Source organism: Dasypus novemcinctus, chromosome 30, assembly GCF_030445035.2.
Source record: "Dasypus novemcinctus isolate mDasNov1 chromosome 30, mDasNov1.1.hap2, whole genome shotgun sequence".
NCBI lineage: Eukaryota > Metazoa > Chordata > Mammalia > Cingulata > Dasypodidae > Dasypus > Dasypus novemcinctus.
Window position 1 is genome coordinate 39,377,554 of NC_080702.1, and position 144,179 is coordinate 39,521,732.

A 144,179-nucleotide genomic window follows, 5' to 3' on the forward strand; every position below is an offset into this window, starting at 1 on the left:
CCCCACATTCTATGAAAATCCCAATATAACAAATAAGATAAATTTTAAAAATGATTTTATTTTTATTGTATTTTTTGAAAATACGTAAACCACAAAAAAGTTACATTAAACAATGTAAGAGGCTCCCATGTACCCCACACCTTACCTCCACTCCTCCCATATCGCCAACTTCCTTCATCATTGTGACACATCCATTGCATTTGGGGAATATTTAAGAAGAATTTTTAAATTAAATAAATTGTGGTTTTTCAGAATATTCATGCAGAAAATACAGGACTTCCCTAAAACAACCCACCACCAATCTCTCCCATTTGTGTGAAACATTGATTACAACTGATGATAGCACCATTGTATAAAATCCTATACTTTTACAGTAGTAGACAGAATTGTCTATGTTCTAGACACCTAAGAAACAAATTACATGAATTACTTCATTTAAAGCACCCAATAAAAATGCCTGTGAAATATTCCCTATGGTTATTTTTATTAGCAGCCTATAATTACCTCTTTTATTAAACATGCCATACATTAGTTATAATTCAGGAAAGAACATTCTTATACTTGCATTATTAATTGTAGTCTTTTGTCTGCAAAAAGGCTCACTGTATTACATGTTATCATAAAATCTTTTAATTTTACTTTTATTTTTTTCTCAAAACCTATGCAACCTAAAGTTTTGCCTTTTACGTATATAATTCGCTATTGTTAATTATACTCTAAACAATGTGCTACCAAAATGACAGCCTTTTTAACAAACATCTCCTACTCCTCTTGTCAATCTTCCAACGGCCTTCCTTGTTCTTAGCATAAAGATCAAAGCCTTAAATGAACTACACCATCAGTACAATCTGACCAGGGGCTATCTCATCTCATGTCTTTTCCCTCCTCATTAATTTCCAACAATTCTATGTCTACCCCATACCTGGCAAACTTGGGCCTTTGCTTAGGATATCCCAATGTTTGTAAATATCTTTTCTACTTCTCTTTCCCTTTTCCCTGCCTACTCCTAAGTGCCAGTTTCTGTCCTACTCCAGCTCATTCTCCAGGTAATTTTTCTTGTTTTTCTTTTTCCTCACTTGCTGTAACTAGGTGTAGACATTCCCCTCCCTTCTCTCACTGCACCCTCCATTTCCCGTCACAGTCCAATGCCATCCAATCATCTTTTCAACTAGATTCATGAGGACAGCTTGAGGACCTATTGTGTTCACATATATATATACACACACAACACAATACTTTAAAGATACTAATATCATATATGTTAAGTAAATGAAGGAAAGTATGCACTCAAAATGACATGAACACATAACAAATTATTACACATTCACAAATTTATTCCACTAATATATTGATGTCTATTATTCACCAGGCCATGTGCATAGAAAACATTTCCTCTGAAGATTTGGGGATTTGTACTCATAATTTCACTTTTGAGAGGGATAACTCATAGTTCAATAATACTGTATTGGGAGTAAAATAATGTTCACTTAAATTAGACTCAAAAGAAATCTGATCGCAGCTTCCATTTTAATAATTTTTATTAAGCAAATGTATTAATTTAAAAATGTTTCAGGTGAGAGAGGTGTACAAAAGAGGATAAGATGATACCTAGGGAAGGAGACTTGGCCCAGTGGATAGGGCGTCTGCCCACCACATGGGAAGTCTGCGGTTCAAACTCCGGGCCTCCTTGTCCCCTGTGGAGCTGACCCACGCACAGTGATGATGCGTGCAAGGAGCGCTGCGCCACGCAGGGGTGTCCCCTTGTGTCGGGGAGCCCCACACACAAGGAGTGCGCCCCGTAAGGAGAGCTGCCCAGCGTGAAAGAAAGTGCAGCCTGCCCAGGAATGGTGCCGCACACACGGAGATCGGACACAGCAAGATGAGGCAGCGAAAAGAAACAGAGATTCCTGTGCCACTGACGACAACAGAAGCGGACAAAAAAAGATGCAGCACATAGAAACAGAAAACAGACAACCGGGGTGGGTGTGTGTGTGTGTGGGGAAAAATAAATAAATAAATAAATGAATGAATGAATGAATGAATAAATAAATAAATAAATCTCAAAAAAAAAAAAAAAGATGATACCTAAAATGAATAAATCTGAGAGCTTTACACTGGCCACCTCCACCACCCACACTCATGTCGTAAGACAACTTACTCACCCAGTCCACGCTGGGTTGATGAGCTACAGATTTCTGCCTGTAGTTGATCACCCTACCGGTAGTGATGGGATCTTGCTCTGGCTCTTGGTGCAGAAACTAATTAATGCTTATTTATTAGCTTAGTCTGTATCTCGACTGTGACAACCTCCAGTACTAGGAGTGTTGGAGTGCTTATCCATGCACTATCTATACTAGAATGATTTTTCATTTCTGGGATTATTCATTTCTGTCTGAGTCCAAATCCTGGATTTATAGAAACAGAGATGAATATCTTTGATAAGTGGTTCACAATTTCCCCAGGGGTGTCAGACAGGATGCTTTGCTCTAAATTTACAGTGACTTTGAACATATTTGCTTATGATTTATGAATTTTACAAAAGCCCTAATTTTTTAAGTTCTGTATTTTTCCCCCATAGAAAACATTTTGCACATTGTGGAACACGTTGTACAACAGTACTCAAAAGAATATAGCTTATCATTTTGGTATAGGCAAAACAGTACATGAAGAAAGTGATAAGAGCTTTTGAACCACCTCTTCTTACTGATGATGATGATGAAGGAAAAATGAAGGGATTAATAAATAAATTTCACTTAAGAGTAGATATTGCTTACTGTTCCCACAACTAATTTGCTGTGGTTTGGGGACCAGTTACCTCATCTCTAAGACAAAGGGTACAGATTATAGCATCCTTATGCTCAGATTCAGACCAGTGTTCCTGATACTTGCTGGAAATAAAATAAATACATAAAATATAGGAGGAAATACACTAAAATATTCCCTGGACTCCATACTTCCTGAGAATCTTAGAAGTTTACCAGGTGATTTCAGATATCATTTTACTCTTTCATTTTTAATTCTCTTTATTCTCTTCCCAGAAACTCACATATGGAGATGGATAAAACAGTCAATTCATTTGAAAAAAGAAGTAATAGATCAGTCTAAAAATTATAAGCTGTTCATTGTCATCACCTGGTTCATTTCTTCAGTTTGAAAAGGAAAAGATTTCACTTTTAGTCATTCTAGTGGGTTAGAATATATTGTGATCATCAAGGCTTTTAATATATTAAGCTCCTTTATAAGTATTATTGGTCATTTTATATGATAAATTGCAAATTTGTTCAATTTTTGTCCATTTCTGATGTGGGCTGTTTGTATGTATTCAGCATATATTAATGCATCAGGGAGTTTTCCAGGTATATGTATTAAGAATATTTTCTCCTAGACTGTGAACACTTTATTTTACACAGTGCTCTTTGTTTTGTTTTTAGCTCTTATTGCCATAAGGATTTGTTCTTAATAAAACAGACAAGTTGTTTCATTTGTGGGTGTGATATAATATGATACATGCAGACATGCTCTTCAACAACATTTCAGTTCAATTAACATATAGGTATTAACACCATGGTTGGAAATTTAAAATGAAATAATGTATCTGCTTTTAAAAATCGTTGACTAGCTCCCAATATCTAGGTGAGTCTTATTCCAATTCTAAAACCCCAGATTTTGAGGGAATTTTTTCTTTCTCATTGTGAAGAAAATATGTGATTGGGTGCTATCAAACTGACCTACACACCGGGCATCAGCTCTTTTGTCTTAAACTATTAGAATATTCCTTTCCACCTAGTGCAGTCCATGGGTCAAAAATGAGCATGTGACCCAATTTTAGCAATGGGAGGAAGTACATTTCAAGATTGATGGAGAAGATATAATTTCTATATGCAATCGACTTCATTCTTCTGCTCAAGCAAATTTAAGTTCTGTTTTCTATTGTTTGAAACCAAAAGAGATCCAAGTTATGCAGTGACTTTATATAATTATGATAGAATGTATGAGAGCATCACAGGGTCTATCTTTATAAAGACAATCAAGAGTTAGACTGATTTTATTTTAGATATTCTGTATCTTCATTCTCTATTTGCTCACCCGTTCAGTGTTATCATCTCACTCTATCTTCATTCAGTCTCTCTATTTATCAATTGTACTAATCTCCTTCTATTCCTCTATGTAGTCCTTTGACAATTCCTCTCTCCTTCCATCTTTCCCTCCATTCATTCATCCATCAGATCATTCCAACTTTTTCCCTTTGACTCTCTCTCCATTCATCCAATCCTCTATCCAGTCATTTCTTCCATCCATTCATTTAACAAACATTTTTATTCTCATTTGTATGCTTAAGAATCCAATAAGGATAATATTAGAAAGAAAAATTTATAGGCTAATGTAAATTTAAACATGTGTAATAACTCTTCATGCAAATTTACTTCAGTCTAATAGAAGAACATCACAGAATGGCTCATTAAAGTTTTTCCCAATAATTCATATTAAGTCTTATTAATGAAATTTTTTAAGTTAACAGGTAAAGGAAAAAATATACACTGTGAGAAAAGTCAAAATATATTGTCCAAATCATTATAAACTTCTGAACAATCTAGAATGAAAGAAATAGTTTTTTATCTTAAATGGTTATGATAAAACAATTTGCCACAAACACCGTAGGTGATCATGAAATCTTTGACAAATTTCTCAATTAAGACATGAAAAAAGATGGAGTTCCATGAGCAACTCTAAGAGTACACATCATATTAAACAAATAAAGAAATAAGAGAGATAAAGAATTGGAAAGAAAAAGAAATGTGAAGTTGCCGAAAAAAATATATGAACTAAGAAGTAAGAGAAATAATACTTTTTTTATACAATATGAATAACCTTTGAAAATGTAGCAGAGATAAAAAGACCTTCATAATACCTACAACAAATAGGATAATTTATTATCCTTATATGTAATTATATATATATTTATGCAAAATACACATATATACCTAAATTATCAATGAATGGTGATGAGTAGAGGAGAGAATGGAAAGAGATAGCCAATCCCTGAGAGAGAAAAATTGCCCGTTGCAAATATATGAACTTTCCCAAAATTAATCGCTAACTTAAATATATTTCCAACCCAAATCTAATAGTATTTTATTATAGCTTCTGACAAGCCATTTCCAAAGGTCAAATGAAAGAAAATAAACAAAAACAGTCTTAGGTACCAACACCATTCCTCCTTACTTAAGGAGTTGTTTTTTCCCATCCTGGTTTCCTGAAGGAGAAGGCTGGAGAATGGATGCAGATGGGCAAACAGGAAGTATACAGCACAGTACTTAATTAATTTTAGTGCTTGTCCTTCCTCTTCCAGTTGCATTTTTTCTCATAAAGCAGTATTTATGTAAATTTGAAAAATTACCCCATAAGACTTTTTCAAAGAACCTCACTTCAAAAGGCAGTCATCAATTTGTTTGATCCACATAGCACTGTATATTAGATAAGCATGACAGGAGGTATTATATTGAAGTTTAGGAGATTAAGAGAATTTTCAAAGACCAAATAGGGTCTAGGCTTATAAAACAGGCCCATTACATTTATGTGAAATCTCAGAGATGCATATCTTGAAAAAGGCTATTTGAAAATGAACAATCTGAGTAAGATGAAAGGATCTTGAACGTCATCATTACCACTGTATTTCCATTGGGCAGAAAGTTGCATCTCCAAAATGAATTTGACTTTATTTACAAGAGTTCTTACCCTACATACCCTCCCTCCCTGCCTCCCTCCCTCCCTGCCTCCCTCCCTCCCTGCCTCCCTCCCTCCCTCCCTCCTTCCTTCCTTCCTTCCCTCCTTTCCTCCTTCCTTCCCTCCCTCCCTCCCTCCTTCCTTCCTTCCTTCCCTCCTTCCCTCCTTCCTTCCTTCTCTCCTTCCTTCCTTTCTTACTTCCTTACCTCCTTCCTTCCTCCCTCCCTCCCACCCTCCCTCTCTCCCTTCCTTTCTCACTTTCTTTCTGACTTTCTCTTTCCTCCTTTTCTCCATTCTTTTCAACAAAATTTACATACTTGGCTAATGAAAGAGAAAGAGAAATTCAACACAATGGGATGGAAAATGATTCAAATTCTTTGATATACTTGCTAAGGCTGAGAATAAAATTTGATTCTGAGTTACTTGATACTAGTAAGTAATTCAATTCTCAATAATCAGAAAAGAAGAATATGTTATTTTCTCAGAAAAAAATGTCAGATATTCTTAGAAATCATCTCTAAAATATGTTCTCAATTAGGACCCCTAATTTAAGTAAGATTCTGAATTGCAAAGTGAACATAGTACATCATAAGTTTTACAACTAATAAAATGGAATAATATGCCATGATTATTTCTTGAAATCAGAGTAAAACATTAAACACACTGCATTTCAGAAGCTAATGCTCAGCACATAAAGCTTCCTGCATTCTCTATATGATCAGACCTGGAATCTATAGAAGCTAGAAAGGAGAACACAAATTCCTTCCCTTTTAGATCATCTTCCCTACAATCGGCATTTCTGCCAGACACGCTTTTGTGTCGCTTAGACATATTGAGGTTATTCTCTCCAACAAATCCAGAAATGGTGCAGTAATTAGGAAGGAAATGTACTATCAAGTATAAAATGAAAGTTGTAATCATATAGAGCATAGTAAAACATTGTGGCATTTGTTCAAGAGGGGAAAAGTCAAATAAATACATTAGGAAGTTCAGAAAAATGAGTTCTTTATATATAAGAATCTATTATTCTTAAAATCTGGTCATGGAAATCTGGGAGATAATAAGGAATAGTCCATAAATGGTATTGGATCACTAAGACTACCATAAAGAGATGAAAGAAAGGAAATGTTGATAGTGTTTATAAGGGAAATTAGGAAAACAGAAGTGCAAAACAAAGTGGGAGAATATGTGTAAATTTGGTTATTACACACAAAATGAATGCAGAGTACCCGTCTTCATGAGTGTATTTGATATAAGGAAACAAAAATGTTATTTAAAATAAAAAATTTAGATGGCTGAAAGATGTGTTCCTGAACACTTTGAGAGAATGTAGGAAGTTCATGTGTTAACTGATGGCAAATTACATTATATTTTTATCTAATACCTGAATGCAAGCATGGAATAGATTTTCATCAGTCTCCCTATTTGTCTTAGGAACCAAATGAGATAAAACTTAAGAAGACTTATTTCCCCCAGAATGTGTTTTATTCCATAACCCATGGTGTGTGTTCCTATCTGGCTTTAAAAAAATAATATAGCACTTTGGAGCAAAGTTGCAGCCTAGTAATCCAGCACTGGAAGCCAAGATGGAGAAGATCTCCACAGCTGCCATGACCTTCCCCTTGGTGCTGTGGTGGACAGGGAGGAAAGTGACCCAAACACTGCAGAGCACCAACATGCTGAAGGTCAAGAACTTGGCTTCATTAAAGGTGTCAGGCAGGTTCCTGGCCATGAAAGCTACAATGAAGCTCACAATGGCCAAGCAGCCCAGGTATCCCAGGACACAATAGAAGGCAGTGGCTGAGCCCTTATTGCACTCGATGATGATATAACCAGTCTCAGAATGTGGATCTTTATCAACGAATGGGGGAGAGGTTCCCAGCCAAATGCCACAGAGTGTCATCTGAATCAGGCAGCAAAAGGGAATAACAAAGTTAGGTACCCCTGAAATCAGCCACTATCTCATCCTTCTCCCTGGAGCAGTGACTTTGAATGCCAGTATCACTGTGATTGTTTTGGCCAAAACAGTGGACACAGCCACAGTAAACACAATTCCAAATGTGATTTGTTGGAGGATGCAGATGGCTGTGGTTGGGCAACCAATGAAGAGTAAGGAGCAGAGGAAGCAGAGCTTGAGGGAGATGAGCAGGATGTAGCTGAGGATCCTATTATTGGCTTTGACTATGGGAGTGTCTCTGTGCTTCACAAATACCCCAAGAATAACAGCAGTGAGGAATGAGAAGAAAAGAGCTGTGCAGACCAGAGCCATCCCCAAAGGGTCTCCATAAGCCAGGAAGGTCACAGCTTTTTGGAGGCAGTGATTTCTCTCACTGTTTGCATACTGATGATCTGGACACTTCACACACTCATCCATATCTGGTGAGAAAACCAATGTGTCATCAGTGCATGATCAGTAATTATAACTTATTTATATGTCCCTAAAAGAAACACATTGGATACTTTTATCCAGTTTTGTCAACTTGCATTGACTTTAAGAAAGTGTGTTATAATCTGTCTATTTTTCTTCCCTCAAACTTTGTCTTAGAGCTCTGACCTTCTTTTGACATTCAAACCTTCAATTGCATAGGAGTTGCTCTTTTCTTTCACTGTTGACTTTTCATTCAGTTCTTAAAACTATATTCACTGGTGGATAACATATACTCATAAAGGGCACATATTATAATTGCATGACTAATGAATTATGAGGAAGGAAACACATGGGTAACAACATAAAGGCCAAAAACTGGAACTAAGCAGCCCATCTGAACCTCCTTTCCTAACTTCTTCAAATAATTACATCTCCCACATCTTCGAAGATGCGACCTTGCTGATTTCTAACATAGATTACTTCTGCTTGGGTCATTTTACTCAATATTATTTTTATGATATTCTTCTATGTTACAGTATGCAGATACGTTTTCTTTTTACTAACACTTCTAGTCTGATAAACCTTCATTTTCTCTTCAACTCTGCACCCATCTGCTAGTAACGTCTACTCAACTTCCTGACTTGGAGATTTGGTACTTCTAGACCTCTCTTATAAGATATTGTACAATATTTTTTTCTTTTTTTAACTTTCATATTTCAGGAGTGTAATGTTTACAAGTTTCTTTTAAGTAGCCTCATATCTCAGAAATTCATTTTTTACTTGTTGACAAATAATGTACTGTGGTGTGTATGTCCTATATTTTATCAATTTAGCTCTTGATGGACACTTGTGTTATTTCCACATGTTTGTATTGTGAATAATGCTGCTATAAATATTGTGCACAATTATCATTTTGAGAACCTCTTTTCACATTTAATATAAACCTAGAAGTGGATTGCCAGGTCATGTGGTGATTCTATTTTTAAATTTTTAACGATTTATTTTAACGATGCTTTCCACAGTGGCTGAACTCAATTGCATTCCCACAAACAGGGCATTAGAATTCCAATTTCTATTATTACTCCCAAACAATAGTTATTTTATATTTTAAAAATATAGTTATCTTTTTGGGGTGTGTAGTAGTAAAAATTATTCACTTATACTGCTGGATAGATTTCAATTACATTAATACATCATATTTTATTTACACAATTTACTGGTGATAGATGTTTATGCACTTTGATTATTATCAATAATGCTGCTCTGAGCATCTTTACTTAGTACAAATACGATGCTCCATTACTAAGTCATATGCTATATAAATATTCATCTTTGTAAATAATACCATCCACTTTTCCAAATAGTTACACCAGTTTAAATTCTATCAATCAACATTCATTCCAGTTGGGCCATGTTCTCTTAGACCCTTGACATGGAAGTTGTTTAATTTTTGCTATTATGGGGGATGTTTTGAGATTTTCACTACGAATTTTGGTTGGAATTTCTTGGTGAGTAATTAATCTGAACACTAGTTCATATGTGCGTTGCACATTTCAAGATGTTTTTGAGGAAAGAGCTTGTGCTCAGGCCATGCCCTTTTTATTGCTGTATTTTCTCTCTCTTGTGCTTTACTAAAAGCACTCTATACATGCTAGGAATGACTTCTCACTGTCTAGATCTATTTTACACATTTTATCCAACGTTGGTTGTTCCCTTCTATTTCTAATTTGGTAAGCAATGGTTTTGTTTGTTTTTAAATAATGAATGGATGCTCAATTTTATTCAATGTTTTCCTGAATTTTTTTGAAATGATAGTTTCTACTTTTCGAGGCGCTCATGAACTGATGTTTTTTGCATAAAACAAACCTCTTCACAATAAGCTCTTTATGTTACACAGCTGGATTTGGATTGCAGCTTTTCTTTTCAGCAAATATGAGTTTAGGCTCAAGAGAAAAAGTGACCCATTAATTTTATTTCTTACAACAATGTTATCAGACTTTGGTACCAAAGTTAAGCTTTCTCATAAAATTAAATGTGCAGTTTTTCCAGATTTTCCTAATATCTGGAAAAGTTTGAGTAGATAAGGATTATTTTTTCCTTGAAAGTTTGGTTGCATTTTTCAGTGAAGTCATTGGTCTCCCAATTTTTTTTACTAGATATATCACTTTAAACTATGGTTTAATATCCTAAGTAGATATGAATATTTTCAGATTTTCCATTTTTCATGGGACAGTTATAGTAACTTATTTTTGTGGGAATTTGAGATTTTCATTTTATTTTTCAAATATTTTGGTATGAAGTTATTTTACTATCCTTTTATGAGTTAATATTTCTGTACATATTTCCCACTTTTAAGTATTTTCATTATTTATTTAGCAATTTTTCTGAATTCATTATTCTATCAATTTATCATTATCTAACAGTTTGTCTTTCATTAGATTTAGCTTTGAGTTTTATCCTTTCATATTTGTCTTTGATTACATTTTCTTTTTATACTTATTATTTTCAATCTTCCCCTTTATTTATGTTTACTCTAATGTTATTATTTTAGTTTGTGATATGTAAAAATCAAATTTTTTACATTTAAATATGCATACTAATAATACACACATAGGAATATAAAATGTAATGTTAAACATTAGTCTCTGAGGATACCTTTAACCCTATCATATTAAACATGAAATGTGTCAATTTCAATTTTGAACATTTCATAAATCCTTTCATACTATTTACTTTAAACCATGGGTTATTTAATAGTGTATTTCTTAATCTCCAGATGTGTGGGAGTTGACTTTGTGGATATACTATTCTTTTACATATGCACATGGAACATTTACTCAAACTTGCCTTATAACCAATGTGTACATGAAGCATTTTCCCAAGTTGACTAAATGCCAGGTTATATCATCAGAACAACATGTCTCAAAAAACTGAAACAATAGTAACCATTTCAGGGAATTAAATTGCATATTAATCACCAAAAAAACTTAAAAATTTACCACCACTGAAGTGATTCTATAATTTAATATCATGAATATGAATAATTTCAAGATGTTAATTATATAATGAAAAGAATATTAAAGTCTATTCTACATCATATCTCAAACCCCATCCTCAATATTCTGTGTAATCTTGTCACATTAAACTCTTTTGGGTACTCTGAATCTCTGAATATTATATGCAGTGATGGTTTCCTTTTCTTCATTTATAATAATTTGGCCAAGATTTTATTCCTCACTTGACTCATTTTACATAATACTAATTTCCTGCCTCTCTGAAGGACCCATGAGACCCGTCCTCCCAATGAAGGTACAGGTCAATAGGTTCCTGTTCAAACATTTACTGCGTGCTTTAAGCATGGACAAAAAAACTCTATGTTTTTCTCCCCAATTACCTGGGAACTTGAGGAGAGGGAAAACTAAAACTCCTCATCAAGGGTAAGTTAAGTCATCCTCATTTGTACACAATAGAAATAAATATTTCTAAAATCATTCCCAAACATTCTGAGCAGATGCTCTGTGTCATAAACAGTTTTAGGCACAGAAACTGAGGAAGGTCTAAACACATTACTTAAATATAATCTAAACAAGCTTTCACTCAATACGGAAATCAGGTACTTGTAACACCATGTATTAAATTCCAAGAGAGGGAGGAAAGGTGTATTAATTTGGTGGCATCAACAAAAGGGATTCCTAGAGACTATTTGGCTTCACATGTGTCTGAACAATGACTCAAATAAGCTAGTTCTGGGCAGAGAATTGGTGTCATTTCAAAGGGAAATATTTTTTATTGTAAAAATGAAATTACTATACAAAGGAAGGACGAATTTTGTTTCTGTAGTTGTCCTCCAGATTCTTTCTAATACCTTGTATGAATTGGGGATATAAAGGAGAGTTGGGGACTTTTTGTGGGCATAAACTTACCTGTCTCATTGGAAATCTCATTCTCTGGGCAGGGGGTGCAAAGAAAACAACAGGCAGCCTTTCCCTCCTGAAAGGTTTTCCTGAATCCAGGAGAACACTCCTCACTGCATACAGATTTTGGAGTCTGGGAAGAAATTAGATACATGCTCTTAACAGGGAAACTTTAATTCACCAGTATTTAGAATGTTGGGGTATTGGAACACCAACAAATTTAAATTTCAAATACCTAAGTCAAATTAATTGGTAAGATATCAGGTTTATTACATGATATGAAATATAATAATTTAGATATGTATCTTTAAATAAATGTTTTCTTTTTCCATCTTTAGGACTGTAGGTGAGAAAATTTATCAAGTGAAAAGGTAACTGGTTAAACTAATAATTTGGTTATTTACTCAGCAGCAAGGAGGGTAGACAGTCTCTGTGTTGGTTAGGTTAATGTGTTAACATGATCAGTGTTTGGTCAAGTAAACTCTGGGCTAATTGTTATAAAGGATATTTATGAACATTAGTCATCATGTAATAAACTGCATAAATGGCTGGTTACATGTACAATCGACCAGGGAGATTTCTGTCAGCAACGAATGAGGTTTTATACAATCAGATGACTAACTTAAAACAGGAATTGATTTCAGGATTTGGAGAGAATTTCCCAGCTCCTGTTTGGACAGGCAACGTCGCCTGGGAACTGATCAAGGGCCTTCATGGGACCTTCATTGGAGCCCCTGTTTTCAGCCTGCCTGCAGAATCTGGACTTGGCCATCCCCGTGGTCACATGAGAGAATTTTATTAAATCTCTTTCTATTCACAGATATCTCCTGTTGATTCTGTTTCCTTAGAGAAACTTGACTATGAAAACCTCCATGACAAGATTTTTGTTATTTTGGTGTAATACTATGCATGGTAATTGGATCCTTCCCACCTCGGAAAATCCTGTGGCCCATTCTATCACCTCCGCAGATATAGACAATTGTTGATCCCATGGCACACCTGAGTCGAAATGTCCTACTTCAACTTTAAGTCCAAAACCTTCTGGAAAATTCCAAAAGTTGAGAATGTCATAACTGGCTTCCAATTTCCTTTCATCATCAAAATACACTGGGTCACCAGCAGGATTGTTAAATTGGATGTTCTTCAGAAATGGGTGCAGCTAAAAGAGACACACCTGTGAGGAAGTGTGTCCTCTGATCAAGGACAGATCACCAAGGTCGGAACATCCCTGATTCTCTGTCATCCCTACTTCCTAAGGCAATTTTATTATTAACATTCAATTAAGTAAACAAAAAAAAGAAACCTTAAGGAGGACTAAAATGTCATAGCATAAAATATTAAGTTTCAGGGGAAAACTCCACATACAACGAGATGAAAACAATGTGTGAGTGTAGGATACAGACAAACATTATTAGAAGAATCATATCTAAACACTCTCAATTGCTAACTGAATTCTCCCCAAGCAAGGCCATCAATATCTGAAGAGCTTGCAGAATTAAATGATATAATTTATATACAGTATCTAACAAAGTGCCTAAAGCTAATTGAAAAACTAGTTTGTCCCTGCTGTCATGCAATTGTTCAATGGAAGAGGTCTAGGTATTTTATATTAAAACTTTAGGTGGGCAGAATGTTGAGGGCCTTAGTAACAAGAAGCATTGCCATTGACTAATAACTCCTTCCCTCCCTGTCATTGGCACCTTCCTTTTCATTACCATTTCTGCATAGGGCTAGATTTACTTCTTAGACAGTGAACAAGCAAATCATCTCTTGCACTTTTCAAGAGACAGCCCTAAACTTCCTGACTTGAGCATATGCTGCATTCCAAGAAATTTATGATTATGACATGTAGTGAAATACACATGCTGTTCAATGGAAGAGGTATTACCTGCCAAGGGTAAACCACCAGTCCAAATCCATTTTCCACTGACTGTATTTCTACTCGTTGAAGAAGAATTTCATGAAGGCTCTGAGCCACAGCATACACTGCATTATAAACATTATAACTTCCTTCATTCATGTCCTTGTCAAATAGCCACCAAGGCAACAACTCCAAGGAGGCATTGGGAGGACAATTCTCCAGAGTGTTACAGTCAGATTCAGAAACCAAGCAATCAAAAGAGACGTACCACAATTTAGTGAGGTAAAAGTCTTCCGGGTATTTTGAAGGTTTAACTGTCTGGATGAAAGTTTTGAAACCAGGCATATCAGCAGTGTGGTGTGAAAAAATGAGGGCCCCATGGAATGAGTCAAGTAAAAAGTTTCTCTCACTGGTGGTAAAATCCCATTGTGAGGTTGTAACCCAAACTTTCCCTAAAACTAAGAGTCTCCATCTCCAAAAGCTCAATCCCATTAGGGAGTCGGAGTCACCGTAAATGAAAGTCACATTCACTGCTGATTTTCTGATCTGGAAATGATATTGCCAGTGTTTTGAAGAATATGCCCTCTCAGTGACAGGGATCGTTTCCAAGAAGGCTGCACAGACTCCATTTTTGTCCATCTCTGCCCTCAAGTCCCAAAGAAACTTCACACCTCTCTTGTCTTCTGAGATGACTAGTCCCACCCAGTTCCAGCTGAAATGGAGCATCACTGAGACCATTGCAAGGGCCAGAGTTGTGTCCTTGGGGGCCATCTGATAAAGAGATGACCGCTTGCCATCATCACTCAGTTGTGGGTCATTAGAGGCCAAAAGCAAGCTAAAGGTAGGAGTGAAAGAGCCGGTATGAGAAAGAAGATTGGTCAGAAGCACAAAATCAGCCCTGATGAATATTAAACAATGTATTATTTTTTATTTATTTTATTTTTTATTAAATTGTCTTTTGTTTTTAAGATACATAGATCACATAGAATGTTACCTTAAAAAATATGAGATTCCCACATACCCAACACCCCAATACACCACTACTCCTACGTCAACAAACATCTTTCATCAGTGTAGCACATTCACTGCATTTGGTGAATACATTTTGGAGTATTGCTGCACCATGTGGATTAGAGTCTACATTGTAGTTTACACTCTCCCCCCAGTACATTCAGTGGTTATGGCAGGATATTAATGTCCAGCATCTGTCCCTGCAATATAATTTTGGGCAACCCCAAGTCCCCAAAATGCCCCTACATCTCATCTCTTTTCCCCTCTCCCTGCCCTCAGCAACTATAGTGCCCACTTTTTCCAGATCAATGCTACATTTCTTCCATCACTAGTAAGAATATTTCTGTAGTAGAATACCAGTAAGTTCACTCTAATCCATATTTTACCTCTCCATCCTGTGGACTCTGGATTGGTGAAATCCACTCCAGTTCTATATCAAGAGGGCACTCAGATCTCACATGGTTGATGGATGTGATTCTCCTACTTTGAGTTGTAGGCACTCTCAATTCCTAGTTGTGGTGGTTGCCCAACTTCAACTTCCCTGTTAGCTGACCTGGGTAAGTAGATACAACTCCAGGTACTGGTGCCTCTGAGGGCTACAGAGACACACAGGTCTACAATCATGGCAGCTGACTCTGGAGTTCAGTGCCTTGTCAGTGGACCCTATTTTGGAATTTGTGTTTCTCAGTGTGATGGAGGTGAACTCAGATGTGACCTTTCTACACATGCCTCTTCTGTCACTTTTACTGGACCTGTGGTTGGCACTGGGGTTGGTGTATATCCAGGAGACTTGAACCTCAAGAATGACCAAATTGCAGCTGGGCCCTGAGCCTCAGCAGAGTTGTAAATCCTACTCACTGGTTCATTAAACAATGTTTTAAACAGGAAAAAGGAAATATTTGCTCTTCTTACTTTCTAAAAATCTTCCAATCCCTGAGAGCATATTGGAAACTACTTGATCAGTCTCAACGGTGTAGGAAACTCCTTTGGCTCTTACTCACTTGGTTTCACATATGTTCTAGAAAATGACATGTGAACATCCCATCATGTCACTATGTACTGGCTGTACCCTTTGAGACATGAGTAAACACAATTTATTCATTTGACCTTTTCTTTTAAGGTCCCTGAAATTAGCAAAGGAAACATTAATTTATCTTCCCTCCCATCTAATGAGGCTCACCTGTGGAATTTTGTAGAGTTCCAGCAGTGTCCCAATCTGGGCAGAAACTGCCCATGTTGTTCCTGTAAGGGCTGCTACAGACTTGCTCTCTTTCCGACAGGTGTAATTAGGAATGTCCTTGCCCAGCCCTGATTGCCATATGATGGGATTCTCCAATGTCCTCTGTTCACTGTGTAGTGAATTGTACAGATCAAATCCCAAAGTAATGTTGGGTAAAAGATGGGGGTTCCTGTTGATCTCTTCAAAAGCAAAAACCAAGGCCAGAACATACTGGTAGTTCTTGGTCTGAAACCTGTATGGAATGCAAAGTTATATTTAGGCAGAAGACTCAAATCATGATTCTATTCAAAGTCAATAAAATGACCAAATTAAGGATGAAAGCACAAATGGACTCATTCTAGATTAGTGCTTCTGAAGCCTTGGAAATCAGCTAATCCTAAAAGAGCTAAAAGACATTTGAAGGCTATGACTGAATTTTGCATCTTTGGAAGAAGATGATACTGTTTACAAAGGAAAGTGTAATGAGTGAAAAAATTCATAAAGAATTTTTAATTTATTCTTTATATCAGGAAACAAGAATTATTTTTTCACATTAACACATTATTAAATGGTTTATATAATAGCAGGATTATTGTCATGAGTTTAGAGTAATTCCAACTGAAGAGTATATCTCTTCAAAAGTTCAGGTCCACAGCATAAGCAGAATTGGATGAGAGAGGCAGAGGGGCATAACATCTGTTTGGTGAGAAGTGTCCACAAGAAGACTGATAATCAATTAGCCTTATGTTCTTCCTCATCAAGCTGTAGACATGCCCTCTTCCAATGGTGACATTATGGGAAGAATGTCAGAGCACAGAAGAGGAAGAATCATGCAAGGCAGGAATATTTGGGAGAAGAAAACTGATGAAGTGCAAGGTGATCCCTACCTATACCTAACAGGACTGGAAACACTGTAGTATACTAAAGGGAAAGGTGTCATTATGTCTAGAAAGTCTCTTAACCATTTCTTAATTAAAATATTTCAATCCTAATAACATTAACAATTAATCCCAGATCTTCCTTTGTACCCCCTTCATATGACCCTTACTCTTCATCTTCATTGTTGATTTGTGCACAGTTCCACTTCCTTTATTAATAACTCCTTTTGCAGGACAAATGAAATTCCTTTCATATTTTTACTTGGCAACTGAATTTCCAAGAAGAACAAAAGTCTCCTGCATCCATTTCAAACATCCTTTTTCACAGGCTTGATTAACACTCCAATAGCTATTGCTTCCTGTACATTTCAGCAGTTGGACACAGGTTTCCACATGTGCTCAATCCAACTCGTCAAATTTTTCAAATATAATTTATAGTTAGTAGATACATGTTGTCATTTCAGAGAGAAATATTGAAATTTCTCACTATGATGCCTTGTTTATACCTTGTTTCATTATTTATTTGTTTGAGGATATTATATATTTATAATAATTGCTATTCGTTTGTGAAGATTTGACCCTTTTTTTTATTATGAATGTACCTACCACTCAATTCCTAAGGATGCATTTTATCCTCATCCATATATAAATATACTTACCTCTGGTTAATTATGGTTTTTAACTTTCAGAATCTAGGGTATCTTTAGAGCTACACACTTTGGCTTTCAAGTTTTCATTTTTCTTTATATGTGTCTTATAAACACATTTTACAAGGAAGTAGGATGGTATAGTCCCTACGGAAAAAAAATGAATGATCTAGTAGGAATCTCTCCCACAACATAGAAAAAGAGGGAGCACCATAGCTGTCAAAAACACCAAGCAGGAAATAATATGAAATAATCGTAAAAAAATACTATTAGCGAATTAGGTAATAGTTTATCAGTCTTCACTTTTCTGCAATGATAAAAAAGTGCACACTCAAATAAGTAGATGGAGCATTAAAGAACATTGAGCATCTAACTGAATATATTTGTTTAGGAGAAGAGTATTTTCTTAATATGATTAAACACAAAAACAAAAATGCACTTAAATTGAGAAATTAGAGTTTGCTTAATGCAAAGATAATGAATCAAAATTGGAGGTGGCTGAAGGTCAGGCATACAAGGATCACCCCCATACAGGGGGTGATCTGCACTGTCTAATACTCTCCCCATTCAGGATCTGAATGATCCAAAACCATTAGCCAAGTTTGCTGATGCAGAATATCATATGCTTCATGTATTGCGGTATGCCCTGTGCTTGAAGAATTCCTGAACAAGAAGCATTTTCTTTAAAATCAAGGGGAGAATGAGGTCTGTTAATTCCAGGATTGCCTTGTACCTTACTGGCATTGATAGCCTATTACAAAATGCAATAAAATAACAGGCAAAAGAGAATGGAAAGAAAGGAGCAAACCACAATCTTGCTGGAAGCAAGAGGTTCACATGGGAAACCCAAGAGAAAATGTGAAAAGTATTTGTAATTGATAAGGAAGTAGTCAATCATATATAGACAATTCTTAACAATGTTCAAATATAATATCAATAATTTATTAAGCTTTATGGGAAACAGATATGGTAGCAGTAGATTAATAATAAATTCTTAATATTAATAATGGTATAATATTGGGCAATTTCATTTATATATTTTAATACAAGTAAAAATTAATATAATTCGTAATTGATATTATTAAGACATATGTTAACAATAAATGCACTGTAAATTTACCTATAAATCAATTTGTCTGTTCCCTGTGAACAAGACCACAAAGCTCTACTGAGGAATGTAAATGCATAACAAACAGGGAAGTGGGTCTAATTCAGTGGTTGAGCACATGCTTTCCATGTAAGAGGTCCCACATTCAATCCCTTGTACATCCCCCAAAATATTACAACTACGTCAATAGTCTACAAACGTTCTATGAAAGTTTAGTAGTATTATTATTGAATTAATGAAGTTTTCTAATAATGATTGAAGAAATGAATGAAGAAATATGTGATAATACCAAATATCATTGATTGCACACTTTTGATGAATTGTATGCTTCATGAATATGTATCAATAAAATTGATTGTTTAAAAAAAAGTTAGCACAATTAGGAGATTCCCAGTTACCAGGGCACAGAGGATGAGGTGAAGGAGAAGGTGGAATTATTTTTTAGTGGGCATGGATATATTCTTAGAGGTGATGTACACATTTGGGTAATGGATGTTGGTGACGGCAGCACAATAATCATTTGGAATATTCGAGTGGTATATATGTTATTATAAACTATTTTTAAAAATCATTGAGACATTTATAAAGTTAATGTTAGTACAGTTTGAGGTTTCTGGAAATATGGTAAGTTCAGGAAATTATTGAAATAATTGAGAACACTAAGGGGAGAATATAACAGAGAAACCAATAATTGCAATATTTAATTAGGCACAATATTTTAAACAGAATGGGAAAGGCATTGGAAGATATGGATAGATCAACAGGACAGAACAGAAAATGGAGAACCAATCTGTGTTTAAGTGACTATTTCACGCATTATCAAGCTGGTCTTGGAATAATGAACTGTTTCATTAGTGATGAAAGTATATAATTTTGGAATATAAAACGAAGTAATTTACTACATACTTGAGGCAAAATCTTTCCAGTTCTCAAAGGAAACACAAAGCAGTAGAATAAGCACATCTATTTATCAACCTGTAGATTAGGGAGACATGGCCAGAAAGGCACTCAAAATAAAAGAAAATATACCTAAATGTTACTTTAACTGAAATTTCATGTTTTATATTTAAAGATATGTTATGGAAAAATATTTAAAGCTAGCAACAACATAATGATGAAATGAATTTTTAATGAAAATGCTCTTGTTAATTCCACTAACAACAATATTCTTAAAAAGCGAAAAGCCCTAGATGTGAATAGAAAAACGGCCAAAGCCCTGAAAGGCAAATCGCCACCCCTGAGGTGGTTTGAGTGGATAGCAGAGTGTAAGAAGAAAAGCAGTTAGTGCCTCCTCTTCTGTCAGGCATTACACCACTCTTTCCCTCAGCCTTATAGGGTTCTTAAAGCAAGCTGGGACAGATGAGAAAATCTTGCCTTCTACCCCAGGAAAGTCAGCTCGAAATGTCCCTGAATGAGCCAAGCTCTACTCTTGCATTAAAAGGCAGCAATCAGCAGTAGCCTTCAGAATGAGGTGTGTGCATCAGTCATTGATGACAATGGGACAAATACATTTTGGAAAATTATGGAGAGGAAATAAGCAGGGAAGCATTGGAGGAGTATTAAAGAATGGAAGAGATAGGCAGACAAATATCCAGAAATGTAAAGACAGAAAATTTAGTTGCAAACTCCTTCGAAGGAGAAAGAGGTCCCAAATTTCTAACCCTTCCATCCCCTGTCAAAATTTTGTGGAACTGCTGGCAAATTATATGCTTCAGGCACTTTCAAAAAGCATTAACGCATCATTTTACTGAGTGAAATCCCCTCTTCTCACATGAGCAGAAACTATCTGCTGGAATCTCCTGAAATTTTTTTTATCAATTTTTTTGAAACATGATCCCTTGAATTGTCACTTCATCAATTCATTAATTACACCATCAGATATAGAACTGGCAGTCACAGAAATCTAAAAACAGAGGTAGTTTAAATGCCCCCATGAATCAGAATCAAGCTGCAGTTGAAAATAGCTCACAAAGCATTCATCTCTTATACCTGGTTAGGCAGGCTGTTCGAGGAGGCATGAATGAAGCCTGAGAGGTGATGATACAGAGATATTCAAACAGTAGCCAGATGCCTACAGTAAGAAATCTGACCATGCATGGGGGACATAGATACCTGGGTCATTTTGGTAAGAATATTAGTGACTATCCTCATGGGGAAAGAATAATTAGCAAACCCTTGTTTGGGGAACAGACATTCACCTGAAACCTTTTAGCCAAGCTCTAATGCCAAAGGATAGGTTTTCTAAGACAGAACACTTGATCCACTGCTTGTGGCAGCAGAGTCAGGAGGAAAGACAAGGAGAGTGGAGCTTTTTGGAGAGGGCTGTCTCACTTGGATCCCAGCACTGGAAAAGGGAAAGACATGGGAACTAAAAGGAAGAAAAATAGAATATTCTCATTCCCCTTTGAAAGAAAAAATAGCAGTGGGAAGAAACAAAATAAATTACTCACATTCTGGGATGTGGGTAGCAGGTGTGAATGGGAGGGCTGGTAATGTGAAAAATGTTGATCGAGCCATCAGCAAATTGCCTAGGCAGCATTCAACATAATAATATTGCAGAAAATGAATGAAAAAGCACTTACTGCTGTAAATAGACTTCCTTGGTAGGCTGGGTGATCCGAAAATTTGTTTGAAATGTATAAAGAGGGAAAAAGCCACCTATAATCAGATCTCCATCCTTAAATACACTGGGTTTCATTCTGTGGAAGCAGGTAGGATCTGTTAATCGCCACTCAGAGAGGGGAAGCTGCAGGAGCAGGAAAATAAAAATCAGTGGGTACATCGCAGAAGTGTCTCCATGAATCACAGACAAATCTTTACATGTGTGCAAAGTATTTATCAGACAGAGATGAAATGGAACCTGTAGCCACAAACAGATGTATCTATAGATATAGATATAGATATATAGATATATAGATATATATACTTATATATATGTGCATGTGTGTGTTTGTGCAGGATATTATTATGACCTGGAAAGGGGAATCTGATTTCTCCAATGACCTCTTTTTGCTAAGCTTTTCCATATCCTCAAAGACAATAGGGGGGACTGAACATATTTTGCCCTTAGGCTCTGCATCTGAGGTCCTGTGCCCAGGTGAAAATCAATGGTTGAAAACATGTTTGGAATATCCTCTTCACCCATAGGTACTATGATTTCATCAGTAAGGCTCCAGGGACCACCTCCTCTCCAGGAAGTTTTAGCCTAAACTTTGTCAGTGCAGCAGGTGTTGGCAATGAACTAGCATCCATCCCATCAGAAAAATGCTGTGTCATGAAGGATTTATGCTGGTCAAGTTTTTTAGGAAGAGCATCCTGGGATCATGGTCTCCAGAGTCCATAGAGATGGGCATCCTAAAACACATAGGTCCCAGTGTAGCAACATATACTATATGGCAGACCCAAGTCTGCATGCCTTTCATTTGATCAGTCACCCACACGTCAATGTGTCTGTGCCTGGATAAGAAACAGTCATGCTAAAATCAAAACTCACAAATCAGTACCTTAAGAACAATGTAGAAATAAATGTGCATTTTGAATTACTAAAATTGACACATGTATTTACACCTCAGTCCTTATAAACCATCTTAAACCCATAGATCAACAAGTTATACTGATCCATTCCTTCACCTCCAGATTGCTTTCCACTAATATTAGCATTTTTGTGGGAGCATGGTCTTATGTTGGAAACTCTTGTCTTTTCTCAACATAAAACAGAGAAAAGTAGCTGGAAAGCACCCCATACACTCTACCACATTGAACATCTATGGCACATGCAACAACTATAGATTCCTATTATCCTGGTATTAAAAAAAGGGGGGGGGGGAGATTATGGCTACTGATTTTGTAGGGAATTTAAAGATGTGCTCATTGTGCAGGCACATCCACTTACAAGTGAATTAATGCTAAAAGCAAGGAGTTCTAAGTTGTGGGAATCCACATAAATTTATGGTTTACGCACTCAATTTTGCCTTCTCTGACTAGAGATAGTTAATGACCCCTTAGGCTATGGTTGGTAAAGCTCATGTAACCTCAGAAACAAACAGACAACCTAAACAGACAACAAGGACTTATTCTTTCCCTTTCAGGTAGGAGTGAAGGTCACATGTCACTGTGCTCCACTGTGGCTATTTTGCAGTCTTAGATGCTGGTAAGTTCCTTTCAATATTTGAGGATATATAGGGATGAATATTATTGCAAAGATGAATGGGAAGTTTGTGGTCCAAGGGTTCAAAATTGATCATTCTAGTTTTCCAAGAAATTGTTGCTTGCTTCTAGATATGATAAGGAGGCTAATGTGGAATAGTGTGGGGTCAGGAATTGAGACTCCAACTTTTGACATGGGACTTTGGAAAATGTTTATGAATGTAGAGCAATGCATTTGTCAGAAAGGTGATAAGTCTAGAATCTGAGAGGAAGGTAAAAGCGTTGAAATCTTCTGAATCAGGTATAAATAGAGTTTTCAATGAGCTTGTAGTTTTCTAACTTTATTTTTAAAGAAGTTTTAGAGTATGGAAATGTTAGAGCAAAAACATAGGGGATATCAATGGCTCTTCTACCTCCCCCACTCATATTTTCCCCTATGAATAATATCTTTCATTAGTGTGGAACACTTGTGTCAATTGGTGAATGTATATTGAAGAATTGCTACAAACCACAGGCTATAGTCAGCATTATGGCTTACACTTTGCACCATGCAATTTTATGGGTTTTGTTATTTATAATGGCTTGTATCTGTCATTGCAAATTCATGCAGAACAATTCCAATGTCTCCAAATTGACCAATGTCGCACCTATTCTTCCCTCTCCCTCCCTTCAGAACCTCTGGTGACAACTCTCTTTATATCAGTGTTACAAGATGTTCATAATAGGGGAAAATGTGAGAGAGGGAAGGGTTGGAAGAAATGGGAATTTCCTATATCTTCAAAGAGAATTTTCTGTAACCTAAAAGTTCATTGAAAATAAAGTGAAAGAAATAAGACACTGGGGGACCATACAGAACAAAGTATAAAAATACATAAAAGATAACAGTATATTCTATTTATAAGACGGTTTTACAAAACATAAATGCAAATATAATGAAAGAATAAAAAAGAAGAGTAGCTATGTATGACGGGAAGCATAGAGAGATGGAGAGGTCATGATTTTGATTTTTGTTTTTTATTTTTTATTATTATTGGAATAATGACAGTGCTCTAAGAATGAATGAAGTAATGGATGTACAAATATGTGATATCAAATACCATTGATTGTACACTTTGAATGAATTTATGTTTTATTAATACATGACAATACAATTGATTTGTTAAAAAAATTACAGTTCACAGAGGACTGAGCTTATAATTTTAAAAAACTATACTTGAATATTTATGAAAATCCTACTTCTGTGTTAAAGGTTCATGAGAGTTCATTGATGCACACAGGAGTGAATCCTGAGTGGAGAGAGAAGAAGTTTTAATACTTAAGATAGCATATTAATATTGCAGTGCACATGAGGAAAATTATTAATAATAAAGTTAGTTCGACAGCCAACAAATGGGGAATTAATTCACTTAGGAAAAATATAACTAATTTGAATTTAAACATGAATCTAAATGAAATATAAGTAAGCTCATTATGGAGGCATGTGATAGAGGTGTATGCCTTTTATTTCATATGATTTGTTTCTTTTCACACATAACATTCTTTGCTTCTTTCAGATATGATTGGGGACATTTATGGGACTTGGAGTTGTCCTAAATGATATTGCATGGGGAAGGTGCTGGTCATTATGCATCCTGCCATAACCCACTAATTGGACTGGGAGAGAGTGTAAACCACAATGTAAACTATTATCCATGCAGTGCAGCAATGCTACGAAATATATTCACCAAATGCAATGAATGTACCACAATGGTGAAAGAGGTTGTTGACGTGGGAGGAGTAAGTTAGGCTGGGGTGTGTGTTATATGGCAACCTCATATACTTCTTTCCCTTTTTTATTTATTTTTATTTTTTAACGTTATATTAAAAAATATAAGTGGTTCCCGTATACCCCCAACCTCCACCCCAATCCTCTGACTTCAACAACCCCCTCAACCACCATGGAACACTCATTGCACTTTGCAAACGTACCCTGGAGCACCACCGCACCACATGGATAACAGTCTAAATTGTGGATTACACTCTCTCACAATCTACACAGTGTGTTGTAGCAGGATGTATAATGTCCAGCATCTGTCCCTGCAACATCATTCAGGGCAATTAGAAATCCTGAAAATGCCCCCACATCACATCACTTCTTCCCTCAATCTGCCCCCTGCAACTACCATGGCTGCTTTCTCCAGATCAGTGCTACAATTTCTTCCATTAGTAGTCACAATATTTCCATAGTAGAATATCATTAAGTCCACTCTAATCCATATTTTATTCCTCCATCCTGTGGACCCTGCAATGGTGATGTCCACTCTACCCCAGTATCAAGAAGGCCTTAGATTCCACATGGATGCTGGATGCATTTCTCCTGCTTGCAGTTGTAGGCACTCTCAGTTCCCCTGTTTGGTGGTTGACCATCTTCACCTCCCTGTTAACTGGCCTGTGTAAGTCCAATGAAGCAGAGGGTAGGAGCTGCAAGACTCTGGATTTACAGAGGCTCAGGGACCAGCTGGCACATGGACAGTCCAGAGGTTTAAGTCTCCTGAGGATAAACCAACCCTAGCACGAACTACCTGTTAAGTAAGAGTGACAGAAGAGGCAAGAGGCATGTGTAGAAAGGCAACATTTTTTTGCGTTGTATGTTTATTCAAAAAAAAATTAAAAATAATTTTAAAAGGCATATACAATTCATGAACAGATAGATATGATAAAGAAAAATTAGAGAGTATGAAAATAATGAGTATTCTAGTCAAAATAAATTATCAAATTAAAATATGAAGAGCAAAATCTTTACCTAAGCTGAACACACTCATTAGAAGTTTGACAATTGAGACATAGTTCTGTGGAAATTATCAAGACTTCACAATAGAGTATGAAAGAGATGAAAAATGTTAAGAAAATAAGACTTACAGATTTTCCCTAGAGTAGGTCCAGCACTATAAATGTTTGAGACAGAAGAAGCAGAGTGAATAACTGAAAATCCAAATTTGAAGAAATAATGTAGGAGAAATTTCCAAAACATATGATAGATTTTTTTTTCCATTTAAAAGATAGCGAATGTGTGATAGGTAGAGCCAATAAAAATCAAGCCACCCATGAATACATTGTGATGAGTTTGTAGACTATGAAGGATTTATTAGTTTCTCCAGGAACCACAAAGATCAGATTACTGACAAAGTGCCAAAGTATAACACAATAAAACAAAAAAGAATATATTAGCATTGAATTCAGGATTTATTGAATTTCCAGAAACACTTGTGAAGGTACTGTAGAAGAAAATTATCATGTGATGCTGTTCCCCTTATTTGTTAGAAGTAACACATTCCTGGGCTTTGTCACTTTTCTGGCACTAATCCTTTTTATTCCTTGAAATGGGGGTCAATGCATCATTCTATTTTGCTTTGCCTTAATTCTTGTTCCTTTCCCTTCCCTGCTGGATCCCACATACGCTGCTTCAAAATAGTTTGTTTTTACCTTCTATTTGAGATAAAACCCTGAAGTAGCTGCCAAACACCAGGCAGTTTTCCTTCACACAAAACTTCCAATAATTCAGATCACCTCTCTTTCCTTTTATCTTTTCTACTAGGGTCTGTGATCATTCTACTTTAAACCACACATGGATACCAGATGAAGGTCATGACTTAATGACTTCCAGAGGAAATACATGCCTCCTAGGCCAGCATTAAAAGACCTTCAAGATCTGGTCCAGCCTAGTGACTCTTTTCCTCTGCATGAACCCAAGTCTTAATAAAAATGGTGTCTCTACCCCTGGTACTTAAGCCAGTTCTTGAGTCAACCCTGGGCCTAATTCATACCCTGAAACTCACATTAATATAGCCTGTGCATAAATTCAAATTTATTCTATATCCAAGTATGCCTAGTTCTCTGTAAAGCCAAATGAAAAGAATAAACTCTAGAGGCTTTGGATATTCAGGGAGGTGTTAATTAAAGATTAACTGGAATGTGGAGGGTTCATGCTAAAAGCTTACCTGGAATGTGGAGAATATGTGTTAATTGAAGTTCACCTGGAGGATATAACCTATATGATACTCAGATAAAACACTTGAAGAAATGAACAAAAATTCCTTTTGCACGTAAGCACCATTTGACACCCCACTCCTACATCCTCTGTATAAAAAGAACCCAAAATTCTTATTCAGGGCTCAGTTTTCATTAGGACAAGTGTATTCCAAGTTTGGCAAGTTGTAACACATCTTTCTTCTCAGAATTATTGCCTCCTGGCCTTCAATATCATGCACACCCGACTTCTCTCTACTACAACATCTCTGGGGCTCATCTTGGATACACTGAGAAGGTCAGAGGCAGCAACAGTTGATTGGCCCTCCAGGACATCTCTGAGTAGCCTGGGAGAGCCCAGGTGAACCCTGCCCTGGGTGTCCCTGAGCTCTCCTTTAGTTTCAAAAGAGGTTTGGAACTAAAAGAGGGCTCCACAAGAGCCCTCCTGGAGAACCGAGAAACACTGGAGAGTTCAAGGGACCTTGAGAATGAAGCAAAGAGTTCTGCACACCAGAAATGTAAGACACCCAGGGGCAAAACCCAGGAAAAGCATCATTCTGAAAAAAATAGGACAGGAATCTGATCAGCTCTCAAAAGGAGACCCCAGTACTCCTCAGGAAAAGAGAGGAAGCCATCTTCTCTAGGTCCAAGAAAAGAAAGGGATGGTTGTGTATGTGTGATTGTGGAGGCTGAGTGAGATGCAGAAACACACTTCTGCAAGGCCATCACAGAGTCCTGATCCATGGTTCTGTGGTGAACTCATCTAGTCAAGGGTGGTTTGGATGGCCTCCCTGCAAGGGGACCCTCTTCCGAATTGGGCGTTTATACCGACCTGCTAAGGCTAAGAGGTACTGTAAGTTCCTGAGAGGCAGGTGGCTGAAAATGGATGAAGCTTTAGGCTGAGTGAGTGTTGTGCAGCATTGGCATAGGGTGGAAACATGGGAAACACACAAAGTAGGTCCACATTAGGTTGTATGCTAAAAACTTTTCCCCGAGTATTCCATAGAGAAGTATTTATCATAAAGTTCCAGTCAGGAAAGCATAAAATGCTTTCTGAATTAGAATGGCCAACTTTTGGCATGGGCTGGCTCCAGGAGGGCACTTTTGACCCCCAGATCATCCATAAAGTTCACAACGCAATAACCAGAAAACCAGGGCACCCTGACCAGTTCCCCTACATCGATGCCTGGAAATATCTTATAAGTCAAAATCCACTCTGGTTAGGGAAGGTACAATAAAGAAGCCAGGATTTGCCTAATACAAAAACCCAGAAGAGCTGTCCCAGGAACCAAGCCAAAAAAGCACTGTGCAAAGTTTCCAGAGGAAGTATGCCCCAAATCCAGTGCCAACCCACCCATTCTAGAAGGGTCAAATGAAAATTACCTCCTGCCACCCTATGCAATTGCTCCTACATGGGCTATGATAAGGAATCAGATGAGCCAATTTCCCTAAGTAGCGCTCCCCTGTTGTCATCTGTGCTCAGAAGTGCACCACCCACACCTTTCCCACAGCTGCCTTTATTGCCATCCACACCAGGGAATGCACCTACACCGTCCCCACAGCTGCCTTTATTGCAATCTGCATCAGGAAGTGCACCCACTACATCTTCACAGTTGTCTTTCTCATCATCTGCACTGAGAAATGCAGTACAGCTGCCCACACAGACATTTGCCCCTGGCAGCCCAGTGTTGACCATCAGTCAGGAAGGAGTCCCTGAAAAACAACAACTCAGATCATGGGGAGCCTCAGAGGAAGGGGGAGCAGGGAGAAGGTCATTCCTACTCCATGAAGCCCAAACTCAAGTTTATTATGATGCAGATGGCCAGATTCAAGGGGGAAACCATACATATGTGTACCAGCTCTGGACTACAATTGACTAATTTAACTGGAAAAGCCATACCCCACCATACTTGGAGAAGCCTCAATTCAGGGCTGACCTCATCCAGTCCATCAAACTCACCTGTGCTGATTGTAAACAACTCATTATGACCTTACTTAACTTTGAACAAAGAATGTGGGTCACACAAGGGGCTATAACCTGCCTCAGAGAGCACCCATCTGAGGGAACCTTGGACAGTGACCAAAATGCCCACACCCAGTTCCCAGTCAAGGACCACCAATGGGATACCAATCACACAACTGGCCTCAACTGACTAGAAACTTTACATAGGACCATAGTTGACATTTTCAGAGCTGGGAGTCAAAAAGCAATAAACATGGCAAAAACCACTGAAGTCCTACAAACTTTCAATGAAAGTCTGGCTCAAATCTATGAGAGACTGTGGTAGGCATTTTGTGTCTACACAGCCTTTAACCCAGATGTTCCCAAATGCCAAACAATGGTCAATGCAGCATTTGTTGCACAATCACGGGCTGCCATCTCAGAAAGCTCCAAAAGTTGGATGGCTTCACTGGAATGAATATTTCTGAGTTCTTGGAAATAGCCACCAAGGTTTACATCAACCGTGATGCAGAGACCAGGAGGGAAGTGAACCGGAATATGAAAAAAAAGTAGGCTTTCTCCCAGCAACAATCGTCAATGGATGCAATCCTGTGTCAAGGGAAATAAACCGGGAAACCCCTGCCTCAAGAAGAGAGAGGTGCCCACCCCTAGGGTGAAATCACTGTGCATACTGTGGGGAGGGTGGACATTGGAAGCAGGAATGTCCTAGCTGGCCACTCTACCACATTGCTGAAAAATAAGCAGCCAAAGTATTAGCCAGGAGAGCTAGGGGAATGTCACAAACTAAATATTCGGTTAGTAAAAATTCAGAAGGAAGACCTGCAAATCACTTCATTGGACTTGCAGGGATACAAGACTCTGATTGTGATTATTGGGACAGACCATGCTCCTATTTTCTCTGCCCCACAGAGCCTATGGTTGGAGTCCAAATTGGGGGTTTCTCCATACATATGATGGTCAACCCTGGGACTAAGCACTCTGTAATGACCAAACCAGTCCAGGCATTATAAAAAAGACAAGCCACTATCATAGGGGCAATTGGTAAAAGTTCCCAGCAACCATTTCTCCATACCAGGACCTGCAACATTGGGTGTTAGGACATCATTCATGAATTCTTGTATCTCCCGGAGTGCCCCCTCCTGGGTTGAGACTTGCTGTCTAAACTACAGGCTCGGATTATCTTTAATGCCATGGGGCAATCCACAGTAACACTGGACCACCAAACCTTCCAAAAATAGTGCTAACCCACCCTCTGCAGGAGGAATGAGACTGTTTGGCCTCAGGGAAATTCACCAATCTATGGCCACACAGCTCCCCTTCAAAGATGTGTCCAAAACATGGGCAGAAGGCAACCCAAAGTGGATGGCACATGACATTACTCCAATTAGTATTGAAACAAAGCCCACACACAGCCCAATTAGCATAAAGCAATATCCAGTTTCATCTGAAGGGCAAGAAAAAGTCTGGTACATATTTAGAGATTGCTGAATGAAGGCATCCTAAGACCATGCCAATCTCCATGGAATATGCCACTCTTCCCAGTTAAAAAGGCTGATGGGGATGACTGCCCAGTCCAGGACTTGCGAGCAGTCAACTTAGCAGTAATAACTCTATATCTTGCAATCCCTAATCCATACACTCTCCTCAGCTTGATATGCTCAAAGGAAATCTACTTTTTATGACTGGATCATGAAGATGCCTTCTTCTGCATTCAGATAGTGCTCCAGAGTCAAATGATTTTCATCTTTACCTGGGACAATCTGAACTCCAGCAAAAACCAGCACCTAAGTTGCACACAACTCCCTCAGGGAATTTAAAATGCACCCACTATTTTTGGACAATCCCTGGCCAGTGATCTCAAATTCTTTAAACCAGAAAGCCATAATTGTTTTTTCCTCCAATATGTAGATGACCTCATTCTTGGAAGTGCCAACTATGAAGACTGTGCTGGTGGAACCCATGTCTTTTTAAAACATCTGCAAAAAAAAGGGCTATCAGGTGTCCAAGAAAAAAGCCCAAATCTGCCTACCTCAGGTCAAATATCTAGGTTATAAAAGAGTGCAGGGGCTCCATGAATGGGGTCTTGAAAGAAAGGAATCAATCTGTTGCCTCCCTGAATGCAACAACTGCCAAAAGTTGTAAGAATTCCTTGGAGTAACTGGATTCTGCTGCATTTGGACCCCCAAATTTGGGGTCCTCACATGCCCTTTATATGAAGCCACAAAAGGGGGAGATAATAACTACCTGCTCTCACTAATCCCACAGAAGGATGCTTTCAATGCTCTTAAACAAGCTCTGATGGAAGCACCAAGCTTTGGACTTCCAGATCTCAGAAAATCTTTCTACATATATGTTCATAATCACCAAAGTATTGCCCTAGTACTCACTCAATACTCTGGTTCCTGGCAAAGACCTGTAGTTTATCTATCCAAACAACTGGATTCTGGAGCCCAAGGATGGCCCTCACGCCTGCAAGCTTAGCAGCTGCAGCAATACTAACACTAGAAGTCATAAAATTAACTCTTGGGCAACCTATACTGTTTTAGTTTCCACACGCATTAATCACAAACTTATAAGCCAAAGGAACTGGCTGACCAGCAGTGGCCTGATTAAATATCAAATCCTATTTTGTGAAAATCTATCCATCCAATTGGAACTTGTAAAAACCCTGAACCCTGCTATTCTGCTACACATCAAGCCAGGAATTCCAACCGAAAACTGTTTGCAAACATGGTAAGAAGTTTATTTCTGTCAGCTGGATATTCAAGACCAGCCACTACCAAATCCCAACATGGAGTTCTTCATGGATGGGAGTAGTTTTACTCACAGCAGTGATCAGCAAGTGGGATATGCTGTAATAACATCTGAGACCACAGTAGTGGCCCAGCTCCTCCCGGGTAACACATCAGCACAAAAATCCGAAATAATTGCCCTTACCCGAGCCCTACCACTGCGGCTGTGGCCAAGATTAACATCTTTGCAGATTCCAAATATGCCTTTCTTACTCTGCATGTACCCAGATCACCTTCAAGTCCTGAAAATGTTCCCACATCATATCTCTTCTTCCTCTCCCTACCCTCAGCAGCTACCATGGCCACTTTCTCCACAATGATGCTACAATTTCTTCCATTACTAATCACAATAGTTCCATAGTACAATATCAGTAAGTCCACTCTAGCCCATACTCTATTCCTCCATCCTGTGGACCCTGGGATGTTTATGGCCACTCCACTTTTATATCAGGGGTGGTCTTAGATTCCACATATATGATGGATGCAATTGTCCTGTTTGCAGTTGCAGACACTCTTGTAAGTGCCTACTTACCATGGTAAGTCCAATAAACCAGAGGGTAGGCGTTTCAAGTCTGAATAATTTTCTTATGTTAAGCAATCATGCATCCTGGAATAAATACCACATGCTCATGAAGGATAACTCTTTTTATCGCCTGTTGAATTTGATAAGCTAGCTTTTTTTGAGGGTTTTTGCATCTATATTCAAATGGGAAATTTTCCCTTGGTTTTCTTTACTTGTGAGATCTTAAAGTAGCTTTGGGTTCACAACAACTTTAGCCTTTAGAATAAATTATGAAGAGATCCCAATTTAGAAGAGTTTGTGAAGTATTGGAAATAATTCTTCTTTGAATATTTGATAGAATTCATCTTTGAAGCTGGCTGATCCTGGACTTTTCTTTTATGGAATGTTTTTACTTACTGATGCAATCCCTTAACTTGTTATAAGTCTGTGGAGACCTATTTCTTCTTGAGTATGTTTACATATGTTGTATGTTGATAGGAAGTTGTACATTTCTTTTTCTAGATTGTTCCCATACCATTTTCTAAGCTTTCACATATATCCTTTAATGTCTGCAATTTCTAGCAATGTCCTCAGTTTCAATTTAGATTTTATTAATTTGTCTCTTCCCTTTTTCTTTTTCAATGTATCTAAAACTTTGAAACTTTACTGATCTTTCCCAAGAACCAACTTTTTATTTTATTTGATCTCTCAATTGTTTTTCCATTTCATGTGTTTCCACTCAAGTATTTCTTATTTCCCTCCATCTACAAACTTTAAGTTCTGTATTCCCTTCTTTTCATAGTTCCCCCAGATCTGTAGAAAGACTAATGACTGTTCTTTTCTATTTTTAAATGTAGACACTGATAGCTATAAATTTCCTTTCAACTTTCAAATCCACCCCTAGAATGACCTAACGTAAGAAATTCATCACCTGAAAAATAAATAATAATAAGGATCTTGATGGGTAGAGGAGTTCATATGCCAGCTGCAGTTCTAGTGAACTGTCAACACTGAAGTCCTTGAGATTCTGTATTAGTGAAGTGGGTTCATAAAGGGTTGAAGTCCAAAGTTCTCCTATGTAAAATCTCTGAAAAGTACATTTCACTGTGGGGATGACTCAAAATCAGGGTCTGATCATGTGGGATGATAAATTAAAAAGTAAGATGAATTCAAACTTTGCCAAAGAAGTTGAAGTGAATACTAAATAATAGGCAGATCACATTTTTTTTCAAGATTAGACACTAGCTCACAGCAATTATTAATCTCAAAATGCCACTCTGGTTTTCAAGTCAAAGGAATGGATGGCTCTGGAGTCAGGTGATGAAGGAGGTATTGGCCTTTTTCTAGTTCACAGAGAACACAGTAGGTTATATAAAAACTCTGGTATTATTTCCTAATATCTGGGAAAACTAATGGTTGGCAGTGGACAAAATTAACACATGGCTCTGCTAAATCAATTTTGATGAAACATATCCATAAAACATAAAATCCCTCTAAAATTTACAATGGACTTTGGTATAAATACAGAGTTGTGCATTCATCACTTCAATCAATTTTAGTGATTTTTCATTTCTCCAAAAAGAAAAATATCTATAAACAACTACAAAAAAACACACACAAAGGAATCAAGCAAAAGAACACACAAAAAGCCTACCCCTTGGTAGTCACCTCTCAATCATGTTATCCATCTCCTGCCATACATAATTGCTATTCTATTTCTGTCACTAGATTTTATTTGAATTTTCATTTTGTTTAGACTAAATATAACAATAGGTAGTAATTTCTGCCTACATTCTTTCACTTATCATTAATTATTATTAATATAAAATATATTATTATACTTTACAGTCCATAGTTTTTTTATTCTGTTTTTCCCAAATCATCCTGATACAAACATCTTAGAACATCAACATATATTTTTTACATTTCATAGAAAACATCCTTATATATGCACTATTAACAATATTAATTTTTCACAAGAAGGTTCTCTATGCTACCAAGTTCTAAGTTTTATATTTTCTTCAATTGACATAATTGACCTTGGAATTCCCTTTCAAACACTACTTTACTCATATACTAGGGCTGCTAATTACAAACACTATGATGTGCTTTCACCATTTTTATGCATTTCCAAATGTTAACAAATACACTTTTACCAAGTCTGCACATATTAAAACTCACCTTTCAAATCTATAAACTCATTCTATTTTCTAATGACTTATATTCTATCTTTTAACTCCATGAATTGCTCTTTCAGCTCAGTTCATAATATCAAATTCATACAATGTTTCAGTTTTTGTGTCTGACTTGCTTTACTCTACATTATGTTCCCTTGGTTCCTCTAGGTTGTCATATGCTTCAGGATTTCTTTCTTTTCAGAGTTGAATAATATTCCATCAAGTGTATATATCACAATATTTTTATGAGTTGCTTACCATAATTGTGAATAATGATGCTATGAACACTGCAGTGCAGATATATGTTCATATCCTAGCTCTTAGTTCCTCTGGGTATAAACCTGCGGGGAGCCGCCCGGAGCTACGTGCATTTGCGGTCTCCAGCAACATGGCGGTTTTCATAAGTACGCCTACTCCACCCCCGTGGTTCTGCCTTCTTCTTCCCCTTTCCCCAGTTTCCCGGGCAAAAAGTGTCGCACCTGCGCAACAAGATGTTGAAGCCATGACCAGCATTGAAGACTCGTAACCTATAGCAAGTGGTGTAACAGCATTTTATTGCCTTATATGGAAGAGCCACTTCATCAGCCTATCACCCCCTGCTAAATACCCTCCCCTTAGTATATATTCTGATGCTGTACCCTCAATAAATGGAGACTTGATCAGAATCCTGTCTTGTCTCCATTTCTCTCGCCTCTTGTCCCCCAATTCCCACTCCCTCTTTCAGGTGCGGGTTTGTTTGACCTGCGGGCCGGGTCATAAACCTAGTAATGGCAATGTCAGGTCACACGGCAGATCTATATCTGACCTCCTTTGTTGCCGCCTTTCTCCACCCCTCCTCCCCTTCCAGCCCCCGCCGTCCTTCCCGCCAGTCCCGCCCATATTGCCAACCCACAATCTGCCCTCTTCCCCAGTAACTGCTTACCTCAGGTCTATCCATCAGCTTCAGCCTGTCCACAGCCACCCCTTAGCCAACCCTCCCTTCATCACGCCCCTCCCTCTACCCAACCCTATATAGCTAAGTGTACTTCCGTAATCAAGCAGACCTGTTCTTGCGCTCAAGCGGTCTCCGTGGTTTTTCCCCAACCACGCGTCCCCCACGCCTGGAGAACCGGTGCTCCCTCTTGGGGCACCCCCCGCCGGTGGTTCGGCAGGAGCAAGCCCCCCCGACTCTTGGGCCTGAGCGAGGACGAAACCCTCTCGCTCAGCTACAACTGGCGCCCAATGTTGCAGCTCCTCCCCGGCCCCTCTCTGCTGCTGCTGCTGCTGTGATCGTCCTCCTCTCCAGGTAGGGACCCCTCGCCCGGACGAGCCCCAAGGGACCCCTCGCCGTCGTCCCGTCCCTATCCCGTCATGGGCGCCTCTTTGTCATTGCATCAGGCGCCGCAAGTCAGGGCCCTCGCTGCCCTGCTCGATGCCAATGGAGTCCGCATCTCCTTGCGGCAGCTCCAAAAGTACTGGGATCTCTTGCTCCCTTTTAATCCGTGGCTCGCCACCTGCCAACTCTGGAGCCCGGACACATACTCGTGACTCATAGATCGAGTCACCTCCGCCATGGAGCACGAGAAATGCACCTTCCCAGCAGGCCTCTTACCCGTTCTCGTGGCCATTCGCGCTTGTCTCCTTGGCGCTCCGACCGAAGCCATTTATGAAGCTTCTCCCAAACGGCCTCTAGACTGTGATACCGATGAGTCCGCCGACACTGACTCTCTGTCTAACCAACTTGCTGCTGCTCTCGAGCGCGAACCTCCCCGCCTGAGCTCCCCGCAGCAGACAGAAACCACTCCTGCCACTCCCCAAGATGGCGGACTTCTGCCTTCTTCCTCCACTTCTGCCCAAGATGGCGCGCATCCGGCTTCTTCTCCGCCAGTATCCTCCTCCTCCCGCCTCTACCCGCCTCTTCCTGCCCGGTCAGCATCCAGTTCGGGCCCGGAAACTGCAGGGTCGCCATCTTCCGCTAAACCGGAAGCGCCCCCCACGCCATTTTGTCCGCCGCCGGATGTAGCTGCTCCGCCATCTTGGCTGGCGCCCGGAAGGGTCCTGCTGCCATTTTGTTGTTGCCCGGAAGCCGCTAAGCCGCCATTTTCTCACCCATGTTCCGCTTATCCCTTGCCGCCGCCATACGGCAATAGCCCTTCACCTGCCTTGGCTGCTCCATCGGTCCCCGGTGCCACGCCTCCTCAAACCCCTCAGCTGTATCCGCTGAATCCGCAGCCCACGCTACAGCGACCCCAAACTTGGCTACCCTTTACAGCGGAAGAGGTCAGGACCCTCCGCAAAGCTGTAAAGGAAGATGGAATTGGCAGCCCTTATGCGCAGCAACTACTTGAGGAGTTGGGGACCCAACTCATTCTCCCATATGACTGGATTGCATTAGCCCATGCCATCCTGACGCCCGGTCAATTTATCGAATGGCGCGCCCATTACCAAGCAGCTGTTGACCGGCAAATCGTGGAGAATGCCCAGGCTAGCGTCCTCGATCCCTCCGATGCATACACGGGCACCAACAATTATGCAAACCCTCGTTCTTATCTCGAAATTGACCCAGGGTTTTGGCACCGGGTAAAGGTCCTCGTCCAGCGGTCATTCTCTCTAGTTTCCACCAAGCAGCCCACCAAGCTCACGCAGCTGCTTCAGGACTCCAATGAGACCTTCCCAGCATTTGTCGCCCGCGTCCTGGAAGCTTGTCAGCGGAAAATTTCCAGCGAGGATGCCCAATTTGCGTTAGCCAAAGAGTTAGTCATTGATGGGTGCCTTGCGCCGTTCCGGGCTGTAATCCTTCCCATACGCAACAAAGCTCTGCACGAATGGGTCCTTGCTTGCCGTGACGTCGACCCACAAGTCAAAACACTCACCGCTGCCTTTGCCTCTGCCATGGCTGTTTCATCCAGCCCCACTTCCGTCTGCTTTCGGTGCGGCCAGCCTGGCCACTTCGTCTGCGAGTGCTCCCAGCCAGGCCCAGCGCCTCGCTCAGACCCGCCGATGCGACGGCCAAGGGGCCCTTCTACGCCGTGTCCGCGTTGTGGGAAAGGTTATCACTGGGCCCGCGACTGCCGTTCCGCCCAAGGTTCCCAGCAGCCTTTAAACTTCCAGCGGGGCAGGCCTCAGCCCCACCCCCAAGAGGCCCCCAGAAAAATTCCCAAGCCATAATGTGGACAATGCCCATCACACGCTGCCAGAAACCCTCATTAGAGCTTAAGATTAATGGGCAATGGCTTGATGGGCTTCTGGATTCTGGCGCTGAAGTCTCCTGTGTTCCCTTCGAAATCGCCGCATTCAATCACTGGCCCCTTGAAACTGGCCCTCAAGTCATCGGCACTACCAGAGCCGCTGCCTCCTGGAAAACATCCCAGCCTCTGCATTGGAGCGACCGAGAAGGCCACGAAGGCCAAATTCGTCCACTCGTCCTCTCGTCAGTCCAGACCATCTTATGGGGGAGAGATGTCCTCAGCCAGCTAAAGGCCCGAATCACCACAGAAGCCTTCTCAGCTGCGCTGCCCCCCCCCCCCTTCTAGGGGCCACTGCTCCCATCTCAAAACCTGACCCTATCCCTCTGGAATGGGACACAGAGGAGCCCATCTGGGTCGAGCAGTGGCCCTTGCCAGCTCACAAATTGCAGACTCTCTCTGCCCTCGTCAAAGAGCAGCTACAAGCAGGGCATATAGAGCCGTCCACTAGTCCCTACAATTCACCAGTCTTTGTCATTAGCAAAAAGAACACCAGCAAATACCGCCTTCTCCACGACCTCCGTGAGATCAACAAACATATTAAGCCAATGGGATCACCTCAACCAGGATGCCCGCACCCCACCGCAGTCCCCCAGCATTTTCATGTGGCAACCATTGACATCAAGGACTGCTTTTTCTCTATTCCTCTTCACCCCCGGTACTGTCCACAATTCGCGTTCACGGTTCCACGCATCAACAACCAAGGCGCAGCTCAGCGATTTCAATGGCGAGTATTGCCTCAAGGCATGCGCAACAGCCCGACTATGTGCCAACTGTATGTCAACCATGCTGTTGAGCCGCTGCGCTCCAAGTTCAATCCGGAGCACACATACATCCTCCACTACATGGATGACCTCCTTTTAGCAGCGAGCTCCAGTGCGCTCCTCAATGATCTGCTCTCGGCAATAATAACGAACCTCTCCAGCCTCCGGCTTACTGTGCAGTCTGACAAAATAAACCTCCAGCCTCCTTTTCAATTCCTAGGCTTTCATTTTCATCGGTTTATCCAGCCCACAAGCCCAAAAATCCACCTCTCTCCAAGGATGACATTAACTGAGCTCCAACAGCTCTGCGGGCAAATCAATTGGCTTCGCTCAGCGCTTCCCATCACAACAGCGCAAATGCAGCCTCTCTTCGAGCTTTTGCAGACAAGGGACAGCCCTCCAATGGCGACCACTCGCAGCATCATCATCACTCCAGAGGCTCGAGAAGCCATCCAACAAGTCAGCGCCGCCCTGCAACAGTGTCGCCTGGAGCGGTTCTCCCCCACCCTTCCAATCTTGGCTTTAGTTCTGCCAATGCCAATCACTCCCACAGGTCTCTTGTGGCAAGATGGCCCTCTCCTTTTTCTGCATACGTCAAAGAGCAAACTCCTGAAAATCTGCCCTTTCATAAGAGCCTGGATCACGTTGGCCACTGACTTAGTACTTCTCTCCATACAAACGTATGGCATCCCGCCACACACTATTGTTTGGCCTTTAGATGCCAAGGAAGTTACCTCCCTCATCATGAACAATGCCCAAATGCAGAGCCTGGTAGAGCTCTTTCGCGGCTCCTTTGACAACCACTATCCTCATCACTGATTGCTGCAGGGAATGTCTCAATTGGCGTTTTCCAACCCGTTCCGTCCATTGCCCGCACGGAACCCGATCCCTTCTGCTATCACTGCCTTCACATGCCTCAAAAACGGCGTTTGCTGCCTTCATATACACTCCTGAGAATCCTGAGCCACGGCAACTGCTGTTCGCAAATGACTCTTCTGTTCAAGTGGGCGAGCTTCTAGCTGTCGCTACAGTCCTCAATCTCCACCCAGACCAGCCTCTCAACATCTTTACTGACAGCCTATACACTCTTCAGGTGTGTTGCAGCCTCCCGCTTGCTACTTTCCTACCAGGTGACTCAAACATCGATCGGGCGCTCGCCTTCGTACAGCGACTGCTTGAGGCGAGGCAGCAGCCCTGGTTCATTGCTCATATCAGAAGCCACTCTGGCCTACCAGGACCGCTGGCTCAAGGGAATGACTTCGCTGATGCTTCTGTGTCAAGCCGCCAGGTAAACCCGGTCCTCCTACATGAAAACCCTGCTGACGGGCGGCGGCTTGGAGACTTTCTTAATCAAGCCAAGCTCCTGCATTCCCAATTCCACTTCTCTGCGCACTCCATCCGGAAGCTCTTCCCAGACCTTCCCATTGAAACTTGCAACCACCTTGTGCGCGCATGCCGGACTTGCGCGCCATTGTTGCCACTTGGGCCTTTGCAGCCTCAGGGTGTTAACCCCCGCGGCCTCCGCCCGAACTCAAGGTGGCAATTAGATGTCACTCATGTCAGCACATTCGGCTGCCTCAAATATCTTCATGTGGCAATTGACACCTTTTCGCATCTGTGCTATGTAGTCCCTCTTGCGGGAGAAAGTGCTAAACACTGCATCCAGGCACTTCGCCAAGCTATTTTGTTCATGGGAATTCCATGGGATCTCAAAACAGACAACGGACCAGCATATCGCAGTGCTGCCTTCGCCAGCTTTGTGCAGATGTATCACATCACGCATCATTTTGGCATTCCATACAATCCACAGGGGCAAGGAATCGTCGAGCGCACTCACCAACAGCTCAAGCTACTTATTCAAAAAGAAAGGGCCTCTTCTCCCCACAAGGCCCCAGCCGACGTCGTGACTGCCTGCCTCATTCACCACAATCTCCTGACCTTCGATGACAATGGATTCTCCCCTACCCATAAGCACTGGGGACCCATGTGGCAGCCCTCGCAAGTTCCCCTTGTCCATTGGAAAGACCCTGCCACAAATCGTTGGCAAGATCCAGCTCCCCTCCTAGCACAGGGGAGGGGCTTTGCTTGTGTCTTTCCAGAGTCTGAGCCACAGCCGCTCTGGATTCCTGGGCGCTGCATCTGGCCTGCCACTGACCCACTAGTTCCACCGAATGATCAGCACCCTATGCCTTCAGTGAGAGATAACATTGACAGTGGATACGGCCCAGAGGTCGCCCCGTTCACCCGGATCCAGCACCAGCCATCATCAAGATGCCGCACCATCAGATGATGCCTCTACACAGCCTCGCAGCGGTTCTCTTCGTCCTGGCTTCCCTCGCTCTCCCAGCCGCTGCCAACCCAAGTCACCAGCCCTTCAATTGGACCCTCTCCCTCTGGCAACAAAAAAGGCTCCTCGCCTCGAACGTAACCGCCTCTGCCCCCTCTTTCACTACTGATGTCGCCAACCTCACTGGACGCATGAACCTTCCGTCTTATGAGTGGGGGGAACACAACCCCACTGCCACAGGTTTCTACATGTGCCCATCCTCCGCCAGAGGATGCCATGACCCAACGCACTATTACTGTCCTTCCTGGGGGTGCGAAACCATCGCCCACGGATGGTCCGGCGCCCCTAACAAAGACCCATACCTCACTCTCCAGCGTAATGCTACTCGATGGAACACCATCACACTCACAGTCAAAGACCCCAACTCCGACCTCTGGTTACGAGGCCGCATGTGGGGAGCCCGCCTGTATGCAGTAGGCTACGATTACGGTGCCATTATCACTATAAAAAAGGAGCCAATTCCCACACGTTCCACCCCAGTGGGCCCAAATCAGATTTTCAATCCTCCAAAGGCACAACCCCCTTCTCTGCCCCGCTCCACCTCGCCCGCTCCTTCGCCCGGCACCCCCCTCGCCACTGCCTCCCTCAGCTCGCACAACCCCAAGCCTCGCTTACCCCCGACTCTGTACCCCAGCCCCCTCCCATCGCCACCCTTTTAGGTCTCACTGGAGCAGGCACGGGGATCACCGCCCTTGCCCTCCGGCAGGCGGTCGATCAAGATATTACCTATCTCTCTCCTCCCATACCTGCTCCCATTCCTAGGCCCCCTTATCATTATCCTCTTAGCCCTCACTGTGGGCCCCTGGGCCATCAGAAGGATAGTCCACCTTGCCAAAGATCAAGCCAATGCAGTGTTCAGCTCCTTTGTACAAGTCCACTACCAACGCCTCGCCACCGCTGAGTCCCCCCCAGCCGTCCACCTCGCCCCTTCCGCCCGCACCACCTACTCCAGACCGCACGCCTATAGCTTCTTGTCTTCCTCCCCTCACTTCTCCCCAACTGTTCCTCCCCCTTGGGCGGGGGGTCCGGGGACATCACGAGCCCGTTTCGCTGGCAAGGCTCGGCGCGCGCCAGGCGCCGGCGTGCGCCGACCCTAAAAGCGGGCACATGCGTCCTGGCCAGATGCTATGTCGTCCGCTCACGGCCAGCCAGTCCTCGTGGTCTCCCCCTACCCCTCGTCCTATTCCAGTACCCGTCCTTATAACCTCCTTTTCCTCCTCCTCCTCATAATCCTTGCCTTTTGTTGCTGCGCACACCGAGTTATTCACACCCACAGTGCGCACCAAAACTTGTTGCCTCTATTTCCTTTTAAAAACAAAAGGAGCAATTGTTGCCGCCTTTCTCCACCCCTCCTCCCCTTCCAGCCCCCGCCATCCTTCCCGCCAGTCCCGCCCATATTGCCAACCCACAATCTGCCCTCTTCCCCAGTAACTGCTTACCTCAGGTCTATCCATCAGCTTCAGCCTGTCCACAGCCACCCCTTAGCCAACCCTCCCTTCATCACGCCCCTCCCTCTACCCAACCCTAAATAGCTAAGTGTACTTCCGTAATAAAGCAGACCTGTTCTTGCGCTCAAGCGCTCTCCATGGTTTTTCCCCAACCGCGCGTCCCCCATGCCTGGAGAACTGGTGCTCCCTCTTGGGGCACCCCCCGCCGGTGGTTCGGCAGGAGCAAGCCCCCCCGACTCTTGGGCCTGAGTGAGGACGAAACCCTCTCGCTCAGCTACACTCCTTAAAAACTTTCAAGTGGACTTACAGAGTAGCTGTGCCATACTACAGTTCCATCAATAGTGAATAAGCATTCTTATCTCTCCAAATTCTCTCCAACACTGGTGGAATCCTTTTTTTTTTTAAATCAAGACTTTCTATTAAGTGTAAAATGACATCTTGTTGTAGTTTTGATTTGCATTTCAAAAAAACTAGTGATATTGAACATTTTCTCATGTTTTATCACTATTGGATCTCTTCTTTAGAAAACTGTCCATTAAAGTCATTTGCCCCCTTTTTAAAATTTGTGTCTATTTGTCTTTACATTGTTGAGCTGTCAGATGTTTTTATATGTCATGGATATTAAAGCCTTGTCATAAGTGTGGTTTCCAAATATTTTCTCACATTAAGCAGGCTGACTTTTGATCTCCCTCACAAAGTCCTTCAGGTGCAAACATGTTTAGTTTTGAGGAAGACTCATTTATTTATATTTTCTCCCATTGCTCAGCTTGGGGATAAAGGGTTAAGAGAACTTCACATACCTAAAGACTTGAAGATGTTTCCCTATATTATCTTCAGGAAATTTCCTGAACTTTATATTTAGATATTTCATTCATTTTGAGTTGATTCTTGTGTGGGGAGTGATTTAGGGTTCCTGTTTCATTATTTTGGTTAGTAATAGTCATTTCTTCCATGACCACTTGCTGAAGAACCTGTTCTCTCTTAGTAGCATGAACTTGGTAGGATTATCAAAAATCAGTTGAACATAAAGAGGGAGCCTATTTCTGAATGATCAGTTCTGCTCCAGTGATCATTTTTTCTGTCTTTATGCCAATACCATGCTGTTCTGACCCCTGTAGCCTTGTGATGCAATTCATCATCAAGAAGCATGAGCCCTCCTCCTTCATTATTCTATTTTAGGAATTCCTTGGCTCTTCGGGGCCACTGTTCCTTCCAAATAAATTTGGTAATTGACTTTTATATTCATTTAAAGTATGCTGTTGGAATTTTTTAATATGATTATGTTGAAACTCTAAATCAGTTTTGGTAGAATTGATATCTTCATGGTATTTAACTTCTAATCCATGAACAAAGAACATACTACTAATTGCTAAGGTCTTCTTTGATTTCTTTTCACACTGCCTTTTTTTAGATTTATTTATTTTTATTTATTTCTCTCTCCTTTCTCCCCATTGTCTGCTCTCTGTGCTCATTAACTATGTGCTCTTCTGTGTCTGCTTACATTTTTTGTCAGGCAGCACCAGGAATCTGTGTCTCTTTCTGTTGTATCATTTTGCTCTGTCTGCTCTCCATCTGCATGGTGCCACTCCTGGGGGGTGGGGGGCAGCCCTTTTATCACGTGGGGCTCTTCTCCTTGTGAAGTGCACTCTTTGCACATGGGGCTCCCATACATGGCACAGTACTCCTTACCCACAGCAGCATTCACAAGGGCCAGCTTACCACATGGACCAGGAGATCCTGGGTATCATACCCTGGACCCTACCCTCCATATGGTAGGTGGACACTCTATCAGTTGAGCAATGTCTGATTCCCTCACATTACCTTTTATGACAATGAAATGAGGACTATTATTGTAGGAAGCACCAAGAGAATTTTCCAGAAAACTTCCTGCGTATCAAAAAATTGTTATACAGCAAAACTGCATCTCTGGAATAAAACTGTGATAAGTGATATTATCAGGGTTTGAATAATCAGGTATTATTATAGCCTAACCTAACATTTGCTGAATGTGCAGGAGAAGGCACGTGTGGTTTATGCAATGTGAATTGTTGCAAACATAATTAGATACTAAGTCACGTTCTGTATGTGATCTCTTTCTGGAACCAACTAACAGAAATTCTAGCATCAATTGTAAAGACTTTGATATAACAGATTTTTTCAACAAATTAATATAGTAAATGACCTATAGCTTTCATCTGGCTGATATTGCAGTTTGTATTAATTCCTCCAACACATACTATAATTCTAAATATACCAATTACCTGTAATAAATATTTTACTATTGAAATTTAAGGCTGAAGATTTCCACTCCAATACTGTATTAGGGAATAAAACAGAAAATTCAAGTTATTCAAAAGAAATTACATAAAAAGAGGTGTTTTGATGGACAAAAATTAAAGGGAAATAATTCTGGAAATTAGACCTGTAGCAGATTATCTTTCTATGCATTAATAAAAGTATCTAGATTTATCTTTCTCAGTATTTGATTTCTGTTAATCAGGAGAAAATTTCTAATTTCGAGGCAAATGATCCTTTTATAAAGAGAAGTTGTCTCAGCAGGAGAGATTGTTTAAGGTCTGCTTTATATCCTTGTTTCTAAGACTGTAGATTAAGGGATTCAGCATGGGAATGTTCACACAATATGTCAGTGAGGGTATTGTACTTGCCCTTGAGTTTTGGGTAGCAGCAGAACTAAGATACACTCCAAAACATGTATCATAAAATAAAGTGACTACTGAGAGATGAGACCCACAAGTAGAAAATACTTTATTCTGGTCCCCAAATGATGAAATTCTCAATATGAAAGTTAGAACCTTAGAGTAAGAGAAAAGGATCCTTATGAGTTGGATAACACCAAGAAATCCAGCTGCAAAATACCTCACTTGGTCATTGCGGAAACGATCAAAATAAGCACATTGGAATACTTAAGTTCACAGAAAAAGTGGAGAATTTCCAAATCTTCAGAAAAAGACAATCTTAAAACTATTAGTCAATGTAAAAGAGAGTCCAGAACTCTGAATAATAGGCATGCCAGCAGCAGGAAGTCACAGAGCCAGCAGTTCATGGTGACTGGGTAGTGCAGGGGGTGACAGATAAAAATACATCTGGTGGAGGTAGTTTATATAAGCCATGATTTTCTTTCTCTCTTGATATACAGTAGCATTTTGGGGACAGTAAAGGAGGTGATGATATCTGTAAAAAACAGGTGAGACAGGAAGAAATATGTGGGCATGTGGAAATGGGAGTCTGAGATGTTGGCCAAGATGATGAACAGCTTCTCCTTGAAGGTGACCAGGTACATGGGCAGGAGGGGCTGCACTTCAGTGTCTTCTGAGAGGTCCAGGAAGATAAATTCTGAAACATGTGTTTGGCCTTCTGGCTCCACGTAGCTAATGAAACAGCTGGAAAAGCGACCAAAGCAATGCAAATTTAGCCACAATCAGTGGTCACCAAATTATCATAAATGCTCTGATTTGTAAGCACATTTTGCTAATAATTTCTTCTGATAGCTAGTAGGAAGATTAGATAGATAGATAGATGGATAGATAGATAGATAGATAGATAGATAGATAGATAGATAGATAGGTAGATAGATAGGTGACTAGATAGAGAGATAGATGTATATTGGGAAAAATTAGTAGAGTATTGCTCAAAACTAAAAGTGAAATATCATGCATGACACTTTGTTAATTAGCAATGTTTTACTGGTCAGCAGTTTTCATATTTCAGAAGGCATAATGAGAACTAAAATAGTTGGCATATTAGGGGAATGTCTCTAACAGATAAGAACAGATGCTTTCGGGGAATATTGTGCTCCTCCCTGGGAAGGTTGGCCATATCTTGGGGATGAAGCATAACCCTTGGAATGTGCTCCCTGGGAGTGTTGTGTTCTTCCCTGAGGAGACTGGCCACTTCCTTGGGAATTGATGGAGTACTTTCAAGTTGGTATCTATAGTATCCAGTTCATTAATCATGACCTCAGGAAAAGAGTTAATCTCTGATGGAGCAGGTTGAAGTCCCACCCAGGGAGAGCATGTTCTGCACAGGTGTTATTTCCAATCAAGACATTGGCATTGGCTGCTGCTTCTGGTCTTCCTAGCTGTGAGCTGGATGGTGGTGAGTTTGCGCATGCAACTATTCTATTTTTATGTCATTTTGTGACTCTGATCAATATTGCTTTAATCATCCAAATGATCATATAATTCTTGTTTCTCACACTAATTGTCAGTATAGTCTTCTTAAGCTAGATATGTTTGTTTGTCTGTTTGTTTATTTATTTATACTGCATCCAATTGGGAATTTGGCCAGAGGTGGGCTAGGTATATCAATGTTTCCCCCAGTTTGGTGAGCTTAGGAATGTATGTATGCATATCGTGAGGGACTGGAATATTGCAGTTGAACCCCTGTTTATAGAAAATCCTTCACTTATTTTGTACACTTTCAATGAACAAAGATTCACTATCTAGATCTAGCTGTATATATTTACATTTCATCCAAACAGGCTCTGGCCACAGGTGGGCCAAGTATGTCGTTGTGTCACCCAGTTTGCTGAGCTTATAACTATATGTATGTATGTCATAAAGAATTATGATGTAGCAGTTGCACCCCTATTTGTAGACAATCCTTTCCTCATTTTACATTCTTCCAATTATTAATATAATGTTAATAAAATAAATAAATATATGTCTGTGTATTGCTTTCTTATTGTTGAGTTATTATATCAAAGTGTTAGCAAAGCATTTCCTCTGTTACATCAGTTCCTTTCTATTTTGGCTCTCATTGAGAGTGAGGTCTGTTCTCCTCCTAGGATTTGATCTTAACCTGGTTTCCCAGGTACTAGGTGAGGGAAGGTTACACATAGACCACCTTAAAAGACAAAGCTGAAGTGCATCTTAGCAACCTCATTTGCTGTTTCTGTTGTAGTAGAAAAAAACACTTAGTTTTGTAGTCTACCATCCCTCCCCAGGGTATGAAGTGGGCAGGTTTAGGAATAAGAGCTAAGAAGGAGACCTGGGTTAAACATGTCTTTCACCTGGTGTGGGGTGAAGACTATGAGAAGTCACCCCTAAATTAATTTGGTGGTCTCATTAATTAAAGGATTTTTTCTCCTACTGCTCTCAGGCAAGGTGGCTATTCCTTTATCTTACAAGCATGTTTATTAACTACTTAGAAAATGAAGATTACTAGAACATTTAACATGTTCAATTTCCCCTTGCGTATTATTTAGAATAGACAAAATACCATCACAATCATCAAGTATATAAGTACAATACTTAGTATTACTTAATGCACAGCACAATGCCTAAGTTTCTCTTTGAGTTGCATTTTTTAATTTTTTACTTACTTATTTAATTAATTTTTAAATATTATATTAAAAAATATGAGGTCCCAATATACCCCACAGCCCCCTCACCCCACTATTCCCCCCATAGCAACATTCTCCTCCATCATCATGAAACATTGATTGCATTTGATGAATACATCTCTGAGCATAGCTGCACCTCATGGTCAATGGTCCACATCATAGCCCACACTCTCCCACATTCCATCCAGTGGACCATGGGAGGATCTACAATGTCCGGTAATTGTCCCCGCAGCACCACCCAGGACAACTCCAAGTCACGAAAATGCCTCCACATATCACCTCTTCCTCCCATTCCCCATACCCAGCAACCACCATGGCCACTTTTTCCACACCAATGTCACATTTTCTTCAATTACTAACCACAATATTTCATGAATAGAATATCAGTTAGTCCACTCTAATGCATATTCTATGCTTCCATCCTGTGGATCTTGGATTGGTTGTGTCCATTCCACATCTATGTCAAGAGGGGCTTAGATTCCACATGGATGCTGCTTGCAATCCTCCTGCTTTAAGTTGTAGGTACTCTTGGCTCCATGGTGTGCTGGTTGACATTCTTCAACTCCATGTTAGCTAAGTGGGGTAAGTTCAATAAACTTGAGTGTAGGAGCTGATGTCTGTTGAGGTCCAGGGCCTGGCTATCATATGGTCAGTACAGAGATTCAGATCCCCTGAGTATATGTCAAACACCAGCACCAAATACAATTCTGGTAAAGTAACAGGAAAGGCTTGTGAAAAGAGATCACATCTGAGGCCAGCTCCATCACACAGAAACACCAACTCCAAAGAAGGGCCAACTGACATGGCAGTGAACCCCATCTGCCATGACCATAAAACCTGTGGGTCTCTGTAGCCCTCAGAAGAACCAATAACTGGGGTTGTATCTACTTTATCTGTCTCTGGGACTCTGCTCAGGTGTGCATAAGGGCAACCCCTCTGTTAACCTCCCGAATTTTTTTAGAGACTCATAGCCATATAAACTCATTTGTCCTTTCCATTTCCCCCTTGATTTAGGTCAAAAAGCATTTTTAACTCCTGTTATTATATGTAGATAGAGATATTCTCCTGGTCCAAATAAAAGTTGACCCTTTTATTCAAGGTCATTTTCTAGTTACATCATCAGCTGGTACTTGGTAGTGATCCCTCGGCACAGGGAGGCTCATCCCCAGGAGTCAGGTCCCACGCTGGGGGGAAGGCAATGCATTACATGCTGAGTTTGACTTCAAGACTGGCCACATTTCAGTAACACAGAGGCTCTCAGGAGGGAACTCTTAGGCACACTGCTGCTCTAGCCTTGTTCTTATTTCAGGTGCACATGCTCACAAGGATAGTCATTAGTATCAGGGGCTCATTGTTGGACCTTCATTCCTTTTTGATCTTTGCCATTGCACTTGGGGGATTGTTGCTGTTCCTTTAGGGATTGTGATAGAGCTCCCCTGGCTAGGAACTCAGCACTCCCTCAGTTGTTGTTTTTAATTGTTTCCACTATGAAAATATCCAAACATTTTTATGTACCCTGGATATATGCCCTGTAGAACTCCCTGCCTACCATGTGTCCCCTGTTAATAACATCCCACACCAGTATTCCTCCGCTGCCATTGTTGAACCACTCTGTGATCCAAAACTTCCCGAAAAGTAAAGCGCAATATATTGCCAGTTTCCCTTAATAGTAAAATGGAATATAGTGATGAGTTTAAAGTTTAGATATAGAATACATATTAATTTGGAAAAATTCTACATCCTACCTTTTTCTTTTCTTTTTTTCTAATTATTAAACTTATTTTCAAAAGAGTTTTAGATCACAGTAATACATATATACAATATACAGTACTCCCACATATCCAACATAAAACCTTTTCCCTTCCACAGCAATAATCTTTTAACATGTTCATACCATATTTACAGAAACTGATGTACAGATATTAAGACAATAGCTTTCAAACAAGGTAATATTTGTGTTTACATTGTGGTTTATATTTTAGACTATACAATTTCCTAAATTTTCAGTTATCATTCGTTTAACGTTATGATATACATTTTATCCTATCAGCCCCTGTATATTTTTGGTGTAACTTTACATGTCATATCCATCCTTGCGTTCTCTTGTGAAACACTTCTATTGCCCTCACAGTTACACTGGTTCCATCTATTCAATACCTATTTCCCCCTTCCATTTAGGGCCCACAGTGACAGTTAATCTTCATTTCTTGAAGAGCCATGTTCAGGGATACTTGCAACAGTGTTGAGGGCTTGACATGCTCAACTGCCCGAATGCCCTGGGAGACACCATTTCTCTTGAGCTATACAGTTCCCTCTATTTCATGGCCTCAGTCCTGCCCAGGATGTGGGTATACCTTTACTCTCATCATATGGTCTCTACCCAATGATATAACCCACTCTGGCAAAATGAGCACTCACATATTCCCTAGGGGTCTGTCCTGAGTCAGATTAACCCCTTTAAGTATCTTAACAGGCAACTTTCCTTATTATATTTTTGAAAAGGTTTTCTCAGCATTATACTCTCAACCAAATACCTGACAATCTCTGTTTGTATGTTGCCCCACCCTCCCCCTAATTTCTTGGGCAATATTACCCATCCTCCCATCCCTAGTCCCCTCAAGCCTGCAAAGCCCCAATTAAAGGTGACCCTATTCACCCATTTTATCCCTTCCTTGTATGCATACTTACCTCCAGCTTATCATAGATTTCACCCATGTAAATGTCACCTTACATTCTTCCTCTACCCCCCCACCCCCCGATTTACTGTAAGCCTATCATCCAGTTGCTAGCTCTCTGAGGCAGCTTGGTTTACTTATTTCATATCATTGAGGTCATGTAGTATTTGTCTTTCAATGCCTGGGTTGCTTCACTCAGCATAAGGTTCTCAAGATTCATCCATGTTATCAAGTGTGTTTGTAGTGTATTTGTTCTTAAAGCTGAGTAGTATTCCATTGTATGTATATACCGCTTTTTATTGATCCATTCATCTGCTGTTGGGCATTTGGGTTAATTCCAACTTTTGGCGATAGTGAACAATTCTGCTATGAAAATTGTTGTGCACATATTGGTTTGTGCCCTTGTTTTCATTTCTGCTGGGTATATACCCAGCAGTGGAATTGCTGGGTCATATGGCAAATCTATGGTTAGTTTTTTCAGAAATTGCCAAACTGTCCTCTAGAATGGTTGGATCCTCCTTCATTCCCACCAGAAGTGGATGAGTGTTCCCATTCCTCCACATCCTCTCCAGCATTTGTAGCCTTCTGTTTCTTATCATAGGTGCCAATCTTATAGGAGTGACATGGTATCTCATTGTAGTTTTGATTTGCATTTCCCTGATAGCTAGAGATTTGGAGCATTTTTTCATGTGCTTTTTAGCCATTTGTATTTCTTCTTTGGAGAAGTGTCTGTTTAAATCTTTTTTCCATTTTTTAAATGAGTTGTTTGTCTTTTTATTTTCAAAATATAGGATATCTTTATATATGCAAGTTATAAGTCTCCTATCCGATATATGGTTACCAAATATTTTCTCCCATTGTGTAGGCTCCCTTTTTACTTTCTTGACAAACTCCTTTGAGGGACAGAAGCTTTAATTTTGAGGACGTCCCATTGATCTATTTGTCTTTTGCTTCTCGTGCTTTTGGTGTGATGTTCATGAAGCCATTTCCTATTACAAGATCTTGTATATGCTTCACTATACTGCTTTCCAAAGTCTTTATGGTCTTGGCTTTTATATTTAGGTCTTTGATCCATCTTGAGTTGATCTTTTTATAAGGTGTGAGATGGTAATCCTCTTTCACTCTTTTACATGTGGATATCCCATTCTCAAGGCACCATTTGTTGAATAGGCTTTTTTTCCCAGTTGAAAGGTTTTGGTGGTTTTATCAAACATTATATGGCTATATATATGAGGATCTATGTCAGAACTCTCAATTCGATTCCATTGGTCTGTGTGTCTGTCCTTATGCCAATACCCTGCTGGTTTCACTACTGTAAGTTTGTAGTATGTTTTGAAGTTAGGAAGTGCGGCGGCTTGCTTGGTCGGTAGAAGTGGGGTCTGGCTGCGGACGAGGGGTCAGTCCAGCTTAGGATGAGGGGTCGGTCCCACTTGGGACGAGGGGTCGGTCCGGCAGCAGACGAGGGGTCGGTCTCACAGGGGTTGCGCAGTTTGGCTGACGGGGTCGCCCGGTGAAGCCGGCGACGAAGGGGTCGCCCGGAGAAGCAGGCGATGAACTGGGGACAAGGGAGGCCAGGCCCTTGTCGGGGGCTCTCAGGACTGGAGGGCGCACGGCAGAAGAACTACCGCAGAGACAAGGTAAACACGCAAGTCCACTTTATTGAGGGAGAGGCAACAGTTTTATAGGGGCTGGGGAAGGCTGATTGGTCGAAGCCACGCCCTGTTCTGATTGGTTGCCGGCAAAAGGTCAGTGGGCGGTACTGGATGGGGGAGGGGTGGTGATTAGGGATTGGCTGTTGCTGTTGCTGGGGGAAGGGGCAGGGTTTAGGGATTGGTGGCTGCTGTTGCTGGGGTGGAGGGCAGACTTGAGTTTCCCGCCCACACCTGGCTGTTGCTGCTGTCGGGGGAGGGGAAAAGGGCAGACTGGAATTTCCCGCCCTGCGCCTGCACAGGGAGAAAGAAGAAGAAGGGTGCCGCCCCACAGGCATTGTGTGGAGCCATCCGGGAGGAGGGGCGGCCACAGAAGCATGGCTGCCGAGAAGGGGAGACCCAAGGGCACTCTGCGCCCATGCCGAGTTCCCTTCAGGGGTGGCGGTGAGTCCGACCAGCCACCCTATTATGGGGGCAGCAGCTTGGCCTACCGCGGCCGCTCCCCTGCCAGGCCAGCAAACCATGCTTCAGCCCGAGGGGTGACCGCAAGGTAGCGCTATTCCTCCCATTTGATTTTTCTTTTTGAATATGGCTTTGGCTAGTCAGGGCCTCTTTCCTTTTCAAATAAATTTCATATTTAGTTTTCCTAGTTCCTTAAAGAAGGCTGTGTTGATTTTTATTGGGATTGCACTGAATGTGTAGATCAGTTTTGGTAGGATAAACATCTTAATAATATTTAGTCTTCCTATCCATGAACAGGGAATATTCTGCCATTTATTTAGGTCTTATTTGATTTCCTTGAACAATTTTGTGTAGTTTTCTGTGTATAAATTTTTTACATCTTTAGTTAAATTTATTCCTAGGTATTTGAATTTTTATTGACTATTGTAAATGGTATTTGTTTCTTTATTTCCTCCTGAGCTTGCTCATTATTGGTGTAAAGAAATGCTACTGATTTTTGTGCATTGTTCTTATACCGTGTGACATTACTAAACTCATTTATGAGTTCTAGAAGTTTTGTTGTAGACCTCTCCAGGTTTCCTATGTATAGCATCATGTCATCTGCAAATAATGTAATTTTGACTTCTTCCTTTCCAATTTGAATGCCTTTTATATATGGTTCTTGCCTCAGTGCTCGAGCAAGTACTTATAAGGCAATGTTAAATAGAAGGGAAGAGAGTGGACATCCTCATCTTGTAACTGATCTTAGAGGGAAGGATTTTAGGATTTCACCATAGTAAACAGTGTTGTCTGTGGGTTTTTCATATACACTCTCTATCATGTTCAAAAAATTTCCTTGTATTCCACCTTTTGGAGTGTTTTTATCAAGAAAGCGTGCTATATTTTCTCAAATGCATTTTTCTGCCTCTATAGATATAATCATGTGATTTTTTTTCTTCAATCTGTTTATATGGTGTATTACATTGATTGATTTTCTTATGTTGAACCATCCTTGCTTACCTGGAATGAATCCTACTTGGTCATGGGGTATAAGTCATTTAATGTGTTGTTGAGTACGGTAGCAAGTATTTTGTTGAGTGTTTTTGCGTCTAGGTTCATTAGAGAAATTGGTCTGTAATTTTCCTTTCTTGTGTTGTCTTTGTTTGGCTTTGGTACTAGGGTAATGTTGGCATCATAGAATGAGTTCGGTAATGTTCCTTATGTTTTGAATTTTGGAAGAGTTTTAGCAGGGTTTGTGTTAGTTCTTTCTGGAATGTTTTGTAGAATTCACCTATAAAGCCATCTGGCCCTGGGCTCTTCTTAGATGGGAAGTTTTTAATGACTGATTCTATCTCTTTAATTGTGATTTTTTTTGAGATCATCAATTTCTTCTTTCATCTATATAGGCTGTTTATGTGTTTCTAGTAATTTGTCCATTTCCTCTGAATTGTCATTTTTGTTGGAATATAGTTTTTCAACGTATCCTCTTATGATAGTCTTTATTTCTGTGGGGTCAGTGGTGATATCTCCTTTTTCATTTCTTATTTTGTGTATTTCCAAATTCTTTTTTTTTTGGTTAGTCTCACTAAGGGTTTTTCAATTTTATTGATCTTCGCAAAGAACCAACTCTTGGTCTTGCTTATCTTTTCAAGTGCTTTCTTATTTTCTATTTCATTTAGTTCAGCTCTCATCTTTGTTATGTCTTTCTTTCTTCTTCCTATGGGATTATTTTGCTGTTTTTTTACTAATTCTTCCAAATGTGCAATTAGTTCTTCAATTTTTGCTCTTTATTCTTTTTTGATGTATGAATTTAAGGCTATAAATTTCCCTCTCAGTACAGCTGTTGCTGCATCCCATAAGTTTTGGTATGTTGTGTTATCATTATCATTAGTTTCAAGGTAGTTATTAATTTCTTTTGAGATTTCCTCTTTGACCTACTGTTTTTCTAAGAGTGTGCTGTTTAATTTCCATATCTTGGTGTTCAATCTCGGCCTGTGGACCTTGCAGATTTCCTGCTTCTCCCCACTGTGGAGAGAGATATTATTTTGTATGATTCTGATCTTTCTGAGTTTATTGAGCCTTTCTTTGTGGCCTAGCATATGTTCTATCTTGGAGAATGATCCATGTGTACTTGAGAAAAATGTATGTCCTGCTCTATTTGGGTGTAATAATCTGTATATGTCTATTAGATTTAGCTCATCTAAGATAATGTTCAAATATTTTGTTTCTTTAATGATTCTCTTTTGAGATGTTCTGTCCAAAGTTGATAGTGGTATATAAAAATCATCCACTCTAATTCTGGAGGCATCTATTCTTTCACTTAGTTTTTCCAGTGTTTACTTTGTGTATTTGGAGGCACCCTTGTTAGGAGCATAAATATTTATGATTATTTGTCCTTCTTGAGAGTTTGCCCCTTTCACTAATATGTAGTATCCTTCTTTGTCTCTCACAATTGTTTTGCATTTAAAGTCTATTTTGTCTGATATTAATATAACTAGTCCTGCCTTTTTTTGGTTATTGTTTGCTTGTAAGATTGTTTTCCAATCATTCACTTTCAACCTCCATGCATCCCTGGATCTAAGATGTGTTTCTTGTAGACAGCATATGGATGGGTCATATTTCCTTATCCAGTGTTCCAGTCTGAATCTTTTGATAGGTGAGTTTAATCCATTGACATTCAGTGTGTTTACTTTCAAGGAATTATGTTAGCCATATATTGATTGGACTTGCATTTGTCATATTTGGTTTATTTTTTTCCTTCTGTTTTTGTCATTTTTGTTCCTCTTACACTCTCCTTCAAGTCTGCCTCTCCTGTTTTTTCCTTTCTTCCTGCAGAACTTTCTTTAGTATTTCTTGAAGTGGAGGTTTCTTGTTGGCATACTCTTTCAATTTCTGTTTATCTGTGAATATTTTGAACTCTCCCTTATTTTTGAATGCTAGTTTAGCTGGGTAGAGTATTCTTGGTTGGAAATTTTTTTCTTTTAGTACCTTTACTATATTATACCACTGCCTTCTTGCCTCCATGGTTTCAGATGAGTAATCAACACTTAATCTTATGAGGCTCCCTTGTATGTGATGGTTTCCTTTTCTCTTGTTGCTTTTAGAATTTTCTCTTTGTCTTGAGTGTCAGATAATTTGACAAGTATATGTCTTGGGTTGGGCCTGTTGGGGTTTATGATGTTTGTCGTGCATTGTGCTTCCTGAATATGTACATCCATCTCTCTCAGTAGATTTGGGAAGTTTTCAGCCATTATTCCTGCAACACCCCTTCTGTCCCCTTTCCCTTCTCTTCTCCTTCTGTGATGCCTATAATACGTATGTTCATGCATTCTGCATTGTCATTCAGGTCCCTAAGTCCTAGCTGGATTTTTTCTATCTTTTTATTGACCAATTCTACTATCTGTTTGATTTTTGATGTACTGTCTTCCATGCCGCTAATTCTCTCCTCTGTCTCTTCTAATCTGCTGCTATTTGCTGCGAGTGTATTTTTGATTTCTTGAAGTGTGGTGTTCATTCCCATCAAATCTGTTATCTTTTTGCGTATGTCTGCAATTTTCTCTCAAAGTGTTTTCTTCATATTGTTAAAGTCTTCCTCTACTTCATTAAGTTGGTCTCTAATATACGTTTTGAGATCCTTAATTACTTGTTCCATGTTCTCCTTTTCTTTCTGGTTTTTAGTTTTTTCATTGTATTTGGCCATCTTTTCCTGATTATTGGTTTGATTTGTAGTTTTTTATTTCTACCTGGTCATCATTTTATCTTGACCAGTTTAATCCGTTCCTTAGCTTCTTTGTCTAGTCTTGGTGATTTATTAGTTTTTGTTCTTGCATAAGTGTTATGTCTTCTCTTTGTCACTTTTTTCTTCTTATTCTAATTTCTTATTGCTGGCTGAGTTCACTTTGAAGGAATATATTAGGGCCAGGGAAAGGAAATTGTGTTAGAAAAGAAAATGTGTATAGTAGTGTTGGTAGTAAATGTTAGCAGAGCAGCAATGTGATACATGGGAGAATGAATATTAGATTCATGTAAGTTGTGGAGAGTTATAGCAGTAAGAAGAGCACCTATAATGAGATGGTCAACTGAATATAGGGAGGAATATAGTATGAATTAAAAAGCCAATATTTTCATAAGAGAGGGAAAAAGAAAAGAAAGACAATAATATCGAGTGGATAAAAGACAGAGAACAGAGGAAAGGTATTGGAAATTGAAAGTTAGACAGTTTGGGGACCAAAGAAAGGGAGGTGGACTGTAAGAGAGACAGAAAATGATGGAGGATATCAAGATGTGGGTGAAAGGGGAAAGTGTAGGTGGCCAAAATCAAATCACACAAAAATGAGGAAATGGAGGATGAGGAAACACAGCAAATGTGAGCCACTCCCTGCAGCACCTATTGTATAAATAAAATAAAATAAGAAGAAAAAGAGAAAAAAGAAAAAAAAAGAGAAGAAAAAAAGGGGCGTGGACCAAGCAAAGGAGGGAAACAAGCAAGAAAAAAAAGAAGAAAGAAAAAAAAAATCCTAAATAAACGAAAAAGGACCTTGGGGGATACAATGGGAGAAAACACCAGGAGATAATGCAATATTAGCAACCAAGACAATAAAAAAAGAAAAAAAGGTAAAAAAAACCCACAAACGCCAAGTGCTAGAACAGTCAAGGTTCTCAGATGGACCTCAGGGCATGGTAGATTCAGGCATGGGAAATCTGTGATATTGCAAACTCAAGACGTGTGAGTCTTTGGGGTGTGGGCCACCAGGGTTTAGGGGATACAGACCTGGGAACCATGCATCCAGTTAACAGGTAGTCTGGGAGTGCTGCAGTGTAAGCAGCCTTCAGGTTTCCCTGAAGCTCAGCACCAGCCCTAGGGGGAGGGGTCACGCCCACAAACTCTCCCCTTTGTGTCAGAAACACAAAATTCCACCTCTCACAAGAATCTATTTTTTTTTTTTTTGGTTTACATTATGGTTTATATTTTAGACTTTTCAATTTTCTAAATTTTTATTTACATTTTAATCTATAGATTTTTATACATTTTTGGTGAGATTTAACATATCTTATATTCATCATTGCATGATCTCATGGAACACTTACATTGCCCCCAGTTACCCTGCTTCCATCTATTCTTTTTTTTTTAAGTTTTTTATATCAATTTTATTTTATTTTATTTTTTCAAATTCTACTCAATTTATTCATTTTTTAAAAAATATATTACATTAAAAAAATTTCAGGTCCCCATTCACCCCCATTGCCTCTACTCCACCACATCCCCCACAATAACACTCTCCCCCATCATCATGTCACATCCTTTGTGTCTGATGAGTACATCTCCGGGCATCGCTGCACCCCATGTCCCGTGTTCCACACCTATGTCATTGTCTCACCAAGTTGACTTCAGGACACCTCCCCCTGCAAGCCCCTGAAACAGCCTGCTGGGGGCACCACTCTACTACAAACAATTCAGGGACCACCAAAGATGGGACGCCAGCCCTAGGTGGAGGGGCTCCAGCCGCAAGCTCTGATCTCCGTGTCAGAAACCCAAAATTCCACATCTTGCAAAAATCTCTCCTGTCTTGGTCTCACCAAATTGGCTTCCAGACACATCCCGCCCTGCAATCCTCCAAAACAGCCTGCTGGGGGCGCCAGTGTAATACAAACAGTTCAAGAACCACTGGAGATCGACCACCAGGTGTTCCACACCTATGTCATTGTCTCACCAAGTTGACTTCAGGACACCTCCCCCTGCAAGCCCCTGAAACAGCCTGCTGGGGGCACCACTCTACTACAAACAATTCAGGGACCACCAAAGATGGGACGCCAGCCCTAGGTGGAGGGGCTCCAGCCGCAAGCTCTGATCTCCGTGTCAGAAACCCAAAATTCCACATCTTGCAAAAATCTCTCCTGTCTTGGTCTCACCAAATTGGCTTCCAGACACATCCCGCCCTGCAATCCTCCAAAACAGCCTGCTGGGGGCGCCAGTGTAATACAAACAGTTCAAGAACCACTGGAGATCGACCACCAGCCCTAGTGGGAGGGGATCTAGCCGGAAGCTCTGATCTCCATGTCGGAAACCCAAAATTCCACGTCTCGCAAGAATCGCCTAAATCTCTGTTTCACCAAATTGACTTCCAGACACCTCCCACACTGCAAGCCCCCTAATAGCTCACTCAGGGCTTGGGAACTCCCCAGCACGGTAAAGCCTCCAAGAATCACCACTGCCAGCCTGCCAGACCCAGGGGGAAGCATCCCACACACAACCCCAATCTCTGTGAAAGAGACCCAAAATTCTTCCTTTTACAATAATCTTCTCTGTCACTGTCCCACTAAATTGATGTCCAGACACCTCCTGCCCTGCAAACACCCAAAACAGCCCAGTCCAGCAAAATTCCAACCCTATTCAGCCACCTCTTTATAAGAGAAATTATAAGGTGCACTCACTCAGACACCATCTTGCTCCACCATCTAAGCTGCAATTTTTAATTGCATGTTAGTTCTTTTGTTTTTTTTATTGACTTTGTAATAATATTACATTAAAAATATATATGTGAGGTCCCATTTAATCCCACCACCCCACCCCACCTCTCCCCCCCCCCCCCCCAGCAACACTCGTTCCCATCATCATGACACATCCATTGGATTTGGTAAGTACATCTTTGGGCACCTCTGCACCTCTTAGTCAATGGTCCACATCATGGCCCATACTCTCCCCCATTCCATCCAGTGGGCCCTGTGAGGATTTACAATGTCTGGTGATTGCCTCTGAAGCACCATCCAGGGCAGCTCCATGTCCCAAAGATGCCTCCACCTCTCATCTCTTCCTGCCTTTCCCCATACCCATCAGCGACCATGTCCACTTTTCCCAATCCAATGCCACCTCTTCTATGTGGACATTGGATTGGTTGTGTCCATTGCACCTCTATGTCAAGAGGAGGCTCAGATTCCACATGGATGCTGGATGCAATCCTCCCACTTTCAGTTGTAATCACTCTAGGCTCCATGGTGTGGTGGTTGTCCTTCTTCAACTCCATCTTAGCTGAGTGTGGTGAGTCCAATAAATCAGATTGTAGGTGCTGGAGTCTGTTGAGGCTCAGGACCTGGCTATCACATTGTCAGTCCAGAGATTCAAATCCCCTAAATATATCTTAAACCCCAACATTAACTGCACCTTCAGCACATTAGCATGAAAGTCTTATGAAGGGAGATGTCATCTGAGTCCAGATTCATCACACATAAACGCCATTTCCAAAGAGGGGCCATCTGACCTGGTAGTTAACCCCATCGGCCATGACCATAACTCCCATGGGTCTCTTTAGCCCTCAAAGGAACCAATATCTGGGGGTTGTATCTGCTTTATCTGTCTCTCTGACTCTGCTCAGTTGTGCATAAGGGCAATCCTTCTGCCAGCCTCCAGAATCTTTTTTAGAGACTCGTAGCCATATAAACTCATTTCTCCTTTCCATTTCCCACTTACTTTAGGTCAAACAGCATTTTAAAGTCGTGCTATTTTATGTAGACAGGGATATTCTGCTGATCCGCATTGAACCTTCCATATAAGGTCATTTTCCAGTTGCATCATCAGTTGGTAGTTGATAGTGGTCCCTCGGTGCCAGGGAGGCTCATCCCCGGGTGTCATGTCCCACGCTAGGGGGAAGGCATTGCATTTACATGCTGAGTTTGGCTTCGAGACTGGCCACATTTGAGTAACATGAAGGCTGACAGGAGGAAATTCCCAGGCACAATGTTGCTCTAGGCCTTGTTCTTATTTTAGGCTTATCAGCTCACAAGCATAGTCATTAGCATCAGGGGCTCACTGTTGAACCCTCACTCCCTCCCGGTCCCCGCCACTGCACTTGGGAGACTGTCGCTGCTCCCCTAGGGACCACGACAGAGCACCACTGACCAGGAACCCAGTACGCCCCCTGCTGTGGTTTTTAATTGTTGCCACTATGAGTATATCCAAACATTACCATGCACCCTGGACATATGTTCTGTACAGCTCCCTGTCAGCCATATATCACCTGTCAATGGCATCCCATACCAGTATCCCTCCATTGCCATTGTTGAAACACTCTGTGATCCAGAACTCCCCGAAATTTGAAGCCCAATATAATGTCAGGGTCCCTTACTAGGGAATGGCATATAGCGATGGGTTTAAAGGTTAGATAAAGAACACGTATTGACTTGGAAAAAATTCTACATCCTATCTTTTTCTTTTTTTTTTTTTTCGCCCTAATTATTCAGCTTCTCTTCACAGGAGCCCTAGACCAGAGCAATGCATATATATAATATAGAGCACTCCCATACATCCACCACAAAACCTTTTCCCTTCCACAGCGATACTCTTACACCCTATTCACATCATATTTACTTAACGTGAACTAAGCTCCAGGTTTGCAACATTGTAGATGTTATCTTTCCATAGGAGCAGGCTATATGCTGACTTTTTTTAAAGTTCTACTTACATCACTCTGGAAATCAGTGTTCCACTTGGTATGTCCTTAATGCAGCCAACAAGCTACAGCACCATTAACCCTAGAGAGAACCTAGGAAGGTGGACTACATTATTTTACCAGCCTGGTGCATCATTTGGTTGGCACTATGAGACACTGCCAGGTTGCAGGCAATATCCATTGTGTATTTGACCATGTTGAGCCACCACTGGCTACTGCAGAAGTATGAAACTGTAATGTATTTTCCATCCACTTCAGGATCACAACCAGAGATTTAGTAGATAACTTTAAGTTTCTCAGGGATCAGTGAACAACCTAGCCAATAACTCCAATGGAGAGGCAAAATGCAGTTTATTGAAGACCTGATATGAATGTACAGGAGTTTAATAATCCTGAGGTTTCTTTTGATTTTTACATATTTTATTTTCTTTAAAAGCATTTTTATATTCTTTATTTTCTTATGATTTTTGTGAACTTTTCTTAAAAACTTCCCATCTAATATATACCTTATCGTTCTAGTCTTTACCACTACTTTAATATGCAGACTTTCTCAGTTATTTTATGAAAACTGAAGATTCTCAATGGTTCCAACATGTTTCCATATTATTAAATTACTTTTTGCATTAATATCAATTAAGCTTTTAATAAATGGTTAATCATTGGTCCCAGGTAGAGAGAAAGGGGCTGGAGAGTAGTAAAGCAGGCTGATTTACTGACTACAATTCCACTTTATAGATTATAAGTTACCAGGTTTTACTTGTGTGGCCATAATGGCAGGGGATAAATGGCAAAAGCAGGGTGAATATGGCAGGAAAAGGCACTGGGACAGAGTGAATGCAAGAAAATGCAAAGAGATCTTTATTCTCGATTTTTAAACCATTAATTATTCTGTCCCTTTGCTACTAGCAGGGGAGGAGTTCCAGCTATTTACTGTTTTGATTAATTACCCCACTCATCAATCCCCCAGGATGGCCAAAAGATAAAGTCCTTGGGAAGTATCAGTGGTTTCCTGGCTTCTGAAGGAAATCTTGATTGTGGTTCTTGCCGCAGCCATCTTCAGGATATTGATGCCAACATGGAGTCTTTGCCAGGTCCAAATCTACCTATTGATATCCTATTTTACTAGCCAGCTTCGATTACCTTAAATTCCATTTAGCAAACATGGAATTTACTTTATCCATTTAAAGAGGACAGACCTACATTTCTTTAACTTAATTTCTCTAGACATGAATTTACAACTTACATCATATTTTATTTGTTTTAATTATAATTTAGAAACTGTCTTTCCTTAGATTTCAAGGATTTTTTTTCTCTTATTGAAATTCAGTAATAAGATAATTAACCACCTTTATTTTAAGGCTGCTAAAATGTTTAAATTGAGGAATCACAGGGTAACTATGATTTTTAATTCCCCACATCAGAAGATTGAGTTTTAATCTATCACACTGTCTTTTCCCCACAGTTCTTTCAAAGAAAATGCTTAGGGAGTAGTGCAGATTAGAGAGTCTAGGAAAATCTTTTTCCTTTCCCTATAGTTTCTATATCCAGTTTTCTATATTACCTCTCCGTCCTGCTTAGCTTAATTTGGGATCTAGGAATACTTTTTCACATGTATAATTGAATATTTGATATTTCAATTCAAATAGAGCTCCTCTAAGAATTTTCATTTGTAACTTTGATATTACCATCCCAAATATGAAGATATATATTGAACACATATACAGACACAAGTAGAGTTTTACAAAGACATGAAGCAGGCTAGTAAGATAGGGAATCAATAGATGGATCTGGAACTTGGCATGAAGTCGCTGTGGACATGAATAACCACAAGATGGCTGCTGGAAGACCCTTGGCAAGATTCTGCCACATCAAAGACCTCCTCTGCAAGCCAGAAGCAGACCCAGATATTAGCCAAGGATGTTATCATTGGGCCCTCATGTGAGATTGATGGGAGAAATGAGCAATCAAAATGGTAAACAGTTGGAACTCCTCCCGTGCCATAAGCAAGGGGTGGGATAATTGACATTTCAAAATTGAGCATGAGGCCTGAGCTCTCTCCACTGGGCCCCAACTCTGGCTGCCTTCTCCCCCTCTTGGATCACTATGCAAGTAAGCCTGGGGATTTATAACCTACAAGGCGGGATTGCAGTCAGTAAATCAGCCCTCCTCATCACTTTTTAGGCTTTGCCTCTCTACCTGGGACCCCTGAACTTTTATTTTCTCCCATTTCTCTTCCATCCCTACCTGAATAAATTACTGGACTAGCTCACCTGACCTGCTCTTGCAATTCATTTCTGCAGCATAGTCAAGAACCTAAACAAAATCTGGTGACATATTTGGTGAGCCCATCCACAAGTTTATTGCCGAGTGAAACTATAGCCTGCAGCTTGTTTGAAGCCTTCCTTTTTTTTTTTCATTTTAAATGGTTTAGCCTATGAGCCCCCATTGGATGAAATCCCAGAAGGGAAGGGGCTGGGGCATTGGAACTCACTGTGTCCATGCCACAAGCCTGGGCTTGTTACATCTGACCCCAGCGGGGTGGTCTGGGGTACAAAACAGGAGCACACTGTGCTACGATGCTCTTTTAAGTAATTTTAGCAGCTGTCGGCTCTGCCCTTGGGGCTGGCAACTATTGTCTTCTCCTACTCTCTACCCTAGGTGGTGCACAGCAGTAATGGGGAGACAGGGGCTTCTGGGGCCCATACCTTTGCAGGCCTGTGCAGTGGCAGGCAGTGCCAAAATGGATGCTGTGGAAGTTCCCTTTCCCCAGGGTGGTCACAAGCCCGGATACTCTTGCTTGTTTAACCTTAACCCATGTTTTTACCTTCCCACTTCTTGCTACTGAATTTCTCTTTACAGATTTTTGTTAGATGCTTTGGAGTCTTAAAAACAGTGAAACTGGGAAGCAACCTTTGCTAGAAAGGAAGCCATTGCCTCAAGGCACCAAGGCCTATTAGATAGCATCAATCTCTAATCAGTTAATGACCGTTATTTTATTTTATATTTTAATTGTATTTTTGAGAATACATAGATCACAAAAATGTTATATTAAAAAATATGAGATTTCCATATACCCCACACCCACCGACTCTAATCCTCCCACATTAACCACCTTTTTCATCATTGAGAGATATTCATTTCATTTGATAAACACATTTTGGAGCACTGCTGCTATGCTTGGAGAATGTTCCCATTGTAGTTTACACTGTCTCCCAGGACATTCAGTGGGTTATGGCAGAATATAATATTCAGCATCTGACCATGAATATCATTTAGGACAAATCCAAGTCCAGAAAATTCCCACACATCACATCTATTCTTTCCACTCCCTCCGTTCAGCAACTACTTTGGCCACAGTCTCCACATCAATGATAAAATTTCTTCCATTGCTAAAGTCATAATTTTTCTATAGTGGAACACCAGTAAGTCCATTCTTATATATTTTATTCCTCCACCCAGTGGACCATGGGATGCTGACCTCCACTCCACTTCTATATTGAGAGGGAGCTAAGATCCCACATGGTTGATGGATGCAAATCTCCTGCTTTCAGTTTTAGGCACTCTTGGTTAACTGGTGCTGTGGTTGAATATCTTCACCTCCTTGTTAGCTGACCTGCGTAAGACCAACAAACTGGAGACTAGGAGGTGCAACACTGCTGAAGCTCAGGGCTCAGCTGGCACATGACCAGTCCAAAGATTCAAGTCTCCTGTGTATACACCAACTCCAGTTCCAACCACAGGTTCTGTAAGAGTAACAGAAGAGACATGTATAGAAAGATCACATCTGAGTCCTTCTCCATCACTCTCAAGAGCACAAATTCCAGATTATGGCCCACTGACAAGGCACTGAACTCCAGAGCCAACTGCCATGATCATAGTACCTGTGTATCACCATAGCCTCCAGGAGCACCAGTACCTGGGGTTGTATCCACTTTGTCAGTGTCTGAGATTCTGCTGAGTCATGCATAAGTGTAACCCTTCTGATGACCTCCCAACTCTCTTTTGAAGACTCTTAGCAATATAAACTTATTTGTCTTTACCATTTCCCCATTTTATTCAAGGTCTTTTTCTAGTTGCATCGCAAGTTATTGATTGGGGTTAACCCCTCAGCACTAGGGAGGCTTATCCCCAGGAGTCTTGTCCCATGCTGGAGGGAAGGTAATGCATTTACATGCTGAGTTTGACTTAGAGAGAGGCCATGTTTGAGCAACGTGGAGGTTCTCATTAGGTAATTCTTAGGCACTCTGCAACTCTAGGCATAGTTCATGTTTCAGACACACAGGTTCATAAGTATTGTCATCAATATCAAGAACTCATCATTGGGCCATCCTTCCTTGTTGGACTTTGCCATTGCTCTTGGGGGATTGTTGTTGTTCCTTTGGGGAATGTGAGAGAGCTCCCCTGGCTTGAAACTCAGTACTCCCTCTGTTGTAATTTGGAACTGTGGCTACTATGAAAATACCCAAAGAATCTTCAAATATTTTTGTATACTATATGCTGGGAAATTATCAGTCAGTAAAATCTTAAAACTAGGACTGCATGTAAGACTTCTGGAGGGATATGGATAATACGTTTTCTGACTCTTCTCCATGGAAGGAACAGTATTCAATTTAGAAGGCATCTCATCTATTCGATTGGTCTTCCAAGTTCAAATGGCCTCAGGAATGCCTGGAACCAGGGACTCTGTTATGATCAGAGTAGCAAGAATCAGAAAGTAGCCAAATATTTCCTGAGATTAAACTCAAAAACTTCTGTTTGGGTAATCATGCGGTCAATCAAAGACCCTGAAATATGAGAGATGATGAGAACCAGAGTAGTAAACTGTGAAGAGTCCCCATTCCTTGGCCCTTCCATTCAAAGGACAGCCAAATATCCCCTGAGACTTATCTCACACACTTCTGAGTGCTCAGAATATCTCCCACCAGCTCAACTTGGGTATATTGAACTGAACCATCAGATATCCCCCAAGACTTATGTCACCTACAGGGATGCCTCTAGGCCAGGCAGGCTCTGAGAGTTGAAATTTTCAGTATGCTGGGACAGGGGATCAGCTTCAAATTGTGTGGAGTGGTGAACATTTCAGGCAGAATAGGACTCTGGGATGCCAGATTGGTGGCTAAAAGGTGATTCTTCATTCTTCCTAGAATAATGGGCACAACTGCTAGCATACCAACAAATTCCCCATAGGAGTCTCTTTTCAGGAATCAGGAAATTCTGCCTCCTGCTGGCCTACATGGCCCCAGTATAGCCAAGAGCAGCCTCTGTAAATGACCCTGAACTCCACTTAAACCCATGTAAGAAAAGAAGACAGATAGACCTGATGCCCAGAAAGCTCAAGTCATGTCTCCTTAAAGAAATGAAAAATTAAACCTCAATCTTCTATTAGTTTAAACTCAGTTGTGCCTATGAAAGTTACGAATAGAGACCAACATCCAGACCAGTTAATAAGCATCTCCTGGACAATAAGAAAACTCATGTGCCATCAGTTGAGATCAAAGAGCTTCTAGAAATGCTAAAGTGATAAATATTTTGTTTGTATGTGTGCTTAACCTTGCATTCACCTATGAACTCTGTGTTTAACATTGTCAGTTTACTTGTGTCTTGGAAATCAGATTTGGGGTTTACCTGTTAAAAATTGAGTAATGGTGAAAGGTCACCTAAATACAAGCCTTTAAATGTCAATACTGTCTTGGGAGTGGATTTAATGTATAAATCACAAGTGGAATTTATTTAATTGCTAGTTGTGGTTAATTACAAGGAATTTGAAAAAGCCTCTTCTAAACTGAAGCATTTAAATGCCCATTTCTAAGAGCCATTATTAGCTAGAAACAGCAAAAAGTAACTTCATAGCAGTAAAATCTGTCTGGATGTCACCTCGATTGCTTATTCAAGTGGTGGTAATAAAAAGTTTCCTTGATTCCATTGGAAATCTTGTTTTCTTTTTTTTTTTTTTTTTAAGAAAGGAGTAGTTTTTCCTCTACTGCTAAAATAAAATACCTGCTAAATAATGTCTTCATGGTAGAAGTGTAAAGGTAAAAATCAAAGTACTAAAATCTTCATTTGATATGTAATGCATTGTATACAAAGTTTTTAAAAAGTATAAAAATCAAGAGATAAACTTCAGCATTGTCAAATTTTCTTGTGCATTCAAAAAACTCCCTTGATACACTGCAGGTTTCCTCTCCATTTGAGTTTTTGGTTAAAATATTCACTGATCCCTAAAGCAGTAAAATCATCTACTACATCTCTGGTTGTGCTCCTAAAGTCGATGGAGACTACCTTGCAGTTTCAAACTCCTGCAGCAGCCAGTGATGGCTCAGTACAGACAAATGTACAATGGATATCACCTCCAGATTGGCATTGTTTCATAGTACTGAAGGGTGCTACACACCAGGCAGGTGGAATACAGGAACCTACCTTCCTAGCTTCTCCCTAAGGTCAATGATGGTGCAACTTGTTGGCTCTGTGAAGGACATACCAAGTGGAACAATGATCCCCACAGTACTGTGAGTAGAAGTTAAACATAACTGGCATTATGGCCTGATCCCATGGAGATAGAAGATGTAAGGTATTGCAAACCTGAAACGTATACCTGTTAATTGCACCTCAAAGAGAAACTTATGAATTGGATAGTACATTAATTAGAATTAAGTACTATACCTAATCCCATTCTAGATATAAATTTAAGAGGTTCCCATGTACCCCAATCCCCACCTCCCAACCTCAAAAAAAATGACCTCTTTCTTCAGGGTAGCACATTCATTTCATTTGATGAATTCATTTTGGAGCACTGCTACACCACATGAATTATTGGTTACATTGCAATTTACACCCCCCCGCCCCCGCCAGGCCCATTCAGTGGGTTAAGGAAGTATATATAATGCCCCGTGTCTGTCCCTGCAATAGCATTGAGGACAATTCCAAGACCCAAAAATACCCCAATATCAAAACTCTTCTTCACTCTCCCTGCCTCCAGCACCTCCTGTGGCCCTCTTCTCCACATCAATGATACAAATACTTCCATTGCTAGAGTCACAATGATTCTACCATAGAATACCAATAAGTCCACTCTAATCCACATTTATTCCTCCATCCTGTAGACTGAGGGAGGGTGATGTCCACTCCACCCCTAAATTGAGAGGGGCCTTAGACCCCACTTGGTTGATGGATGTGATTCTCCTGCTTGCAGTTGTAGACACATTGGGTCACTGGTGTGCTGGTTGACCATCCTCTCCTCCCTGTTAGCTGATCTGGGTAAGTCCAATGAAGCAGAGAGTCAGTGTTGCAGCTCTGCTGAGGGTCAGGGTCCAGCTGGCACATGGACAGACTAGAGATTCAAGTCTCCTGGGCATTCACCAAACCCAGTGCCAACCAGGAAATGTGTTCATTAAAAGTGACAGAAGAGGCATGTTTAGAGAAGTCATATCTATGTCCAAATCCATCATATTCATGTCCACAAATTCCAAAATAGTGTCCACTAGCACGGCATGGAACTCCAAAGCTATCTGCCATTACCCTAGGACTTGGTTGTCTCTGCAGCCCTCAGGGGCACCACTTCCTGGGGTTATATCTCCATTCAGTTTATCTGGGATCCTACTGAGACATGCATAAGCAAATACTTTGATGACCTCCTGATTTATTTTGAGGTCTCTTAGCAATATAACTCATTTGTCTTTACCATTTTTATTCAAGTTGTTTTCAACTTTCATCATTAGGTAATGATTGATAGTAATCCCTCAGTCCCAGAGAGGCTTATCACCAGTAGTCATGACCCATGCTGGGGGAAATGTATTGCATTAACATGCTGATTTTTGCTTAGACAGTGGCCACATTTGAGCAAATTGGAGGCTCTCAGGAGGAAACTCTTACACACCTTGCAACCTTAGGCCTAGTTGAAATTTAGAAATATTTTTTATTATCATTTTTTAAAGACACATATAAAGCATATAATGTTACCATAAAAAATATAAGAGGCTATCATATACCCTCCTCTCCACACTCCCACTCCTCCTACATCAACAATTTCAAGCACAAAGACTCATAAGCATAATCATCAGTATCAAGGACCCATCACTGAAATTTCTTTTTCACTGCTCTTTGACCTTGTATTTGGGGGATTGCTGCTCTTCCATTGGGGAGTGCAACAGAGATTCCCAGAATGGGAACTCAGCACTCCCTTTGCTGTCCTGTGAAACTCTACCTCTTATGTCATAACCCATCAACATCCAAACATATCTACATATCTTATATGAATGCCTTGGAAAACTCCCTCCCACACATGCATCCCCCATCAAGGACATGCCACATCTGTGCTCCTCCCCTGACAGTGTTGAAACCCCCTGTAATCCAAAACTTCTTAAACAAATAAAGCCTAATATATTGCCAAATTCAGTTAAGAGGAAAATGTAATGGTAACAATAGGTTTAAAGATTAGAAATAGAATATATAAGAATTTAGAAAAGCTAAAATAAAGTAAGAAATGAACTGGAATAATAAAAGAATGAAAAATATTGTAACAAATTTTTTGATGTTTTGTCTTTCATCACTGTAATAGGTTTTGCCCTGTATGTACAGTGGCAAGGCAATCTCTTCCATTTCTTCCTCAGTGTCTCCATTTTTTGTGTGTGTCCTCAAAAAAGTTTTAGGTCACAGTAAAGCCATATATAGACCATAGGGGATTCCCATGGGCTCAATATCAAACCCATTTCCCCCTTCCCGAGAAATGATCTTTATACATGTGAATGTTACATTTGATGCGACTGATGTACAGATATTGAAACACAGATAATAATCATAGTTTCAATATTGTTTTCATTATTGTATACATTTTAGACTGCACACTCATAAAATTTTGGATACATAATGGTTTACAATATAGTCTACATTTTTATAAATTTTTGGTGATATTTATATATTTATTTACTTCTATTTTTTTAATTTTTTTATTATCTTTTTAAAAGATAAATAGATCTAACAAAATGTAACATTATAAAATATAAGGGGCTCCCAGATCCCCCACTCCCCACACCCGCCACTCATCCCGCATCAACTTCTTTCAGGATAAATGAGTTTATATGGCTATGAGTCTCCAAAAAGAGCTGGGAGGTTATCAGAGGAGTTGCCCTTATGCACACCTCAGCAGATACTCAGAGACAGATAAAATAGATACAACCCTAAGCATTGGTTCTTCTGAGGGCTCCAGAGACCGACAGGTTTTATTGTCATGGAAGATGGAGTTCAGTGTCATGTCAGTTGGCCCTACTTTGGAGTTTGTGTTTCTGTGTGATGGAACTGGACTCAGATGTGATTTTTGTCCACAAGTCTCTCCTGTTACTTTTACCAGAATTGTAGTTCATGCTGGGGTTTAATGTATACCCAGGGTTCCTGAATCTCTGGACTGACCATGTGATAGCCAGGCACTGAGCCTCAACAAACTTGCAACTCCTACACTCTGGTTTATTGGACTTACCCCACTCAGCTAATAAGGACGTGAAGAAGGTCAACCATCACACAGGGAGCCAAGAGTGCCTACAACTGAAAGCAGGAGGATTGCATCCTGCATTCATGTGGATCTAAGCTCACTCTTGATATAGATGTGGAGTGGACACACCATTCCAAGGTCCACAGGATGGAGGAATAGAGTATGAATTAGAGTGGACTTACTGATATTCTATTCATGAACTGTTGTGATTAGTAATTGAAGAAAATGTGGCATTGGTGTGGAGAAAGTGGCCATGGTGGCTGCTGGGGGTAGGGAGTGGGAGGATGAGATGAGATGTGGGGGAAATTTTGGGACTTGGAGTTGTCCTGGGTGAGGCTGCAGTTACAGTTACCGGACATTGTATGTCCTCCCGCGGCACACTGGGTGGGCTGTGGGAAAGTGTGGGCTATGGTGTGGACCATTGACCATGAGGTGCAGCCATGCTCAGAGATGTATTCACCAAATGCAATTAATGTCTCATGATGATGGAGGAGATTGTTGTTTTGGGGGGGGAGGAGGGAGTGAGGGGGGTGGGGTATATGGGGACCTCGTATTTTTCTAACGTAATATTAAAAAAATAAAGACAAAAATAAATTTAAAAAATTAAAAAAACAGAAAAACACAGCTCAACGAGTTATGGAAACATTGTTCCTATAAAGTTCATTTCAGGAACTTTGATCTCATCTAATTCCAACTACTAACTCAGATGTTTCTCTAGAGTTCAGGAAGATGCACAGATGAACGCAGATTAAACGGCCTAGTCACTCCTTATTAATGAAAAAAAATTAGAAAAAATGCTAATCATATTCATAGCTCAGAAAACCAGATTTCTGATTCTTTTTTTAACCTTTAGCATTAATATAGTACCAACTTCAGTGTCATCTCGGGCAAGACACTCACTTTCCCTGCTCTTCAGCCTTCCTATCTTTAAAAGGAAGATAAAAGCATTTTTCAGGCCAATCACTGCACTTTTTGCTCATATATTGTAACTGAAAGTGTTTTGTAAACTTTAAGGTGCTACTCTAATATCATAGCAAAAGATGACAGGGTGTGCCCAGGTACAGGGTAATTGGTGTTCCTATCATTTATAATGTGCCAGAGATAGAAACAGGAAAGGGGGAGCCAAGTAAAATTCTCCTCAGTTAAATATGTGCCAAGGTGAAAGAGAGCAAGGAACTCTTCTATCTTTCCTGGTAAACAGAAAAGGAAGGTGGTAAAGAGAATATTTGCTAATAAAGTGGTTAGCCAATAGAGGAGTGGGTGATTAAATAGTCTACAGTCATTGTTTTAAAATGTATGTAAATGTGTACAAAATGTCAGCTCTAGAATATACCTTCATGTAATGAGCAATGAACCGTGTAAATATTTCAATAAAACCTAATTTCAGACCTGTAAAAAGAAAATATAGTACCAACTTTGCTGTTGCTTCAAAAATATTAAAGTTGTGTTCTTAAGTATATTCCATATAATATATTATTTGTATGTTCTGATTGTATCAGCACATTCTTAAAAATCTGTAGAAGTCCATTCCTCCTTTTATATTATTAACCACAATTCTCATCTCCTTCCAAAATCATTTTTATGCATTCCCAATATCATCCTCCAGCTGTCCTCCATATAACAATAAATTTCACTTGACTACTTGTTTCAGCCACATTCACACCCACAAATCAGTGTTTCTTACATTCATTATTTGTAGCCATCAATTGCCACCATTACCACCTATTTATATTTTACCTGATTAAACATTCTACATACATCCCACATTCCATCTGCCACCAACCTATACTTCACAGTTCCACTCCAGAAGTCTACTCATTGTATTTAGATCATATCAGTGAGACTATAAAATATTCTTCCTTTTGTGTCTGAATTTGTTCAACCTAATATTCTCAAAGTTCCTGCTTGTTGTCATGTGCTTATCCAATTGATTTCTTGGTACAGCAGAATAATAACCCAATGTATGATATATTACATTTTGTTTATCCATTCATCAGTTGATGGACACTTACATTGTTTCCATCTTTTAGCAATTATGAATAATATAATTGTACTATTAATTATAACCCATAGCTTCCTTTACGGTTCACTATAGTGCACAGTCTTATCATTGCTTACCTTTAATTTGTATTTTAGCAACTTATATACTACCAATATTTCCCCTATTACTCCACATTTAGTTATATAATTTACTAATGTTAATTATATTCACAAAGTTGTGTTACCATCATGACTATACATTAACAAATCTAATTAAGTGATCTTTTGAGGCTCAAGTTTCTTTTTCAGTCTGTTCCTATTCTACTTTATATGGATTATTTACTTAACATGAATTTACTTTTTTTTCTTTTGCATTTATTTTTTTCTCTGTTAGCTTAAACATTTCATTAAAAAATATAGGAGGTCCACATATACCCCCACCCCCCTCATCCCACTCCTCTCACATCAACAATCTCTTTCAACATTGTGTGGCACATTCATTGCATTAGGTGAATACATTTTGGAACACTGCTGCACCACATTGCAGCTTACATTCTCCCCAGTCCACCCAGTGGGCCATGGAAGGACATAAAATGTCTGGCATCTGTTCCAGCAGTACCACCCAGGACAACTCCAGGTCTTGAAAATTCCCCCACTTCATATTTCTTCTTCCCTTTCCCTACACTCAGCAGCTAAGGTGGCCACTTTCTGCACATCAATGCTTCAATTTCTTCCATTACTGATCACAATAGTTCCATTGTAGAATATCAGTAAGTTCATTCTAATCCATACTCTATTCCTCCATCCTGTGGACAATGGGATGGTTGTGTACACTCCACTTCTATATCGAAAGGGGGCTTAGATTCCACATGGTTGTGTGGAATTCTCCTGCTTGCAGTTGTAGGCACTCTCAGCTCCCTGGTGTGGTGGCTGACCTACTTCACCTCCTTGTTAGCTGACCAGGGTAAGTCCAAGGAACCGGATGGTAGGAGTTGCAAGTCTGCTGAGCCTCAGGGTTCAGCTGTCACATGGACAGTCCAGGGATTCTTGTCTCCTGAGTATACATCAAACGTAGCACTAACCACAGGTTCAGTGAAAGTGACCGAAAAAGCATGCATAGAAAGGTTACATCTGAATCCAACTCCATCACACTCAGGAACACAAACTCCAAACTAGGGCCAACTCACATGGCACTGAACTCCAGAGCCATCTGCCATGACCATAGAAGCAATGGGTCTCTGTAGTCCTCAGGAGAACCAGTACCTGGGTTCTATCTACTTTGGCAGTCTCTGGGATTCTGCTGAGGGGTGCATATGCGTGACTCCTTTGATGACCTCCCGACTCTTTTTTGGACACTCATAGACATATAATCTCATTTGCCTTTCATGCTTCCCCTTTTATTCAAGGTCAAAAAGCAGAGTTTAACACCTGACATTAACTGTAGGTTGAGATAGTCCTCTTGTCTTAGTTAACCCTTTACTCAAGGTCTTTTCCTAGTTGCATCACCAGCTGGTGCTTGCCTACCATGAAGTTTTGACAACTGTCGCTTTGTCTTGTATTTTAAGTTCAAGTAACGTCATCCATTCAATTTCATTTTTCCTTTTAAAAAGTTTTTGACTATTTGGGGCCCCTGTCACTTCCAAATATATTTGGTAATTTGCTTTTCCAAGTCTGTTTATAAGTGCTGTTGGAAATTTATTGGAATTGGGTTAAATCTGTAAGTCAATTTGGAAATGACTGACATCTTAATTATATTTAGTCTTCCAATCAGTCAATATGAAATATGCTTTCATTTGTTTAGGTCCTATTTCACTTGCCGTAGCAATGCTGTGTAATTCATGCCTACAAGTTCTTTACATCTTACTTAAGTTTATTCCTAGATATTTAACTCTTTTAATTGCTATTGGAAATAGAATTTTTAAAATTTAATCTTCAGATTTCTCATTACTGTTGCACAGAAAAACTGATTTTTGCCTCTTGCTCATATATCCTGCCACTTCACTGCACTGTTTAATCATCTCTAGTGGCTATGCTGCAGAATTTTTCTTTTTCTTTTGGCTTTCAACATGTAGAATCATTGCATCTGCAATTAATGAAAGTTTGTCTTTTCCAAACTGGATGCCATTTATTTGTTTTTTTTTGTCTAAGTGCTCAAGGAGTACTTCTAATACAATGGTAACCATGAGTGGGGACAGTGGGCATTTTTGTCTTGTTTCAGATCATTGAGAGGAAGGAGTATGATGATAGCTATGGAATTTTCTTATAGGCTCTTTATCATGGTGAGGAAGTTTCCATCTAATCCTATCTTTTGAGGTGGTTTTATCAAGAAGGAGGCTGTGTGTTGTTGAACGTCTTTTCTGTGTCTGTTGAGATGGCCATGTGATCACAGACTGAGTCAGGTAATGCTCCCTCTTCTCAAAATTTGAAAGATCTTAGGCAGGATAAGTATTACTTCTTTCTGGAATGATTGACATAGTTTGCCCATCCATCCATCTGGTCCTGTGATTTTCTTGATAGACAGAATTTTATCACTCTTTCAATCACATTGCAGGTGATTGGACTATTCGGTTCTTGAATTTCTTTTTTCATCAACGTAGTTTGATGTGCCTTTCAAGAAATCTGTACCCTTCATCTAAATTGTCCATATTAATGGCAATATATTTTTTTCAATATATCCTCTTATAATACTCTGTTTCTTTGGGGTCAATGGTGATATACACTCTATCATTTCTGATTTTATTTATTTGCATCAACACTATTTTTTTCTTTGCTAGCCTACCTAAGGGATTTTCAATTTTATAATTTTTTCAAAGGATCATTTTTGGTTTTCTTTATTCTTTCTAATTTTTCTTAATCTCAATTTCATTTAATTCTGCTTTATTCATTATTTCTTTCCATCTGCATGCTTTGGGATTTGATAGTTGTTCTTTTTCTACTTCCTCCAGGTGTGTAGTTATGGTTTTGTTTCTGGTTCTTTATTTATTTTTAAATGTATTATTTAAGGCAATGAGCTGCCTTCTTGGCACTAATTTAGCTGCATCCAATACATTTTATGTTTTTTCTCATTTTCATTTGTTTGTGGTAGTTAATATTTATCTGAGTTCCTCCAAGACAAACTGATTGTATAAGTGTGTGTTTAACTTCCATATAATTTTTCTAATTATGTTCTCGACCATTTTTGATTTCCAGCCTCATTTCACAGTGGTCAGAAAAAGTGCTTTGTATAATTTCAATATATCTAAATTTATTGAGACTTACTGTATGTGCTTGCATTTGTGTCCCAAATTTTGGGGAAATTGAAATTGTTCTGCATGAATTTTCAATTATAGATACAAGCCATTATAAATGTCAAAATCCACAAAATTGTATGGTGCAAATTGAAAACCATATTGCAAACTATAGACTGTGGTTTGTAGCAGTGCTTCTATATGGATTCACCAATTGGCATAACTACTCCATACTAATGAAAGATGCTATTGATATTGGAAAATATGAATGGGGGTGGTAGAAGGGCACATGGATACCCTCTATGTTTCTGCTCTAACATTTCTATAATCTAAAACTTCTTTAAAAATAAAGTAAAAAATAAGTCCAAGCTCACACACTGAAAACTCTATTTATACCTGATTCAGAAGATTTCAAGGTTTTTATCTTCCTTTCAGATTCTAGAGATATCACTTTTCTAAAAAAAATGCCTTGCTCCATATTCATAAACTTTTTCCACAGTCACTTGTCAATGCTTGGAGTCTCAATCACTGATACCACGCTCTTCCACATAAGCCTCCTTTAGCATATCTAGAACCAAGCAACAAGTTCTTCTTGGGAAAGTAGAATAAGTGAAATTTCAGCCCCAAAGCCAGATTTTAAGAAGAGAAAAATTTTATTACATGGTAGGTCTTCTTCTGTCCATCTTGTATTGGAAAAGGAGACATTGTTCCTCAATATTACCAGGGAAGGGTCACCTGGATATGATTGCATTTGCCTTTTGATAGCTCTTTCTTCCAATTTTGAACTCTTGGACAACAAACATAAATGCAATCTTTGTCATAATGTCCATCCCTACATATCCTCAAATATTGCAAAGAACTTACCAGCCTCTATGACTAGAAAAAGGCCACACTGGAGCACAGTGATATGTTTCCTTCACTCCTACCTGGAATGTATAAGGAATAAGTCCTTGTTGTCTGTTTAGGTTGTCTCTTTATTTCTAGGGCTTTGTGAGCTCTACTATTCATAGCCTTAGGGATCATTAACTACCTCTAGTCAGAGGAGGCACGCTTGAGTGTGGTAGACCATAAATTTGTGTGGTATTCCCAACACTTAAAATCCCTGCCTTGTAAGTGTATGGGCCTGCATGATGGTCACATCTTCAAATTCCCTTCCAAGTCAAGTGCCTTAAGTCTTATACTTTTTACATCATGGTAATAGAAATCTATCATTGCCTGTGTCATAGATGTTTGATGTGGTAGAGTGTGTGGGCTGTTTTCCTGATATGTTTCTCTGCCTTATGTTAAGAAAAGACAAGAGTTTCTCACATAAGGCCATGTTCCCCCAAAAGTACAAATATTTGAGGAAACCAATCTGGACGTGGAGGAATGAATCAATATAACTTGCTAACCTATGGGTTTAGGATGCTTTATAAGGACTGAGGGTTGTCACATTTTAGGAATTCATAATGCAGATGCACATTTATTTTAACATTGTCCTTCAGCTACTGATTTGCAAGCTTTGGATTTAGCATGACTGCTGCTTATCCAGGCAGGGACACATTGATTTGTGGGTGGCTGTGTACCATTGGATGGCATGAAGGCTTAAGTCTACCATATCGAGTATATGATGTGGCTACTCTGGGACCTACATGTTTTAGGCTGCCCATCTTTATGGACTCTGGAGTGCTTGATTCCAGGATGCTACTGCCTAAATCTTGACAAGCATGAGTCCTTCATGACACAGCATTCTTCTCATGCAATGAACACCAATTCATTGACCAGACCTGCTGTACTGACAAGGGTTAGACTAAATTGCCTGGAGGAAGGTTGTCCCTGGAGCCTTATTATCCATGGACTTGATGATATCATAGCACCTATGGGTGAAGAGGATAATCCAAACATGTTTTCAACCATTGGTTTCCACCTGGGTGCAGGACCTCACATGCAGAGCCCAAGGCAAAATATGTTCCAGTTCCCCCTATTGTATTTGAGGATATGGAAAAGATAAACAAAAAGACGTCATTTGAGGAATTAGATTTCCCTTTCCAGGTCATAATAATATCCAGCACAAACATCCATATGTATATTTTTATATATGCTTGAGGCTACAGGTTCCATTTCAGCTCTGTCTGCTAAATACTGTGCACAGACTTAAAGCTTTGGCTGTGATTCAGGGAGACATTAGTGAGATGTTCCCATTGATTTTTATTTTCCTGCTCCTTCATCTTCCCCTCTCTGCATGGCGATTGACTGATCCTACCTGCTTCATCAGAATGAAACCCAGTGTATTTAAGGATGGAGATCTGATTATAGGTAGTTTTTTCCCCCTTTATACATTTATAACATACAATGGGAGCACCAAACCTACCAAGGAAGTCTATATGAAGTGGTAAGGGCTTTTGCATTCATTTTCTGCTTGATTATTACAATGAAAACTGCCTTTGCAATTTGCAGGTGGCTTGATCAACATACTCCACATTACCTGTCCTCTCCTCACCACTTGCTATCCACATCGCAGAATGTAATTTATTTTTTCTGTTTCTACTGGAAATTTTTCTGCGTGAAAGAATATTATATTTTTCTTCCTTTTAGTTCCCATTTCTTTCCCTTTTCCAGTGCTGGAATCCAAGTGAGACAACCCTCTCCTAAAAATTCCACCCTCCTTGACTTTTCCTCTGCTTCTGCGCCACAAGCAGTGGATCAAGTGATATTCCTTAGAAACACAATCCACTGGTGTTAGAGTTTTGCTAAGCAGTTACAGGAAAATATATCTGTTTCCCAAACAACGGTTTGCTAATTATTCTTTTGCCATGAGTGTAGATGCTAATATTCTTACCAAGATGCCCCAGGTACCTGTGTCCCCTATGCACGGACAGACTTCTTACAACAGGCATCTGACTACTGTTTGAAATATCTCTGTATCATCCCCTGTCAGGGTTCCTTCACGCCTCCTCGAGCTGCCTGCCAGGCTAGGGATAAGAGATGAATGATTTGTGAGATATTTTCCACCCCAGCTTCATTCTCATTCATATGCGCATTTAAACTACTTTGCTTTGTAGATTTCTGTGACTGTAAGATCTATATTTGATGGTCTAATTAATGAATTGATGAAGTGAAACTTCAAGGGAACACGTTTCAATAAAATTGATTAAAAAATTTCAGGCAATTCCAGCAGATAGTTTCTGCTCACGTGAGAATAAGGAGTTTCATACAATAAAATAATGTTTTAATGCTTTTTTGAAATCAGATACATATGATTTGCAAGTAGCTGAGCAAAATTTTGACAGGGGATGGAAAGATTAGGAATTTGAGGCCTCTTTCTCCTTTGAAAGAGTTTGCAACTAAGTTTTCTTTCTTTTCATTTCTGGATATTTGTCTGCCTATCTTCCATTCTTTAATACTCCTCCAATGCGTCCCTGCTTATTTCGTCTCCATAATTTTCAAAACATATTTGTCCCATTGTTGTCAATGTCTTTGATGTACACACCTAATTCTGAAGGAGGCTGGTGATTGCTTGTTTTTTAATGCAGTTCACCTTGTTTCATTCAGGGACATTTTGACATGAATTTCCTGGTGTAGAAGGCCAGACGTTCTCATGTGTCCCAGCTTGTTTTAAGAACACTTTAAGGCTGAGGGAAAGAGTGGTGTTCTGTCTGACAGAGTAGGAGGCACTAACTGCTTTCCTTCTTACACTCTGCTGGGCACTCAAACCACTTCAGGAAAACATACACTTTGACAGATCTGTTTTTTTTAAATTTTTGTCTGAAAATAAAACCCCATGTGACAGTAGAATGCACTTGCAAATATATAAAGTTTTTTGACCTGGGAGACATATTCACTAGTCTCAGCAGGCACAGTGTCCACTGCTCACAAGCCTGGAGGGTGTGATGATTTGCCTTTCAGGATTTTGACCACTTTTTAATTCATGTACAGGCTTTTTCACCTTTTGAGAATATTTTTGTTATTGGAATTAACAAGAACTTGCTCATTAAAAATTCATTTTATTTTGTTCTTGCTTGTTTTAAATATTTTTCTATAATATATGTTGACGTAAAAAAGAGCATGAAATTTCACTTAAAGTAAAATTTAGGTGCAATTTCTTTTATTCTGTGTACCTTTTTGGTCAGGTCTCCCTAGTCTACGGTTTGCAAAATAGATGTGCTAATTTTACTATTTAGTTTTTCCTCTGAGACTTGGAAAGATTTTGCCTCAAGTATGAATTAGATAACATCAATTCTGTATTCCAAAATTATTTACTTTCACCACTACTCAAACAGGTCATTATTCTTGTACTGTTTTTCAAGACCAGCTTGATAATGCATGGAAGAGTCACTTAAACACAGATTGTTTCTCCATTTCGTATTCTGTACTGGTTCTATAACCATATCTTTCAATGCCATTCCCATTCTATTTAAAATATTTTGCCTAATAAAAAATTGCAACTATTGGTTTTTCTGTCATATTCTCCCCTTAGCATTCTCAATTATTTTCACTAATTTCCTGAACTTACCATGCTTCCAGAAAACCTCTTAAGCCATATTAACATTGCCTTATAAATATCTCAATGAATTTTTAAAATAGTTTATACTAATATACATACTATCCAAATTTTACATTTTAAGCACTGTTAAGTGTACAATACAGTGGTATTAAAGATATCCACATTTATTGTGCTGTCATCACCAATATCCATTACCCAAAGGTTTTAATCATCTCTAATAGAAAACCCTCACCCACTAAAAAATAATTCCCTTTCTCCTTCTCATCCTCTGGGCACTGTAACTTGTAATGTTTGTTTTAACTTTTTTTTAACCAAACAATATTATTGATGCATATTCATGAAGCATACAATTCATCAAAAATGCACAATCAATGATATTTGGTATAATCACATATTTGTGCATTCATCACTTCAATCATTACTGGACCATTTTCATTAATTCCATCATAATACTACTAAACTTTTATAGAATGTTAGTTTGCAGACCATTAACATATTTGTGACATTTTTTAGGAGGTGCGAGGGATTGAACATGAGACCTCATACATGGGAAGCAGGTGCTCAACCATAGAATTAAACGCAGTTCCCTGTTTTTTTGATGCTTTTACATTCCTCAATAGATCTTTATGGTACTGTTCATTGGTAACAGAGGAATTGATTTATGGGTAAATTTACTGTGAATTTTTAGTTAATAAATTTCTTAATAATAATCAATCATGATTATGTTAATTGTTACTTATATTAAAATGTATAAATGAAATTGCCCAATATTATACCATTAATAATATTAAAGAATTTATTATTAATCCATTGATATTATATCTATTTTCCATAAAGCTTTAATAGATTATTGATATTATATTTAAATGCCATTAACAGTTGTATATATTCGGTTGACTACTTCCTTATCAATTACAAACAATTTTCACATTTCCTCTTGGGCTTCCCATGTGGCCCATCTTACTTCCATGAAAAGATTGTATTTTCTCCTTTCTTTCCATTCTTATTTGCCTGTTATTTAGTCGCTAGCAATTCCAGTAAGGTACAAAGCAATCCTGAAATTAACAAGCCTTATTCTTACCTTGATTTTAAAGGAAATTCTTTTTGTTCAGGGATTCATCAAGCAAATTACATCCCATGGTACATGAGGCATATGACATTCTGCATCAGCAAACTTGGCTAATGGTTTTGGCTCATTCAGATCTGGAATGGGGAGAGTATCTGCCTGTGCAGATCAGTCCCTGGGTGGGGGTGATCCTTCATTACCTCACCCTCAGCCATCTCCAATTTTTACTCACTATCTATCCATATAAGCAGAGTCTAATTTCTGATTTTGAGTGTTTTTTTGTGTGTGCGTGTTTATTCATATTAAAATACAATTCTCCTAAACAAATATATTCAGTTACACGCTCAATTTTCTTTAATGCTTTATCAACTTCTATCAGTGCATACATTTTAATCATTGCAGAAAAGTGAAGACTGATAGGAAATTATTATCTAATTTGCTAATAGTCTTTTTTTAAAAGATTGTTTCATATTATTTTCTGCATGGTGTTTTATTCCCTATGTATTAGAAGAGTTTCCTTCGGGGTAATTCAGTTTTTTCCATAGAGATTTTATCATCCTACTTCCTTGTAAAACGTGATTACAGGACACATTTAAAGGAATAAATGAAAACTTGAAAACCAAAGTATGCAATTAGTTACAAAGATACACAAGTTTACTAAAGATAATAGCCATAATTAACCATAGGTAAGCATATTTATAGATGGGTGAGGAAAAAATGCATCCTTAGGAATCGAATTGTGCATTCATAATAATAAAATGTTCAAATCTACACAAAGGAAAAGCAATTATTATAAATATATAAAGATATAGTAGCCTCAAATAAATAAACAATAAAGAGAAGCAAGATATAAAATCAGGCATCATAGTGAGAAATTTCAACATTTCTCTCTCAAATGAGAAAATATATCTATTAAATATAAATTATATTTGAAAAAAGTTTACCAAGTTTGTTTTTTGGAGCACATTTGGAAACCTGTGTCTAATGGTGAAATGTACCGCATGGAATAGCTATTACTGTGTTAATCAAGTCTGTAAAAAAGGACTTTTGAAATGAAAGCAGATTTTCATTCTTCTTGGAAATTCTTTTGCTTGGTAATAAAAATGTAAAGAATTTCATTTGTGCCCAGAAATGACTTATTGATTAAGGAAGTGAAACTGCACAAATCAACAATAAAGATGAAAAGAATAAGAGTCATATGAAGGGAGTAGAAGTGAAGATCTTGGATTAATATTAATGTTAATAGGACTGTAATATTTTTTGTCTTTATTTATTTAATATTACATTCAAAAAACATGAGGCCCTCATACACCCCCGACCCCCTTCACCCCACTCCTCCTCCCATAGCAGCAATCTCCTCTATCATCATGAGACATTCACTGCATTTGGTGAATATGTCTCTGAGCACCGCTGCACATCATGGTCAATGATCCACATCATAGCCCACACTCTTCCACAGTCCACCCGGTGGGCCATGGGAGGACATACAATGTGCGGCAACTGTTCCTACAGCATCACCCAGGACAACTCCAAGTCCCAAAAGCGCCTCCACATCTCATCTCTTCCTCCCATTCCCCACCCCAGCAGCAACCATGGTCACTTTCTCCACACCAATGCCACATTTTCTTCTATTACTAATCACAATAGTTCATGAATGGAATATCAGTAAGTCCATTCTAATCCATATTCTATTCCGCCAAACTGTGGACCTTCGAATCTTTGTATCCACTCCACATCTATATCAAGAAAGGGCTTAGATTCCACATGGATGCTGGATGCAATCTTCCTGCTTTCAGTTGTAGGCACTCTTGGCTCAATGGTGTGGTGGTTGACTTTCTTCAACTCCATGTTAGCTGAGTGGGATAAGTTCAATAAACCAGAGTGTAGGAGCTGAAGTCTGTTGAGGTTCAGGGCCTGGCTATCATAAGGTCAGTCTAGAGATTGAGGTCCCCTGTGTATATATTGAACTCCAGCACCAACTACATTTCTGGTAAAAGTAACAGGAGAGGCTTGTGGAAAAGATCACGTCTGATTCCAGCTCCATCACACAGAAACACAAACTCCAAAGTAGGGCAAACTGACATGGCACTGAACTCCATCTGCCATGTCCACAGAACCTGTGGTTCTCTGTAACCCTCAGAAGAACCAATCACTGGGGTTGTATCTACTTTATCTGTCTCTGTAATATTTTAATTAAGAAATGCTTAAGAGACTTTTTAGACATCATAACACTTTTCCCTTTAGAATACTACATTGTTTCCAGTCCTATTAGGTATAGGTAGACAAACTTCACACTTCATTATTTTTCTTCTCTCAAATATTCCTGCTTTGCATGATTCTTCCCATACTGTGCTCTGATATTCTTCTCAGTTTGTTGATTTTGGAAGATGGCAGATCCAAAACTTGATGGGGTAGAGCCTTCAGTTAATTGATTGTCATTCTTTTTGAGGACACTTCTCACCATGCAGATGTTATGCCCCTCTGTCTCTCACATCCAATTCTGCCTAAGCACTGGAACTGAACTTTGGAAGAGATATAACCTTCAGTTGGAATTACTCTAACTTCAACTTCATGACAATAATACTGTCATTATATAAACCATTTAATAATGTATTAATATGAAAAAAATCATTTTTATTTCCTGATATAAAGAATAAATTAAAAATTCTATATGAATTTCATCACTCATTACACTTTCCTTTGTAAACAGTATCATCTTCCTCCAAGGAAGCAGAATTCAATCATAGCAATCAAATACCTTTTAGCTCTTTTTGAATTAGATAAATTTCTAAGGCTTCAGAAGAGCTCATCGAGAATGAGACTACTTGTGCTTTCAACCTGAATTTGGTCATTTAATTGAATTTGAAGATAATCATGATTTCAGTCTTCTGCCTAAATATAATTCTGCCTTCCACATAGGTTTGAGACCAAGAACTACCAGTATGTTCTGGCCTTGACTTTTGCAATTGAAGAGATCAACAGGAACCCCCCATCTTTTACCCAACATTACTTTGGGATTTGATCTGTACAATTCACTACACAGTGAACAGACAACATTGGAGAATCCCATCATTTGGCAATCAGGGCTGGACAAGGACCTCCCTAATTACACCTGCAGGAAAGAGGAAAGAGACTAAGTCTATAGCAGCCCTTACAGGAACAACGTGGGCAGTTTCTGCCCAGATTGGGACACTGCTGGAACTCTACAAAATTCCACAGGTGAACCTCATTAGAGGGAAGATGAATTAATGTTTCCTTTGCTATTTTCAGTGACCTTAAAAGAAAAGGTCAAAAGAGGGAATTGTGTTTACACATTTCTCAAAGGGTACAGCTAGTATACAGAGACATGGTGGGATGTTCACATATCCTTTTCCAGAATATAAGTGAAAACAGGTGAGTAAGAGAAAAAGGAGTTTCCTAGACCCTTGAGACTGATCAATTAATTCCATTATGCTCTCAGGGATTGGGAGATGATTAGAATATAAAAAGAGCAGTCTTCCCTTCTTCCTCTTTAAAACATTGCTTAATTTTCATCTGGGCTGAGTTTGTGCTTCTAATTCTCTTTCTCATACTGGCTATTTAATCCTTCCCCTTTAGCTTGCTTATGGCCTTTACGACCCACAACTGAGTGATGATGGACAGTTTTCATCTCTCTATCAGATTACCCCCAAGGACACATCTCTGGCTCTTGGCATGGTCTCATTGATGCTTCATTTTAGCTGGAAGTGGGTGGGACTGGTCATCTCAGAAGATAAGAGAGGTGTGAAGTTCCTATTGGACCTGAGAGAAGAGATGGACAAGAAGGGAGTCTGTGCAGGCTTTCTGGAAATGATTCCTGTCACTGAGAGGTCATGTTACTCAAAAGACTGGCAATATCATTTACGGATCAGAAAATCAACAGTAAATGTGACTCTCATTTATGGTGACTCCGACTCCCTAATTGGATTGAGTTTTGGGAGATGGAGACTCTTAGTAATAGGGAAAGTTTGGATCACAACCTCACAATGGGATTTTACCACCAGCGAGAGAGACTTTTTACTTGATTCATTTCATGGCGCCCTCATTTTCTCACAGAATATTGGTGAACTGCCTGATTTTAAAACTTTCATCCAGACAGTTAAACCTTCAAAATACCCAGAAGACTTTTATCTCATGAAATTGTGGTACGTCTCCTTTGATTGCTCGGTTTCTGAATCTGATTGTAACACTCTGGAGAATTGTCCTCCCAATGCCTCCTTGGAGTTGCTGCCTTGGTGGCTGTTTGACAAGGACATGAAAGAAGGAAGTTACAATGTGTATAATGCGGTGTATGCTGTAGCTCAGAGCCTTCACGAAATGCTTCTTCAACGATTAGAAATGCAGTCAGTGGAAAATGGAGATGGACTGGGTGTTTACCCCTGGCAGGTAATACCTCTTCCATTGAACAATAAGTGTATTTCAGAACATGCCATAATCATTACTTTCTTGGTGTGGAACATACGCTCAAGTCAAGAAGTTTAGGGTTGTCTCTCTAAAAGAGCAAGAGATTGTTTACTTGTTCACTGTCTAAGAGGTAAACCTAGACCTAGGTAGAAATGGTCATGAACAGGAAGGTGCTGATAGCAGGTATGGAAGGAGTTATTAATCAATGCCAATGTTTCATGTTACTAAGGCCCTCAACATTCTGCCCTGCTAATATTTTTAATATAAAATACCTAGACCTCTTCCATTAAACATTTACATGACAACAGGGACAAACTTGTTTTTGAATTAGTTTTAGGCACTCTGTAAGATACTGTACATAAATTATATCATTTAATTCTGCAACCTCTTCAGGTATTGCTGACCTTACTTTGGGAGAATTCAGTTAGTAATTGAGGGTGCTGAGATTTGATTATTCTATTAAGGTTTGTTCATATCACACACTCACAGATTGTTTTGATTTCATTGTATTTGGAATTTTCTCTGAAAATATTTTGTCAGTGCTGTAACATTTTAGTCCACCTTACGGTTTCTTTTTTTTTTTTTTTACTTAATTGAATGTTAATGATAAAGTTGCCTTAGGAAGCAGGGATGACAGAGGATCAGAGACGTTACCACCTTGGTGATCTGTCTTATTCAGTGGGCACAATTCCTCACAGGTGTGTCTCTTTTAGCTGCATCCATTTCTAAAGAACATCCAATTTAACAATTCTGCTGGTGATCCAGTGAATTTGGATAAGGAAAGGAAATTTGAAGCGAGGTATGACATTCTCAACTTTTGGAATTTTCCAGAAGGTTTTGGACATAAAGTTAAAGTAGGACATTTTAACTCAGATGTGCCACGTGATCAACAATTGTCTCTTTCTGAGGAGATGATAGAATGGGCCACAGGATTTTCAGAGGTAGGTAGGCCACAATTACAATACTTAATATTACACAAAAGTAACAAAATCTTGCAATGGATATTTTATTAGTGCAGGTTCTCTAAAGAAAGATAATCAACATGAGATATCTGCAAATAGTAAATGAGTTAATATAGTTCTATTATGGGACCAAGGGATGTACATGTCCAGATTCTGCAGGCAGTCTGCAAACAGGCATTCCAGTAATGGTCCCATGAAAGTCCTTGATGAGTTTACAGGAGATATTGGCTATTCAGAGAACAGGGAATTTCTCTCCAAATGCTGAAATCACTTCCTATTTTAAGGCACTGAATTGATTGGATAAAACATTATCCATTGCTGACAGCAATCTCCCTGGTTGATTGTACATGTAATCAGGCATCTATGCAGTCAATTCACTGATGACTAAAGTCCATAAGTGTCCTTTATTACAATTAGCCCAATGTTTACTTGATCAAACACTGGCTGTGTTAACACATTGACCTAACCTTCACAGCATTTGTCTTACTCCTTCCTGCTAAGTAAATGTTCACATTATTAGTTTAACCACTTACCTTTACACAAGAAAATTTTTCTCACATACTGTCCACAGGATGGGAAAAGAAAACATTTATTTAAAGATACATTTCTAAATTATTTTATTTAATATCATAAAATAAGCCTGACATCGTATAAATAAATTTGATTTGGGCATTTAAAATTTAAAATTGTTGATATCCAATACCCCAAACAATCTAATGGTTGGAGAAGTAAATACACAGCTGTTAAGAACATGTATCTGGTTTTCTTCCCAGACTCCCCACTCTGTATGTAGTAAGAAGTGTTTGCCTGGATTCAGGAAAACCTTTCAAGAAGGAAAAGCAGCATGTTGCTTTCTTTGCACCCCCTGCCCAGAGAATGAGATTTCCAGTGACACAGGTAAGTTTTGCCCTCAAAAAGGTCCCCACCTCTCGTTTTTATCCCCTGACCACACAAGGTATTGGAAAGAATCTGGAGGAAAACTACAGAAACAACTTTCTTCTTTCCTCTGTTTAGTAATTTCATTTTTATAATAAAAATATTTCCCTTTGATATAACACCCTTTCTATGCCCTTAAGTAATTTACTTGAGTCATTGTTGAGACACACTGAAGGCCAAATATTTCTGGGAAGACTTTTGTTGACCGTACTTTCATGCCTTTCTTGGAATTTAACACATGTTATTACAAGTACCTGCTTTCCAGCTTGATTGAAAGAATGTTTAGATTATAATTAAGTAATGTGTTTTAACCTTACTCCATTTCTGTGTCTAAAACTGTTCATGACACAGAGCAGATGTTCAGAAAGTTTGGAAATGATTTAGGGAATGTTTAGTTCTATTGCGTCCAACATGAGGATGAAGTAACAAAGTCTTAATGAGGAATTTCAGTTCCTGTTCTCCTCTATTTCACAGGTAATTGGGGAGACAAACATAGACTATTTTTGTCCATGCTTAAAATATGCTATAAATATTTGAACAGGGTCCTAGGGACCAGTACATTCCTTGGGAGGAGGGTGTGATGGAATTCCTCATAGAGGCAGTCACATTAGTATTATGTAAGAAGAGTGGAGGATGTGACAAAATCTTGGCCAAATTATTATATATAAAAATAAAATAAAATAAAAGGAAATAATCACTGCACATAATATTCAGAATTTCAGAGTACCAGAACACAGTTTCTATGTGACAGGATCTCACAGAATATTTGGTATGTGGTTTGAGACATGATGTAGAAAAGTGCTAAATATTCTTTACATAATATAATTAACATGTTTAAATTATAAATATTCATATATTAAATTCTAGAATCACTTCTATGGTTGGAAATTTCTAAGTTTCTTTTTTATTATTATTTTTATGCTTTCTTTTTTTTTTCTTTTTTTAAAAATTATTTTATTTTATTTACTTTGTAATAATATTACATTAAAAATATATATATATATGAGGTCCCATTGAACCCTACCTCCCCCACCCCACCTCTCCCCCCCCTCAGCAACACTCCCTCCCATCATCATGACACAGCCATTGCATTTGGCAAGTATATCTCTGGGCACCCCCGCACCCCATGGTCAACGGTTCACACCATGGCCCACACTCTCCCCCATTCCATCCAGTGGGCCCTGTGAGGATTTACAATGTCCGGTGATTGCCCCTGAAGCACCATCCAGGGCAGCTCCATGTCCCAAAGACGCCTCCACCTCTCATCTCTTCCTGCCTTTCCCCATACCCATCAGCCATCATGTCCACTTTTCTCAATCCAATGCCACCTTTTCTATGTGGACATTGGATTGGTTGTGTCCATTGCACCTCCATGTCAAGAGGAGGCTCAGATTCCACATGGATGCTGGATGCAATCCTCCCACTTTCAGTTGTAATCACTCTAGGCTCCATGGTGTGGTGGTTGTCCTTCTTCAACTCCATCTTAGCTGAGTGTGGTGAGCCCAATAAGTCAGATTGTAGGTGCTGGAGTCTGTTGAGGCTCAGGACCTGGCTATCACATTGTCAGTCCAGAGATTCAAATCCCCTAAATATATCTTAAATCCCGACACTAACTGCACCTCCAGCACATTAGCATGAAAGTCTTATGAAGAGAGATCCCATCTGAGTCCAGATTCGTCACACATAAACACCAGTTCCAAAGAGTGGCCATCTGACCTGGTAGTTAACCCCATCGGCCATGACCATAACTCCCATGGGTCTCTTTAGCCCTCGAAGGAACCGATATCTGGGGGTTGTATCTGCTTTATCTGTCTCTCAGACTCTGCTCAGTTGTGCATAAGGGCAATCCTTCTGACAACCTCCAGACTCTTTTTTAGAGACTCGTAGCCATATAAACTCATTTCTCCTTTCCATTTCCCCCTTACATTAGGTCAAACAGCATTTTAAAGTCATGTTATTTTATGTAGACAGGGATATTCCGCTGATCCGCGTTGAACCTTCCGTATGAGGTCATTTTCCAGTTGCATCATCAGTTGGTAGTTGATAGTGGTCCCTCGGTGCCAGGGAGACTCAGCCCCGGGTGTCATGTCCCACGCTGGGGGGAAGGCATTGCATTTACATGCTGAGTTTGCTTCGAGACTGGCCACATTTGAGTAACATGAAGGCTGACAGGAGGAAATTCCCAGGCACAATGCTGCTCTAGGCCTTGTTCTTATTTTAGGCTTATCAGCTCACAAGCATAGTCATTAGCGTTATGGGCTCACTGTTGAACCCTCACTCCCTCCCGGTCCCCGCCGCTGCACCTGGGAGACTGTCGCTGCTCCCCTAGGGACCACGACAGAGCACCACTGGCCAGGAACCCAGTACCCCCCCCTGCTGTGGTTTTTAATTGTTGCCACTATGAGTATATCCAAACATTGCCATGCACCCTGGACATATGTTCTGTACAGCTCCCTGTCAGCCATATATCCCCTGTCAATGGTATCCTATACCAGTATTCCTCCATTGCCTTTGTTGAACCACTCTGTGGTCCAGAACTCCCTGAAATTTGAAGCCCAATATAATGTCAGGGTCCCTTACTAGGAAATGGCATATAGCTATGGGTTTAAAGGTTATATAAAGAATACGTGTTGACTTGGAAAAAATTCTACATCCTATCTTTCCCCCCCCCCCCCCAATTATTGAGCTTCTCTTCACAGGAGCCCTAGACCACAGCAATGCATATATATAGTATACAGCACTCCCATACATCCACCACAAAACCTTTCCCTTCCACAGCGATACTCTTACACCCTATTCACATCATATGTCTGAGACATATAGACATATAGAGTCTGAGACAATAGCTTTCAAACAAGGTGACATTTGTGCTTACATTGTGGTGCATACTTTAGGATACACAGTTTTTTACATTCTTAGTTATCCTATGTTTTACATTATGGTTTACATTATCAGTCTGTCATCTTCTATATGATATGCTGTAATATTACATGTTTTATATCCATCCTTGTGTACTCTCACGAAACTCCTCTCTGACCCCCCATTTACCTTGGTTACACACATTTAATGTCCATTTTCCCTTCCACCTTGGTGCCCACAGTGACAGCCAGCCTCCGTTTCCCAAGGAGCCACTTCCAGATATAGATGGAATAGTGTTCAGGGTCTAACTTGCTCAACTGCCCCAATGCCCTGGGAGCCACCCTTTCTCTCGAGGGATACAGTTCCCTCTATTGGATGGCATTAGTCCTCCCCAGGATGTGGGTCCACCCCCACTCTCACTACTTGGGTTTCTACCCCATGGTGTCACCCACTCTGGCAAAATGAGCATTTAGACATTCCCCAGGAGCCCGTCCTGCATCAGACCCTCCCCTCCGAGCATTCTAAACAGGTAACCCTCTTTATTATATTTTGATATGATTTTCTCGGCATTTTACTCTCCACCAACCCCTGACCCTCTCCTGTGTTTGTATGCTACCCCTCCCTCCCCCCACTTTTGGGCAATGTTACCCATCCGCCCATCCCCAGCCACCCTCAAACCCGCAAAGCCCCAACCAAAGGCAACCCCTGCCCCCCTTTTATCTCTTCTTTGTGTTCAAACTTACCACCATCTTGTCTTAAATTCCACCCCTGTAGACATCGGCTCACATCCTTCCTCCACCCTCCGATTTCCTGTAAGCCTATCGTTCAGTCTCTTGCTATCTAGGGCAGCTTGGTTATTTCAAATCATTGAGGTCATGTAGTATTTGTCCTTTAATGTCTGGGTTGCTTCACTCAACATAAGGTTCTCAAGATTCATCCATGTTATCACATGTGTTTGTAGTGTGTTTGTTCTTACAGCCGAGTAGTATTCCATTGTATGTATATACCACATTTTATTGATCCACTCATCTGTTGATGGGCATTTGGGTTGATTCCAACTTTTGGCAATAGTGAACAATGCTGCTATGAACATTGGTGTACATATATCGGTTTGCGTCCTTGTTTTCAGTTCTGCTGGGTATATACCCAGCAGTGGTATTGCGGGGTCATATGGCAAATCTATGGCTAGTTTTTTGAGAAACCGCCATACTGTCCTCCAGAATGGTTGGATCCTTCTGCATTCCCACCAGCAGTAGATGAGTGTTCCCCTTTCTTCACATCCTCTCCAGTACTTGTATTCTTCTGTTTTTTTCATAGCTGCCAATCTTATGGGTGTAAGATGGTATCTCATTGTGGTTTTGATTTGCATTTCCCTGATAGCTAGAGATTTGGAACATTTTTTCATGTGCTTTTTTGCCAGTTGTATTTCTTCTTTGGAGAAGTGTCTGTTTAAGTCTTTTTCCCATTTTTTAAATGGGTTGTTTATCTTTTTATTTTCAAGATATAGGAGTTCTTTATATATGCAAGTTATAAGTTTCTTATCAGATATATGATTGCCAAATATTTTCTCCCACTGTGTGGGCTCCCTTTTTACTTTCTTGACAAATTCCTTTGAGGTGCAAAAGGCTTTAATTTTGAGGAAGTCCCATTTATCTATCAGTTCTTTTGCTGCTCGTGCTTTTGGTGAGATATTCATAAATCCATTACCTATTACAAGGTCCTGTAGATGTTTCCCTGCACTGCTTTCTAAGGTTTTTATGGTCTTAGCTCTTATATTTAGGTCTTTGATCCATCTTGAGTTGATCTTTGTATAAGGTGTGAGATGGTAATCCTCTTTCATTCTTCTACATATGGCTATCCAGTTCTCCAGACACCATTTGTTGAATAGGCCACTCTCTCCCAGTTGAGAGGGTTTGGTAGCTTTATCGAATATTATGTGGCTATATATGTGAGGTTCTATATCAGAGCTTTCAATTCGATTCCATTGGTCTATGTGTCTCTCCTTATGCCAATATCATGCTGTTTTCACCACCGTAGCTTTGTAGCATGTTTTGAAGTCAGGTAGTGTGATTCCTCCAATTTCGTTTTTCTTTTTCAGTATGTCTTTGGCTATTCGGGGTCTCTTTCCTTTCCAAATAAATTTCATAGTTAGTTTTTCTAGTTCCTTAAAGAAGGCTGTGTTGATTTTTATTGGGATTGCATTGAATGTGTAGATCAGTTTTGGTAGGATAGACATCTTAATAATGTTCAGTCTTCCTATCCATGAACAAGGAATAGTCTTCCATTTATTTAGGTCTTCTTTGATTTCCTTGAACAATCTTGTATAGTTCTCGGTGTATAAGTTCTTTACTTCTTTAGTTAAATTTATTCCTAAGTATTTGATTTTTTTATTTACTATTGTGAATGGTATTTGTTTCTTGATTTCCTCCTGATCTTGCTTATTATTGGTGTACAGAAATGCTACTGATTTTTGCGCATTGATCTTATAACCTGCAACTTTACTAAACTCATTTATGAATTCTAGAATCTTTGTTGTAGATCTCTCAGGGTTTTCTATGTATAGGATCATGTCATCTGCAAATAATGACATTTTGATTTCTTCCTTTCCAATTTGAATGCTTTTTATTTCTGGCTCTTGCCTCAGTGCTCGAGCAAGTACTTCTAAGACAATGTTAAATAGGGGTGGAGACAGTGGGCATCCTTGTCTTGTTCCTGAGTTTAGGGGGAAGGAGTCTAGAATTTCTCCATTGTACACAATATTGGCTTTAGGTTTTTCATATATACTCTTTATCATGTTCAAAAAATTGCCTTGTATTCCAATCTTTTGGAGTGTTTTTATCAAGAAAGGGTGCTGTATTTTGTCAAATGCTTTTTCTGCATCAATAGATATAATCATGTGATTTTTTTCCTTCAATCTGTTTATATGGTGTATTACGTTGATTGATTTTCTTATGTTGAACCATCCTTGCATACCTGGGATGAATCCCACTTGGTCGTGGTGTATAATTCGTTTAATGTGTTGTTGAATACGATTAGCAAGTATTTTGTAAAGTATTTTTGCGTCTAGGTTCATTAGAGAAATTGGTCTGTAATTTTCCTTTCTTGTGATGTCTTTGTTTGGCTTTGGTACTAGGGTAATGTTGGCATCATAGAAGGAGTTGGGTAATGTCCTTTCTGTTTCGATGTTTTGGAATAGTTTCAGCAGGATTGGTGTCAGTTCTTTCCGGAATGTTTTGTAGAATTCACCTGTGAAGCCATCTGGCACTGGGCTCTTCTTAGTTGGGAGATTTTTAATAACTGATTCTATCTCTCTGCTTGTGATTGGTTTGTTAAGATCATCAATTTCTTCTTTTGTCAATATGGGCTGCTTATGTGTTTCTAGGAATTTGTCCATTTCCTCTAGATTGTCATTTTTGTTGGAATATAGTTTTTCAAAATATCCTCTTATGATAGTCTTTATTTCTGTGGGGTCAGTGGTGATATCGCCTTTCTCATTTCTTATTTTGTGTATTTGCATCTTCTCTCTTTTTTTCTTTGTTAGTGTCACTAAAGGTTTGTCAATTTTGTTAATCTTCTCAAAAAACCAGCTCTTGGTCTTGTTTATCTGTTCAAGTGCTTTCTTATTTTCTATTTCATTTAGTTCTGCCTTATCTTTGTTATTTCCTTCCTTCTTCTTCCTGTTGGGTTACTTTGTTGTTGTTTTTCTAATTCCTTCAAATGTGCTGTTAGTTCTTCTCTTTTTGCTCTTTCTTCTTTTTTGATACATGAATTTATGGCTATAAACTTCTCTCTCAGTACTGCTATTGCTGCATCCCATAAATTTTGGTATGTTGTGTTATCATTATCATTTGTTTCAAGGTAGTCATTGATTTCTTTTGAGATTTCCTCTTTGACCCACTGTTTTTCTAAGAGTGTGCTGTTTAATTTCCAAATCGTGGTGTGAAATCTGGGCTTCTGTCCCTTGCAAATATCCAGCTTGACTCCACTGTGGACAGATATAATGTTTTGTATGATTTCAATCTTTCTGAATTCGTTCAGCCTTTCTTTGTGGCCTAGCATATGATCTATCTTGGAGAATGATCCATGTGCACTTGAGAAAAATGTATATCCTGCTGTGTTTGGGTGTAGCGATCTATATATATCTATTAGATCCAGCTTCTCTAATATACTGTTCAGATGTTTTGTTTCTTTGGTGATTCTCTTTTCAGATGTTCTGTCCAGAATTGATAGTGCTGTATTAAAATCCCCCACTATAATTGTAGATGTATCTATTGTTTCACTTAGTTTTTCCAGTGTTTGCCTGACATATTTAGAGGCACCCTTGTTAGGGGCATAAATATTTATGATTGTTCGATCTTCTTGACAGATTTTCCCTTTCACTAAAATGTAGTATCCTTCTTTGTCTCTCACAATTGTTTCACATTTAAAGTCTATTTTGTCTGATATTAATATAGCTACTCCTGCCTTTTTTTGGTTATTGTTAGCTTGTATGATTGTTTTCCAGCCATTCACTTTCAATCTCCATGCGTCTCTGGGTCTAAGATGTGTCTCTTGTAGAGAGCATACGGATGGGTCATATTTCCTTATCCATTGTCCCAGTCTGAATCTTTTGATAGGTGAGTTTAATCCGTTGACATTCAGTGTTATTACTATCAAGGAATTATTTGTGTTAGCCATATTTTGATTGGATTTGTGTTTGTCATATTTTGTTTGTATATATATTCTTTTGTCTTTTTTTTGTTGTTGTTGGTCTTATACTCTCCTCCAACTCTGCCTTTCCTGTTTTTTCCTTTCTTCCTGCAGAACTCCCTTTAGAATTTCTTGAAGGGGAGGTTTCTTGTTGGTATACTCTTTCAGTTTCTGTTTGTCTGCGAATATTTTGAACTCTCCATCATGTTTGAATGCTAGTTTAGCTGGATAGAGTATTCTTGGTTGGAAATTTTTTTCCTTTAGTACCTTGACTATATCATACCACTGCCTCCTTGCCTCCATGGTTTCAGAAGAGAAATCAGCACTTAATCTTATGGAGCTTCCCTTGTATGTGATGGTTTTCTTTTCTCTTGCTGCTTTTAGGATTTTCTCTTTGTGTTGAGCATTGGATAATTTGACGAGTATATGTCTTGGGGTGGGCCTGTTGGGGTTTATGACCAGTGGAGTGTGCTGTGCTTCTTGGATATGTACGTCTGTCTCTTTCAGTAGATTTGGGAAGTTTTCAGCCATTATTTCCTGCAACACTCCTTCTGACCCCTTTCCCTTCTCTTCTCCTTCTGGAATACCTATAATACGTATATTTGAGCGTTTTGCATTGTCATTCAGGTCCCTAAGTCCTAGCTGGATTTTTTCTATCTTTTTATCGACCCCTTCTACTATCTGTTTGATTTCTGATGTACTGTCTTCCACATCACTAATTCTCTGCTCTGCCTCTTCTAGTCTGTTGATATTTGCTGCAAGTGTATTTTTGATTTCTTGAACTGTGGTGTTCATTCCCATCATGTCTGTTATGTTTTTGCGTATGTCTGCAATTTCCCCTGCCAGTGTTGTCTTCATGTTAACCTCTTTCATTACTTCATCAAATTTGTTGGTGATAAATGTTGTGAGATCTTTCATTGCTTGTGCGAAGTTCTGCTCCCCTTCCTGATTTTTAGTTTGTTGATTGGATTCAGCCATATTTTCCTGATTACTGATTTGGTTTGTCAATTTTTGTTGCTTTCTGGTCATCCTTTTATCTTGACGGGTTTAATCAGTTCCTTAGCTTCTTTGTCTAGTCTTGGAGATTAATTAGCTGTTATTTTTGTGTAAGTGTTATATCTTCTTTTTGTCACTTTGTTCTTCTTATTCTAATGTCTTGTTGCAAGTTCACTTTAAAGGAAAGTATTAGTGCCAGGGAAAGGCAATTATGTAAGCAAGGAAAAAGTGTAGAATTGTATTGGTGATATATGTTAACAAAGCAAGAATATGAAATCTGGGAGGATGGAGGTTAGATTCATGTAGATTGTGTAGAGTTATAGCTGTAGGTAGAGTACCTTTTATGAGGTAGATGACTGAATATGGGAGGAATATGGTATGAACTACAAAGCTATTGTTTTCGTGAGAGAGGGAAAAAGAAAAGAAAGGTAATAGTTTCAAGAGTGGATACCAGACAGAAAACAGAACAAAGGTATTAGAAATTAAGAGTTAGACACTTTGTGGATCAAAGAACGGGAGGAGGGGGGTGGAATATAGGAGAGACAGTAGATGATAGTGGATATCAAGATGCAGGGGAAGGGGGATAGTGTAGGTAGCCTAAATCAGTTCACACAGAAATGAGGGTGAGGTGTTCCCTGTAGCACCTATTGTATACTTGAATTAAAATAAAATAAGTGGAAAATGAGGGACAAGAGGGAAAGAGAAAACCGAAAAAGAAAAACTAATTACAATAAAGAAAAAAAGAAAGACAAGAAGAAAGGAATAAAGAAAAAGAGGATGGGTAAACGGTGGGGAACAGATAGGGGGAAGAGAGATACAGGTATACACGTGTCACAATTGCAAAACTATTTAAAACAACAATGAAAAAAAAACCCCTAAATAACTGTATAAAAAAAAAGGACTTTGGGGGACACGCTAGGAGAAAAGACTAGGGGATAATGCAATATTAGCAATCAGGGCGTCAAAAAGAGTAAAAAATAAGATAAAGTGAAAATAAAAACAAAACAATATGAACCAATAAAGATAAAACACAATCATTAAGGTCCAGGGCACTCAAGGACCCCAGGTAGACCCCAGGGCGTGATGGATTCAGGGGTGGAAAGTCTGAGACACTGAAGACTCAAGAGGTGTGAGTCTGTGGTGTGGTCCGCCAGAGTCCAGGGGACCCAGACCTGGCAACCTCAAATCTGGTCCACAGGAAGCTTAGGAGCCCCGCAGTGCAACACAGCCCTCAGGGATCCCCGTAGCTGGGTGCCAGCCCCGTGGGGGAAGCCAGGTCCGCAAACTCTATATTAAATGTCTGATCCCTGCAATTCACCTACTCCTCAGGGTTTCAGCCTTTGGACAGCTCCCTCCCTGTGCTCTCACACAACGGCCACTAGAGGGCGCCTCTACACCACAGCCAGTTCAATGACCCAGATCCCAAGCCCCACCGGGTGGGCTGGGCTTCAGCTGGAAACGCCGAAAACAGACTCCGAGACCGGAAACCCCAAACTTTGCAAAATATTCCCCCTCTCTCACTGCACCCTACAACAGTCTCCCAATTGTGTTCCCTTATTGCCAAAAATCCAATTCCGTTGCAGATCGGCATCCGGACCTGTGAGGATGGAGCTCCAGGCGGAAGCGCAACCCCCCCTGTCCGGCGACCAAAACGTCCCCCGCTTCACAACAAAAAACCATCTGTCTCCCCAAATCAATCTGCAAAGGAGTCTTGTCCCATCAACCCCTCACCAGCCGGCCCAGTATCCGCGAATTCCTCAGCACCGCAAAGCCTTCAGAAAAAGGAAAAAAAAAAACAAAACCCTGGCCGTGGAGGCTCCCCGAGCTGCAGCAGCGCCCAATACCGCGGCTCTGCCCACCCAAGGAGGGAACTTCCCGCGCCCAGCTGGGACCTCCGTTTATATATTATAGACGTATCCTCTCTGTTACCTTCCCACCAAATTGACGTCCAGACACCTTCCAACCAGCAAAAATCCCCGAAACAGTGCGGTCCCAAAGAGCCTTCAACGCTGCCCAGCCGCCCCCTGCAGAGACATTACCAGGCAAGCTCACTCAGCCACCATCTTCCCCTCATCTTCTTCTAAGTTTCTTTTGATAATTAGTATGTAGTTGAATTTCCTGAAATGCTTACTATTATTTCAGTTATTTGAGACCTGTTGAACTGATGAAATAACACGGAATTTAGTCAATGTGGAAAAAAGGTTCATGTACACATTTTTTATATGGTAAGTTTGAATAAATGTTCCATGTACACATATAAAGGAATAGTCTAACCACAAATTCATTTCCCAAACATATGGAAATTAAGAAATACACTATTGAGGAAGTGGGGCAAGATGGTGTCTGACTGAGTACAGCTTTGTCATCTCTCTTGTAAAAACCTGGCTGAGTGGGAACAGAATCCTCCCTGAGGGGGCAGTCTGGTAATTTACAATGCAGCAGGTGTCTGCACACCATACCCAAAATCAGGAAAACATGAACAAATCCAATGAACAAGCTAAAAACCAGGAAGAGAATCAGAACATTGAACAACAAATTAAACTCTCAAAACATTATAATATGGATCAATTTAATGAAGAGAAGGAAGAGATTAAGGATGTTAAGAAAACACTTGGGGATCATAGAGAACACATTTTAAACATGTAAAAAAGATAACAGATATGATGGTGATGAACAGTACCATCCAAGAAATCAAAAATACACAATCAGCAAACAACAGCAGTTTTGAAGAGGCAGAGGAAAGAATTAGTGATGAGGAAGACAGTACATCTGAAATCAAACTAATAGTAGAATTATTGGTAAAAAGAGAGAAAAAAAAATACAGCGGGGATATAGGGACCTAAATTACAATGCAAGATACTCAAACATGCATCCCAGAATGAGAAGAGAATGGAAAGGGGACAGAAGGGGTGTAGGAGGAAAAAATGGCTAAAAGCGTCACAAACCTATTGAGGGAGATGGATAAACATGTCCAGGAAGCACAACGTACCCCAAACAACTTAAATCCCCAAATGCCCACACCAAGACATATTCTCTTCAAATTATCCAATGCTCAAGACAAAGAGAAAATACTGAAAACAGTGACAGAAAAAGAACCATTACATACAAGGGAGGTTCCATATGATTAAGTGCTGATTTTTCATCTGAAAACATGGAGGCAAGAAGGGAGTCGTATATCATCCACAAGGCAGTAAAAGGAAAAATTTTCCAACCAAGAATACTCTATCCACCAAGCTAGCTTTCAAAAATGATGGACAGTCAAAATATTCACAGATAAACAGAAACTAAGAGAGTATGCCAACAAGAAGACTGTCCATCAAGAGATACCAAAAGGAATCCTCAACAAGGATAGAAAAAAAACACATGAGAGATAGAGTTGAAGGAGACTGTTAGAACCACTAAGACGAGAAAAAGAGGGAAAAAAAAAAGAACCCAAACATATCACAAAGACAAATCCAAAGAAAATATGTCTAATAAAAGTAATTCCCTGAAAGTTATAACAATGAATGTCAAGGGATTAAACTCATCAGTTAAGAGACACAGATTGGAAAAATGTGTAAGGAAATAAGACATATCTATAAACTGTCTACAAGAAACACATCTTAGACCCAGGGATTCAAGGACATTAAAAGTGAAAGCCTGGAAAACAATCTTACAGGTTAACAATAACCAAAAACGGGCCATATTAATATCAGACAAAATAGATTTTAATGCAAAACTATCATGAAAGACAAACAAGGACACTATATACTAGTGAAAGGGATAATCTTTCAAGAAGAAATAACAATCATAAACATTTATGCCCATAATGAGAGCACCTTCATATATATGAGACAAACACTGGAAACCCTAAGTGAAAGAATGGATGTCTCTACAGTTATAGTCAAGGCTTTAATATACCACTATCACCTTTGAACAGAATAACTCAACAGAGAATCAATAAAGAAACAAAGAGCTTGAACAATATATTAAAGGACTTGGACCTAATAGACATACACAGAGCATTACATCCAAATACAGCAGGATTTATATTATTCTTAAGTGCACATGGATCATTCTCCAAGATATCCTACATGCTTGGTCACATTATTAAGATGTCTATACTACCCAAACTTATTGACAAACTCAATGACATCCCAAGAAAAATCAACACAGCATTTTATTTAACACTTGCTGTGGTATAATTTTATATTTTCATCTTCTTTATTTTTTAAGGATATATAAATAATAAAAAGTTACTTTTTTGCCTTTATTTTTTTAATATTACATTAAAAAAATATGAGGTCCCCATATACCCCCCACCCTCCTTACCCCACTCTTCCCCCCATAACAACAACCTCCTCCATCATTGTGAGACATTCATTGCATTTGGTGAATACATCTCTGAGCATCACTGCACCTCAGGGTCAATGGTCCACACCATAGCCCACACTCTCCCACTGCCCACCCAGGGGGCCATGGGAGGACATACAATGTCTGGTAACTGTCCCTGCAGCACCACCCAGGACAACTCCAACCCTGAAAATGCCCCCACATCATATCTCTTCCTCCCACTCCCTACCCCCAGCATCCACCATGCCACTTTCTCCACACCAATGCCATATTTTGTTGATTACTAATCACAATATTTCATGAATAGATTACCAGTAAGTCCAATCTAAATCATACTCTATTCCTCCATCTTGTGGACCTTAGAATGGTTGTGTCCACTCGACATCTATATCAAGAGGGGGCTTAGATTCCCCATTTTGATGCTGGATGCAATTTTCCTGCTTTCAGTCATAGGCACTCTTGGCTCCATGGTGTGGTGGTTGACCTTCTTCACCTCCTGGTTAGCTGAGTGGGGTAAGTCCAATAAACCAGAGTGTAGGAGTTGCAAGTCTGTTGTGGCTCGGGGCTCGGCTATCACATGATCAGTCCAGAGATTCAGGTCCCCTGGGTGTACCTTAAATTCCAATACCAACTACAGTTCTGGTAAAAGTAACAGGAGAGGCTTGTGGATAAAGAACTGATGACTATTCTTATGGGCCTGTGTGCCTGAAATTTGAACTAGTCCTAGAGATGCAAGGTGCCCAAGATTTACCTCCTGAGAGCCTCCAAATTGTTCACATGTGGCCACTATCTAAGCAAAACTCAGCATGTAAATTCATTACCTTCCCCCCACCATGGGGCAAGACTACTGGGGATGAGCCTCTGTGGCACAGACGGATTACCACCAATCACAAACTGGTGATGCAACTAGAAAAATGCCTTGAATAAAAGGGGGAATGGCAAAGACAAATGAGTATATATGGCTAAGAGTCTTTTAAAAAGTGTCGGGAATGATGATGGGAGAGAGTGTTGCTGTGGGGGTAGTGGTGGGGTGGGGGCAGTGGGGTTGAATGGGACCTCATAATTTTTGAATGTAATATTTTAAAAAAATGAATAAAAAATTTTAAAAAAATAAAGGCAAAAGGTAGAGAACAATTGAAAAAAAAAGGTCCTTAGCAGTCTTGCAGGCTGACCTTTAATTTCATGGGGTATGAAACTGGGAGTCCAGATACGCTGCCCTTTGGAGTCACAGACAAGGTTCCAATTCTGGCCTCAGGACTCTCTTTCCTACACTATCTGGAGAGCAGTGAACTGAGTCAGGCTTGTTGAGAATTATTGGCAGGAATATAGAAAAAGAATGTGTGAAAAGAGACACACCCATCACTGAAGGAAGCTGCCCTTACCCAGACCCTGTGATTCCCCAGAACTGCCAAGAGCTGCGCACATGTGGAGCCTTGAGGCTGCTCAGCTGGTGTTCTCCACTCTCCTCACCCTCCACCCTTTTCCTGCCCTTCACCCCAGAGCAGAGGAGGTTCTTCTCATCCTTCTTGAGTTGAGGCGAACGTCCCTTGTGTCTTGAAAGCTCATTACTTATGACTTAAAGTAAAACTTTTGTCTTTAGAAAAATAAAAATAAAAAAATAAAAAAATATAAAAAATATAAAAATAAAAAAGTGTCAGGAGGTTATCAGATGTGGGTATCAGATAATACCCACATCATTATGATCCCAGAGACAGCACAAGCAGATACAATCCCAGTTTCAGGTGCTCCTGAGGACTACAGAGAACACAGGTTCTATGATCATGGAAATTGGCTCTGGAGTCCAGCGCCTTGTCAGTGGGCCCTACTTTGGAATTTCTGTTCCTGTGTACGAAGGAGTTGTACTCAGATATGAACTTTCTACACATGCCTCTTCTGCTCACTTTTACTGAACTTATAGTTGGCCTAGATTTGGTGTTTATCCAGAGGACTTTAATCTCTGGACTGGTTATGTACATGCTGGGCTCTGAGCCTCAGCAGAGTTGCAGTGCCTACTCTCTGGTTTGTTGGACTTGCATATGTCAGCTAACAGGGAGGTGAAGATGGACAACCACTGCACCAGGGAACTGATAGTGCCTCCATCTCCAAGCAGGAGAATTACATCCATCAACCATGTGGGATCTAAACCCCCTCTCAAGATTGTGGCAGAGTGGACAACACCAACCCAGGGTCCTCAGGTTGGAGGAATAAAATATGGATTAGAGTGAATTTACTAGTATTCTACTATAGAATTATTGCATCTAGTAATGGAGGAAACTGTAGCATTGATCTGGGGAAAGTGGCCATGGTAGTTCCTGAGGACAGGGAAGGGGAAGAAGAGATGAGAGGTGGTGACATTTTTAGGACTTGGAGTAGTCCATAATGATATTAGAGGGGCATATGCTTGACATTATATATGCTGCCATAACCAACTGAATGGACTGGGGGAGAGTGTAACCTACAATGTTAACTATAATCCATGCAGTGGAGCAGTGCTCCAAAATGTACTCACCAAATGCAATGAATATTGAACAATGATGAAAAATTATGCTGTTGTGGGAGTATTAGGGGAGGAGTTGGATATGTGGGAGCCTTTTATATTTTTTAATGTACCATATTTTTGAGATATATGTACCTTAAAAAGATATTTTAATACAAAAATACAAAATTAAAGAAATACACAAATAAACCATGGTTTCAAGTAAAAAGCACAATAAGATTTATAAAATGTATAAAACTGGAATTTCCAAATTTCAAGTTTCAGGTAATGCAGCTAAAGATATACTCTGAATATAATATATCATCCTAAATTTTATATATGTGTGTGTGTACTATTAGTATGTATATTTTAATGGAAAAATCTGAAGTTATAAGTATCACAAATTAAAATAAGAACAGTAAATTTAAAATAAAAGACAGAATATAATAAGTATGAAAATAAAATGTAATGAAAGACAAATATGAAAGGATAAAAACTCAAAGCTAAGTCTAATGAAAGTCAAAACTAATAAATTAGTAGAATAATGAATTAAGAAATATTACATAATAAATTATTTATAATTAGGAAATATGTACAGAATTTTTAAAATCAGAAATGGATAGTAGAAATAAATTCATTCCAGTTTATGTGAAAATTGAAATGAAATTCCCAAATTCCAAAAAAATAAATATTACCATATACGTCCCAGTAATAAAGGATAATCTGAAAAGATTCATATCTTGTTAGGATATTAAACCATAGTTTAAAATGAGATATCTTCTCAAAAAATTTTTATAAACCTATGGCTTTCCTGAGAAATCCAAACAAACTGCAAAGGAAAAAAGAATAGTTATCTACTCAAACTCTTCCAGATACTAGGAAAATGTGAAAAAGACTTCAAATTTAATTTTATGAGAAGAGCTTAACATTGGTACCAAATTCTGATAAAATTTTTGCAAGAAACCAAATTTACAGATCACTTTTTTTCTTGAGACTAAACATACATTTGCTAAAAAGAAAAGCTGCAATCCAAATCCAGCTATATTACGTAAAGAAGTTATGGTAATGAAGTTTGTTTTATGCAAAATAATTCAGAAAATGAATCCCCAGAAATGTAGAAACAATCATTTCAAAAAGTTCAGGAAAACATTTGATCAAACTCAGCACTCATTCATTATTTAAAATTAAACAACAAAAATAAGACCAAATTAGAAATAGAAGTGAGCAACCAAAGTAGGATAAAATACGTAAAATAGATCTAGCCAGTGAGAAATCATATCGGACATATATAGAATGCTTTTAAAAAGCAGAAGATAGACACAAAATACGGTAATAAAAATGGCCTGACTTGTGCACAGGCTCTTCCCAGAAAAACATTTTGAAATGTGCAAAGCACAGATGAGCTAGTGTTCAGATTAACTAGGCACCAAGAAATTCCAAACAAAAATCATGGTGAAAAAGCTAAAAACAGGAAACGGACTTGGCCCAGTGGTTAGGGCGTCCGTCTACCACATGGGAGGTCCGAGGTTCAAACCCCGGGCCTCCTTGACCCCTTTGGAGCTGGCCCATGCGCAGTGCTGATGCACACAAGGAGTGCTGTGCCAGGCAGGGGTGTCCCCCTTGTAGGGGAGGCCCACGCGCAAGGAGTGCGCCCCGTAAGGAGATCTGCCCAGCGCGAAAGAAAGTGCAGCCTGCCCAGGAATGGCGCGGCCCACACTTCCTGTGGCACTGACTACAACAGAAGCAGACAAAGAAACAAGACACAGCAAATAGACACAGAGAACAGACAACCGGGGGAGGGAGGGAATTAAATAAATAAATAAATCTTTAAAAAAAAAGAAAAGAAATATTAAAAAAAAAAAAAGATAAAAACTTTCCCCATAATAGCAAAAATTAAACAACTTCCATGTCAAGGTTCTGACAGAAAAAGGTACAACTGGAATGAATATTGTTTGTTGGAGTTTAAACTGGTGTAACCATTTATAAAACAGAATGGCATTATTTACAAAGATGTTTATATAGCATATGACCCAGTAATGGAGCATCATATCTGTAATAGACGTACAAAGATGCTCAGAGCAGCATTATCGGTAATAACTAAAACCATAAGCATTTAAACTTCTATCACCAGTAAAATGTGTAAATAAAATATGATGTATTATTATATTGAAATCTATCCAGCAATATAAGTGAATAGTTTATACAACTTTAAAAAGATCACTGTATTTTAGAAATATAAAATAACAAGTGGTGGAGAGGAGTCATAGAAATTGGAACTCTAGTGACCTGTTCATGAGAATGTAGTGTAGTTCAGCCCCTGTGGAATGCATTACAGCACATCCTCAAAAATTTAATGATGCAATCACCATATGACCTGGTAATGCACTTCTAGGTTCATATTAAAAGTGAAAAGAGGTTCTCAGAATAGTAATTGTGTACAATGTGTGTAGCAGCATTCTTCATAACACCAACATGTGGAAATAATCCAAGTGTCCATCATAGCTAAATTGATAAAATATGGAACTTCCACATCAGAGAATATTATTCGGCCACAAGGAAAAAATGAATTTCTGAGATATGGTGTTACTTGAAAGAAACTTGTAAATATTACACACTTGAAATATGGAAGTTACAAAAAGAAAGAGATTGTACTATATTACTTACAATAGAATTCTAGAAATATCAAATCTCCAGAGTCAAAAGTTTAGTAGAGTTTACTAGGTAATGGGTGCAGAGTGAAGAGAAAATGAATGGTTAGCACTAGATGTGTTTGTAAAAAGAAAATGTATTTGCATACTGTGACATAGAAGAATCTCACAAAAATAGTACTGGGTCAAAGGACCCAAGCAGAAGGAATCTAGGTTACATGTCAACAAGTTAGCATTTTTGAAGATGTGGGAGATGTAATTATTTGAATTTAGGAAAGGGGCTTCAGATGGGCTGCTTAACAGAAGAAAAATATACAGATTATAGCACACAGTTATATGAAGTCAATGCACACAGAGACACAATGGCTAAAACTACCCAATGTGTTTCTTTTGGGGTCTTGTAAATAAGTTAAAATTACTGAACCTGAGCTGATGACACATTGCTTTTCTCACCAGATATGGACGAGTGTGTGAAGTGTGCAGATCATCAGTATGCAAACAGTGAGAGAAATCACTGCCTTCAAAAAACTGTGACCTTCCTGGCTTACGGAGATCCTTTGGGGATGGCTCTGGTCTGTACAGCTCTTTGCTTCTCTTTCCTCACCGCTGTTATTCTTGGGGTCTTTGTGAAGCACAGAGACACTCCATAGTCAAGGCCAATAACAGGATCCTGAGCTACATCCTGCTTATTTCCCTCACCCTGTGCTTCCTCTGCTCCTTACTCTTCATCGGTCGCCCTAACACAGCCACCTGCATCCTCCAACAAATCACATTTGCAATTGTGTTTACTGTGGCTGTGTCCACTATCTTGGCCAAAACAATCACTGTGGTTCTGGCATTCAAGGTCACTGCTCCCGGGAGAAGGATGAGGCAGTATTTGGTGTCAGGAGCACCTAACTTTGTTATTCCCATTTGCTCCCTGATCCAGATGGCACTCTGTGGCATCTGGCTGGGAACCTCTCCCCCATTCATTGATAAAGATGCACACTCTGAGCCTGGTTATATCATCATAGAGTGCAATAAGGGCTCAGCCACTGCCTTCTACTGTGTCCTGGGATACCTGGGCTGCTTGGCTGTCGGGAGCTTCACTGTAGCTTTCATGGCCAGGAACCTTCCTGACACCTTTAATGAAGCCAAGTTCTTGACCTTCAGCATGTTGGTGTTCTGCAGGGTTTGGGTCACTTTCCTCCCTGTCTACCACAGCACCAAGGGGAAGGTCATGGCAGCTGTGGAGAGCTTCTCCATCTTGGCTTCCAGTGCTGGGTTACTAGGCTGCATCTTTGCCCCAAAGTGCTATTTTTTAAAGCCAGATAGGAACACTCACCAGGGTTTAAGGTATCAAACACATTCTAGGGGTAATAAGTCTTCTTAATTTTTAACTCATCTGTTTCCTATAACAAATAGAGGGCCTGATAAAAATCTACCAAATGCTTGCTTTCAGGTATTAGATAGAAATATAATGTAATTTTCCTTCAGTTATCACATGAATTTCCTACAGTCTGTCAGTGTTCAGAAACACATCTCTCAGACTTCTAAATTATTTTTAATCTAAACTACATATTTGGTTCCTCATTTCAAATACAGTGATGAATATGAATATTCTGCCTTCATTGTGTATGTAATTACCAAATTTACACATATTCTCCCATTTTATTTTGCACTTCTGTTTTTTCTAATATACCTGGTAAGCACTATCAACATTTCCCTCTTTTCATCTCTTTATAGTAATCATAATTATCCAATAGTATTTATGAAATATTCCTTATTTTCTCCTACATTGCCATGACCATATTTTAATTATAATAAATTCCTATGTATAAATAATTCTTTTTTCTGGACTTCCTAATATCTTTATTTGACTTTTTCCCTCTTGAACAAACATCATGATATGTACAACATGATGACCACTTTTATTTTATAGTTGATAGTACATTTCCCTCCTTACTGTACCATTTCAGGACTTGTTGGAGAGAATATCCTCAATATGTCTACACCACTCAAAAACCTGTCTGTCAGAAATGCTAGTTGTTGGAAAGATGATCTAAAAGAGAAGGGATTTCTCTTCCCCTTTCTAGGTTCTCTAGAGTCCAGGTCTGACAATACAGGACATGCTGGAAGTTTATGTACTGATCATTAGCTTCTGAAATGCAGTGTGATTAATATTTTACTCTGATTTCAATAAAAATTCATGAAAATTCCTTACACTTGTTATTATTTTTCCTTGTTGTCCCTTTTTTTTTTTTTTGGTCTTTATTTTTTAAAATGTTACCTTAAAAAAAAATAAGAGATTTCCATATAACTCCCACCCCTCTCATCTCATTCCTCCCATATCAACAACCACTTCCATGACCATGGCACATTCATTGCATTTGGTGAATACATTTTTAGTTGTATTATGAAGTACTGTGTTTATTTTGCAGTTCAGAGTCTTACTTAAAATTAGGGGTCCTCCTTAAGAGTTTATTTTTAATTTGATGTATAAGAATATCTGATCTTTTTTCTGAGAAAATAATATGTTCTTCTTTTCTGACAATTAAGAATTGAGATATTTACTAATATCAAGTAACTCAGAATCAAATTTGATTTTCAGCCTTATAAGTAGATCAAACATTTTGAATCATTCTCCAACATATCATGTTGAATTTCTCTTGCTCTTTTTTAAGCCATGCATGTAAATTTTGTTGGAAAGAGTGGATGAAAGAATGGAGGAAAGGAAGAAAGAGAAAATTAGATAGAAAGAGAGAAGGAAGGAAGGAAGGAAGGAAGGAAGGAAGGAAGGAAGGAAGGAAGGAAGGAAGGAAGGAAGGAAGGAAGGAAGGAAGGAAGGAAGGAAGGAAGGAAGGAAGGAAGGAAGGAAGGAAGGAAGGAAGGAAGGAAGGAAGGAAGGAAGGAAGGAAGGAAATCAAATTCTTTTTTGGAGATGCAGCTTTCTGCCCAGTGGAAATACAGTTATAATTATGATGGTTATGATCCTTCAATCTTACTCAGATTGTTCATCTTGAAAGAGTCTTTTTCAACATGTGTTTCTCTGAGATTTTGCATAAATTCAATGGATCTATTTTATAAGTCAAGGCCCTCTTGGTCTTCGAAAAATCACTTAATCTCCTAAACCTTGGTACAATTCCACCTATCTTGGTTATCTAATATCAAGTGCTATGTGGATCAAACAAATTGATGACTGCCTTTTGAAGTGAGGTTCTTTGAAAAAGTCTTAGTGGTTAATTTTTCCAATTTACATATATAATACTTTATGAGAAAAATGCAACCTAGAGGATGAGGAAGAGCACTAATTTAATTAAGTACTGTGCTGGATATTTGTTTGCCCTTCTGCATCCATTCTCCAGTCTTCTCCTTCAGAAAATGGGAATGGAAACAATAACATAGGTAAGGAGGAATGATGTTGAAACCTATGGCTATTTTTGCTTAGTTTGTTTCATTTGGCCATTGGAAATGACTTTAAAAGTTATAATAAAATACTGCTAGATTTGGATTGGAAATATATTGAAGCTGTCGATAAATTTAAGGGAAAACATATTTTTGCAACAGTAAGTTTTCTCTTTCAGCGTTTTTTCTATCTCTTTCCATCTCTCCTCTGCTCATCACCATTCATTGATAATTAATGTATATATGTGTACTTTGCCTATATATTTACATATAAGGATAACAAATTGTCTCTTCATATTTATTCTAGGAACTTTTTAGTTGTTCCAGCTAATATAAAGGTTTTTATTCCCTCTGCAACATTTTCAAAGGTTATTCATGTTGTATACAAAAAGTATACAAAAAGTATTATTTCTCTTACATCTTGGTTCATATATGCTTGTAGGCAACTTAAACATTTCTTGTCTTTCCAATTATTTTTCCCTCTTATTTCCTTATCTGTTTATATTACTAATACGATGTGTAATCTTAAAGTTGCTCATGGGATTCCATCTACTTCTCATGTCTTAAGTGTGAAATTTGCCAAAGCTTTCATGATCACTTACGGTGTTTGTAGCATATTGTTTTTATCATAACCATTTTAAGATTAAAACAATTTCTTTCATTTCTAGATTTTTCAAAATTTTATAATGATTTGGACAATATATTTATTGACCTTTTTCACAGTGCATTTTTTTTCTTTACCTGTTAACTTTTAAAATTTCATTAATAAAGTTAAATATGAATTATTGGGAAAAACCTTATTGGGCCTTGCTGTGCTGTTGTTTTGTTAGACTGTTTGAAATAAATCTGCATAAAGAGTTATTGCATGCATATAAAATGACATTAGCCCATAATTTTTCTTTCTAGTGCAATGCTTATTGGATTCTTAAGTGTACAAATTAAAGGAAACATATTTGTTAAATAAAAGGGTGGAAAGAGTGTAAGGATAGAGGGATGGTTGAATGGAGAGACAGAGTCAAAGGGGAAAAGATGGAAGGATTTGATGAATCAATGAATGAAGGGAAAGAAGGAAAGAGAGAGGAATGGACAAAGACAACATCGAGGAATAGAAGTAGATTAGGACAATGGATGAAGAGAAAAACTGAATAAAATCAGAGAGATAAGACTGAAGAGGTGAGCAAATAGAGGAAGGAGAGACAGAAAATCTAAATCAAAATGAGTCTTACTTTTGACTCGATATAAAGATAGACCCAGTGAGGCACTAATAAATTCTATCATAATTAATAAAATCATTGCATACCTTGGATATCTTTTGGTTTGCAAACAACAACAAAAAGTTAAATTTGCTTAAGCAGAAGTATGAAGTTGATTATATCTGTGAATTATCATATCATCTCCATGAATCTTGAAATATACTTCCTCCCATTGCTCAGTTTGAGTCACACACTCATTTTGACCTATGGACTTCACCAGATGGAAGGGAATATTCTAATAGTTTAAGCCAAAAGAGCTAATGGCAGAGGTGTAGGTCAGTTTGATAACACTAAAACATATATATTCTGCACAATGAGAAAAAAAGCAATTCACTCAAAAACTGAGGTTTTAGAATTAGAATAAGGCTCACATCAATATTGGGAAGTATTCAAAAATTGTTCAAAGCATATATATTATTTCATTTTAAAACCCCAACCATGGGTTTAATACTATAATGTTAACTGAACTGAAATGTTTTTGAAAGCATGTTTGTATGTATCATATTATATCACTTACACAAAGGAAAGAAATAGGCTGTGATATTAATAACAAATCCTCATTGCAATAAGAGCTAAAGCAAAACAGAGTACTTTATAAATTGAAAAGTGTCCAAAGTCTAGGAGAAAATATTCTCAATACATACACCAGAAAAAATACCTGATGCATTAAAATATGCTGAATACCAACAAACAGCCTAAATCAGAAATGGATGGAAAAACCTTGAAAATTTCAGAAAATATGATACACAAATGGCCAATAATACATATAAAAGAGATCAATATATTAAAAACCACGATGACCACAATCTATTCTAACCTTCTAAAATGGATAAAATTGAAAGCCTTTCCTGTTCAAAATGAAAAAATGATGTGGATGATGACATGGAACAGCTTATAATTTTTAGACTAAACTACTACTTCATTTTTCAAATGAGATGGCTGGTTTTTCCATCTCCATATGTGAGTTTCTGGGAACAGAATAAAGAGAAATTTATTTATTTTTTTCCTTTTTTTATTGAAGTTTATCATTCATACATGAACACACATGAACTATAAGTGAAGATTGCAAACTTACAAAATTAACATACATAACATCACACAGGGGTCTCATACATTAACCCTCCACCAACTCTTCTCACTGGTGTGAAACTAGGGAGGAACAGTGGTGTGAGGTGTTATTGAGTGGGGCATATGTTTGGGAGGGAGTTCCTCAGGACATGTATATAGGGTACATAAAAAAGAATGGATATATGTTGGGAATTTTCACAGTAGTTACTGTTACAAATGACAACTGGGGGAATGCTGAATTCTTACCCAGGGGAGCTCTTTCACATTCCCGAAGGGAACAGCAGGAATTTCACAAGCACAATGACAAAGACCAACAAAGAAGGATGGTCCAGCAATGAGCCCTTGATACTGATGACTATGCTTATGAGCCTGTGTGCCTGAAATATGAACTAGACCTAGAGCTGCAGCATTCCTAAGAGTTACCTCCTGAGAGCCTCCATGTTGCTAAAATGTGGCCACTCTCTAAGAGAAACTCAGCATGTAAATGCAGTATCTTATCCCCAGCATGGTACATGACTCCCAGAGGTGAGCCTCCCTGGCACTGAGGGTTTACTACCAAGCACCAGATGATGATATAACTAGAAAAAGACCTTGAATCAAAGCGTCAACTCAGACCAGCAGAACATCTCAGCCTACATGTAGAACCGTGTGTTAAAAACTGCTTTTTCACCTTGAATAAAAGGGGGAAATGGTACAGACAAATGAGTTTATATGGCTAAATGTCTTAAAAAAAAGTGTTATAGGTCTTCAGAGAGGCCGTGTTTTTGCACGCCTGAGCTGGACCCCAGCATCAACCAAAGTAGATACAATCCCAGGTGCTGGTGCTCTTAAGGGCTACGAAGACCGACAGGTCCTATAGTCATGGCAAATGGCTCTGGAATTCAGTGCCATGTCAGTTGGACCTACTTTAGAATTTGTGTTCCTGAGTGTGATGGAGTTAGACTCAGATGTGACCTTTCTACACATGCCTCTTCTGTCACTTTTACTGAATCTGTGGTTGGTACTAGGGTTGGTGTATACTCAGGAGACTTGAATCTCTGGACTGTCCATGTGCCAACTGGAACTTGAGCCTCAGCAGACTTGAAACCCCTACCTGTGTTTCATTGGACTTACCCAGGCTAGCTAACAAGAAGTTGGAAATGGTCAAACACCACACCAGGGAAACAAGAGTGCCTACAACTGCAAGTAGGAGAATCACATCCATCAGCCATGTAGGATCTAATTCCCCTCCTCAATTTAGAGGTTGAGTGGACATCACCATCCCAGTGTCCACAAGATTGAAGAATAAAACATGGATTAGAGTGGGCTCACTGATACTCTACCATGGAACCACTGGGACTAGCAATGGGAGAAATTGCAGCACTGATGTGGAGAAAGTGGCCACGATAGTTACTGAGGGCAGGGAGAAGGAGGAAGAGATGTGATATGGGGGCATCCCGAAGACCCGGAACCATCCTAAATGGTATCAGAGGGACAGATGCCGGACACCACATATCCTGCCAGAGCCCACCGAACCAACTGGGGAGAGTGTAAACTACAATGTAAACTACCATCCATGTGGTCCAGCAGTGCTCCAAATGTAGCCACCAAACCCAATGAATGTGCCACAATGACAAAAGAGGTTGTCGATGTGGGAGGAGTGAGGTGATGGGGGTGGGGGTTATATTGGAACCTCATATCTTTTGAAGGTAACATTAAGAAATAATAAGAGATTGTGAAAAATGCAATACAAAAATCAAACAATCAAGTAAAGAAAGGTACTTAAAAATAAAATCAGCCTGCATATTTTGATACATTGTATTTTTTTATTTGGTTATGTCCTTGAAACTTCCTCTTTGACACATGCATTATTTACAAGTACTTTGTTAATTTCTAAGTGTTTCAATATTTGTCTATTTCTGTTACTGTTTTTAGCTTGATTCCATTATGGCCACAGAACAAACTCTGTATGATGAGAATATTTTAAAGTTGAGCTTTGTTTTAGAAGCCAGCATATTTTCCCTCTTGATGAATGTTCCATAGGTGCTTGGGAAAAAATGTGTATTTTGCATTTGTGTATGGAGTGTTATAAAGAGAAATTTAAATGAAAAATTAAAGTATTTTCTGAAATCACCTGGTAAATTGCTAAGATTCTTAGGAAATACAGAGCCCAGTGAATGTTTTGGTCTTTTTCTTGCTATGCCTTATGTATTTAATTTACTTACAGCAAGTAATAGGAACACTGGTCTGAAATTGAGCGTAAGGATGCTGGAATCTGTCCCCCTTGTCTCACAGATGAGGCAACTGAGCCCAAAATCACACCAAATTAGCTGTGGAAACAGGAAGCAAGATCTACTCTTAAAGGAAATCAATTTATTTACACCTTCATTTTTCCTTCATCATTATCGTTAGTAAATGAAGCGGCAGTTCAAAAGCTCTTATCATTTCCTTCATGTACTATTTGCCTTTACCAATATGGTAAACTATATTCTTTTGACCACTGTTCTACAAAGTATTCCAAAATGTGCAAAAATGTTTTCTATGGGGAAAAAATCTAGAGCTTTCAAAAAAAACCTATGGCATTGGTTTTCAGAGTCACAAATCATAAGCAAGTATGTTTAAGGTCACTGTAAATTTAGAGTGAAACAAACTGCCTGACACCCCTGGGGAACTTGGGAACCACTTATCAAAGTTACTCATCTATGTTTCTATAACTCCAGGATTTGTGCTCTGTCAGAAACCAATAATCCCAGAAATGAAAAATCATTCCTAGTGCAGACAGTGCATGGAAAAGCACCCCATCACCTCTAGCACTGGAGGTATTCACTGCCAAGTGATATAGACTAAGCTAACACATAAATATGAATTGGTTTCTGTACCAAGAGCCAGAGCACAATCCCATCAGTACAGGCAGGATGACCAACTGCAGGCAGAAGTGAGGCGCTCACACACCTGGCATGCACTGGGTGAGGAAGTCATCTTAACACATGGGTGTGGGTGGTAGAGGTGGCCAGTGTAAAGCTCTCAGATTTAGTCATTTTGGGTATCATCTTAATCCACCTTCAGACTCCTCTCTCACCTGAAACATTTTTAAATGAATACATTTGCTTAGTAAAAATTACTAAAATGTAACTTGAAATCAGATTATTCTCATTCTTCTTTTGAGTCCTAATAAATTAAGTGATTACATTTATATCCCCCCATGCAGTATTATTGAACCTTAATTTATTCCTCTCTGAAGTGACATTATGAGTGTAACTCCTCAACTCTTCAGAGGAAATGTTGTCTATGCACACAGCCTGTGCACAGTAGACATGAATATGTTAGTTGAATACATTTGTGAATGTGTAATAATTTTGTTATATGTACATTTCATATTGTGTGCATACATTTCTTAATTCACTTAACATATATGGACTAATATTTTTAAAGTATTTTGTTTTGTGTAGATGCAAAAGTGAACACAATAGAACCTCAAACTGTCCTCTTGAATCTAGCTGAAAAGATGATTGGATGGCATTGGACTGTGAAGGGAAATTGAGGGTGCAATGAAAGAACAGAGGGGAATGTCTGTACCTCGTTACACTGAATAAGGAAAAAGAAAAAGAATAGAGAAGTTACCTGGAGAATGAGCAGGAGTAGGGTAGACAACTGGCAGTTAGGAGTAGGCAGGGGAAAGGGACTGAGAGAGAAAAGAGAAATGTACAAGCAAGGGACATCCTAAGCATAGACCCTGAGCTTGCCAGATGCAGGGAGGAAACAGTCTCTGGAACTTAATGAGGGAGAAGGTGTGAGATGAGAAAGCCCCTGGTCAGATTGTACAGATGGTGTAGTTCATTTAAGGCTTTGAACTTTATTCTAAGAACAAGGAAGGCCACTGAAAGATCAAGAAGAGTGGGAGTTGTTTTTTAAAAAGGCTTTCATTTTGGTCATACATTATTGAGAGTATAATTAACAACAGTGAATTATGTAGGTAAAAAGGGAAACGAGGTTGTATAGGTTACTAGAAAAAAAGATTAAAATATTAAGAGATAAAATTAAAGATTATATGATAACACAGAGCACAGTGAATCTTTTCTAGACAAAAGACTTCAAATAATAGTGCAAATTTTAAGAATGTTCTTTCATGAATTGTGACTAATCTATGACATATTTAATGAAAGAGGTAATTATAGGTGGCTATACATGAAAAAAAATATATTATGTAAACTATGGGTGATAGTTAATAATACTGTTTAAATATTATTTCATTAACTATAACAAAGGAAACCCACTAATGCAAAGTGCCAAGTGTATGGGGCTATACAGAAACGTTGTACTTTTGGAAATGATTTTTCTGTAAACCTACCACTGCTCAAATTGAAATTAAAATAATAATAACTCCAAGAAATATTCACAGGCCTTTGTATTGGGTGTTTCAAATGAGGTAGTTCTTGTACTTTGCTTTACATAGTGTCTAGAACATAGACTCCCTCATTACGTTCTGGCTACTACAGAAAAAACAACAGGACAATTATAAAATGGTGTTATCATCAACTCTAATCAATGTTTCACACCAATGGGAGAGAGTGCTGGTGGGGTGCTATAAGGGAAATCCTGTGTTTTCTGCATTAATGTTCTGTAAAATTACAGTTTCTTTGAATTTAAAGTTGATCTTCCTTCTTGACCCCTACCTAGCTCTTCCTTTTCCCACATAACCTTCAGGCACCGTCGCCTCAGGCACCGCAGCTCCTGTAGTAGTTTCGGCTCGGGGTTGTGGTCTCGGACCTCCACGTTACTGCGGGACGAGGAGCTCGAGGAGATGAAGAAGGAGACTGGCTTTTCCCACAGTCAGATCCCATCTCTACAGCCGGTTCACCAATCTGGACAAAGGAGAGAATGGGACTCTCAGCCAGGAAGATTTCCAGCAGATTCCAGAACTTGCCTTCAATCTATTGGGGGACCGGATCATCACGGCCTTCTTTCCTAAGGGAGAGGACCAGGTAAACTTCCGTGGGTTCTTGAGAACTTTGGCTCATTTCCAACCCATGGAGGATAATGAAAACAGCAAAGATGTGAATGTACCAGAACCACTCAACAGCCGAAGCAATAAACTGCGCTGTGCTTTTTGACTATGATTTGGCTAAAGATGACAAGGTCTCCCGTGATGAGCTGTTTCAGGAGCTGCACATGATGGTTGGAGTAAATATCTCAGATGAGCAGCTGGGCAGCATTGCAGACAGAACTATCCAGGAGGCCCATCAGCATGGGGACAGTGCCATATCTTCCACAGAAATTGTTAAGGTTTTGAAGAAGTTGGGCGTAAAACAGAAAATGAAACTCCAATTTGTCACTAAAGACCTGAGACCAAACTCCTCTTTGCTTTCTAGTATTTAAGAACTGGAACTTGAGAGTCCCCCTGTCCATCAGCCTCACCTCCCTGTTATCCCCTTTTTCCCAAAGTACTACTGCTGTTGCATGACAACCCCAGATAGGTTCTGTCCACACAAACCTGCCTTTGGTGTCAACAGGGCATTACACAATGGTGCACCAAGTTTATTTCTTTACAGGATCCATTCACTGGTTCTTGTTTATAAATATCATCTTCCCCTGTTCTGCTGCTGAAAGTCACACATCCATTCAGCCTGAGAAAGTGACAGAGGGAAGCATACCAAGAACCAGCAGCCAAGCTCTTTCGCTGGAAGTAGAACGTTGCCATGCTGCCTTCCCTCTACCTAGACTTTGGCAGGCTCCCTCAACCTTGTTTATATGTCCTTTGCTTCCTACTTCTCTGTCTTTCAACATACCAATCACTTGGTATTCCAATCTGCTGCTTTTTACTAAGCTTCAGAATCCCCCTGTGTTCTAGTTGACACCACAAGCTATGCCTGTAAAAATACTTCTGACTTGGCAGAATAGTTCAGTGGTCTGGCAGTTTGTATCGACCTTTCTGTCCTAAATGGGTCTCTGGGATGTGGCCTTTCCAGGAGCTTTTTGGTAACCAATACTTCTCTCAGAAGAATGTGACTGTTTCTTTGTCCCTGCGTTCTTTTCTATCATCAAAGCGCTGCTAGAGGAAGCAGTTCTTGGGAGGTGATGTCCTTGGTGAGAGGTGGAGAGTCAAGTCTTTTAGACGGCTTGCACCAGTTATTCTACCTCTGGCCTCTGATTCTCAGCATACGTTCCTATAAGACTTCTCTCTTTAGTGCAGTGTTGACTATGCAGAAAATAGACATATGCCTAGAACTTTCTTCATTTGGGGGCAACTACACCTCCAGAATGGCTGCTCTGGCAATATGCTTGGGGATGTTTCAATGACTTTGTGAACAAGGAGGCTGGGCAATCTGTAAAGCCTCCTATGTTCACACCTCTGCAGCATGGTTTATGACTCAGTGCTACGTGCACTAGAATGTTTTTACTTCACTTTACCAAGTATATTAGTGTTATGGAAATGCCTAACTTACCCCTGTCTGAGAGATTTAAAAATAGTTCTTGGTGTCTTCAAGCTTTGCACAAGTTCTCAATTTTACACCTGAAAATAATTATGCTGGAAGGCATAGCAGTCTCCTGATGCAGGTCCAAAGCATTGAATGTTGTAACATTAGCTGCCTGGCTGCATGGGCTTCCTAGCTCCTTGTGTAGACCCCTTCTCATCAACTAGAAACGAGGGTGTCTGCCAATGCTGGCACAACCTGAGTGGCCTTATAGGCCTTTTTAGTAAGCAAAGCAGTTTTTCTGCCAGAGTCACCTCGCTGTCTTAGACATCTTTGAATCAGGCTGTTGTCATCCTAACGTCTGTCCATCTGAGTCTATTCATTAGTATAACTGGCTCTGGCTTTCTCTGATTCATTGCTTCCTTGCTTTCTTGCTTCCTTCCTTGCTTTGTAAGGTTACTCAAATGTGCACACAACTCTTTAGGAAGGAAATTACTAAAGAATACCCCTGGAAAGGGATCAGGAAGGGTTAGGGAGCAGCAGAGTGACCAGGCTGGACGGCTCAAGTGTAAATGAATGATGAATTCTTTGTGAAGCATCAGTCTGACTTGGTGGTCAAATGATGTAACATAAGAATTGTATAAAAGAGAAGAAATGCATGATACTGATCTGTTAGGGAGGTACTTCAGAGGCTCCTTGATGTGCATATTTAAAGTTTCTAAGATTAGGGCTTTCCCCCTCCCCCTTTTAGCTGTTTAGGAAACTGTTTTAATCCAAAGTTGTGCCTTATTGCTCTATTAAAATTGTACTCTTTGATTCATCAATAAATACTTATGGTTAAAACAAAAGAAATCTGATCTTATGTGTTATATTTGAATTTTCATGGCAGGTGGGGTCATATAATGGATGAATGGATGCAAAATGTATCTTGAAATAATCTTTGTCAATAGTTTAAAATTTTATTAAATACGGAATATTAAATGTTATTATTTATAATCAGGACCATATACCAAACATTTTGCTAGACTTTTATGTAAGTATAAAAAGAATAAGTAGAAAATGCTGTATCCAATATTTCTAAATCCTTAATGCAGATATAAATGATAAGAAATCAGAAAGGTAAAAAGGATAGAACTGAATAAGAGGTAAGTTCTCTGAATATAATTCATAAAGAAACAAGTATATTTTGAGAACAGAAAGGATCAAAAAGCTTTTAATAGTAGTTGAAAATGTAAACAGCCAAGAACCAGGCTTTTAAAAATCAAAGCACAGGAAAGCAAGTAGGGGCACAAATAGAACTTTACTTAAAGTAATTTTCATCAGGTTAGTTTAAATTGCTTACATAGACAATTTTAGGTTTTCATTGTATGATAATATACATATTTTCAACCTATTATATTACCAGAAGTACATATAGTTTAAATATTATAAAAATTTTGTTTCGTTTTGAAAAAAAATCATGAAATTAAGTCTTATTTAAGAAAGACCTACTCTGCCATCCTCATGAGGGACAGAGTGTAAAAAACACAAAGAAGAGCTTTGAATGTAAATAGCAGATGATAAATACAAAGAAAAACAACTTGCTCATGATACTGATATTTCCAGAACATAGACTCTTGACATATAAATGTATTTATTTAGATGCCAGAAGGAAGCTTGGAGCTGGCAGATGAAAAGTTCAGAATTTAAAGATAAGATATTTAAAATGACACTGTTTAAGAAATAGAAAAACAGGAGAATTATTAATAGCTAAAATAACTTGACATCTCTGGGGCACTGGCAAGCACATTTATAAACAAAATATAGGAGTACCAAAAGAAGAGGAGATATTCAAAAAATAATGACAGAGAACTTCCCAAACTTAATAAAAATTGTGACTATGGACATCCAAGAAGTCCAGAGAACAGCAAACAGGATAAATATGTATAAGAATATACCACTTCATATACTGATCATGAAATTAAATGATTAGAACAAGGAGAGAATACTGAAAACAATAGGACAAAAGCAACATGTTATATACCGTGGAGTCCCAAATAGATTGAATGCCAATTTCTCATCAGAAATTTTGGAGACAAGAAGGCAGGAGGGTTAAATAGATAAAGTGCTAAAAGAAAACAACTGCTAGCCTAGACTTTTATCAACATCGGAAAAAAAAAGAGAAAGAACCCTTTCAGCACACCTTCTACAAAAATCAAACACAAATGCATCAAAGGACTAAATAGAAGAGCTAGAATTATCAAACCCCTAAAAGAACAAATGGGGAAGCATCTTCAGGACCTTGTGTCAGGCAATGATTTCCTAGACTTTATACTCACAGCACAAGGAAGAAATGGAAAAATTCTTATCTGGACCACAGGAAAATTTTTAAAAAATGCAATTTGTGCCTGAAATGATGTTTGTCATTTCAATCAAATAACATCATCACCAATGTGTCAAAATATTTAGAAACCACATATCCAATAACGGCCTAATATCAAGAATATGTAAGGAAATCCCTCAATTTACCAACAAAAAGACAAACAACGTAATTAAAAATTGGGCCTCACACTTCTCCAAAGATGGTATACAAAGGGCCAGAAAGCACTTGAAATGATGCTCAACATCATTAGTTGAACACAAATGCAAACCAAATCCACAAAGAGATTGGAATGGATGAAGTGGAAAGAAAAACTAACAGAAAATAGCAAGTGTTGTGGAGGAAGTGGAGAAACAGGGATACTCATTCATTGCTGGTGGGAATGTAAAAATAGGGCAGGGGCAGTGGAAGAAATTTTGAATGACCTGGCAAACCCACTACTCAGTATATACTTAAAATAATGATAAAAATGCACTCGAACAGGTATTTCCACACCAATGTAAGCTGTTGGCAGTGGGTGGTATATTTTTTGCCCAATTATTCTGGCTTAATTTTCCTTAGCCTGAGCATAATGAGTAAACATTAATGTCAGGGGAGGTAAGATTTTTTTTTTTTTAATTTTTTTATTTTTTATTGACTTTGTAATAATATTACATTAAAAATATATATGTGAGGTCCCATTCAACCCCACCCCCCCCACCCCCCCTCTCCCCCCCCCCCAACAACACTCGTTCCCATCATCATGACACATCCATTGGATTTGGTAAGTACATCTTTGGGCACCTCTGCACCTCATATACATTGGTTCACATCATGGCCCATACTCTCCTCTATTCCATCAAGTAGGCCCTGTGAGGATTTACAATGTCCGGTGATTACCTCTGAAGCACCATCCAGGGCAGCTCCATGTCCCGAAGACGCCTCCACCTCTCATCTCTTCCTGCCTTTCCCCATACCCTTTGTCCATTATGTCCACTTTTCCCAATCCAATGCCACCTTTTCTATGTGGACACTGGATTGGTTGTGTCCATTGCACCTTTATGTCAAGAGGAGGCTCAGATTCCACCTGGATGCTGGATGCAATCCTCCCATTTTCAGTTGTAATCACTCTAGGCTCCATGGTGTGGTGGTTGTCCTTCTTCACCTCCATCTTAGCTGAGTGTGGTAAGTCCAATAAATCAGATTGTAGGTGCTGGAGTCTGTTGAGGCTCAGGATCTGGTTATCACATTGTCAGTCCAGAGATTCAAATCCCCTAAATATATCTTAAACCCCAACATTAACTGCACCTCCAGCACATTAGCATGAAAGTCTTATGAAGGGAGATCCCATCTGAGTCCAGATTCATCACACATAAACACCATTTCCAAAGAGGGGCCATCTGCCCTGGTAGTTAACCCCATCGGCCATGACCATAACTCCCATGGGTCTCTTTAGCCCTCAAAGGAACCAATATCTGGGGGTTGTATCTGCTTTATCTGTCTCTCTGACTCTGCTCAGTTGTGCATGAGGGCAAACCTTCTGCCAGCCTCCAGACTCTTTTTTAGAAACTCGTAGCCATATAAACTCATTTCTCCTTTCCATTTCCCCCTTACTTTAGGTCAAACAGCATTTTAAAGTCATGGTATTTTATGTAGACATGGATATTCTGCTGATCCGCATTGAACCTTCGGTATAAGGTCATTTTCCAGTTGCATCATCAGTTGGTAGTTGATAGTGGTCCCTCGTTGCCAGGGAGGCTCATCCCCGGGTGTCATGTCCCACGCTGGGGGGAAGGCATTGCATTTACATGCTGAGTTTGGCTTTGAGACTGGCCACATTTGAGTAACATGAAGGCTGACAGAAGGAAATTCCCAGGCACAAAGTTGCTCTAGGCCTTTTTCTTATTTTGGGTTTATCAGCTCACAAGCATAGTCATTAGTATCAGGGGCTCACTGTTGAACCCTCACTCCCTCCCGGTCCCCACCACTGTACCTGGGAGACTGTCGCTGCTCCCCTAGGGACCACGACAGAGCACCACTGGCCAGGAACCCAGTACCCCCCCTACTGTGGTTTTTAATTGTTGCCACTATGAGTATATCCAAACATTACCATGCACCCTGGACATATGTTCTGTACAGCTCCCTGTCAGTCATATATCACCTGTCATTGGTATCCCATACCAGTATCCCTCCATTGCCATTGTTGAAACACTCTGTGATCCAGAACTCCCCGAAATTTGAAGCCCAATATAATGTCATGGTCCCTTACTAGGGAATGGCATATAGCGATGAGTTTAAAGGATAGATAAAGAACTTGGATAAAGTTAGATAAAGAACTTAGATAAAGAATGTTGACTTGAAAAAATTCCACATCCTATTTTTTTCTTTCCCCCCCCCCCCCCAATTATTCAGCTTTTCTTCACAGGAGTCCTAGACCACAGCAATGTATATATATATAATATGCAGCACTCCCACACATCCACCAGAAAACCTTTTCCCTTCCACAGTGATACTCTTACGCCCTATTCATATCATATTTACTTAAAGTGATGTACAGAGTCTGAGACATTAGCTTTCTAACAAGGTGACATCTGTGCTTACATTATGGTGCATACTTTAGGATACACAGTTCTTTACATTTTTAGTTATCCTATGTTTTACATTATGGTTTACATTATCAGTCTGTCATCTCCTATATGTTATGGTGTAATATTACATGTTTTATATCCATCCTTGTGTACTCTCAAGAAACTCCTCTCTTACCCCCCATTTACTTTGGTTCCACACATTTAACGTCCATTTTCCCTTCCACCTTGGTGCCCTCAGTGATAGCCAACCTCCGTTTCCTGAGGAGCCACTTCCAGAGATAGATGGAATAGTGTTCAGGGCCTAACTTGCTCAACTGCCCCAATGCCCTGGGAGCCACCCTTTCTCTCGAGGGATACAGTTCCCTCTATTGGATGGAATTAGTCCTCCCCAGGATGTGGGTCCACCCCCACTCTCACTACTTGGGTTTCTACCCCATGGTGTCACCCACTCTGGCAGAATGAGCATTTAGACATTCCCCAGGAGCCCGTCCTGCATCAGACCCTCCCCTCCGAGCATTCTAAACAGGTAACCCTCTTTATTATATTTTGATATGATTTTCTCGGCATTTTACTCTCCACCAACACCTGACCTTCTCCTGGTTCGTATGCTACCCCTCCCTCCCCCCACTTTTGGGCAACGTTACCCACCCGTCCCTCCCCAGCCACCCTCAAACCCGCAAAGCCCCAAGCAAAGGCAACCCCTTGTCCCCCTTTTATCTCTTCCTTGTGTTCATACTTACCACCATCTCGTCTTAAATTCCACCCCTGCAGACATCGGCTCATATCCTTCCTCCACCCTCCGATTTCCTGCAAGCCTATCGTTCAGTCTCTTGCTATCTAGGGCAGCTTGTTTATTTCATATCATTGAGGTCATGTAGTATTTGTCCTTCAATGTCTGGGTTGCTTCACTCAACATAAGGTTCTCAAGATTCATCCATGTTATCACATGTGTTTGTAGTGTGTTTGTTCTTACAGCCGAGTAGTATTCCATTGTGTGTATATACCACATTTTATTGATCCACTCGTCTGTTGATGGGCATTTGGGTTGATTCCAACTTTTGGCAATAGTGAACAATGCTGCTATGAACATTGGTGTACATATATTGGTTTGTGTTCTTGTTTTCAGTTCTGCTGGGTATATTCCCAGCAGTGGTATTGCTGGGTCATATGGCAAATCTATGGCTAGTTTTTTGAGAAACCGCCATACTGTTCTCCAGAATGGTTGGATCCTTCTGCATTCCCACCAGCAGTGGATGAGTGTTCCCCTTCCTTCACATCCTCTCCAGCACTTGTATTCTTCTGTTTTTTTCATAGCTGCCAATCTTATGGGTGTAAGATGGTATCTCATTGTGGTTTTGATTTGCATTTCCCTGATAGCTAGAGATTTGGAACATTTTTTCATGTGCTTTCTTGCCATTTGTATTTCTTCTTCAGAGAAGTGTCTGTTTAAGTCTTTTTCCCATTTTTTAAATGGATTGTTTATCTTTTTATTTTCAAGATGTAGGAGTTCTTTATATATGCAAGTTATAAGTTTCTTATCAGATATATGATTGCCAAATATTTTCTCCCACTGTGTGGGCTCCCTTTTTACTTTCTTGACAAACTCCTTTGAGGTGCAGAAGGCTTTAATTTTGAGGAAGTCCCATTTATCTATTAGTTCTTTTGCTGCTTGTGCTTTTGGTGAGATATTCATAAATCCATTACCTATTACAAGGTCCTGTAGATGTTTCCCTACACTGCTTTCTAAGGTTTTTATGGTCTTGGCTCTTATATTTAGGTCTTTGATCCATCTTGTGTTGATCATTGTATAAGGTGTGAGATGGTAATCCTCTTTCATTCTTCTACATATGGCTATCCAGTTCTCCAGACACCATTTGTTGAATAGGCCACTCTCTCCCAGTTGAGAGGGTTTGGTAGCTTTATCGAATATTATGTGGTTGTATATGTGAGGTTCTATATCAGAGCTTTCAATTCGATTTCATTGGTCTATATGTCTCTCCTTATGCCAATACCATGCTGTTTTCACCACCGTAGCTTTATAGTATGTTTTGAAGTCAGGTAGTGTGATTCCTCCAATTTCGATTTTCTTTTTCAGTATGTCTTTGGCTATTCGGGGTCTCTTTCCTTTCCAAATAAATTTCATAGTTAGTTTTTCTAGTTCCTTAAAGAAGGCTGCATTGATTTTTATTGGGATTGCGTTGAATGTGTAGATCAATTTTGGTAGGATAGACATCTTAATAATGTTCAGTCTTCCTATCCATGAACAAGGAATAGTCTTCCATTTATTTAGGTCTTCTTTGATTTCCTTGAACAATCTTGTATAGTTCTCAGTGTATAAGTTCTTTACCTCTTTAGTTAAATTTATTCCTAAGTATTTGATTTTTTTATTTACTATTGTGAATGGTATTTGTTTCTTGATTTCCTCCTGATCTTGCTCATTATTGGTGTACAGAAATGCTACTGATTTTTGCGCATTGATCTTATAACCTGCGACTTTACTAAACTCATTTATGAGTTCTAGAATCTTCGTTGTAGATCTCTCAGGGTTTTCTATGTATAGGATCATGTCATCTGCAAATAATGAAATTTTGACTTCTTCCTTTCCAATTTGAATGCCTTTTATTTCTGGTTCTTGCCTCAGTGCTCGAGCAAGTACTTCTAAGACAATGTTAAATAGGAGCGGCGACAGTGGGCATCCTTGTCTTGTTCCTGAGTTTAGAGGGAAGGAGTCTAGGATTTCTCCATTGTAAACAATGTTGGCTTTAGGTTTTTCATATATACTCTTTATCATGTTCAAAAAATTTCCTTGTATTCCAATCATTTGGAGTGTTTTTATCAAGAAAGGGTGCTGTATTTTGTCAAATGCTTTTTCTGCATCAATAGATATAATCATGTGATTTTTTTCCTTCAATCTGTTTATATGGTGTATTACATTGATTGATTTTCTTATGTTGAACCATCCTTGCATACCTGGGATGAATCCCACTTGGTCGTGGTGTATAATTCGTTTAATGTGTTGTTGAATACGATTAGCAAGTATTTTGTTAAGTATTTTTGCGTCTAGGTTCATTAGAGAAATTGGTCTGTAATTTTCCTTTCTTGTGGTGTCTTTGTTTGGCTTTGGTACTAGGGTAATGTTGGCATCATAGAAGGAGTTGGGTAATGTTCTTTCTGTTTCGATGGTTTGGAATAGTTCCAGCAGGATTGGTGTCAGTTCTTTCTGGAATGTTTTATAGAATTCACCTGTGAAGCCATCTGGCCCTGGGCTCTTCTTAGTTGGGAGATTTTTAATAACTGATTCTATCTCTCTGCTTGTGATTGGTTTGTTAAGATCATCAATTTCTTCTTTTGTCAATATGGGCTGTTTATGTGTTTCTAGGAATTTGTCCATTTCCTCTAGATTGTCATTTTTGTTGGAATATAGTTTTTCAAAATATCCTCTTATGATAGTCTTTATTTCTGTGGGGTCAGTGGTGATATTGCCTTTCTCATTTCTTATTTTGTGTATTTGCATCTTCTCTCTTTTTTTCTTTGTTAGTGTTGCTAAAGGTTTGTCAATTTTGTTAATCTTCTCAAAAAACCAGCTCTTGGTCTTGTTTATCTGTTCCAGTGCTTTCTTATTTTCTATTTCATTTAGTTCTGCTCTTATCTTTGTTATTTCCTTCCTTCTTCTTCCTGTTGGGTTACTTTGTTGTTGTTTTTCTAATTCCTTCAAATGTGCAGTTAGTTCTTCAATTTTTGCTCTTTCTTCTTTTTTGATATATGAATTTATGGCTATAAACTTCCCTCTCAGTACTGCTTTTGCTGCATCCCATAAATTTTGGTATGTTGTGTTATCATTATCATTTGTTTCAAGGTAGTCATTGATTTCTTTTGAGATTTCCTCTTTGACCCACTGTTTTTCTAAGAGTGTGTTGTTTAATTTCCAAATCGTGGTGTGAAATCTGGGCTTCTTTCCCTTGCAAATCTCCAGCTTGACTCCACTGTGGTCAGAGATAATGTTTTGTATGATTTCAATCTTTCTGAATTCATTCAGCCTTTCTTTGTGGCCTAGCATATGATCTATCTTGGAGAATGATCCATGTGCGCTTGAGAAAAATGTATATCCTGCTGTGTTTGGGTGTAGCGATCTATATATGTCTATTAGATCGAGCTCCTCTAATATACTATTCAGATGTTTTGTTTCTTTGGTGATTCTCTTTTGAGATGTTCTGTCCAGAGTTGATAGTGGTGTATTAAAATCCCCCACTATAATTATAGATGTATCTATTCTTTCACTTAGTTTTTCCAGCGTTTGCCTGACGTATTTAGAGGCACCCTTGTTAGGGGCATAGATATTTATGATTGTTCGATCTTCTTGACAGATTTTCCCTTTGACTAAAATGTAGTATCCTTCTTTGTCTCTCACAATTGTTTCACATTTAAAGTCTATTTTGTCTGATATTAATATAGCTACTCCTGCCTTTTTTTGGTTATTGTTAGCTTGTATGATTGTTTTCCAGCCTTTCACTTTCAATCTCCATGCGTCTCTGGGTCTAAGATGTGTCTCTTGTAGACAGCATATGGATGGGTCATATTTCCTTATCCAATGTCCCAGTCTGAATCTTTTGATAGGTGAGTTTAATCCGTTGACATTCAGTGTTATTACTATCAAGGAATTATTTGTGTTAGCCATACTTTGATTGGATTTGTGTTTGTCATATTTTGTTTGTATATTTTTTTTTGTCTTTTTTGTTGTTGTTGTTGGTCTTATACTCTCCTCCAACTTTGCCTTTCCTGTTTTTTCCTTTCTTCCTGCAGCACTCCCTTTAGAATTTCTTGAAGGGGAGGTTTCTTGTTGGTATACTCTTTCAGTTTCTGTTTGTCTGCAAATATTTTGAACTCTCCATCATATTTGAATGCTAGTTTAGCTGGATAAAGTATTCTTGGTTGGAAATTTCTTTCCTTTAGTACCTTGACTATATCATACCACTGTTTTCTTGCCTCCATGGTTTCAGAAGAGAAATCAGCACTTAATCTAATTGAGCTTCCCTTGTATGTGATGGTTTTCTTTTCTCTTGCTGCTTTTAGGATTTTCTCTTTGTCTTGAGCATTGGATAATTTGACAAGTATATGTCTTGGGGTGGGCCTGTTGGGGTTTATGACTTGTGGAGTGCGCTGTGCTTCTTGGATATGTACATCTGTCTCTTTCAGTAGATTTGGGAAGTTTTCAGCCATTATTTCCTGCAACACTCTTTCTGACCCCTTTCCCTTCTCTTCACTTTCTGGAATGCCTATAATACGTATGTTTGAGCGTTTTGCATTGTCATTCAGGTCCCTAAATCCTAATTGGATTTTTTCTATCTTCTTATTGACCCCTTCTACTATCTGTTTGATTTCTGATGTACTGTCTTCCACATCACTAATTCTCTGCTCTGTCTCTTCTAGTCTGCTGATATTTGCTGCAAGTGTATTTTTGATTTCTTGAACTGTGGTGTTCATTCCCATCATATCTGTTATGTTTTTGCGTATGTCTGCAATTTCCCCTCCAAGTGATGTCTTCATGTTGTTAACCTCTTTCATTACTGCATCAAATTTGTCGGTGATAAATGTTCTGAGATCTTTCATTGCTTGTGCCAAGTTTTGCTCCCCTTCGTGATTATTGGTTTGTTGATTGGATTCAGCCATGTTTTCCTGATTATTGGTTTGGTTCGTAGATTTTTGTTGCTTTCTGGTCATCTCTTTATTTTGACGAATTTAATCAGTTCCTTAGCTTCTTTGTCTGCTCTTGGAGGTTAATTAGTTGTTATTTTTGCACAGGTGTTATATCTTCTCTTTGTCACTTTTTTCTTCTTATTCTAGTTACTTGTTGTTGGTTAAGTTCACTTTAGAGGAAAGTATTAGTGTTGGGGAAAGGCAATTGTGTAAGCAAGGGAAAAGTGTAAAGTTGTATTGGTGATGTATGTTAATAAAGCAGGAATATGAGATCTGGAAGGATGGAGGTTAGATTCATGTAGATTGTATAGAGTTATAGCTGTAGGTAGAGTACCTTTTATGAAGTTGATGACCGAATTTGGGAGGAATATGGTATGAACTACACAGCTATTGTTTTCATGAGAGAGGGAAAAAGAAAAGAAAGGTAATAGTTTCAAGAGTGGATAATAGACAGAAAACAGAACAAAGGTATTAGAAATTAAGAGTTAGACACTTTGTGGATCAAAGAACGGGAGGTGGGGGGTGGAATATAGGAGAGACAGTAGATGATAGTGGATATCAAGATGCAGGGGAAGGGGGATAGTGTAGGTAGCCTAAATCAGTTCACACAGAAATGAGGCAGTGGAGGATGGGAAAACCCAGCAAATGTGAGGTGTTCCCTGTAGCACCTATTGTATACTTGAATTAAAGTAAAAATAAGTGGAAGATGAGGGACAAGAGGGAAAGAGAAAACCGAAAACAAAAAAAAAACTAATTATAATAAAGAAAAAAGAAAGGCAAGAAGAAAGGAAGAAAGAAAAAGAGGATGGGCAAACGGTGGGGAACGGATAGGGCGAAGAGAGATACAGGTACACACGTGTCACAATTGCAACACTATCTAAAACAACAGCTTCCCCCCCGCTTTGCCCTAAAACCCCCCGTCTGTCTGCCCAAATGGGTCTGCAAGCACCTCCCTTCCCACAAACCCCCAATAGGCCGCCCAGGGCCCACGAACTCCCCAGTACTGCAGATGCTCAAAAAAAAAAAAAAAAAAAATTAAGTAAAATAAATTAAAAAAAAACAAACAAACAAACAAACAAACAAACAAAAATAACAGAAACCCCTCCGCAGGCCCGGCTCCGCCCGCCGCGGAGGCTTGGACCGGCTCTGCCCGGCTCCTCATGCTGCCTTGGCCTGGCCTGGCTCCGCCCAGCTCCGCTCGCTACAGCGGTCCAGCCGGCTCCGGCGTCCACCTCCCGCCACCGCGGCCTGGACCGGCCCTGCCCGGCTCCGTACCCGCTGCGGCCTGCACCGGCCCCGCCCCGCTCCAAACGCTGCCGCGGCCCGCAGCCGGGGCCTGCACCGGCCCCGCCCGGCTCCAAGCGCTGCCGCGGCCCGCAGCCGGGGCCTGCACCGGCCCCGCCCGGCTCCAAGCGCTACCGCGGCCCGCAGCCGGGGCCTGAACCGGCCCCGCCCGGCTCCAAACGCTACCGCGGCCCGGCTCGGCCTGGCTCGGCCCCGCCCGGCCCCGCTCACCGCCGGTGCAGCGCGGCCCGGCTCCGGCGTCCGCAGCTGCGGCCCGGCCTGGCTCAGCCCCACCGAGCGGGGCTAGATGCCTCGTCTCCGCCTACCCAAGGAGGGAATCCTCTACAGGTAGCTGGGATCTCCGTGTATATTTCACAGACGAATCCCCTCTGTTACCTTCCCTCCAAATCGATGTCCAGACACTTCCGGACCAGCAAAAATCCCGAAACAATCCGGTCCCAAAGAGTCTCCAACGCCGCCCAGCCGATTCCCTGCAGAAGACTCTAACAGGGATGTTCACTCAGCCGCCATCTTGCCCCGTAAGATTTTAATTTGCAGGAATCATGGCATTCTGAAAGAGGATTTCACATCTGCTTATTAAATATCTAGTTGGGTCTCACCTTTTTCATCAAGAAATCAGCTCAGCTGTTAAGTGTAGAAGTGGAAGCCTTGAGTCTTAAATGTTTTAATTGAAATTTACTGAATTGTGGTATATATGTGTGGTAGAAAGTTTGCAGAAATAGAACCAAATTTCAAAGATTCTCAGAATCCATTTTTTTTCTACAGGACTGTAGAGCTCCTACTTTTTGATTCTGAGCTTGGCTTCAAGGATCTTGTGTATTTTAGACAAGGGAATGTACTGTGAGTGTCAGCATGCTTCAAGACACCTTGAAGTGATTCTAGTTCTCCTACTGGAATGTTGACAGTGCATTTGAGCAATTAGAGCTGGCAGATGATGGTACATGTGCAGCAGAAGCCAGTTATCTCAGTAAAGGCCACTCTAAACTAGCCTCTATTCAGAAAAGCCATGAGTATGAAAGTGGTCCAGAAAGAATCCGCAGAGCCGTACGTGCTGACACAGATGAATGTAGCCCCTGAGGAGCTCTGCAGACATCAACACAAATCCATCCCATACATGGATGAAACAATAAAAGCATTGTCTTAAACCAGGTGTATTGGGATTGCCTGTTATGCAGCAAAAACTAACTGGTATGATCAGAATAATCAGTTGCTTCTTAATTTTATGATTCCTTCATATATATGAAGACAGCCTTTGTAATCACACTTCTCTTATAGGTGATTTCAGGTTGTGTATTAAAAATAGATTATTTCTGAGTTTCTATTATGTGTAAGAAGCACTTGTTGAAAGGACATTTTAGTTTCTTCAAAAATAAATTGTGCCCTGACTCAGGACACTCCATACTGAGGGAAATCATTGGGCATGGTTTCAGGCTCTTTTTTTTACTCATTCTTTTGTCATGAGAATTGAAAGTAGTTTTAAACATTAAGGCTAAAAATGGGATCATAGGGTCAATACACAGATTATTCACTAACAAAACTTTCAAAGTTTAAGAGGAAATTTAGAAAAAGGGTATGTGTTTTGTTTACAGGAATGGAAAGTGTCTTATTTATTTTCCATTAACATAATAAAGACCGTGCAACTCAGTCCAAATATTCACAGATAAACAGAAATTAAGAGAGTGTGTCCACGAGAATTCTGCCCTTCAATAATAATAAAGGGAGTTCTGCAGGACGAAAGGAAAAAACCGGAGGGACAGAGTTGGAGGAGAGTGTAAGAGCAACTAAAAAAGACAAAAAGTGGGAAAAATCAAGCAAAATATGACAAACACAAATTCAAAGAAAATATGTCTAATATAAGTAATTCCTTGAAAGTAATAATACAGAATGTCAATTCATTAAACTCACCTGTCTAGAGAGTCAGACTGGAAGAATGGATAAGAAAAATGACCTGGAGCCGCCGCCCCCGCCGCCGCGGGTTCCCAAGCCGAGGGAGCCGCCCCGCCGCCGCGGGTTCCCAAGCCGAGGGAGCCGCCGCCGCCGCCCCGAGGCCACTAAATCCCCCAGCACCGCCGCCCCCGCCACCGCGGGTTCCCAAGCCGAGGCAGCCGCCGCCCGGAGGCCACTAAACCCGCCGCCGCTCCGGGTTCCCAAGCCGAGGAAGCCGCCGCCCGGAGGCCGCTAAACCCGCCGCCGCCCCGGGTTCCCAAGCCGAGGGAGCCGCCGCCCGGAGGCCGCTAAACCCGCCGCCGCCCCGGGTTCCCAAGCCGAGGGAGCCGCCGCCGCCCCGAGGCCGCTAAACCCGCCGCCGCCCCGAGGCCGCTAAACCCGCCGCCGCCGCGGGTTCCCAAGCCGAGGGAGCCGCCGCCGCCCCGAGGCCGCTAAACCCGCCGCCGCCGCGGGTTCCCAAGCCGAGGGAGCCGCCGCCGCCCCGAGGCCACTAAACCCGCCGCCGCCGCCGCCGCCCCGAGGCCGCTAAACCCGCCGCCGCCGCCGCCGCCCCGAGGCCGCTAAACCCGCCGCCGCCGCCGCCTGAGGCGCGGACTCGGCAGGAAGCGGCCCCAGGCTGGGAGCGACGCTCAGAAGCGCCTCTGCGCCCTGCAGGCCTCCACGGGAACCACCGTGGATAAAAGTGACTAGTACAGGAAGCCAACTGCCGAGCAGGCCGAGCTGTGACGACAGGCTGCAGCCATGAAGGCGGTCACGGAGCTGCGGCGTGAGCTTTCCAATGAGGAGAGAAACCTGCTCTCTGTCGCCTACAAGAACGTGGTGGGCGCCCGCCGCCCTCCTGGCGTGTCGTCTCCAGCTCTGAACAGAAAACTGAGAGGAATGAGGAGCAGCAGCAGATGGGCACAGAGTACCGTGAGAAGACAGAGGCAGAGCTGCGGGACATCTGCAATGATGTTCTGGAGCTGGTGGACAAATACCTTATTCCCAAGGCTGCACAACCAGAAGGTGAGGTGTTATACTTGAAAAGGAAAGGAGATTATTCTAGAGACCTTTCTGAGGTGGCATCTGGAGACAGTAAACAAACCACTGTGTGGAACTCCCAGCAGGCTTACCAGGAAGCATTTGAAATTAGTAAGAAAGAAATGCAGCCTACACACCCAGTTCGACTTGGCCTGGCACTTAATTTCTCAAGCCTTATTATGAGATTCTAAATTCTCCTGAAAAGGCCCGCAGCCTGGCAAAAACGGCATTTGATGAGGCGATTGCTGAATTGGATGCACTCAGTGAAGAATCTTACAAAGACTGCTCCCTGATCATGCAGTTATTAGGGACAATCTCACTCTGTGGACGTCAGAAAACCAGGGAGATGAAGGAGATGCTGGGGAGGGAGAGAACTAATGCCTTGCGTGCTTCATGATCTATTCAGTGTCACTCTGTACCCTGCACGTACTTTGCTTTGTGAGATTAAAAAAAAAAAAAAAAAAAGGACTCTTACGTTGACTTTCGATTTTCCACAACCTCAGCCTAGCAAAAATGATCCATGGGATAAACAGTTGGTGTTTGTACCTAAAACTCAGATTGGTTACATAAATGTCATGGCATTCTGAAAGTTTTGATTGTGATTAATATAGACAGGATTACTGTGTGTTTAGAAAAAAAAACTGAACACTGTGATTATGGGATTTTGTAATTTAGCAGAACTCTTGTTGGTAGAAAAAATAGGCCAGAATTATGTGTAACTTTTTGGAAAGTTTAATCTGATATCAAAATAGTAACTGAAATACAATTCCATTGTAAAGTTGTACAGAAAGTTATAGAGATTATATTGCGATGCTGGGACTTGGAGTGAGACCCTGTCACTTGGCATTTGAGTTGAACAGTAACTCACGGTAGTTCCTCCTGTTGTTCAGGGGTTATAGACACTTCACCAGTTTGTGCTGTTCTTTCAAAAGCTCATAACTATAAATGTCCAGTGTCTTCCTCTGAGGAAACTCCAGTCCTGAAATTGACATTCTTTGTGGCAGATAACTGGGTTATGACATCATGGAAAGGTCCAGTGCTCATATAACACACAAGACTAAACCCCCTTTCCTACACAGTGTGTTAACCAATTTGCATCCTGTGCTTAAGTAGTGGAATCTGTTTTCCTTGTAACCACTGAGCTAAAGAAAAAGAAAGATATGCATCTTAAGAACGGCCTTATCTGCTTGCTGGCTAATGCCTTTGAGAATAGTACTCTGCAGAGATTAGATTGTCTTTTCCTTGTGGAGTGCTCAAATCTTTTGGGCTCTTCTAGCTCCGGGCTTTTAAATTTTGACATCTTAACATTCTTTCCCACTGTCTTTATGAATGTTGACTTCGGTTTTCTCTTCCCTCTCTAGATTTCCATCCTTCTGCCTCCTTACATTTTTTTTCTTTTTGAATTCTATCTTTGTCTTTTGTTCACTGTTTAATACTATATGGGCAAATAGGGTCCTATACGGGGTGAAAGAAGTTGGCAGGCACCTGGGAGAACAGGTCTTGTGGCAGAGTGGCGAAGAGCTGCCAGCACATAGCTCTGGCTTCCTCCAGTTCTCAGCATGGTTGTTGCTCTTCAGTTCCAAGATCTGAATTAAAAAAAAGTATTTTAAATATCCACAATTACTCCCTGTAATGCAGCCAGCCCTGATAAGGCTTGTTAGTACCTGTCACCAGATCTCCCAAGTGTATTCATCGACCTAGGTTCTCAGACATGTTTAAACAAGATGTAGGATTTTGCATGAACACAGACGGCAGTGGAGAGAATCAGGAGTAGCCAGGCCTGTCGGTCTCACAGCATCACCCTTCTACCTTTTAATATTCCATGTAGCTGTAAAATCCATCTGTTTGTCCATCTGCTAAAATGAGAAAAGAAAAATTCATGCACTGATTTAAAACAAAACAAAACAAAAAAACGAAAAATCCTCCTTTCTAGCTGAACAAAACATGCAATTAATCCTTGGTGCTTGATAAACGCGGTAGTGAATGTGGAACTGAGCCTGTCTATATATCTGGTAGCTCTTTCTTGCTTTGTTTTTTCCTTAGCAGTATTCTGCCTAATGTTTGCTTCTGTGATGGTTATATAGCCTAGCAAGTACCCATGGTTGTGAGAATAGCAAAAAGAGAAAAATCCCTGGTTATTGATGTCCTAGATTTGTGTATGTCTTTTAAACAGTTCTAGTTTCACCTTACACAGAATAATCAGGAAAAGTGTAAAAATTCAAAAGTGAAATAAAAAAACATATGAGTTTGAAAAAAATGAAAATACAACCCATCTATATGCGTATACAAGAAACACATCTTAGACCCAGGGAAACAAGGAGGTTGAAAGTTAATGGCTGGAAAACAATCTTACAGGCAAACAATAACCATAAAAGGGCAGGAGTAGCTATACTAATATCAGACAAAATTGACTATAAAATGCAAAACTATTATGAGAGACAAAGAGGGATGGTACAAATTAGTGAAAAAGATAATCTTTAAAGAAGAAAGAACAATCACAGACATTTATGCCCCTAACAAGGGCACCTACAAATATGTGAGGCAAACACTGGAAAACCTAAGTGAAGGAATACACGCCTCTACAATTATAGTGCGGGAGTTTAATACATCACCATCACGTTTGGACAGAACATCTCAAAAGAGAAGCAATAAAGAAACAATGATTTTGAACAATATATTAGAGGAGTAGGAACTAATAGACATATACAGAATATTACACCCAAAGACAGCAGGGTATACTTATTTCTCAAGTACACATGGATCATTCTCCAAGATAGACTACATACTAGGCCACAGAGAAAGTCTCAATGAATTCAGAAAGACTGGATTCATACAAAATAATTTTGCTGACAACAAAGGAATGAAGCTGGAAATCTGCAAGGGCAAGAGACTCAGATTTGGCAACAAGATATGGAAGTTAACCACACAGTCTTAGAAAAATGGAGGTCAAGGAGGAAATCTCAAAAGAAATCAATAAATATATTGAAACTAATGAAAATGATAGCACAACATATCAAAACTTTTGAGATATAGCAAAAGCAGTACTGAGAGGGAAATTTATAGCCATAAATTCATACATAAAAACAAGAAGAAAAACCTAAATATATGAGCCAAGACCAAAAAGATCTTGGAAAGCAATGTATGGAAGCATCTACAGGACCTTGTAATAGGAAATGCCTTCTTGAACTTCACATGAAAAGCACGAGCAACAAAAAAAGCAAATAGAAAAGTGGGCTTCCTCAAAATTAAAGAATTTTACACTTCATAGAGTTTGTCAAGAATGTGAAAAGACCACTTTCTCAATGGGAGAAAATATTTGGTAAAGATATATCTGATAGGAGACTAATATCTTGCATATATAATGAAATGCTGTATCTTTAAAATAAAAAGACAAACAACCCATTTAATAGATGGGCCAGATACTTAAACAGACGCTTCTCCAAGGAAGAAATACAAATGGCTAAAAAACACATGAAAAACTTATCAAAATCACTAATTGTTCAGGAAATGCAAATCAAAACTACAATGAGATACCATCTTACACTTATGAGACTGGCAGCTGTCTAATAACAAAAACAAAACAGAAGACTACAAGTGCTGTAGAGGATGTGGAAGAATGGGAACACTCATCCACTGCTGGTGGGAATGCAGAAGGATCCAGCCATTCTGGAGGACAGATTGGCAGTTTCTCAAAAAAACTAGCTATTGATTTGCCATATGACTCAGCAATTCCTCTGTTGGTTATATACCAAGTACAACTGAAAACAAGGTCACAAACAGATATATACATACCAATGTTCATAGCAACACTATTCATTATTGGCAAAAGTTGGAATCCACCCAAATGCCCATCAACAGATGAATGGATAAATAAAATGTGGTATATACATTCAATGGAATATTACTCGGCTATGAGAATGAATACAATACAAACACCTGTGATAACATGGATGAACCTTGAGAAACTTATGTTAAGTGAAGAAGACAGGCATTGAAGTACAAATATTACCTGACTTCTTTGATATGAAATAAGTAAACCAAGCTGTCTCAGAGAGCTAGAGACTGGATGATAATCTTAAAGGAAGTTGGATGGATAGGAAGGTTGTGAGCTGACACCTACTTGGTTGATATCTATGATAAGCTAGAGGTAAGTGTTTGTACAGGGAAGGGATAAAATGGGGGCATAGGGATACATTTGGATGGGGCTTTCCAGACTTGAGGGAGGGCTACAAATGGGAGAAAGGGTCAGAAGGCACATGAAATTGGGGGTGGGCATGGGGGATATTTGGACCTGGGAGATTGTCACGTATGTGTTTGAGTCTATAATGTTGAGAAAACTCTTTAGAAAATATAAGAAGGATAGTTACCAGTTTAAGGTGCTTAAGGGGTTGTCTGACGCAGGGCAGGTTTCTGGGGAGTGTGTGAGTGCTCATTTTGTCAGAGTGGCTTGTATCATTGATGAAGACCCATACAATGAGAGTGAAGGTATGGCCATATCCTGGAGAGGACTTATGTTCTCAAACAGAGGGAATTGTTTCTCTTGAGAGATTTGGTGGCCCCCAAATGGTTAGGGCAATAGAGTATGTCAAGCCCTCAACATTGTAGCAAGTATCTGTGAATATGGTCCTTCAAGTAAAGAAGATTGATTGTCACTGTAGGCCCTGAGGGGAGGGGGAAAGAGTGATTGAATAGATGTAATCAGTGTAACTGTGGGGTAATGGAAGTGTTCCACAAGATCATGCATTGATGTATATAAGGCATGTTAAATTACACCAAGAATGCATAAAATTCTATAAGCTAAAATGTAAAACATATTGTAAAACATAAGATAACTAAAATTTTAGAAAATGTTATTGTATAATATATAAACCATAATGTAAATCCAAGTAGAACCATGTTTGAAAGCTATGTTTCAATATCTGTATATCAGCTACAGGAAATATAATATTAACATGTAAAAAGATTGTGGTTGGGGAAGGTACAAAGTGTTTAATGTTGGATATGTGGGAGTACTGTATATTGTATATGTAAATTACTGTGATCTAAAACTTTTGTCAAAATAAAATTAGGAAAAAAAGAAAAGATATAGACACTGAGGAAGAAATGAAAGAAATTGCCTTGCCACTGTACATACATGGTAAAACCTATTGTAATAATGAAAGGTAAAACATGAAAAAAACTTTTACATTTTTTTCCTTTTTGATACCCAAATTATTTTTTCTTTATTTAATTTTCTAAATTAGTATGTATTCTTTATCTAATATTTAAACCATCACTATATTCCACTTTACTATTAATGGAACTTGGAAATATTAAGCTTCATTTTTTAAAAAGTTTTGGGCCAGAGAGAGGTTCAACTATGGAAGAGAAGAGCACTTGTGTGGGGTGTTATTGATGGTGGCACATGTTTGGGAGGGATTTCTTTACAGCATATATACTGGGTACATAAAAATGTTTAATAGTTAGAGTTAAGAATGACAACTGAGGGATTGCTGCGTTTCTAGCCAGGTGAACTCTGTCACATTCCCCAGTGGAACAGCAACAATCCCTCAAGTGCATTGGCAAAGACCAATAAAGAAGGGTATTCAAACAATGAGCCCTTGATACTGATGACTATGCTCATGGGCCTGTGCACCTGAAATATGAACTAGGCCTAGAGCTGCAGGGAACATAAGAGTTACCTCCTGAGACCTGCCATGTTGCAGAAATGTGTCCTCTCTAAGCCAAACTCAGCATGTAAATGCATTACTTTTCCCCCAGCATGGGACTTGACTCCCAGGGATGAGCCTCCCTGGCACTGAGGGATTATTATCAAGCACCAACTGATGATGTAACTAGAAAAATACCTTGTAATATCAACTGTAATATCAACCATTAAAAACTGCTTTTTGACCTTGAATAAAAGGGAAAATGGAAAGGACAAATGAGTTTATATGGCTATGAGTCTCCAAAAAGTGTCAGGAGGTCATCAGAGGGGTCACACTTATGCATGCCTCAGCAGGATCCAAGAGACAGCCAAAGTAGATGCAACCCCAGATACTGGTTCTGCTGAGGGCTACAGAGACTCACAGGTTTTATAGTCATGGAAGATGGCTCTGGAGTTCAGTGCCATGTCAGTTGGCTCTACTTGGAGTTTGTGTTCCTGAGTGTGATGGAGTTGGAATTAGATGTGCCCTTTCTACATGTGCCTGTTCTGTCACTTTTACTGGACTTGTGGTGGCACTGGGGTTTGTTTATACTAAGGAGACCTGAATCTCTGGACTGTCCATGAGACACCCAGGCCATGAGCCTTAGCACAGTTTTAACTCCTAACATCTGGTTTATTGGACTTACCCTGACCAGCTAACAGAGAGGTGAAGTTCAAGCACCACACCAGGGAGCAAAGAGTGCCTACAGCTGCAAGCAGGAGAATTGCATCTATCATCCATATGGAATCTAAGCTCCCTCTCCATATAGAGGTGGACTGGCAATAATCTTCCCAGATACACAGGATAGAGGACAGTATATGGATTAGAGTGGACTTAATGATATTCTACTCTGGAAATATTGTGATTAGTATTGGAAGAAATTGTAGCATTGATGTGGAAATTTGGCCATGGTAGCTGCTGAGCGTAGAGAGAGGGAAGAAGAGATATGATGTGGGGTCATTTTCAGGATTTGCAGTTGTTCTGGGTGATACTGCTGGGACAGATGCTGGATACTTTATGTCCTGCCATGGCCCACTGGGTGGATTGGGGAAAGTGTAAACTGCAATGTAAACCATTATCCATGTGGTGCAGCAGTGCTCCAAAATGTATTCACCAAATGCAATGAATGCCCCAAGATGAAGAAAGACGTTGTTGATGTGGGAGGAATGGCGTATAGGAGTGAGGGTATATCTCTTATATTGTTTGAATGTAACATTAAAAAAATTAAAGAGAGGGGAAAAAAAAGAAATGCATCCAACAAAGTATCCAAGTACCTAGAATCTGTAGGACACAGATCTGTGTGTTCATGATGTCCATGAATTGCAGGGTGTGACAAATGGCCAGGAAGCTGTCATAGACCACTGCCATTGAGAACATGTTGTCTAACCCTCCCAGTAACATGAAAAATTACATCTAGGAGAGCAACGTCCACAGGTTATCACATTCCTGTGTTTCTTGACATTCACCAGCATCTTAGCAGTGGTGGAGGAATAAAGCAGATGCCAGAGAAAGACAGATTGGTGAGGAGGAAATATATGGGTTTGTGGAAGTGAGAGTCATTGATGGTGGCCAGGATGATGAGCAGGTTCCCAAAGTTCAAGACATTAATCATTGACAAGAAGAGGCCAAAAACAAAGGATTGCAATTCTTTCTCCTCTTAGAATCCCAAAGAAGAAAGTCTAGAATTCATGTTTCATTTCCTGGTTCCATCTGATTGTTTTTACTATCCAGAAATACAGAATGCACATGAATAATACTCAAAAAAAAAAAAAAGGACTTACTAACATATCCATATTTTATATATTGTAGAGGAAACTCCATTTCTAGATTTTGTTTTTGAAACTGATCCCCTTTCAGAGGATCCTTTAATGAATCTCTGACTAAAGATTCTTGTCCCACTTTAAGCTAATTTACCAGTTATACATTGCATGTTTTTTAATGAAATGCATCCATTCAATGGAGACAAGCATATTGAGTTCTGAATTTGTGCCTCTCATTGTCTGGCAAAGGGTATACAGTGTATAAACAAAAGTGTCTACAATCTTTTCCTGGAGAAAGAATACAAGCAAGTAAAAAATAATATTCATGGCAATCCCTGTTGTTACAAGTGCTGCAAGGAAAAGAAGGAAGGTAAAAAAGAAAGTAAAGAGTTCATGTTATTTATCACACAATGTTCAGGCAACATCATTACACAAGGCAAAAATTGTTCAGCGACCTCACATAAGAGAAAATGTGAGTATCTAGGATATCTGGGAACATTTGTGCTCTTCAGTGGGAACGTCAAGGGTAAAGACCCAAAGGGAAGTGTTTAAGATGTTCAAGGTCACAGAGAATCCAGTGTGGCAGCAGAATGAGTAAGGGGGCCATGATGATGAATGGAGTCTGAGAAGATTAAATAACCAGGTTGTTTTGCTGCTGCTGAAACTGCAAGACAAAGAGAGTTCCTTCTCCATGTGTTATACGTTTTCCACTTAATTTAGTTGCAAATGTAGCCCCCAAAATTAAATAGAGTCACTCCCATTGCCATATATACGATGGCATCCTATCCCAGTACTATGTGAGACAAATATTAGAATTTATGAACTCAGATGCTCCAACTTTGCAGTCATCCCACCAACTACAAACACACAAAAACACAAAACTCCTGGGCTTCCTGGTGCCCTAATAATACTAATTTCCCCCTGTGATCTATTCCCCCCTGGGTTTCCAGATACATGAAAATGTGCTCAAGTAGCAGAGACAGAGCACAATGAAATAGACTTGAAGAAAATTATAAGACCTAAGCTCAGGTTTTGTTGAAAATGTTTGTCTCTAGGTTCTTTAGAGATATTGATCTGTAATTTTCCTTTCCTGTGGTGTCTTTGTTTGGCTTTGGTACTAGACTAATGTTGGCATCATAGAATGTGTTAGGCAATGTCCCTTTTGTTTTGATTTTTTGGAAGAGTTTAAGCAACATTGATATTAGTTCTTTCCAGAACGTTTAGTAGAATTCAACTGTGAAGTCATCTGGCCTAGGACTCCTCTTGGTTGTGAGGTTTTTAATGGCTGATTCTATCTCTTTACTTGTGATTGGTTTGTTGAGTTCATCAATTTCCTGTTTTGTTCATGTCGGCTAATGATGTATTCCTAGGAATTTCTCTATTTCCTCTAAAGTGTCTGTCTTGCTGGAATATGGTTTTTCAAAGTATCCTCTTCTGATAGTTTTTATTTCTGTGGAGTCAGTGGTGATATCTCCTTTCTCATTTATTTTACATATTTGTATCTTCTCTCTTTTTTATTAGTCTAGCTAAGGGGTTGTCAATTTTATTGATCTTCTCAATGAACCAGCTCTTGGTTTTGTTTATTTTTTCAAGTCCTTTCTTATTTTCTATTTTATGTAGTTCTGCTCTGATCTCTGTTATTTATTTCTTTGTTCTTCCTTTTGGATTAGTTTCTTGTTTTTTTACTAATTTCTCCAAATGTGCACTTAGTTCTTCAATTTTAGCTCTTTCTTTTTTCTTTTCTTTTTTTTTTTTTTTTGATGTATGAATTTATGGCTATACACTTCCCTCTCAGTACTCCTTTTGCTACAACACCTAAGTTTGGATATGTTGTGTTATCATTTTCATTAGTTTCCAGGTAGTTATTAATTTCTTTTGAGATTTCCTCCTCGACCCACTGTTTTTCTAAGAGTGTGTTGTTTAACTCCCAAATTTTGGTGCCAAATCTGGGTCTCTGGCCCTTGCACATTTCCAGTTTCATGCCACTGTCATCAGAGAACTTTTTTTTTTGTATATTTGCAATCTTTCTGAATTCATGGAGACTTTTCTGAGGACTAGCATGTGGTCTATCTTGGAGAATGATCCATGTGCTCCTGAGAATAATGAATATACTGCAGTATTTGGGTGTAATATTCTGTATATGTCCATTAGGTCCAACTCCTCTAATATATTGTTCAATGTTTTTGTTTCTTTATTGATTCTCTTTTGAGATGTTCTGTCCAAGGTTGATAGTGGTGCATTAAAGTCCCCACTAAAGTTATAGAGGCATCTATTCCTTCACTTAGTTTTTTCAATGTTTGCCTCACATATTTGGAGGCTCCCTTGTTAGGAACATAAATGTTTATGATTGTTCTTTCTTGATGAAAGATTTTCTCTCTCACTAATATGTAGTGTTCATCTTTGTCTCTCACAATTTTTTGCATTTAAAGTGTCTATTGTCTAATATTAATATAGCTACTTTTGCTCTTTTTTGGTTATTGTTTGCTTGTAAGATTGTTTTCTAGCCATTCATTTTCAACCTCCTTGAATCCCAAGGTCTAAGATGTGTTTCATGTATACAGCATATAGATGAATCTTATTTTCTTATTCAATCTTCCAGTCTGAGTCTTTTGACAGGTGAGTTAAATACTTTGACATTCAGTGTTATTACTTTCAAGGAATTACTTATAGTAGCCACATTTTTTTTGGATTTGTGTTTCCCATATTTTGTTTGATTTTCTTTTTCTTTTATTTTTCTTTTTAGTTGTTCTTACATTCTCCTCCAGCTCTGTCTCCCTTGTGTTTTTCTTTCTTCCTGCAGAACTCCCTTTAGTATTTCTTGAAGGGCAGGGTTCTGATTGGCATATTCTCTTAGTTTCTGTTTATCTGTGAATATTTTGAACTGTCCATCATTTTTTAATGCTAACTTTGCTGGATAAAGTATTCTTGGTTGGAATTTTTTTTCGTTTAGTACCTTGACTATGTCATACTACAGCCTTCCTGCCTCCACAGTTTCAGATGAGAAATCAGCATTTAATCTTATGGAGCCTCCTTTGTATGTGATCGTTCTCTTTTCTCTTGCTGCTTTTAGGATTTTATATTTGTCTTGAGCATTGGATAACTTGACAAGTATGTGTTTTGTGGTAGGCCTGCTGGCATTTATGGTTTTTGGGGTGCATCATGCTTCCTGGACCTATACATCCATCTCCTTCAATAGTTTTGGAACATTTTCAGCCACTACTTCTTCCAATACCTCTTCTACAACCTTTCCATTCTCTTCTCCTTTTGGGATGCCTATAATGTGTATTTTTGTGCATTTTGCATTGTTATTCAAGTCCCTCAGTCCCTGCTGGATGATTTCTACCATTTTATTGGTCAGTTCTACTATCTGTTTGTTTTCCCATGTACTGTCTTCCATATCACTAATTCTTTACTCTGCCTCTTCAAGTCTGCTGTTATTTGCTGAGAGTGTATTTTTTTATTTCTTGAATTGTGCTGTTCATCACCATCATATCTGTTATCTTTTAGCATATGACTGCAATTTATTCTGTATTCTCTCCATATTTTTCCTTCATATTCTTAGTCTCTTCCTTCTTTTCATTGAATTGGTCCCTAATTTATGTTTTGAGATCTTTAATTACATTTTGGATGTTCTGTTCCTCTTCCTGATTTTCAGTTTGTTCATTGGATTGGGTCATGTTTTACTGGTTATTGGTATGGTTTGTAGTTTTTTGTTGCTGTCTGTTCATCATTTTATCTTGAGAATTTTAATCAGTTGCTAAGCTTCTTTGTCTAGTTTGAAGATTAATTAGTTGTTGTTTTTGTGTGTTAAGTCTTCTCCTTCTCCATTTGTTGTTCTTATTTTATTTCCATTTTGTTGACTAAGTTCAGTTGAGGGAAAATATTAGGGACAGAGCAAGCAAAAGGAGTAAGAAAAGAAAATGAATAATAGTAGTATTGATAGTAATTATTTACAAAGGAACCATGTGATATCTAGGAGAATGGATATTAGACTCATGTGAGGTATGTAGAGTTATAACAGTAAGAAAAGTAGAATACGTATAATGAGACAGTAAACTGAATCTGGGGAGGAATATAGTGTGAATTAAAAAGACAGTGTGTTCAGGAGAGTGTGAAAAAAAAGGCAATAATATAAAGAGTGACTATAAGGGAGAAAACAGAACAAAGGTGTTAGAAATAAAACTCAGGAAAATAGGAGAGTAAACAAAGAGAGGTGGAAGGTAAAAGAAACAATAAATGATGGAGGGTAGAAAGATGTAGAGGAAAGGTTATAGTGTTGGTGCCAAAATCTATACACACAGAAAAGAGGAAATGGTGGATGAGGTAATACAACTAATGTGAAATGCTCCCTCTAACGCCTAATATAAAAACAATAAAAAAGAAGAGAAACAAAGAGAGAAAATAATAGAAAAAGGGACAAAATGGAGGGGGGAAGCAAGTAAGAAAAAGAAAGAGAAAAAAAGGAAAAAGCAAAAAGGACCTTGAGGGGATTAAGAAGAAGGAAAAACAATACA

General features: G+C 39.5%; 1 protein-coding gene and 2 pseudogenes across 1 annotated transcript; 2 read left to right on the top strand and 1 right to left on the bottom strand.

The window, feature by feature from the left end:
* Positions 1–7,177: 7,177 nt before the first annotated feature.
* On the bottom strand, positions 7,178–28,577 carry LOC131276818 (vomeronasal type-2 receptor 116-like; annotated as a pseudogene).
* Positions 28,578–36,152: 7,575 nt separating this feature from the next.
* Positions 36,153–116,289, top strand: LOC131276819 (vomeronasal type-2 receptor 116-like; annotated as a pseudogene).
* Positions 116,290–131,181: 14,892 nt separating this feature from the next.
* On the top strand, positions 131,182–132,916 carry LOC101442624 (14-3-3 protein beta/alpha). Its single transcript, XM_058290395.2, is given in 5 exon segments — positions 131,182–131,394; positions 131,853–132,030; positions 132,033–132,389; positions 132,392–132,520; positions 132,523–132,916. Coding segments are annotated over 5 exon segments (951 nt in total). The 3' UTR covers positions 132,597–132,916.
* The last annotated feature ends 11,263 nt before the right edge of the window (positions 132,917–144,179 follow it).